This window comes from Abramis brama (genome assembly GCF_963993115.1).
Source record: "Abramis brama genome assembly, chromosome: 2".
Taxonomy (NCBI): domain Eukaryota; kingdom Metazoa; phylum Chordata; class Actinopteri; order Cypriniformes; family Leuciscidae; genus Abramis; species Abramis brama.
In genome coordinates, this window is record NC_139964.1 from 32,883,222 (window position 1) to 33,027,400 (window position 144,179).

At 38.3% G+C, this 144,179-nt stretch overlaps 5 protein-coding genes and 1 long non-coding RNA gene across 7 annotated transcripts in view; 3 read left to right on the top strand and 3 right to left on the bottom strand.

Moving 5' to 3' along the window:
* The window catches only part of btr01 (bloodthirsty-related gene family, member 1), a 9,475-nt gene extending 7,717 nt beyond the window's left edge, over window positions 1–1,758 (bottom strand). Inside the window, exons 1-3 of the mRNA XM_084101282.1 lie at window positions 1,643–1,758; window positions 277–904; window positions 85–180 (exon numbers count right to left, since the gene is read on the bottom strand). Of these exons, the coding sequence (XP_083957408.1) occupies window positions 85–180; window positions 277–897 (717 nt within the window). The 5' untranslated portion in view covers window positions 898–904; window positions 1,643–1,758. The remainder of the gene's footprint in view (window positions 1–84; window positions 181–276; window positions 905–1,642) is intronic.
* An 8,015-nt stretch (window positions 1,759–9,773) lies between these two features.
* rps6 (ribosomal protein S6) lies at window positions 9,774–14,270 on the top strand. The gene is made up of 6 exons (XM_084103784.1): window positions 9,774–9,856; window positions 10,345–10,476; window positions 12,202–12,412; window positions 12,908–13,054; window positions 13,773–13,930; window positions 14,133–14,270. The coding sequence occupies exons 1-6, from the start codon at window positions 9,851–9,853 to the stop codon at window positions 14,226–14,228; spliced, it is 750 nt and encodes a 249-aa protein (XP_083959910.1). The 5' UTR covers window positions 9,774–9,850; the 3' UTR covers window positions 14,229–14,270.
* Window positions 14,271–15,915: 1,645 nt separating this feature from the next.
* Window positions 15,916–28,445, top strand: smu1b (SMU1 DNA replication regulator and spliceosomal factor b). Of its 2 annotated transcripts, XM_084106908.1 has the most exons (13): window positions 15,916–16,082; window positions 16,561–16,771; window positions 17,365–17,517; window positions 18,356–18,466; window positions 18,566–18,643; window positions 19,646–19,774; window positions 20,362–20,481; window positions 22,664–22,780; window positions 23,458–23,585; window positions 25,103–25,229; window positions 25,334–25,501; window positions 25,914–26,066; window positions 27,311–28,445. In XM_084106908.1, the coding sequence occupies exons 1-13, from the start codon at window positions 16,057–16,059 to the stop codon at window positions 27,407–27,409; spliced, it is 1,620 nt and encodes a 539-aa protein (XP_083963034.1). In that variant the 5' UTR covers window positions 15,916–16,056; the 3' UTR covers window positions 27,410–28,445. The 2 variants fall into 2 exon arrangements, with proteins under 2 accessions (XP_083963034.1, XP_083963035.1); XM_084106909.1 differs by lacking the exon at window positions 15,916–16,082 and having other exon boundaries at window positions 16,636–16,771; window positions 17,344–17,517.
* A 99-nt stretch (window positions 28,446–28,544) lies between these two features.
* On the bottom strand, window positions 28,545–36,140 carry dnaja1 (DnaJ heat shock protein family (Hsp40) member A1). The gene is made up of 9 exons (XM_084106766.1): window positions 36,001–36,140; window positions 35,476–35,630; window positions 34,828–35,008; window positions 33,647–33,751; window positions 33,007–33,234; window positions 32,054–32,168; window positions 31,636–31,751; window positions 31,012–31,112; window positions 28,545–29,768 (listed from the first exon to the last, which is right to left on the bottom strand). The coding sequence occupies exons 2-9, from the start codon at window positions 35,605–35,607 to the stop codon at window positions 29,544–29,546; spliced, it is 1,203 nt and encodes a 400-aa protein (XP_083962892.1). The 5' UTR covers window positions 35,608–35,630; window positions 36,001–36,140; the 3' UTR covers window positions 28,545–29,543.
* Window positions 36,141–38,702: 2,562 nt separating this feature from the next.
* On the top strand, window positions 38,703–61,356 carry dtx4b (deltex 4, E3 ubiquitin ligase b). Its single transcript, XM_084107208.1, has 9 exons — window positions 38,703–39,096; window positions 39,276–39,490; window positions 45,798–46,842; window positions 52,235–52,296; window positions 52,399–52,560; window positions 52,861–52,922; window positions 57,061–57,381; window positions 57,570–57,659; window positions 59,649–61,356. Coding segments are annotated over exons 1-9 (2,187 nt in total). The 5' UTR covers window positions 38,703–39,094; the 3' UTR covers window positions 59,877–61,356.
* A 71,158-nt stretch (window positions 61,357–132,514) lies between these two features.
* Window positions 132,515–133,809, bottom strand: LOC311078050. The gene is made up of 4 exons (XR_014605035.1): window positions 133,673–133,809; window positions 133,392–133,498; window positions 133,146–133,249; window positions 132,515–132,850 (listed from the first exon to the last, which is right to left on the bottom strand). It is a non-coding gene; the product is annotated as an uncharacterized lncRNA (long non-coding RNA).
* Between the last annotated feature and the right edge of the window lie 10,370 nt (window positions 133,810–144,179).

Consider the following 144,179-nt stretch of genomic DNA (forward strand, 5'->3'; position numbering starts at 1 on the left):
CATGAAGGTGAGTGAATAATGACACAATTTTCATTTTTGGGTGAGCTATTCCTTTAAAACACTATATGACAAAGATGCACACACTTGAATTTCTGCAAGTGATGTTTGGATCTCCTCCATCTTCTTCTCTCTGACTGAGATCAATCCTTGTAGCTCCACCTCCAAGATACGCAGCTGAGACTGAGGAGAGATACAAAATGATCAAATGGACACATACACTTATAAACACTGATACTGAGGCTGAGCCCTACCTCAATATTAAATTCTCACACTAACCTTCTTAATATTCATCTCTCTCTTGGCCTCCATCACAGAATGCCCGTTATGTTCCCTCTCTGCGCATATAATGCATACACATGTCTGATCAGTCTTGCAGAACAGCTCCAAACCATAGCCATGTCTGGGACACTGTGGCCCATTGGAACCTGCTCCACTAAAGTTTCTTTTAGGTGTTGTGGCCGGAGGGAGAGAATGAGCATCAGGGGATGCCAAAGGCTCTCTGGATGATGTTCTTTGGAAGCGGCTCTTCATCTCTGGCAGTAGCCCACTGGGTAGCTCTACCAGTCTGAGCTGCCCTCCAGGCTTCGCTGCAGAGAAAGGGTTGGTGGGTAAATCTGCAGGTGCACTTCTGGGCGCGCTCATCGTGGTCTCCGCCATCCGCTTAAACTGCTCTGTGATCTCCCTGAGCGTGTGATTGATGTGGAGCTCAGGGCGCTTGCGGAAGCTTTCCTTGCACAAGGGACAGAAGCAGCTTTTTCCCTGGCCCTCCCAGTAGGAAGTGATACATGATGAGCAGAAGCTGTGGCCGCAGGGTGTGGAGACAGGATTGGTGAAGACGTCTAGGCAAATGGAACAGGTAAACTGCTCCTCTGACAGGAATTCACCAGGAAATGACATTGTATATCTGAAAGCATACAGACTGATTGAAAAACACAAAAACATGCAGATACACTCAAACACGTACACCATTGTTACATAAATAACTACTATACAGATGTTTGTTTTACAAGTTTATAATTTATGCATAGAAAAATCAGTGTATATGAATTCTCAAAACTTCCTTTCATTTTGGATTCCTTTAAAGTGAATGTTTACCTGTCAAAAACAGTTATTATAAACTATTGCTAACTGAAATGTTGGAATGAAGTCAGACCAGCTACACACATACAACAAAGCTGATGGGAGCAGCCAACTTACCATTACATAATGTTCAAACGATCGAATAAAACATACTGTCACAAAACCCAAGACCAAGAAAATACTCTGACGTGCTCTTAGAACACCATTACATATGAGTTTATCTTAAATGAAAATTAGCAGCCAATTACATGCTTCGTGAAACTTCCTATGCTCTATAACACTGTAGGGCTGCTTCTGACAAATGTACCTCATTAAGAGCATGTAAACAAAAATAATAATAAAAAAATAAAAAATGAATAATATAAATAATGCTGTGTTTACAAAGTAATTGAAATCACATGATGTCAGTGAATTGCATGTCATCATTTAGACATTCAGACAGGAAGGATATGTAAGGTAGAACCCAAACTTACAAAAACTTTACATACAGACACAGATGAGTATATGGAAATATAATCTAAAAGACAAATTCACAGACGTAGATACTCCTTCAAAAACTAACCTCTTGTCTGTCCGTGTCTTTTCCCGAATGTTTTTGGTTTTTTGCCTCAGTTCTCTTCCGCTCCGTAAGTGGTGTATAATACACCTTCAGTTATGGAGTGGAGACCTCCTGGAAACAGGTGTGTCCGCATACCAACAGGCAAACACACAGTTAAGTTATTCAATACACGCACCTGGCTGCCAATCCGACCAGTCAGACAAGTGCAGCTTTTTAGTTTTAGAGATTTTAAGACTCTGATTTTCATCTACGTTTTAAACATTTCTAACATTAGGACTGACAAATGCTGTCTCATGAGAACGGGGTGACAGCACTCAGAATAGGCAAACTGTGTGAGTTCATTGTGTGATTTTACTAAAGATAAAAAAAAAACAATAAGTTAATGTTAGTGTGATGATGAACCTGCTGTGTTATTGTGTAAATTGATTCATTATTATGATTTTGTATGTGTATAGAGACCAGGGGCCTGTTTCAGTAAGGAGGATCAACCAACTCTGAGTTGACTTACCCTGAGATGGGAAACTCTGAGTTTTTGGTTTCAGAACAGCTGAAATTAGTTAGTTCAATCAACTCTGAGTTGACTGACTCTGAGTTAAGCGCGTGCACCACAACTATAAAAAGCCATTATCAATGGAGCGCAGATATTATGAGTCACCATGGAAACAGCGCCAGACAAAAAGAGGTCTTCATATTTCTTCACATTTTAATTACTGTTATACAGTGATGGGTGTAATTAATTACCAAGTAATCTAAATACTGTAGTTTAATTAAAGGGATTACTCTTAATTCTTCTGTCATTTAAAGTTAAATCTGATGTAATTGTATTAGACTATAGAGCAATTCTGTATAGGCTATTTAATATACATTTTTAAAAGTTATATTTTTAATGTAACCTTCTCCCTCTACACACTTTGGTCAATTCAAGAATAATTCATGCAACTGTATATTGTTTATTTGAAAGCATTAAAAGTGCAGTTTCTTGTCTCTCCTTGTATTGTTCAAGTGTTTAAGGTTGACATGGGATTTAGTAATTAGTAATAAGTAGACCAATAATTTCTAAAGATAGTCATCATTACATTAATCTAATTACACTGTTGAAGATGTCATTTGTAGTTAGTAATACAAGTAACTTGCCCAACTGTTATAATATCAGAGGTGAAACTGGAAGAACAGTATGTTATTCAACCCAATTTTAATTTTCATAGGTGCAATCCTGCAGGCATTAAAAGAACATGGCAGCAGCTGAAATTTAAATATAAAAACATAATTCAGTCAAGTAAGGCTTGAGCATAGTATGGGTGTAGGCTACCTGACTTTACAAACGTGACATATTAAATAACTAAAGCATCCAGTGTCTAGCAGTACAGCAGCATTTTTGGCTGAGGGAATTCCTGGAGGGACTTCAGAGCCAGTCCCAAAGATCCAAGGGCCTTCATAAAATTTAAGAGGTTTACATATGTGTTATTTTTTATATAGGCTATTTTTGATATTTCCATTTATTTTACTTTGGGTTAGGATTTTTGATGGTCCCAATAGATTCTGATGGTAATATCTGTCTTTTGGAGCCTCCTGTCCCAACAGAACCCCAGACAGTTGTAAGTCGCCTACTCAATACACCAGAAATTATGACAAATAGTGTTATAAAGTGTACTCAACCAAATGCTCATCACATGGGGAAAAAGAGTTTCTGCTGCCACAGAGAGGCTTACAGAGGTAATGTTAATATTATGTGTCTACACATCAAACAATCTACACATTCACATTTTTTCACATTTTTATGTGGAGTAGCCTATAGAATCTAAGTTTAATCTAAGTATAAACAGGTATTCTTATCTCTCCCCCCGCCCCCAGAGTGTGGAAGAACAGCAGGAGGACGGTCCATCAACTGCACAGATGAACAGTTCAGTGATTTCCAGTAAATGCCACAGTTTAATTCTGTAGAATTTGTTTAGAACTACATTATATAACTCTAATCTACTACTGTGTTTTCAGTTGCCAGTTAAGGAGTTATATAGACTTCATCTTATTAAAAAAAAATAGAAAAAAACTGCAGTAAAAATAGCAATATTTTATTTATTAATAAAATATTAATTTTATTAATAAAAAATTACTGAAAGAATGAATGAGGTGTTTAAACACCACTTCCCCTTTAAAAAAGAGGAGGAGACCAATAGAAACTCTGGGTTTACCGAAGAAAACCTGCTCCCGACCAGGTTAGGTTCACAGAGTAAGTTACCATGGTAACTGACTCTGAGTTTAAGTTACCTCTCTTTCAGAAACGGGCTTGACTTACTCTGCTTTCTCAGGTTTAACATACCTCCCATTCTGAAACAGAAAACTCAGAGTTTCCCTCATTTCAGGGTTGACATACTCAGAGTTTTCACTTAACCTCCTTTCTGAAACAGGCCCCTGATGATGTGAATATCCCTAATGATTCTGTTATGGGTTATACTATTTAGTAAGACAGAGAGTAATATGAATATGTTGATCCGATAAACTGTCTTATTTGAATAAGTAGTGTACATGTGATCAGTGATTATATTTATGATTTATCTGTTCAAATGTGTATTTGATAATGCTAATGTTGAACTAGAAGTGTTTTCTGGGTCATGTGGGTGAATTGACCCCTATTGGTATGATCCGTGTTTGGCGGGAAGATGGCTTATACAAACCAGTGTGTTTGTGTGTTAGAGAGAGTCAGGCCAGGCTAGAGCCTGTGCAGCAAAGTCTCATACGACATGTTGAAAGGCTAGATCTGATGCCGGGTTTGCTGCTCTCAGCAGGTTTTATTTATGTTTTGTACAGTTTAATTTGAGTGTTTTCTTTTTTTGGTGATTTTATTTATTTTGTTCATTTTGACGGTAAAGGAGCACATGCTACGATACAGCTGTACGTAATAAACCACTTGGACTTCAATGTTTGCCTACGTTGTACTCATTACATCTTTTCCCGGGCCTATCGGAAAGACTAATTCTCGTTACAACACAGGGATACAACTGGCCATGCCAAACCTGATAGTTGTATCAGCCTCCCGATAGTTAGTTATGAGTCAAAATCTGCTAAGGGGTAATTAAATGAACAAATGTACAGATTTATCATCTTTTGTTGGAAAATTAAACAACATTTTATCCAATGTTTGATAATTGCCTTAATCTTATAAACAACTAAGAAGTGATCGAACTACATTTAATAAAAATCACCTGTCAAGTTTATAAGATATATTCAAATTGGAGAGAAGCTGCTCACTGCAGAGCAAATGGGTGGAGCTTACATGTAATTTGGGCCTAATGGGTGGAGCTAGAATATCCAACCACACCCTTGCCCTACCCACAACGCTACCCTCCACACCATTTGAGCTCCAGAGAGGAGGAGCTGGACTAATCCCACCCCATTGGAGCTCCAGAGAGGAGGAGCTGGACTAATCCCACTCCATTGGAGCTCTAGAGAGGAGGAGCTGGTCGTCATTTGACTCTGCAGTGAGTACCACTTAAAAATGGATGACTACAGGGATTCATCTCAAGATCCCTCTTTTAACAGTTCATCTATTGCCAAAATTATGAAAAAAAGTAATAGTAATATGTAAAAATCAGTAATATCAGAATCAGAATGAGTAGTGTGCATAAAAAATGTCTGTCAAAACCAACACATTGAACGATGTTCCCTAACATGGAATAGTTTTTCAATTGGATTGACGCACATTCTCATGCAGTGATTTCACTCATCATTCTATTCAATTTCAGCGAGTGAAGAACAAATTTATACTCGCGTGCGTTATGTATTATGCATGTTATCGTCTCTGACGGACAGCATGTTGAAGCTGCTCCGACCACCATTTTCTCCCTGTTCTTGGAAAGCGATGACACATTCAAAACATCCGATGGTGTGGGTTTTCCTGGGAATGCGTTTACTCACTGGACCTATGCTTCTTGTAAATACTACCATGTATTTTGCATGTTATTTTTGATATACATCGATGTTGTATACATCAAATTATGTGGATTTGAAAATAGATGGATTGTAAGGTAATAATTATTTATTTCTTAGCCGCCAAGTATTCAGTGAAGTGATTGATGCACATGAGTGTGTTATGTCGATGTTTTTAGTTCTAATATTCCAACCGACCGCCAGCCTAAGTTTTTGACGGACGTGATAACATGCATAAAGGGTGAACTCTGTTTGATTTTTGGGTAATTATAAAATGTGCTAGAGACATTCAAAATGCTTTTTGTGTAGATCATTATACTTATTTTACAGAATGAGGTTTTCGTGGCATAAATTTCATGTTACTCCGAGACTGACATGCTTGGCTTGACAAAAAGTTGTCTCGTAGGCCTATAACAAAAATCCTTTATTTAAACCGCATTGAAATTGCAGATCCTGTTGTAAATACTGAAAAATCACTTTTTAAAACTGTTGTTCCATTACCCCTTAGGAATTGTAATCAAATCATTAAAGTCACCATAAAATAAAAATGGACAATTCTTCTTTTTATATTGCAGTATTTATTACAAATGATTTATTCATGCACATCATTTTTTTTATTTTTTTTATTTATTCATGTGCCCTTGTAACTCCCTTTATCACTTGAGGTGACATCTCACTTTGAACACACCATGTCAATTCAATTAGAAATGTTTTTCAATCACCTGTCTACTTCTGACACATAATAATGTGGATAGGTGAGCATGTCATTGTTCTGTCATTTAAAATTAGCTTTTGATCTCTTTGGTGATGCTGTGAAGGAATAATTGAGAGCTTCCATGGCTTTGTCACCGCCTTTTACACTTTCAACCTGGACACAGATCAGCACTTCTGAAGTAAAGCTGACAAGAACATTAGGAACATAATGCAAGATAGGCTATATCATAGTAAAATTGCATACTGAAAAAAGAAGGAAGCAGAATTAAAACAGAGAGGGGGATTCTTGATGCTAAAATAATAAATACTATTTTTAAATGTAATTAAAACCACATAAGCTACATTTTTTTTAATAACCTGTGATACTTTTCTTCAAGATTCTTTGATGAATAAAAAGTAAAAAAAGAAAAAAGAAAAAGAAAAAAAAAAGAACAGCATTTATTTAAAATAGAAATCTTTTGTAACAAATTTTGGGGGGTCAATTTTTTATTTTTTTATTTTTTTAAAGACAGGCCTACTTTTATTCAGCAAGGATGTGTTACATTGATAAAACGTGATAGTAAAGATTTATATTTTTAGAAAAGATTTATATTTTGAATGAATGCTGTTCTTTTTAACTTTTTATTCATCAATGAATCCTGAGAAACGTACCACAGGTTTTTTCCAGTTTTTTGTTTGTTTCTTTTGTCTATGAAATCAGCATATTTGATTTCTGAAGGATCATGTGAGACTGAAGACTGCATGGCGTAATGATGCTGAAAATCAAGTTTTGCTTACAGAAATAATTTATATTTAAATATAGGCTAATTTAATTTATATTTTGTCACTGTTTGTGCTTATTAATGCTTTGTTAAAATTGTTTGCAAACATGCATGTAGTCTGCTTTGAAAGAAAGAAAGAAAGAAAGAAAGAAAGAAAGAAAGAAAGAAAGAAAGAAAGAAAAAGAAAAAAAGAATCACCATGTCTACCTCAGATGTTGTGTCTTTGATGTCTGTGAAGGTGTCATATACCATTTGGTTTCACACCTGATAAAGCAAACGCCGCTCGCACTGACCTTAAATGTTCTGCGACCCTCCGTATTGAGAACATGCGTTCCGCTCACTTAATTCTTATTTTTACCTTACAGATGCAGGTATTCGGAATTTTCTTTCAGACACGTTTGGCCAAAAAGTTTGTCTCACATCGCACAAGTGCATCTCGTGAAACTTCATTTGGCGATCCAAAGGGGGGCAGCAGGATTGAGCATTTGAGAAGGATGGTGAGGTTGGGAAATGTAACGCAAGAAAACACAAACCAACCTTCGAGTATAAGCTTGCAGGACAGTACTATGATCTCCAAACCAGCTGTGAATTTAGCTCACAGCTCATCCTCTACAAACGCGAAAGGATTCTGGAACCAGTTCATGTTTCGTGGAAAATCAGACTTCAGATACGTCCTGCCAATTAAGAACATCGAGGTCCGTCAAGAAAAGTGTCGTGCGCTCAGTTTCTCTCAGGTACGGGTTAGTTTACGGATTTTTATGATGCATACATAATGTGTGATTTTGTAGATTTACATGTTTTAAGCAATTTGCAAAACGATGTTTTCTATTTCACAGAGGATCTTCCATGAAAAATGTGAAACGTTGGAGCTCCAAAACAACATCTGTTTCGGAAAATGCGACACGTCGCCCTCTAGTGGTGAGGACGGAGTTTCCTTTCACTGCGCTGTCTGCTCACCGGTCATCGTCGCTCACAAGACTGTGAAACTGCAATGCGTTGACAACACAGAGATTATAAAAGTTGTAAAAATAATTGAGGACTGTCAATGCAAAACAAACCAAGGACAACATTCACATCACAACGGTCCTGTTCTGGTTGATCCAAGCGTTCATCAATAGACCTGTCATCAAAAAAGATGAACTACAATTAACGATAACTTGCTATGTGGGTCTATCTCTTGGTTTTAATGGTCATAGAAGTAGTCATATAAGGTATACGATGTGTTTCTAGAAATACACACCAAGTTTTTCCACCCAGTACTGATGCTTCAAAACAGGCCTATTATCCTTAAAAAAAAAAAAAAAAAAAAAAAAAATATATATATATATATATATATATATATATATTTCTTTTTTTTTTTAATTAAGTAACATGAATTTTTCAATATACATTTTACTACTACATAGTTTACTCTTAATCCCTTTATAGCCTATTCTTTTGCACTGGACACACAGGTGAATACAGGTAGAAAACAAGAACGGTTAGGCTACTTTCATTACTAGAAGAAACACATTTAAAAGCTAATAAAAAGAAAACAAATCTTATCTCTTGTCTTATCTCGTTCCATTTGTGTTTCTGCCTGCTGTTGAATAGTAGGCTAAATTTTGATGTACATAAACATTGATCGGCTCTGTCATATAGGCCTACCGTACGATATTTAAACACTGGAAATTCAGAAAATATAATAATTTTATTCATTTATGGCAAACGAATGAAACTTGACTGAATTTTAAGAACATGCGTTTATAAGAGGACTATAAGATATAATGCATGACTTTTATGTAAATCATGAAAATTAGCATCAATAATACCAATTTACCCATAACTTACAGGTTTTAACATCTTCTACCTTTTATGAAATATGTTTGGGTCAATGAAATGACATGCAAATTTTTGTGTCCTTGTGCATTTCCTATGAAAATAATTTGATACATTCATGACATATATCACTTTTTTCTATAAAACATATTTAGTTTGAATTAATTTTTAGTACATTTAAATAATAGCCTACATATATTTTTTTTTTATCTCAAACCCCTAAAATGTCAGGTGGTGCAACTGTACGAACATTTGGACAGACTACGAAAACTATTTAAAATGGTGTCTTAATAATAATAATAATAATAATAAACTATGACATCATTTTAGGTTTGAAACCTTTCATATAAACACATTTTATAGATATCAATAATTTTAAAGTTGTTGAGATAATTGAAAAAACTTTTGTCCAGCAATTTGTATATTCTCAAATGTCAGGGTGGCACAACTGCGTATGCTCTTTTATTAAGAATTGACAAGGTAATTACAGTAAACATGATAATGCATCATCCAGACCATGAGGACCCCCAACTTGTGGCAGAATGAAAAGGTTTAGATCTCTCAAATATACTGGTAAAAACTGCTAAATTCAAGTAGGTTGGTACAATAGCCTATCGCCTGACACGAAAACAGTCAAAAAATGAATTTAAACATTTCGAAATGTTATTTAAAAACTGAACCTTGTTTAAACACATTGTTAATGACTTAAAAATATACATTACATCAGTTTTGAAAATACTATAAACAACACTGTTTTTTTTTTTTTTTTAGCTTTCTTTGTCAAAGACCCGTTTATAGTTTTATCGTGTAGTGTAGGCCTATATCTTTCACTAGAGGTGTACATGTAGCCTACTATTTTGCTCTCAAACTAGTTTGCGCCTTCTGTTTCAAAACACAATATACTCTCGCGATAACCTGGAAGTCTATGTGAGACTACGAGTCGGATATCCGGTCTCTTTTCCGTGGTGGACTCCAAGCGAGAAAGTCCTCCGTAATGAAGGTAGGAGGACTGAAATTGCTATTTTATAAGTTTTGTTATTCACAGTGTGGTCAAAATATCGAATGGGTTGCATTATACCATCTCAAAACTATCCGATGTACTTTTCTGAATCGAGTTGGGCTCAAACAATATGAAGGATGGACGTTGATTTCGTTAGATTTGGAGGACGGCCGTGGAAGTGCGGCAACATGGCAGCGACCAGGATAGACATGCAATGAATAAATGAGGAAGCTTTAAAGTTGCGGGTAATTAGCCAGTGTTGTCGCCAATGTTGTAATTAAATGCAACGTTAGGACCCTTGTATTGAGTGTCAAACTAACACTCGCTGTTCGGTAGCATAGCATTAGCGGCTAGCTAGCAGAGACGTGTCAGATGAAGAGCTCGTAATTTTGGCCAGGTTGTTCAAGACAATGTAATTATTCCTGGTTGGTATTAAACAATTATAGCCTCAGAACACAGTGTAATTCTCTCTTTACTTTTCCAACTAGCTCAATATCTCGTTCCCCGCCACTGGCTGTCAGAAGCTGATAGAAGTTGATGATGAGCGCAAACTGAGGATCTTCTATGAGAAGCGCATGGCCACAGAGGTGGTCGCAGACTCTCTGGGCGATGAGTGGAAGGTAAGTTATCAGAACTTGTTTCATCACATCGTTTATGTTGTGTATTTCCAGCATTTGAATGCTTCACGTGTTGATGGTTGACACTACAGGCCGGTAAAGTCTCAATTAAAGGGTTAACGTTAGTTCAACCTCATGTCTTTCCAAACCCATACGAATTTCATTGCACACCGATATTTCAATTAAGATATTTTAAATGAATCCTGAGAGATTTCTGAACCTCTATTGAAAACCTATACACCCCAAGTTGACAGTTTATTCATGCTTGAGCTTCCTTTTACCATAATCAAGTGCTCTGTATGTTCACTGATCAATGTTTTTATATACATTTATGAATAAAAGCCTAATTTAAATCTGTTGATCATATGAAGTGAAAATGTCTGTTCAACACTTGGACTTGTTTTGCAATCTCTTTATGAATGTTTTAAATAGTTTATTGTGGTAATTATTTTTTAAATGAGGGACAGAAAGCTCTCAGATTTCAATACAAAAATCTTCAATTGTGTTCTGAAGATGAATGTCTTATGGGTTTGGAATGAAATGAGGGTGAGTAATTAATGACAGAATTTGTGGGTGAACTAACACTTTAAGAGTACATTTGACTCGCTGGAATACACGCTGTGTAATGAACAGATTTTAAAACCCTATGGTCTGGTTTTACAGACAGGGCTTAGATTAAGCCAGGAGTAGGCCTTATTTAAATCAGGACTTTTAAGTAGCCTTTTTAATAGGGATGCACAATATATCGGATGATTTATATTTTTGTGGCACCTGCAGACCCTTTTGGTTGATCAGTAGCTGAAAAGGGGGGACAGTTTGGTGCCAACAGCAACAGTGGAGCTGCTAAACGGATAACAACCTGATCATATTAATTGTCTTGTTGTACTGCAAAGCTCTGTCAAACTTCATGCAGTGCACTGTTTAGTGAATCTGGAAAGGTTCTCTGCATATGTGCGGACATGTTTGCCTGTTTAAATGCATTAAAGTCTCTAATTTCATTCAAATTAGATGAAGTTTCTGTGCACAAATTACACGATTTTTCTGTGAAATGTTAACTTGGACTGCCCAAAATCTGCAGACTGGCTCTGATTTTTGGCAGCTACCATAGACTCATCCAGGCTGCAAATCTGGGAAAAAGTTGTGTATTCCAGCCTTAAAATCTGCTCAAAATATCAAATATGTTAAATGTCCTCAGATTAAATGGAATCATAGTCTGAAGCTAAAAAAATGTATGTGCCCATCATACACATCACAATTTTCTGTGAAATTAGTCAACTCCGATTTCCCAAAATCTGCAGACTAGCTATGACTTCCGGAATGCAAACCGGGAAAAAGTTGTGTAGTGTGTAAATTAAATGAAAATGTTCATTTACTCACCTCCAAGTTGTTCCAAACCTGTATGAATTTTTTTCTTCTGCTGCACACAAAAGATATTTGAAGAATATGGTTAACCAAGCAGTTGATGGACCCCATTGCCCATCAACTGTTTGGTTTCCGATCATCTTTTGTGTTCAGCAGAAGAAATTCATACAGGTTTGTAATAACTTGAGTGAAAGTAAATAATTTATTTTTGGATGAACTATTCCTTTTAGTCGACTTTATGGTTGGTTTATCCTGAATGTGTAGGCTGTATAAAACTAACTGATGTTAAACTGCTGCACACATGACTTCAAAATCTTCTTCAAACTGGTGTTAACATTGGAACAACCATGTTCATTTGTGTTGTAGGGCTATGTTGTGCGCATCAGCGGAGGCAATGACAAACAGGGCTTCCCCATGAAGCAGGGTGTGCTGACCCATGGTCGTGTGCGTCTCCTCCTCAGCAAGGGTCACTCCTGCTACCGCCCTCGCCGTACTGGTGAGCGTAAACGCAAGTCTGTCCGGGGCTGCATCGTCGATGCCAACCTTAGTGTTCTGAACTTGGTCATTGTCAGGAAGGGTGAGTACAGCTAAAATTAAGCTATAGTTTAAATATGGGATGCTATTCAGATTGTACACAGCTGTGGATCTGCTTTGTCTTAAGATTCATTCTATCAATAGTGTAATTTTACTCATTATTCAAAGAATAATTAAATCTTAATGAGAAAATGTTATGCATGATTTAATTTTTTGTGGCACTAGCAGACCCTTTTTGCCTGTTCAGTAGCTTATAAGGGGGGACAGTGTGGTGCCAACAGTAACAGTGGAGCTGCTAAACGGATAACAACCCGATCATGTTTTTAGTGGCTGGTTGTACTGCAAAGCTCTGTCAAAATTATTGCAATGAATACAATAGGAAACTATATATATATATATATATATATATATATATATATAACATTTTTTTGATGGCCATATTTAACAAGCTTTGTCCTCAATGCATAGCTCATTTGTAAATGGGAGCAGGAATTTGGTATGCGTGTCCATAGCATCTAATCAATAGTTTTTCCTTCAGGTGAGAAGGACATTCCTGGGCTGACTGATAGCACTGTCCCTCGCCGTCTGGGACCCAAGAGAGCTAGCAGAATCCGCAAGCTCTTTAACCTGTCCAAAGAGGATGATGTCAGGCAGTATGTGGTCAGGAGACCCCTCACTAAAGAAGGTACAACTAATGCTTTGTATTTTTTGTCATGTATTGAGTGAACATTTCAGCATATCTTGATCATTAGGTCACAATAGTTATGTTATTGGTTGCCTAAAGACCCATTTTATTATTTTTAAAAAACAAAATATGGATGGTTTAAATTTGTGGCACTAGCAGACCCTTTTTGCCTTTTCAGTAGCTTATAAGGGGGGACAGTGTGGTGCCAACAGTAACAGTGGAGCTGCTAAACGGATAACAACCTGATCATATTAGTGGCTGGTTGTACTGCAAAGCTCTGTCAAACTTCATGCAGTGCACTGTTTAGTGAATCTGGAAAGGTTCTCTGTGCGGACTGATTTTCCTGTTTAAATGCATCAAAAGGTCTCCAAGTTCGTTTAAGTTGTTTTCACTGGGACCTTAGTCGGTTTACTCATGAAGTTGTGCCCTTTTTATTCATAAATGACATAAGCTGGAGGAAAAAGTTCTTGAGTGACGGATGTTTGGAAGTACATGTTTCTTTTTAATGTTGTTGTACTTGAATACATGCTTTCCACCCAGATCTTTAATGTGGTGGTTATGTTCTGCTGTTTGTACTGTCAAAAATGATGACTTGCCTTAATTTTAATGTCACTTCCATTAGCTTAGCCTGACTGCATCTAGTTTATTACTGGAACCAATGCCCCAGAAGGATTTAAAATGTCCAGAGACTCATGGATGATCATGCTCTTTCTGATAGGCAAGAAACCCAGGACTAAGGCCCCTAAGATTCAGCGCCTGGTTACGCCCCGTGTGCTGCAGCACAAGCGCAGACGCATTGCTCTCAAGAAGCAGCGCACACTGAAGAACAAGGAGGAGGCCGCAGATTACACCAAACTGCTGGCCAAGAGGAATAAGGTACATGCATTAATTTTTAGCTAAAAGTTTAATTGATGGTACTTTCCTACAATTTAACCTATGTGAATGAATGAATTAATGTATTTGTACAAAAAAGAAATGCATGGATTGAATCTTGAATGCTGAAGTGCTGTAAAAGTGTTAAGCACAGTGTAAATGAAAAGTATGTTGTGTAAAGCTGAATTTTTTTTTTTTTTTGTAGGAGGCTAAAGAGAAACGTCAAGAACAGATTGCTAAGAGACGTCGTCTCTCCTCACTGAGAGCCTCCACATCCAAGTCAGAGTCAAGCCAGAAGTGAGACATGTGCCTCACAAATAAAGCATCATTTTGTTGAACTTTCTATTTGTTGTCTTGTTTCTTCATTGCCCCTTTAAGTGTTATGTTTCCGAGTTGAATTTTATGATTGGGCTATTTTATTTTGACTGTACACTTATCAAGACTATACATTTATTTTGCAACACTAACTTGTAAGAAATGCAATTAAGGTTTGGCAATCAAGGTGACATTTGTGTAGTATCAACACATTTTTAACTACGGTAATTTTACATTAAGCATAATTCTCAAAGTTCAGATCTAACCTAGAGGACCAAAATAAATGGGGGAAAAAGAAAGCTGCTGTTTTCAAACTCAAACATTAAGTAGGATCTTATATGGTCGTTCCAATATTGGTGGTTTCATGAATGTAATGTTTTATGCTAATCTCAATTCATGTTTTTGTTTTAATGCTCTACCTCTGAAATGCTCTTGAAGAATTGATCTTTAAGTCGTTATGCTTATGCCATTCATGGTATCCCATCTTAAGTATGTTCGTTATAAATAATAATTTGTTACTTTTATGTAGCGCTTTTCTCGGCACTCAGAGCACTTTACATATGGAAGGGGGAATCTCCTCAACCACCACCACTGTGCAGCATCCATCTGGATGATGCGACGGCAGTCATATTGTGCCAGAACGCCCACCACACACCAGCTTACTGGTGGAGAGTGATGAAGCCAGTCAGTATATGGGGATGATTAGGAGGCCATAATGATGGATGCAGGCCAGTGGGTAAATTTGGCCTTGATGCAGCACTTCAGTGTTGAAGGTTCAAGGTTGCATGTAGAATCTTTTATCGGGGCAATAACAGTGGAAATATGATAGTTAGACCTAGTCTAGCCTAAATGTCCACGAGCTAAACTAAATGTTAAATATCTTATACCTTTTCGTTACTGTGTCTGACAGAGCTAATGTATGCTCAGTGGGGGGCAGCAAAATCATACTAACGTGGGCTCTAGAGACATGTCAAGCCATTTAAAATGTAATATTGTACATTAACAGTAGTCAAAATCTCAGTAGTGACCAATAGCTATTTTTATTTTACCACTGAATGCTGTGGTTGACTAGTTCGGAGACCGACTTTTCATTTCTCACTAGTATGTAGACTATTGAAGTACCACTAATTGAATAGATGATAGCCACACAATTAGTTAGTATCAAGTATCAAATGAATAGTTAGTGAAATTGAAAAAGGTTGTCACTATTTAATTAGTAGGCTAGTGATTGAAAAACATGTTGGCTTCTCTAGGCTACTTAGTAATAAATATTAATTACGCTTGCCATAACAGACCCAATACTGGTTTGCGACACCTGTGATGTGTTCTGTATTCTAAATAGATTTATGTGTATTCCATTGCCAGATTGGACAATTGCAATTACTCGAGTGCTAAACCGATGCTTTATATGTCATGTAAGATGATTAGCGTTAATACACTTGCGTATTAGTTCCTTATAAATTATGATTGATTCACGCTACTTATTGTGCTGCTTATAATACATTAGCTGTATGGCGTTGGTGCACCATCTGCCCGCACGATCTCTCGTCACCTGATAGCAGCTTTGCGGGTTTCCCCCCCCCATTAATTCCTCCACACGCGTCATTAATCCGCCCTCCCAAAAATCCGCAACAATTTGTGAGAGGTTTCTGTGACTTCAGACGCGTGAGCAATAAATACAACAGCACGTGTAATGGGCGGTCACGGCCACACGGTGTTCACGTGGCTGAGGACCAACACAACATAGCGCAGCGCTGGAGAAGAATACTGGCACATTCTATCCAGACAGCGGCTTCATCGACAACCTCGCGACCATGGACCTCGAAGTGGAATCCGCAGAGTAAGTTAACCTTTATTCACTTCTAATCGAATGAATGGGATTCCAACACTTACTGTCTTTAATGATCTCGATTCCAGATTTAACAAAAACAGTAGAAATTAAAAACTTAACGAAGCGTCTGATTTTTATTGTTATAACACAAAATAGATGATATCGGCAATAAAATGCATTTTCGATATTATTATTATTATTATTATTTTACTATGTAGACCTATATGGGTGTTAATTTCGTAGCGATACAGTCATGTTTCTGCAGTCATCAGCCGCTGTGCTAGACAAAAGTTTCGAGGAGAACTTAATTATAATCGCTACCAGTCAACATCAGCGTGCTATAACTGTTTTTCTTACTTCACAACAGCTATAAAAGTAATGGCGATTAAACGCTGCATTTTCACATTTAAATTAGACATAGACCGTTTATTTGGGAAAGTTTGGTTATAAATGTGACACCTCGTATATTAACGTCACCTTTTTGCAGCGTGATTCGCTTGATCATGCAATATCTGAAGGAAAATAATTTGCACCGCACTCTGGAGACGCTTCAAGAGGAGACGACCGTCTCGCTCCACACGGTCGACAGCATTGACAGCTTCATATCCGATATCAACAACGGCCACTGGGATATAGTGTTGCTCGCAATCCAGTATCTGAAACTTCCTGACAAGCTGCTCATTGACCTGTACGAGCAGGTAAGACACTTTTCACTCAGAAATGGCAAACCTAACAAACAATTATTGTTCATTTATAAAAATGGCAAATGCAGCATGTAAATAGAAATATGCAATTTACATGGCACTAAATAATGTTCAGAAAAGTGCAGAAATTCTTTAGGCAGATGCCTACTCTACATTTAGTTTGAAACGTTTGCTTGCTTGAAGGGATTGTCCAAAAAATTCTGTTATCATTTTCTCACCCTTAAGTTGTTCCAAACCTGTATGAGTTTCTTTCTTCTGCTGAATACAAAAGAAGATATTTTAAAGAATGTTGGTAATCAATCAGTTGACGGTAGCCATTGACTTCCATAGTATACTATGGAAGGCAATGGCTACCATCAATTTTCTGGTTGCCAACATTCTTCAAAATATCTTGTTTTGTGTTCAACAGTAGAGAGAAACTCATACAGGTTTGGAACAACTTGAGGGTGAGTAAGTGATGACAAAATGTTAATTTTTAAAGTTAGAAGTTTGTCTATAGTTGATACATTGGTGTCAGGTGTCTGGTTGCCATTCATATCTGTTTTAACTGGGCAAGGACTGGATAGGTTCTGTTGTTGTATGTGTAGATTGTGCTGGAGCTGATCGAGCTGGGCGAGCTGGGAGCAGCCCAGTGCTTACTGAAGCAAACTGATCCCATGATCATGCTTAAGCACACTCAACCTGAGCGCTACTCGCACATGGAGAACCTTCTCACCGAGCCATACTTCGACTCACAAAAGGTAAGTGTTTAAGGCTGATTTTGCTATTTGTTTCATTTAGTAATTGGATTAATGGTTCTGATGAGATTTTAGATATTATAAAGGACTCAAATTTATATCGGTGATTTACACTTTAGTCCAGGTTATCCTAAACTTTTTTTTTTTTTTTTTTTTTTTGTCATTTGAACCCATTAGATGTAAAATATACCACCTGAGATTTCTTAGTTAATTCAACATTACATTTGCATATTAAAATATTTCATATTTTTGTAGTAAGTATTGTAAAATTATTTATATAATAGGGTTGCTAGTATATAAGGCTTGTTGTTGTTGTTTTGATATAAAAATGAAAATAAATTTAATACATTACTGTGTTAAATTACAGTAAATATATTTTTTATCTGATAATAATTATATACAATACCGATCAAAAGTTTGGAAGCATTTCTATTTTTAATGTTTTTGAAAGAAGTCTCTTATGCTCATCAAGCCTGAATTTATTTGATCAAAAATACAGAAAAAACAGCATTATTGTGAAATATTATTACAATTGAAAGTAATAGTTTTCTATTTGAATATATATTTTTTGAATATATATTCTGTGATGCAAAGCTGAATTTTCAGCATCAATACTCCAGTCTTCAGTGTCACATGATCCTTCAGAAATCATTCTAACATTTGCAAAGCTAAAGTTTGCAACATCAAGCAGTATAACAGGCTGTTTTGATAGCTAAATTAGCTGAAAATGGATGCCACCGGAAGCCTCACACATTCAAGTTAGAAATGGATGCACCCACTCTTACATTAAAAATAAGGTGGGTTAAATGATGATTCACTCTTTTTTTTGTCTCGCCTACAGGCATATCCAGTGGGCAGCAGTAAAGAGAAGCGCAGACTGGCTATTGCTCAAGCTTTTGCAGGAGAGGTCTGTTTGGTGCCACCTTCTCGTCTCATGGGTCTTCTGGGCCAGGTTTGCTTCCTTTTATGTATGTTTTACCTAACCTGTTGCATTCTATTTATCCGTTGCACCTGTTGTATTGCGTGTATCACATACATTTTGTTTTTATAGGGCCGTATATGTGAGGGGGCTCTATACAGGTTACAGGAGACCAAAGCACTAAGGCAGTTTGGCTCATTAGCAATGCTGGTAAGAAAAACTCTAGTTTTCATGTGATAAACATATTTACAAGTCAAGTCACCTTTATTTATATAGCACTTTATATATGTAGATAGTTTCAAAACAGCTTCCCAGCTAACAGGGAACATTACCAGAACTTGAACTAACGTTCCAGCAAGGTTCTCTGAGAAGTTATGAACAAACATTCTTCCACTAATGTTAATAAAACATTTGTTCAAAGTCATCTGGTCTTAAATCATGTTAACATAAAAACATTATTTATACATCGCTCATGGAACGTTTTTTTAATGAAAATTCAAGTCATGTTCCCATAATGTTTGCAAAATGATACAATTAAATTTTCCACTAACGTTCGCATAACCAAGAAAAAAATAAGTTAACTTTTAATTTAAAAATAAATAACATTCAGAGAACATTCAGGAATTACATTTTGATAACTTAATGGGAACCATAGCAAAATGTTCTTAGAATATATTTTTATTAACTTGGTTCTCAGTAATGAACAGGAAAATAACAGAATCAATGATGTGAACGTCTTCAGAAATGAGACAAATTCAAATTCTGCTGTAAAGCTGATCTAAAAAAGTCAATAGTGTCATTATTCAGATTAAGTCAGTTTTGTGTTGATTCACGTTAGCTCAAAAACTATGTAAAGTTCATCAGTTAATTCAGCTTTAAGCAGATATACTGAAGACAGTAGTGTCATTTATTCAGCACGAGTCAGTTCAATGTTGATTCAGTTCAGTTCAATAACAATTTCAGCTATAAAGCAGCTCTACAGAAGTTAAGTGTCATCGTCCAGCTCAGTTCAGTTCAAGTTTTGTTCTGATCCAGTAGTTTCAGTGCAGTCGAATCGCTAATATTACGGTGTATATGTATACTCGCACTGTTCAAGAATTGTGTATATTCTATACCATCTCTATTATTGGAGCTGTATTATCTGTTTTGTTTTTCTTTTTCAACTTCATGACTGGCCCTTTTCTCTGTTTCCTTCACTTTGTCTTTTCTAAGTCTCTTAAGTGGCAGCAGCACCAGGGTCTCTTACCTCCAGGTATGTCATTGGAACTGTTCCGGGGCAAAGGTGCATTGAAGGACATGGAGGAAGAGCGCTTCCCTACTCAGCTCAGTCGACTCATAAAGGTGTGATCAGTGTTATATCATTATGTAATTTCTTTCTAGCTTCATAGCCGAGAGAGGTTGTGGTGTACAAAATTTTAGCTGGATAGGCAGAAATATCAATTTCATTATGTAAAGCTAATAATAAGAATGTGGTAAAAGCCTATATTAAATAATGTGGAAAAAGACTATGACTGTTTGAAAGAGGTGCAAATGTTTTAATTTAAGATAAAAATAAGTAATGGATGTAATGCATATCTCCATTGTAAGGCATCTTATCAAAATATCTTACATGCTACAGGGCTCAGCATATGCACATTTAATTGCTTTTGTGACCTGAGGCTTTTATCTGTATCCTGCACTCTCGGTGTTCTACCTTGCTCACTTTGACTTTTGGAATAATATTAACACACAAGTTTTGGGGGGTTGATTAGTCTCTCGAGGCATCGTCTAGGTCAGGTCAAGTTAATGTTTACTTAATATGTTAATGTAAACTTAAATCTGGAACAATATTTATAGTAAAAAGTGCTTATTAATAATACAAAGATATATTCTTTTATTTTAATGTTTTCCATTTTCTGTTTGTGCATGTGTGTACATGTATGATACAGTTTGGGCGAAAATCCCATGTAGAGTGTGCTCGATTCTCTCCTGATGGACAGTATTTGATAACTGGATCTGTTGATGGTTTCATTGAAGTCTGGAACTTCACCACTGGTAAAATTCGGAAGGTGAGTATATACTGGCCATCAAATAAGTTATATTCCCCATGAATTGAGAAATATATTTAACTGCACTGACACTATTGAATGAGAACAACATTTAAACAGGTAATGACTATTGTCTTCTCAAGAGGTGCTTATAAATGAATTGAACATATTTGATGAACTTTGCAACATTTTACATAGTTATTGAACTCAATATTGAACTAAATTGAGCTGAATAATGAGACAATTGTCAGCTTTACAGCTGAAACTGATGAATTTTACAACATTAAAGGGATAGTTCACCCAAAAATGAAAATGAAAACTCAGCCTCAAGTTGTTCCAAACCTGTATGGTAACCAAACCGGTAACCTAACAGTTGATGGACCCCATTGCCTTCCATAGTATTTTTTCCCCATACTATGGAAGTCAATGGGGTCCATCAACTGTATGGTTAACTTCAAAATATCTTCTTTTGTGTTCAGCAGAATAAAGAAATTCATAAAGGTTCTAAACATGGGATGAAATCATTGAGTTGTATATTGAAATGACAAGGCATTGGCAAGGGTAGTTCTTGGCAGGGATGAACAGCTGCACAGCAGTTTTCAATTTATTCAGCTTCAGATGATGGGCATTCATCCATGGAGAAATGCTTGCCAGACAAATGATTTGTGAGGGCATTGTAACTGGTCGTCAGAGGATGGGGAGAGAGAAATGAATTGGTTATCATCATAAGAATAATAGAAGCTATGTTAACTTTGTTAACTTATGTTAGCTTTACTAAATGATTGTTGCAAATGGACAGTAAAATGCTTTAAGTTCTGTAACAAAACTTCAAGTTGACTTTCATTTGACTTTTAATGACTTCATTTAGTCACTGTACCATACTAGATTTTGTAGAGTGTAGCAGAGATGGTCGTCTTTCCAGCAGGTTCATTCAAGGTTCTCTGGCAAATATGCAGTATGTTCACTAGATAAACTAATAGTAATTATGCACTCTTAAAAGCAAAGATTCTTTATTGGCATCAATGCCTTCTTCAAATGCTCAAAAGGTTCTTTACCTAGATCATAGAAGATCCATTTTAGGTTCCCCAAAGAACCTTTCTGTAAACAGTTCTTAAAAAGAACCATTTTTTTCATAGAGTGAAGTATATTTTACAGTCGTGGCCTATGGTTAGAGAGTTACCTGAAGGTTGCAGGTTTGATTCTCAATACTGGAAGGAAATGGCTGAGCAAGGCACATAACTCCCAATCGCTTCCCGGGCGCCACAGCAAAATGGCTGCCCACTGCTCCAGGTGTGTGTTCACTACTCACTACTCCTAATGTGGACTCCTTGGATGGGTTAAATGCAGAGGATAAATTTGAGTATATTGGCCTTCATGTCATGTTACTTTAGAATTTTAATGATCTAAAGAACCTTTTTCCACTATAAAGAACTTTTTGTGCAATAAAAAGCTTCCATAGATGTTAAAGTTTCTGCATGGAACCATCACTGCCAATGAAGAACCTTTGTTTTTAAGATGGGAAAAAATGGTTATTTTAAGAACTTTTCACTGAAAGGTTCTATGGGGAACCAAAAATGGTTCTTATATGACATCGCTGTGAAAACCCTGTTTTGGAACTTTTATTTTTAAGAATGTATATTAACAAAAAATAAACTTTCAGTCTATATTCATCTCTATATTCTCAGAGCCTGATCTTCTCAACCACACAGCTCAAGAACATCATCTCCTTGATGCATAGTAGAGGCATCTCACGTGTGCTGTCCTAGACCTGTTTTGTGGGAGCAAAAAACAAGTTCTCACATTAAGTGTGGCTTTATTTTAATATTGGGACAGCCTTGGTTTTGACTAAAACCTCAGAGGTATAGAATATGGGTCACCCCAACACTCTATGACGTCTATTAGGTTGAGTTGAAGCAGTTGGGGCCGAAAATAAATCCTGCCCCGTTCTTAGACATGGACTTCCACCACTACTGGGGAATCTGAGTATACAGTATGAGACTCCGAATAATGTGGTTTTCCGGCTGTTTGAAACAGTGTGTTGTGATGGTGGTTCTTCTTTCTAGTAGACATAAAGTATCCATACTACCTCAAGAAACCAATCATGTGGGTGTATTTTCCATTAGACTGTGGTTAAAACCTCAATGTATTTTATACGTTTATGTGTGATGGTTTGCCTGTCTGTATTTGTTTCTTGTGTGAGTAGGATCTGAAGTACCAAGCTCAGGATAATTTCATGATGATGGATGAGGCTGTGCTGTGCTTGGCAGTAAGTCATGACTCCGACATGATCGCCTCTGGAGCTCAGGATGGAATGATACAGGTATGGACCTTGCTCATCACCGATCAACATTTTCACTTGTATTCTATTGTGTTTCAGAATCTCTAGTATTTGTATTATATCTCTAGTATCTAGTATTAGGCAATGAGTAGAGAAGTGAAAGATAGTCAACCTACATGCTTGGTTTACTTTCACAAAATGTCGTTATCATTTTGAGTCATACATTTAAAGTAACTCTAGAAAAGAGTTCTATTAATAAATTGTAATAATATATCACAATATTACTGTTTTTACTGTATTTTAGATCAACCAAATGCAGTCTTGGTGAGCATAAGAAACTTACCGATTTTACCAATCCCAAAATTTGAATGGAAGTGAATCTTGAGTTTTTTAAAGATTATTGTAAGAGATCTCAATCCCAGGGTGCAGTAGGTCTGAAGGTCTTTTAATCACACTGCATCTGATTATAATTGTGACTGCAGTCCTTTAGTAACATGCTGAAAAAGTAGAGTAGCTGATCTCTCATTATTATTTCATCACTGTTTGGATGTGATTTTAAATCAGTATTTCATGGAGCACAGAGCTAAAAAGTATGATATAACGCCTTCATGAATGACGATGTTCCCAATTTGACCTCACTGCACACCATTAGTTCAATGGAATTTACTTATCTCCATTCAGTCCGTTATGTGATAAGATGTATCATTTTGTTATTCCAGGTTTGGAGAATTCTGAATGGAACATGTCTGAATAGATTAGAACAAGCCCACAGCAAAGCAGTCACCTGTGTCTGCTTCAACAAGGACAGCAGTCAACTATTAAGCGGCTCCTTTGACCAGATCATCAGGTTTAACATGCTATTATATGTCTGAATTTCAAAAAGCCTTGCTTTGCAAAATCTGACTTTTTGCATTGTTTCACTCATCTTATTTCATAATTGGTGTAATTATGGTAGCCTACTCTTCCTTGTTATTGCAACAATTGTCAAATGTTTTGCTGTGGATACTTTGTAGACAGAGAAGGTGGGGGAGGAGGAGAAAATTTGAATTCGTGGTCTGGGTGTTAAACATCATTAGGAATATTCCGTCACATGCTCAGACTCTCGCAGAACAGACTGCAGTACCTTCTACGGCTGGGTGTCAGCTCTACGCTCTCATGGTGCATGTGGGTGGAAAGAACCATGATTGGCCACGTGCGTGAGAGAGGGAGCATGCACAGATAATGTGTTTCTGTTCCTTGCTCAGCCCAAACAGCGGCTGACAGAGGCAGACTTTTTGTCATTCCAGCTCCTTAGCTGGAAAGGGAACGGGAGGGGGGTGAAATGGCAAGCTGCTCTGCTATTGGCCCCTTATTGATAAATACTAGCCCCTCCCCTTTTGCAATGGATTGGATTTATGCTGTCGGTAGTGTGTGAGGGAAACACGTGAATGCCTGGCGTTAAAGATGATTTAAATCATTGGTAAAGATGTTTGTCATTTTTGGTTCAGTTATTGTACGTGTTTGGAAATCTTTATAAGAAAGTATAGGGACATTTTAAGGGGTTGGTAAGTGCACATGACAAACGGCTGTTTAGTAAAGAGGCATTTCAATAAACATGCTGAATTTTGTTTTGTTCTCTATCGTTGACAGTAAGAGATGGGGTGGAAGAAATTTACATGAATCATGGTCTAGGTGTTTCGAGTCATCAGGAAAATTCCATCATATGCCTGGAGCGAATGTCTCTCCCTCTCTTTCTCTATCTCTCTCAGTCCTGACTGCAGTATTCTGCGGCTGGGCGTCAGTGCTAGATTCATGGCGCATGTGGGTGGAATTTCATGTGCACGAGAGGAGAGAATTTTTCAGTAAAGATAATAAAATCACGTTGTAAGCTGCAGGCAAATGTTGTGTCGTTTTGCTGTCTTCTAGTATGACCTTGAAGTAGCTTTTAAAAATGAAATTATCTTTGATCTTGAAAAGCCTCTGATCAAAATGATTAATTGCCGACATCACAACTTTTTTGTTTTGTTAGTCCTTTGCTTAAGCTTCACTTTGTAAAAGAAATTGGCAGACAAAAGTTGTGGTGTTTTTCTGTCTTCTATGATGACCTTGATGTATGATTTTAAAAATCTCTATGATGATATCGACTGATTCATGACATCATAAAGGATTTTTTGTTTAGTTGTATTTTGCTTTTGTGTTTTGTTTTGTGTGAAATAAATCTCTTTGAGAATCACTGATTCATAACTTTGTAACATGTTTTGTTATATTTTGCTTTTTTGTGTGTTTGTTTTGGGTGTCACTCCTTTGCTCAAGTTTTTTTTTAAAGAGATAAGTTGAATTTGTGTATTGTGGTTTCGTTTCTAACTCCTGGATTTGTTTAATCAGGCTTCATGGTTTGAAATCAGGAAAGACACTGAAGGAGTTTAGAGGCCATACGTCTCATGTAAATGATGTCATCTTCTCGCACGATGGCCAGCATGTCATTAGCGCATCGGCAGATGGCATGGTCAAGGTAGGCGTTCATACTGTGTCGAACCACAACTATATACGTTTTCGATTTATACATTTATATTAATTTGTGTGGATTTCAATTCTTAGCTATCTTTTTTTGTTCAGGTCTGGAACATGAAGACAATGGATTGCAGCCACACAATAAAAACCCCTGAAATTCCTGAGGGTACAGACATCACTGTTAACAATGTTGTGCTTATCCCAAAGACTCCTGAGCACTTTGTGGTGTGTAATAGGACCAACACAGTGGTTGTTACAAACATTCATGGCCAGGTAAGAGCAAAATTTGACCTGCATATGATACATATGCATATGACCACAGATTGAAAGAAAGGTGCTCTGCATGCTAAATATATACCAAGGTTATTTTGATAATCACACTGGAGTAAAAAAAATTACCAGCAGTATTAAGGCAGCACAAATGTATACCATGTTGAGCAGAAGTTAAGTAGCAAACTTCTGTTGCTGAATGTGAGGTTTGCTAAAAACAGCTAAGCACTTAATATTTAAACTGTCTGATGGCGTATAAGGCGTACCCTTATTCAGCCGCCTCACCCACCCTTTTCTTGATGTGCTTGATGACTCACTCTTGCACGCTTTTGGTACTCTCTGAAGCGTGCCTTTACCGTTTTCGTCTGGGTTGCACTCACTGACTCGGTTGCCCCCCCTCCCCTTTCTTTCCCAGGTGATGAGGAGTTTCTGTTCAGGCGTGAGAAGGGGGGGAGACTTTGTTTGCTGCACGTTGTCTCCACGTGGAGAGTGGATTTATTGCGTGGGAGAGGACTATGTGCTGTACTGCTTCAGCACCATCACTGGCAAGCTAGAGAGAACCCTCACGGTACTGTCCGCCCTCACAGCACATGCTGCGTATCCACGAGATCTGTTTCAGTTTGGTGAATTGTGATATATGAGAAGTTAAAATTTTCTTTGATGATAATGTTTTGTTTTGTTTTTGGGTGTTGCTCCTTTGCCCAAGCTTTACTTTTTAAACAAGAAAATTGCGGATTGTGTTTTTTCCCCCATTTGTAGTTTATCTCCTGGATTTCTTTGATAGTTTTTGATAAGTCTCTTTGATGATAATGTTTATTTTAGGAAAGTCTCTTTGAGGATTTTATTTGTTTTGTTTTTTTAAGACATCAATCATTATTTCTTTGATTGATTCATGACATCATAACATGTTTTGTTTTTATGTTTTTGTTGTATTTTGCCTTTGTGCTTTGTTTCCCAGACAGCAACAAGAGCCCCTTTCACACAGAGATTCCGGAAAATACACGGATAAAGTGACCCGGAATTTGACCCGGGTTCGTTTGATTTTGGTTCATTCACACTGCCAGTGATTTTCCGGAAGAGTGCGTTCACACACAACCCGTAAAAATCCCGTAAAGACACGTGACATCGATGTGACTTGTAATGTCTCAGCAGCGTCTTAAGTTTGCTTATGAGCTGCGATTTCTCACTCGAGAATCCACGCTTGTGCATTTTTTTTCTCTGATTCGATCATAAACTTGCGCATTACGTACCGTTTCACAGCTGGCGATCGATCCCGGCTTCAGCGTCATCACTACGACACGGCATTATCACGGCTTTTGTTCACACAGCGCACATTCCGGGACTAAACACGGCAATGTTACTAGGTCCCCAACCCGGCATCGATCCCGGCATCGATCCCGGGTCGTGTTTGTGTTCACACAGAAGGCGTTCTGGCAATTTGCCGGCAATTTCCCGGGTTCAAAGCGCTGTGTGAAAGGGGCTATAGTGTCCAGATCCGGCCCACATCTGGTACGCGTGGAATCCACATGTACCAGATGTGGCCCGGATCTAGGCCAACACTATGGTGCTGTCTGGTTTTGTTTTTGGGTGCCACTCCTTTTTCTCAAACTTTTTAAAGAAAAAAGGTTGTTTTGCTAATGCCTGGCTTCATGGTTAGAAATCAATAAAGATGCTGAACTTATAATTAAAACATTTGATTAATGCTGTAACTCTAATTAGGACCAGTTGGAGTTATCAGTAAATCTGAATCGGATATAAAAATGAAATCTGCTTTAAATTAAACAAGTTCTTCCTTGTACATCCTCTACACAGGTACATGAAAAAGATGTGATTGGCATAACTCACCACCCCCATCAGAATCTCATCGCCACATACAGCGAGGATGGCCTACTCAAACTCTGGAAGCCCTGAGTCTCGTCCTTCATAATATGGACTCTGTATACACGTCTTGTGTTTCTATATATTCTGGATTTGTGGTATCCCCGCACACACATCTCTGCCTTTTAACCTGCTATGAAATTGTGTTCCATTCAAGGAATTCAAAGATTCATCTTTCCACATCATGCATTGAGAGAGGCTTTCCACAGTATCATGAGATGCAGGACCTCTTCAACACCTGAAACGAACTACATCTAAATTAGTCTAAGTCTCTAGTGTTAAACATGGAAAAACTGCACGAATGTACTGGTCTTTTACTATTATTAAGGGCTTTGTAGTATTGTCTGTGATAATATCTGCATGCGAAATTTAGCCCGAACAAAATTAATGTGGTAAACGTACTGGATTTCTTGACAGACTATTCTTGAAGTTTGACATCTTTAATGTGAATTTATGTATTATCTTTGATCGTTTTGGTCAAAGACAGATAATCAGTATGTACTTGCTCATAATGTGACATTGCACTAGTCTTGGACTCATTGAGGACATTTTCACATATTTGTACTTGTGTACATTTAGAATTCTGATATGGTTAGAATTCATATGGTACAATATTTTGTTGATTATAATGGTTTAGTGTGTTTTAACACTCAACCAAGCACATCTACTTGTACTGCATGCAGGTGAACATATTATGCAGTTATACTGTAATACTAGATGAGAGTAATCAGCGTGGTTTATATTCTGATACTTTGGGCCCGAGCACCAGTGGTGTGAGGACTCCTGTGGAATCGCTCCTTTTATTACAGATTATTTTTTATCAAGGATATTCACTTTTGTTTGGATATTGGTATAACACTGCTTTACAGTGTAAGTCTCTGAGTATCTTACAGTGCTGGTAAATAATGTGCTGATATTGCTGCAGTTTGATTAAAATTCAAGCATGAATAATTCATGACAATCTTTTCAAAAAGATTTGTCATTAAGATGCATCATTAACTAGTTAGATGTGGATTGCTTGATATTTGCAACAGATCTCCAATAAAGATGTGGTGACATCTTGATATGCAAAATGTTCATCATGATTTTTTTGGAAGGTGGATCTTCAGGAGCGTAATCCCATCCCCCTCTCCTCCCCCACCCCCAAAAATACAAGTGACTAAATTAATAACATTGTGACATTTTTATAAATAGAACTACAAATGGCAAGGTTATTGGTCGTAATTAAAATTCCACATTTTACAATTATTCTTCAGTCAATACAGATAATAAAATGATCAAAGACGTATCCGCCGCCAAACATAAAAATAACATAAGGGATAAAAGTGCATTTGCAATATCCAAAACTGTCCTTGAAATGTAGGCAGAATTAACAGATAATTAAGCTTTCCAGGTGCTCTTAAGATTGAATCATGTTTTCTGCAGAGGTCGGCCGGCAGCAAAACCAAATTGGCATATTTTGTATTTTGTTGTGCCATTCAGTTAATGCATTTTTTGTTTGTTTGTTTAGATGAGCTTCTAAACAGGATTTGAATTAACAAATGCAACATGACTTACTTTCATAAAAATCCTGGGTGGTTATTAAATTATGATAAAAAGGTAAGTGTAGTAATGATTTCAAATGTATTTTTAACTTGTATATTAGACCCCTCTTATTAGTTCAAAATGTTCATTTAGCAATAAACTGGCACACAGCAAATGTCCAACAACACCAAGGTCAAATGGTCTACATGTAACCCGCAATTGGCAATAAACAAAACACAACAAAGCTTGAAATGTTTTCTCAAAATGATGACGAAAATTTGATTTTCATGATAAATACATTTTTAGAGAAGGAATTACTGGGATTATGGCACAACCAACTTCAAATCCGAATGCCCCTTCCATTTCCGTAACTGCTACACACATTTCCATAGACTCTCCTCTCAGTTAAACCTATATGGTACTCGTCTCACTACTCATTTTACACATCCCCTTAATTTATTTTACAAATTATTAGCACAAAATTTTGGATGAGGAGATGACAAAAGAGATCGGCACTAAGAGGTCTTATTTTAGGCACAGAACTAGATGAGAGGTAATGAACTTTTCCTCTTGGTCCTTTTTTTTTGTGTGTGTGTTCCAGCAGAGGTGGCATTTGTTGTGGAAGGGAAGGGAACGGGAATCTCTATGAGGTTTGGCATTGCACTCCTCCAGAAGAGTGAAAGTCTTCCTCTTCTATATAGTGGTAATGACTGCGTTCATGGGTCGGATCACAGTCTTCAAGGTCAGCATAAATATAGAGGTCATCATCCATTCCTTCAGGCTCAATATTTGCCTGTTTTTCAGGTAGGTACCTTTCTAACTCCTTCAGTTTGTTTAATGGGAGGAAGTTCTCTTCAGGGAAGACAACCTTAAGAAGAAAAGTAGTGCAATTAGCCAATGAACAAATCAAACAAAAGTAATTAAAATAGCTCAACACAAATACTCCAAATTCAACTGAAAATGCCACTTTTAATGACTTCTGCAGTCTCAAAATTATTCAACCCCTTCATGGCAAGCATCTTTAGTACTTAGTAGAACACCCTTTTGCTGTTATGACCAGCTGCAAACGAGATGTATAACCAGACACCAACTTCTGGCAGCGTTTCCGAGGAATCTTAGCCCATTCCTCATGAGCAATGGCCACCAGTTCAGTGATATTCTTGGGTTTGCGTGCTGCAACCGCCTTCTTCAAATCCCACCAGAGATTTTCTATGGGGTTTCTTTTCCCCCCACATTTCAAACATAATTTTAACCAAACAGGCATTATTACCGATAAGGCTCGAAATGAATGGATGAATGAGGCATTTATATAGCGCTTTCATATATACTACTGTTCACCCAAAGCGCTTTACATTCATATCAAGGGATTTTTTTTCAATCTAGTTATCAATGTTTATGTGTGTGTCTGCAAGTATGTCTGATATATACTGTTTATTTATTTATTACACGGCTCTGTGGAATACTTGATTCTGATTGGTCAATCCCGCCATCCAGTGGTATGTTATTCCCAGATAACAACCTCTCAAAGCAGACAACGCAGGCTCATCCGGGTTACTTAAGTCAGCAGCACTATACATTGCTAGGAACGTTTTTTCTTCGTGGATTTTTTTGCATTTGGTGAGCTAATAAATTATTCAAACTCAGTCGAATCAATATTTTGTGTACAGTTATTTAATTATGCCTCGCTCTCTCTTGTTTCAAACAAATGCAGCTGCTGCCATTTTGTGACTATTGTTTTGTACACTGTTGGATTATAAGATATGAACAGGTACGATTTTAAAACAGTTTAATCAGAAATCAATATCTCTTATCTCCATAATTATCATATCTCCATGGCGAAATGCTGTGTAATAAATGGTATGACTGTATACAGTATCTCTTAAATCTCCGTCTAGTTTGAACTTGCCGCGCTAGCCACTGCTCTCTCCGCGGAAGTGTCTAATTATTTACTTATGTGGCAAGTAGCCGTGTAATAAGCGGGATAATGTACATCCCGCCGGTTGTTTTCTCAAAAGAACTCCCTTTGATATATATCAGGTTTTTTACTGTGCAGGATTTTCTGTAGTTTAAGTTTTAGCAATTTGTGAACATATTCAATAATAGGTACTCACGTTGAAAAGAATGATGAGCTTCCCTTTCTCAAATGGCCGACGGTACAGAGGCATCCCCTCATTCAGAACACATTTCTTATCTCCAGGTCTAATCAGCTCTCCTATTAATGCAACAAAGAATGACAATACATTTGCTTTACACATCTACAGTTTATATAACAGTTATATCTGCTCTGCTATTAAGATTAATTAAACAACTAGCCAAGCTTCCAATTGGTAGTTTCTACTTTCCAAATGGCTCAGGAGTGAATTGGGAAAAATATCAGAACCAGTTAATCCAAAACAAGGTAGACCAGCTTGAGCACTGCACAAGTTGGATGTCTGGTAATATACAAGGTCAACAAGACACTAAGGATTAGAAACCCTGGAGAAGGCAATAGCAAAAGTGACCATATGGTACACCATCTGCCAAGGTGACATACTATCAGCGCCCTGGCATCCTCCCCGAGCCAGAGCATCACTAAGAGTGTATATGGTTACAGGTTTGAGACAGAAACTTCCATCAGCCACCATCATGCTACAGTATATGCCATCACTCACTGATCCACCAGCACTGACTCACAATAGTGCTGATGTTATGGAAACCTGAATGTAATGCTGGAATATGCATGCAGGATGGTTTACCTGGATGGGATGTGATGAGTAGAGTTCTGTTATCCATTGTCTTAATGGGTTTTTGAAAACCGCATAATGACTCTACTAACTGCACCTCCATGTTCATGATGAGGTCCTCTCCTTGTCTGAGAAATGTTAAGTATATACATTTTTATGCTTAACACATAATATCTACATGTTCACTCCCTCATTTACCTTCTCTAAATGACCAAGTACTGTAAAAGGCTGCATCATATATAAAACAGAGAAAGCATGACACCAATATTGAAAAAAATAAATGAGACAGTACTGCCCTCTACAGGACACTACAATCAATGGCATGCCTCTGAAAATAATCAGTACTAACATTAAACTGTAATATTACCAGCATTATTTGCCATAAAATAAAAAACAAAACCGATTACAATAAGAAACAGAGTGATTTTACCTGGTGAAAACCAAGTGGGCTTTCTGATCTAAGACAATGATGATGTCTCCAGGTTCAAGGCCAGGCTCCTGGTCCCCCTCTCCATGGAACACTATTTTCTGTCCATCTTTCATACCTGCAATAACACACAATCAAGCATAAACAAAAGCAACCAGCTGCAGAAAACAAGTGTTTTGGAGTGAACTGTGCTTTTCTTATTGCGTCCTATTATTTTATAGTGCAGTCAATCGATAACATTTTCTGAATTAATCGCGATTCGCGAATCCAACATTAAAGTTTTAAATATATTTTTATATTGTAATACTTTCACAATGAATCTCCAAAATAATGTAGAAACAATATAAAGACAGTATATCTTAAATATTTGTTTAATTACATCTTTTACTAAGCACTATGAATGAAGGACAGTATCACTGATGTCTCTATTACACAAATTCTTTTTTTCCAATTTTAGCCATTCAACATTACAGTAAAATTAAAAGCTATCAATTGTATTATTTAATAGGCTTTAAAAATACAACCTTATTTTAAGTGGACTTCACATAAACCCATTGTTATAAATGTCACATTTAGCCGTGCCCTTTACAATATCAGGGCTCAACACAAAGGTTTTTTTTTCTACTGGTCCAGGTGGGCTGGTTCAGATTCAAACACTGCACAGTCTTCACGGCATAAATTATAAATTGAATATAGATTAATCCTTATTAAAGCTACAAAGGTGATTCAGTCAAGAGCAGTCATTGATTTTCTCTTTGTGTTTGATTAACATTAATGACAGAAATCACAGCAGCAGGTTTATTAGGCTGCTGTCACTTTAAGACGCACATGATGCGAATCTGACACACATCCTATTTTCTCACAACTCTATACATTAATTTAAGACTTTTTAACTAATTTAAGATTGTGCTTACGAGGATACTTAACGTGTTAATTTTGACAGCCCTAATTATTACCTTTATCAATGTGCACCTCCAGAATCTTCTTCTGTCGTAGTATCTTGCGACCAGCACATGTTTTGCAGCGGTCGCGGTGTCCAAGTCGCTGACCTTGCCCCTGGCAGCCGGTGCAGACTGTTGATATCTGCTGTACCATGCCAGGTGCTAAGTGATGAAGTCTGACCTGGACACCCACCCCACGGCACAATGGACACACTTCTATCACTCCTTTACGGCCTCCACGACCTGTAGTAAAACATCCAGTAAAAAAACTATCCCAAAAAAAAAAAATCCAACTATTAAAATGCTACCAGAAAAAACAAGGCAGTATAATTGTAATACAATGCTTATAAACACACTACCATTCAAAAGTTTGAAGTCAGATAATTAAAAATAAAAGAAAAGAATACTTTTATTTAGAAATGATGCATTAAATTGATCAAGTGACAGTAAACACTTTTACATTGTTAAAAAAATTCTATATCTAATGATGCTGCTCTCTTGAACTTTCTATTCATAAAAGAATCATGAAAAAAGTATCACAGTTTCCACAAAAATATTAAAGCAGCACAACCATTTTCAACTGTAATTATGATATTGAGAACATCATGTTACACTAAAGACTGGAATAATAACATTATAATAAACTCATTATTACCTTCACACTTGTCACAGATTACGTTCTTCTGGACAGCAAGTTTCCTGGTGGCTCCATTATAAAGGTCCTCCAAAGATACTGTCAACTGATGCACTACATTCTTTCCTGTGTCAGGAACAACAAAAGATCTCTAAGAGACTTTGGCTGGCTAATTTATAGATTTCTCCAAGTGCAAAGTATTTATGTGAGCCAATTCGAACATTTGATCTCATCTGAAGTGTAGACAAAATTTTAACTTGTGAAAAAATTTAATTTAAACCTGTATATTTTATCATTTTTAAAATGTAAACAAAAACATAAAGAAGAGAACAAGATAAGAAATATTTATTCTGTACTATTTTAGGTTACTAATAACTTGGGTTGGAAATTAAAAATCGATTCCAATTCTGGAATACTTGTTATAAAATTAAACTTTTGATTCCACTTATCGATTCCTGTGTGTGCATGTTAATGTGATTTTAAACCATTCAAGCCAAAGACACGAAAGAGAACTCAATTCGGCATGCAAATACTGAATTGAGACTTCATTGCGTCTTCTTGTGCTTGAACAGAGAAACACACACAAAATGATGTAAAAATATCCTCGTAAACACAGTCAGTTATGTCTTTAGTCAACGTTAACAGTTGAGAAAGAAAAAGCATATGTAACAGACAGTATCAGCATATTGGATCCGTGCATTATGTCTTAAAGTGACAGCAGCCTAATGTTCCTGCTGCTGTCTGTGTTATGACTGCTGAAAAGATAAAAAAAACTATGCAGTGTTATTTTACATTTGATTTCAATTACTGAACTTTGTTCAGTTGTATTTATTTGTGCTATTGCTAATTTGCTTATTTGTTCTTATTGTATTACAGACTGTAAACTTGTCTCTAAGAATGTTTAAAATGTATATTAGTCTAGTTTAATAGTTAGTTGTTCTTTAGGCTGCTGATTTTTGTTCAAGGTATTCAGCTGCAACAGAATGTTTTGCAAAAAGATACAGAATAAATATGTTTGATATCTAAATGTTTGATTTTATTTACCATATTGGAATCAAAACTGGGAATTGATAAGAATTGGAATCGATAAGCATAATCGGATTTGGATTCGCTAAAATTTAAAAGATACCCAAGGAATAACATGGATGATCAGGTTTCGCAAAAATTGTGGAGTCTGTAGCCTAGAGAGAAACATGACTTACCTCTCCTCTCCCTGTGCATGTGTCCCCCTCCTCCAAAGAACAAGTCAAAAATGTCCATGGGGGAGCCAAAACTTGGGCCTCCACTTCCTCCCTCCTTAATGGCCTTCTCACCTCCTCTGTCATACACTTCTCTCTTCTTGGCGTCTGACAAAACCTCATATGCTTGAGAGATCTGTTTAAACTGAAGGCAGAGAATAGTGAAAATCCAAACTCACGGTTCAAGCATTGAGAGCACCCAAGATCTCTAAACTGTATATATATATATATATATATATATATATATATATATATATATATATATGTAGGCTATGTATGTATATATATATGTATGTATAATTCCAAATTATAAAATCACACATAGGCTATATAAGGGAACTGACAAAATATTTTCCAAGTAGATATATATTATAGATCATATATATATATATATAAAATTACAGACAGAGCATTATTTATTTGGGCACAAGAAGCGCTTAAATTTAAAATAAAATGATAAAATCTGGCCTTGTATGATACACATTTGTATAGTTTATTTGGGTCACTTTATATGACAGCAACACAGAAGAATCTGCAAAGCTATCTTCTCAAGAAACTGTAATATGGAATAATGTAGACAGTAATGATACAAAAAAAGAGTAACAAACTTACCCTTTCTCCCTCTGTTGGGTTTTTATCTGGGTGATATTTCAGTGCCAGTTTACGATAGGCCTTCTTCAGCTCTTCAGAGCTAGCATTAGGCTTTACACCCAGCATATCATAAAAACCAGTCTCTTTCACCATAGTTGCCCTCAAAACAGGTTAATCTGGTCAGAAGAAACATTAAAAAAAAAAAACACTGAAGAAAATTACACTTGTAACTGTTCAACAATTAATTCATGACTATTATTAGTGTTAATCTAAACCTTGCCCATATTTTCAGTCTCGTAATATCAACAGTACAATTAAACTCGATTAAAATAACCATAACATTCACAAAAAATTAACTTGACCAAGCGCTTTAAAACAATTGATTTCGATTTATTAAAATAATGTTATTGCATGAGTCACGTGATTTTCGTCTTTGCTTGTTTTTCTACAAAATCCTGGCTTTTAGTAACATAAACCTCGTGGCAATACATTTAATTTCGGATGATTTTGAAAATTCTATCGACACAGCAAAGGTCTATCTTGTACCGTGAAATATGGTGAAATCCCTTCTCGTCTTATGCCTCCGTGTACTAAACAAGAGACTTCCAGAATCTTCCAGCAGCGCTCTACATCTTCTTCTTGTGGAGCGTTATTGAACTTTGATTGCAGTGCGACCTATTTCTGCCACCTACTGTACACAGTGACGTATGACAGGCAGTGACGAGCAGCTGTTTCATCATCAGCATGGTGCAGTCGACAGCATGTACTTTCTGGATACAATCGTGACACAGCACGTCATCAGTATTTTAATTAGCTCTCCCTAGGCGATGATACTGTTTTAAAGTGGATTCCCTCTTATGTGTTTTATTTATAATTCATTAGCGTTTAGTTCACAAACTAAGTTCTCTATAATCTCGATCGAAGTTAACATGCTTTATCAGTATTCATATGCTATGATTCCATTTCAGTTACTCATTTGCTCAACTGTTTGTGGTTTAAAAATGAAAAATTATAACTCTCAGTGACACCATTGTTTTAGTTATTTTCCTTACACTACCGTCACCTTTTTCCTGGCGTCAGATCGTTGATTTGTGTAAATGTTTCCTAGCGTCAAATCATTGACTTGTGTGTCTCATGAATGCATGAGTTTTTTCTTCACATTAAACAATCAAAATCAGCTGCTAGATTCAAAACTTTGTAAAAAAAAAAAAAGTGTACCGCCCGAACAGGGACTTGAACCCTGGACCCTCAGATTAAAAGTCTGATGCTCTACCGACTGAGCTATCCGGGCTTCGACAACATCGTATGACATAGCGATTTCTATTTCCTCGACTACACGAATATGTAGTTGCTCTAAACACGTTAGGAATTTGAGGAAATTACCATGTAATTTATATTACGAACGCTTAGAAATTTCAAATGAATTTTTCGCATTCTTTAATATTTTTAAAACATGGAACTTTTTTAACGGTCGCAACAAGTCGAGCGGTAACGTTAGCTGCCCCTGCCACCGAAAGATTTCACTCCTACTGATGAAATGTTTGAACAACTGTTTTTTTTTCTTCTTTTTTTTTTCAAAAGATTGATTTTCAATGTGAAACTATATGTTGTATCTAATGTAAATATGAGCATTTATATTTTAAAATTCCAAACAAGTTTATCTATTTCTGTTTGACAGGCTCCATAGCTCAGGGGTTAGAGCACTGGTCTTGTAAACCAGGGGTCGCGAGTTCAAATCTCGCTGGGGCCTCACTTCCGTTTTGTGCTGCCAATCCCATTTCGAGAATTTAAAATATAAAACAAGCTAGCTTTCGTGAACATTACACACCGAATTCATAATTCATTTGCAATTGTTTTTGTATTAAGGATACCGCCGCCAGTGATTCTGGAATATTTACTTCAGACAAGGTCTGTATAGCCTATAAATCACTGCATTGTGTTATTTTTTTAAAATATTTTATAATTTTAGGAGCCCAACAGGACCCTTTCTTTGATGACTATTGCGCAAAATGACAAGTAGCCTAGTGCTCCGCTATGAACGATAGATGGCACTAAAATGTTAATCTACAAGGAACTTCGGGTCTTCAACCAAAGTGTAACAAAGCATCATTTCATTGCCTGATTTGTTTTGATATGCTTATTTATTTTTCCACAGCAAATGTTAGATGCAAAGTATTTCATGCAGAATTGAATATTTTCCTCAACAAATACAGATTTTAATATGTATATCATATTGTAATATTATCAAATTTGTCTGCTCCATGGCACATATTTTTTTGCATGGGAACTTGATTGTTGTATTTATTTTCAGGATTTAAAACATGAATTGGGCAATAAAATATTCTAGATAGAAATACAAATAAAAAGTTTTAGATAATTGCGACTTTTTATCTCACAATTTATCGCACAATTATCTAACAGGTTACATCTCGCAATTGCGGTTTATTGTATCAGAATTGCGAGATATAAAGTCCAATTCTGAGGAAAAACGTGGCGCTACTGTGAATTAGGTCTATTCTGACTTTATAACGAAATTCTGAGAAAAAAATAGTTTATATCGGTTTATATCTTGCAATTCGGAGAAAAAAAAGTCAGAACTAGCAATTGTTAGGGGGAAAAGTCCGAATTGTGAGATAAAAACACGCAATTATGTTTTTATTTTTTATTCAGTGATGGAAACAAGCTTCAAACAAGAAGTAAAGCACAGTTTCAGCAGATTGCAACGCTGACTGTTTATTTAGGCAAACAGGCTAAATTAAGTCATTTCTCTTTTATGCAGTTGTTTGATTGTTGCTTGTTGCTTGTTTCGTTCCGTTGCAACACAAAACCGCTGCTTATTACTCGCCAGCAAAGTACATGAAAATACATGACCAACCAAACAGGTTTCGTCCTCTGTGGTGCGCGTTACAGTTTGACGTCTAATTTGTGAATGAATCGTTCCTTTGAGTCATATAATTTTAATGAATCAATTGAACCACTTCACAAAACAAGACTTACACGAATCGAACTGAATCGGTCCGAGCGCTTTTACTGAACCGTGACTGTTTTCTGATTTTGGGCGGAATAATAAACATCACACTATCATACTATACAAAGATATGAAATTTGATTAAGAGCAATATGGCAGCCTACTATTATTCTATTCGAAATTCAGCCCTTCTCTAAGAGCGTGTATCACGTTGGGATGACGCTCATTTTTTAAGCGGTTCAATAAAACGAGCTGTTCGAAAGAACCGACTCGTGGATATGAGTCGGACTTTCCAGCACCAATTCAGGCAGCATTACTCACAGCATTACTAAACTGTGATGATGGGGAGGTGTTGTGTGTCACTTTATCAACTCAGTGCGCGGAACACAAAACCACGAGCTTTTCACCAGAAATCATTTACTTAAAGTCTACATGATCTTCGATAAATTGCACATCGTGCCGCGAGAAAGAAACCAACGTTAGTAAGAAGGAGAATAAGCGCAAACTGAGCGACGGTCAACGCCGTATGTGTGGAAGAAGAAAGAAGAATATCGGTCCGTTTACTATTTGTTGACACTCCGTGAGGAGTTGTTGAGATCGCTTGCGACCAACCATGGAAGAAGTGATACGGAGATTTATTTCCTGATACTGCGATAAGCGTTTTCTACATAAATGTGAGTGCACCTGAGAGTTTATGCTTATATATACCGAGAACCAGAATATTCAAGCTCAAAACAAATCCTCGTGTGTCTATCGACGTTATACAGACCAGGCATTACAACTTTGCCGTGCTTTACATTGCTTTACATTAGCATTAGCAAATCTGTCCTCTGTTTTTCTGTTCTACTTGAAGGGACACGATGTTACAAGCCTCCGCCGTGGTCGTCTGGGAATGGCTCAGCGAGCACGGGCGCTGGCGGCCGTACAGCCCGACCGTGTCTCACCACATAGAGGAGGTGATAAGAAGCGATCCCCGCGGCGGAAGCGTCGTTCTAGGCCGAGCCGACAGCCGCCTGTCGCCCTACATCATCGATCTACACTCCATGCATCAGTTCAGACAGGACACCGGTAAGATGAAAACCAGCGGCGCACCATTACACCTGTGGCAAGCCATTCTAACATTCATTCTTTACAACGAACTAGTTTCTATTTTATGAATTTATCTATTATATTACTTGTGACTAGTATCTTGTATTGAAATGCCTTCGTCAAGCATTCATTGTATACTAGTAGAACTTATTTTACTGCTAGTCACGATCCCAGCATTGACAACTAAAATCCTAGTCTTATTAGTAACATTACATTTAACATTATCAGCAAGATTGAACTGTATGTAACACTTTACAATAAGGTTCAATTTGTTAACATCAGTTAATGTATTAACTAACATGAACTAACCATGAGCAATACATTTGTTACTGTATTTGTTAGTCTTTGTTAACGTTTGTTAATAAAAATACAGCTGTTCATTGTTTGTTGATGTTACTTCCCAGTGCATTAACTAATGTTAACAAATACAACTTTTTCATATCAATAATTTATTATACTGAAATGAACATGAACAAAGATTAATAAATGCTGTAGAAGAGCAGTTCATTATTTGTAAACTAATGTAGTTAACTAATGAAACCTTATTGTAAAGTGTTATCAGAAATGTTACTAGTACCATTTGGGAATGGATACTAGCATCTCATAAACTGGTACTAGTAAAACTGGAATAGATACTAGTAACTTGAAATTACTAGTAACCAAACCACAAGTGCTAGTACCTAATGAACAAAACTGTAATAGAATCCAGTGACAATTAGAATACATACTAGTCAAAACTGAACCACAGATTCCCATGTACATTTAGAAATGTGTTATAACTAACAATGGGTTAGTTAGTTGACACTATTGTGATTATGAGTAGTAGCAAAAGAATGAGTGCTAGTATCTCTTGGTGAAACTAAAGAAGATTCTAGTCATGATTGGGTTACTTGCTAGCAATTAAAAAAAAGTACTAGTAACAGATAATTGTAAGTTGTTTTATGGAATAATTGTTAAAATGTCTTGACAGTTAAGTGCCTCTCAGGTATGGTTCAAGCAATGATATATTGATAAAAAGTGTTTGGCAAATATTTAATTTTTAACATGATGTAATATGACTTCAAAGCACATCTTTCAGTCTGCATTCAGTGATTTTGATGAAATGTTGTTCACACCTATTTTTTAACACGCATCTACTTACACGTATGCACTCATTTGAGTTTAAACCACATTGAACTACTATGTCTACTTTCCACTCAGGAAGCTGTTGTTTTGGACGGATATACATTGGTGGCAAAAAGTATTTAAATATATATGCCACACTTAAAATGTCTTCGCATTAAATAGCAAAATATGAGACCAAGTGACATTTTTAGCATAAACATGCAATATATGTTGTACAATTTAAAATAGAAAAGTCAATTTATTTTTCAAAATTAAGATAAAAGATTGCAATACATCTTTAGTGAAATTCATACATTTTCCAATGTGTCCAAACACTTTTTTGAGGCCACTGTATGACTGGACAAAGGGAGGGAGGGAGTGAGATAAAAGAGGTACAAAAAAACAGACATAACACTACCCTTGTTTTCTTGTACATTTTCCACAAGCACATTATCATGGTCTGTTAGTCTGGCCTTGCAAAATCACACAATTTTAGTCAGACTGAGGCCTTGGTATGTAAGAGGACACAGATTAAAGTTACTCAGAGTGATTGCAAATTCTTGAAGCAAAACTGCCTATTAATCCCCATAGACAAAGGGCATTTGTGTTGATCTAGTTCATAAGAGAGAAAAAAACACATAATTGCACCAGCCTACAGTGAATAATGGTTTAGAGATACACACCCAGGCAGCTCCCCAAAATGATCTTTTTACTAACACCCAAATCATGTTTGAAACTCAACTTGAAACTTTTTTTCTCAGGTAATGTTTTGTAACCAAACATCCATGACATGAGGTTAGTGACATTCACAACCCTCATCGCTCTGTCAAGACTTGCCCTAAAAAACCTGCAAACTAACTTGCTAAGTCACACTTACACATTGTGGAGTGAAGTTCCATAAAGCACTACCTAGGGAAATGAGCACACTTCCAAGTGAAAGAACGAAACTATAAAGATAGATTGCGGAGAGATGGGGAGCGGTTGCTATTGTGCAACAGGCTAGGATGTAGTTTCATAAACTCTGGGCCCAGGGGTGCTGTCAGTTACTCTGTTTTCCATTGCAGACTGGAGATTAGTTTAACACACACACACACACACACACACACACGTATCGGGCAGGATTGTGTTTTTCTTCCAATCTTTTCATCCAATGACTCTCACATGGTTAGGCTAAAGAGTTGAAGGGAATGTTATAATTTCTTTCAAGCTGACCATTTTGTGAATCATTTCTGTTGGTATCACTCCCTCCTTCCCATAAACACACATTACTTCACACTCATTTTTCAGTCTTCAGTGTCACATGATCCTTCAGAAATCATTCTAATATGATGATTTGCTGCTCAAGAAACATTTCTTACTATTATCTATATGTTGAAAACATGTTTGTTGCTGATGCTTTGATGAATAGAAAGTTCAAACGAATAGCATTTATTTAAAAATAATAAGAATAATTTTGTAACATTATACATGTTACTGTCACTTTTAAGGTGTCCTTTATAAATAAAAGTATATATTTTTTTAAATCTCACTTAACCCAAACCTTTGAATGGTAGTGTTAGTGTATCATGGTTTCCACAAAAACATAAAGCAACAACATTGATAATTAAAAGAAATGTTTCTTAAACACCAAACCAGCATATTAGAATGATTTCCGAAGGATCGTGTGATCATATAAACCAGGGATGGGCAACTTCGGTCCTGGAGGGCCACTGTCCTACAGAGTTTAGCTTCAACCCTAATCAAACACACCTGAACAAGCTAATCAAGGTCCTCAGGATTACTAGAAAATTACAGGCAGGTGATTTTTTCAGGGTTGGAGCTAAACTCTGTAGGACAGTGGCCCTCCAGGACTGAAGTTGCCCATCCCTGATATAAACTGAAGACTGGAGTAATGATGCTGAAAATTCAGCTTTGCCATCACAGAAATAAATGACATTTTAGAGTACTGTATATTAAAATAGAAAACGGTTCTTTAAAATGGTAATAATATCACAGATAAATCAGTTAAAAAAAAATCATCAAATACATGCAGCCTTGGTTAAGCTTGAGAGACTCCTTTAAAAAATCTTTGACTGACTGAATGACAGAAATCTAGAAATATGAACAGAAAATACTTCAGCTCAGAAAATCTAAAAGAGAGTGTTTAAGAAAGAGCTAAATTGTCCCCCAAAATTGCTATCCATCGGTGATCATATTTAATCAAATACTACAGAGGCGGTATAATCCTCTACATAAGACACGTCAGTGTTTCCCCTGGGATTTTTTTTCAGGGTGGGTGGTACTACTAGTGTACTCGCGGAGCAGGTGTGTTACGGAAACGTGGTGTCATTTTTTTTGTAATCAAAAAGCATGTCTAATTAATTGAAATCATGAAACAATTATTAAACTTATACAACATTTAAAAAACAAATTCTATGATTTTTTTTCCCCCACAGAAATTCAGTGTTGTATTTTTTCTGGTAATCAAAACAATGGTAGGAGAAACACTGCAGGTGTCAGATGGAATCATTTTTGCATTTATAATTCATTGCATTTATTGTATTTTATAAATTAGAAAAAAAAAATTAGAAAAGAAAGGGGAATAAAGTTTTTAGTTTGAAAGAGGGAAGGGGAATGAAAATTGTGGCAATGGTGGAAGCACAGAGCCAGCAACAATGGAACAGATGGACGGTCTCTGTACACCTGCTGTATAGGGCTTTGTGCCGCTGCAAAGGTCCTGGGATCCTTAACCCAATGTCACAGTTTATGATCTGCTGAAGCACAGCCTTTTACTCCCACTCACATACTAGCACAAGCTTGCAAACTTAAGTGCAGGCTGTATGATTGGCATGTGAAAGTGGACATGGCCATCTGTTGCTCTGGCCGTAATGTTGAGAGGAGGCACAGTATTATAGTTTTATCTGGACTATCAGCTATATTGAACTGAAACTGTAGTTTTAACTAACAATTTTGGTGCATCACAATCAATACTGACAGATCCTGATGGAATCATTGACTTAATGATGTATATAATGAGGTTTTCTTTTGTAATAGACTACTAGAGTACATGTTGAACTTTAAAAAAATATTTTATTTTATTTTTTTAAAAAATATTTTATTTTTTTCCAAGTGTGGCTAAAAAAATCTAGCATTTGTCTGTGCAGAAGAATATGACAATTGTCCAATGTAAGTTTATAATGAAGTGCGGATTGCCTTGTTGGGCAACTAATGGGAGTGGCACACCATGTTGCTTGCAGTGCAGGTGGGGTTGAAAAACTTAAATTAGATTAATAGGTAGAATAATCAGATTTAGTCAAAAAAAATGTATCCCAATTAATCCCAAGTAATTATTGTTATTTTTTTTAATTTTTTTTCTTCAAAAGTGTAATGCAAAAAATCGGCACATGCAAATAAACTACCATTCAAATGTTTGGGGTCAAAGATGTTTTTTGTTTTTTTTAAAGAAATTAATTTTTTTTTTATCCAGCAATGATGTATTAAATTGATCAAAGGGGCAGCAAATCAGCATAATACAATGATTTCTGGATCATGTGACACTGAAGACTGGAGTAAAAAAACTCAAGATCCTGATCTGATCCCAGCCGATTCAAACGTTCCCTAAAAGTTTGCTCCAAAATCTAAACACTTTTGAACTACCATTTGTCTGTGGCGATTACGCAATAAGTAGGCATGCTCTGGGGCTCTGCCTTTGACAAGAAAATTTCAGGCCATCAAGGTCAGACGTCTACACGTAAAAACATGAACACTAGAGAGCTGAAGAATCATGTGACACTGAAGACTAGAGAAATGGCTGCTAAAAAATCAGCTTTGCCATTACAGGAATACATTAAATTTTCCCCTGAACACATCACACTGTCTAAAAGCAAGATTCATAATATTCAAAAAGAGATACATAATATCAGTGGACCTGCCTTCAGACATATATGGTACTCGCATGCAGTTAAATACCACACAATCCCACAATACATGTGTTTATCATTAGCTTGACTGTATAATTCAGTGAAATGACGTCTCACAAGCAGCAAAAGAAAAAAAGCATTGGCAAATAGTTATCTATTCATCTGTTAACAAAAGACATTGTTTCATTCATGTACAATAGAGCCGAGAGGGCATGACTGTGATTGAGGCACAGAGCTGGTAAAGTGAGTTCAAACGCAATAAAGGATGATCAAAGCATACTGATGTCTTGCTTTACTCCACCTCATTTCTGGAACATGCTTTATAAAGTTCCATAATGTCTACTACAGAATCATGCAACACATTAAGTGTTTTGTACCATTTGAAGGTCTAGTAGGTGTATATGGATGTTAAAAAGAGAATATGTCCTTTCACAAGTTTTATGGCTTCTATTCCCAGTTCTCCTCTTGTGCTAAAGTTTATGCCTCAGTGGGTCTTTTGTGCTCAGTGGCTTTTGCTTTATGCTCAAATCTATCTATTCACATGGGTTTTTGCTTTCTGTTTGTGTGTCCCAGCAGCCAGCACTACGTCATGAATTCCTAAATGCATTTTGTGCATTAGCTAAATGGATATTGCATGTGTTACTGCTTTAAATTTGAGAAAGAATTATTACTCTAAACACTCAAGATCCTGATCTGATCAGTCTTACTGGAGAGAATGCAAACTTATTTCTGCTCCGATGAATGGGTTTAAATTCAAAGGATGCGCAAAGCACAACAATAGGCATTCAGTCGGTATAATGGAGGATTGAATGCTTATATTGGAGACATTGGACATTAACCGAAAGTGACGCTGCTTCTTTTTTTCATGTTTTATGCTGTAAAGCTGCTTGCTTTAAAGCAACCTGTTGTATAAAGTTCTATATAAATAAACATAATGTGACTTGACTGGAGTGCCAAATTACAGAGCTGGTGCAAAAACATCCAATTCTCTATGATCCAATTCTCTTTAGTTATTGAGAGAAAAAGCGTGCAGTACATGTTTACATATTATATATATCTAAATACCGCTCACAGCAGGCGGCGTCAGGATTCTCGTTTACTGTTTACTGCTGCTCAGGTATTTCAAACTTCTTTTTTCCCCAAAGCGATGAACAAAAAACAAAAAAAGATGAGTATATTGGTGCCTTTAGATGCGTAACGTTGACTGGCTGCCTCTCTTGTAAGAAAAGAATAAAATCTCTTTTATTATATTTGATCTATAACCCTTTTGTTTACCTCCTCAGGTACGTTAAGACCAGTGCGACGGAGTTTCTATGACCCCACCTCAGCGCCAGGCCAAGGTTGGATATGGGAGTGGGAAAATGATGCAGGTTCCTGGACAGCCTTTGACATGGAGGTGAGCATTGCCTTGCAAGCGGCACGGGACCGACAGCAACCCTGGCTGGACCTGACATCGTTGGGCTTTTGCTACTTTGTGGACTTCCAGACCATGACCCAGATTAACAGGCAAACGCAGCGGCAGAGACGCATCCAGAGACGCTCAGACATGGTTTACCCACTAGTTACTGGGCCACTGCCTAAAAATTCACTGGCTTGGGGTACTGGCTCAGGGACTGGAGGCATAGCTAGAAGGGTTACATCAGGTGGAGGATCAACCGGGGCTCTTCTTGGGGTAGGCGTTTCTGGTTCTACCTTGAGTAGAAAAGGAAGTGCAGTTTACCCAAGCGGGACACTTTCGGTATCATCTCTTGCTCCTCTCGGACAGCCCTGTACCTGCCAGCAGTGCATGCTGGTGTTGAGTGTAAAGGCAAATGGCACTGCCTCACAGACACTAGGACGTGCAACAAAGCCAAACAGTCCAAAAGCCAGCTTTGGGACACTTCCATCCTCCTCTGTTTTAAACTCGTATTCTCATACACTACCACATGGAACATCTTTAAAATCCATGCCCTCGGAAGAAGCCAAGAATTCTGCTGTTTTTGATCAGTCGTTGTCCCTTCTCACAACGGCCACTGCCAATCTCTCAATCTCCTCTAGCCGCCCAACGCCTTCATCTTTGCCCCCAACTCTGCCATCACAGAATCAGCAGCCTCCATCCACCCCAAGCTTATCATCTTCAGCAACATTTGTGCCAACTGCCATACTTGTTAACACGTCAACAAGTTCCACACCATCCACAGTTTTCACATCATCTTCAACAACGTTGGCCTCTCAGTGCTCCGCTGCCTGTGCTGCCCCTATACCACCTCGTGCCAGTCTGGCAGGGCTTAGTCGACCTGCTTTGCAGAGAATTGCCATGGCACAGTCACGGGCACTTATTGCCTCTGGGTAAGAAAAGGCATTTTACCTGTTTTAGCAGTTTCATATACAATACCATTACAGTACCATCAGTAAGATTTTTTGGAAGAAATTAATACTTAAGCAAGGATAAATTAAATTAAATTAAATTGATGGTTTCCACAAAAATGTTAAGCAGCCACAACTGTTTCAAACATTGATCAGAAGAAGAAATGTTACATATTATTAAGCATATCAGAATGATTTCTGAAGGATCATGTAACACTAAAGACTGGAGTAATGATGCTGAAAATTCAGCTTTGCGTCACAGGAATAAAATACATTTTAAATGTATGCAAACAGTTATTTTAAATTAATAATAAAAAAAACGACTAATATTATATTTAGATTTATTACATGGACACTTAAGCCACACTTTAATTGCTGTAGATGACAAAATATAAAAGCAACAATATTCTATTCTATTCTATTCTATTCTATTCTATTCTATTCTATTATTATTAAAACAATAAATAAACTGTTCATAATTGAACACTTTATTGATGTTATTGTGTTCCACTGACAACCAGAACTGACAGCTTGAAAGCGGCCAAAGAAAAACCTGTGGTTACTCTTTCGATACTGGTCCCAAATCGATACTTTTAAAACGGTACCGGTGCCTGAACCGATACTTAAAAAAAAAAAAAGAGCTTCAAAACGATGGTGAATGACATTAAAAAAACTGTTTTTTTATTGAAAAAAATTAAATAAAAAATTCTTAAAATTGAATAAATATTTTTTTTTAAGTATATAAATATTAGTCCAAATACAAACCACAAATTTACATAATAAATTCTCAATAAAACCTTAAGCCACCTAACAATAATTTAACACTAAAAAACACTACGGTCGCCTACTAATAACAGCAAAGTCTGTGTTCTTGGTATGCTACAAACCAGATTTAAATTTCAGCAATCCTTTTCAAATTGTTTGCCTTCTCTGGCAAAATACGATACCTACCTGACTTATTGCATGTCCTGCACAAGGTGAGCGTTATTTTTGAACGCATCACCTTAAATTCCGTGATGCAAAACCCATCGTGGAAGAACGCCGTCATATTTACAACTGGATTTCAAAAGTATGTGAAGTTCGCCGCTCTATTGTTGCACTAAACTTGCACAACTTTCTTGAATGAATAATTTTTAGATGTATACGCCGGTCTGTTATTGTAGAGACGTCGACACATTTTCACACTAAACATGACACGGAACAAAACCAACGATGATTGGTTGCGTTACATGTCAGTCAGTCTTTGGCTGATATTTTTTATTCTTAAATACATAAGTGAATGTGTTTTGTCCTTTATAATGATCATTCATGTTAGTTGATCTATAACGCACAATGGGCGCCATGTTAGTTGGCTAAGCACCGCAGTTCAGTGAATTTTATCTAATCTGTCAACACGTCAGTTCACCCACTTCTCCCGAAATACTTTAAAGTGGCTGGTGAAGTGTGAGAAGAATAGAATAAATTATATAGTTACCTACTCAACGTGTATCTTAACATGTCATCAATTTATAATTGAAAGGATTGTTATTGCCGCTTCCATAGCGATCAGTGTGTATTTTACAAACTATAAATGTTGTTTTGCTAATAATTTATGTGTTTTTGAATGTCTGAAACCTAAAATACCTGACGTGGTTGAAAACCCAGAATAATTGTGATAGGCTAAATAACAGCGCTGAGCGCGTCTGTCTCTGGAGCGCCAGCCAACGCGCGAACGCAGATTTGAATTTAGAAGTTGATGATCACACGATCTGAACGTTCTAATCACACTAATCGTACGCTTGTACGACTAATCGTACAACGATCGTACGCGTCAAAGGGTTAACTAGCGATCACATGCCGTGATGATGCTTGCGTCCGTTTCGGAGAACCACTGCAAATATTTCAGTCGACAGCTGAGGCATTTAAGTGGCACCGAAATCTGCGTTTTGATTCGGTCCGGTTACATACCGGTTACTTGGGTACCGTTTCCATATCGGTGCCCAACCCTAGTTAGGAAAACTTTGTGAACTTTAAGAAACGGACTTAATCGACTAAAATCACCAGTGTATTAGGCCTATATAATTTAGGTGTCAGCCTCACTCATGTATGAGTGTGTTCATGTTTTTCCCCCTCCTCTGTGTAGGAGCGTGTTTCTCACGTTTCTCACACTGCTAAATCATCCATGTCTGCTCTGTTTGATGACCATCTGGGGACAGAATGGTCTTATTCGTTCCATCCCCACCCCCTTTATATCTATAGCTGTTTCTGTGGCTTTTTCCTCAGCTCTCAGTGGTGATTTCGTGTTCACGCTGGGTTTCTGCAGCAACCTTTGTTGACATGACATGGGCTGGTCTGCATTAGCAACACAATGCTGTCTCACTAAAGCATTTGACATAGTAGAGTGTGTGTGCATGTCTATGTTAGGAAGGAGTTGGGGTAACGAGCAAAAGGTTTTGACATTGAATGTAGTAACAATGGTGTCCCAGTATTTCCTGAAACATTAGATGTGACTTTTGGTGATGAAGGTTTGGAGCGTAGCTAGGGTGGATTGAAGTGCTGGACGCCTTTGAGAATAAACTATGTGTAGATGCAGCCAGAGGTAGAATTGGAGTATTTTTACTCTTTTTCATCTTATTTTGAATACAAATTGTACCTAGGCTAGATTGTAAAGCAATTACAAAAGAAACTATCATCCCACACAGGTGTAGTGACATACATGTGTGCAAATGCAGGAGAACATTGTGAGTCTGGTGCTCTTTCTAATGGAATGTTCTGCCTCAGACATGAAGCCATCTGGAGTCATAGAGCAGCAGTTGTTGAGCATGTGTGTGAGAGAAAACAAAGAGACAAGTCTGTTGTAGAGGCAAGATCAAGGGTCAGTGGAGGTCAAAAGCTTCCCCATTGGCCCTATCCAAACAGCAACCTTCCCATGTCTGACACTTCTGTTTTTCAATGGAAAACAAAACAGGAATATAAATAAAATGTACTGCTGCAGTGTTGATGATTGGCTAAAATGCATTAGTAACCTGTCATCTCATCATTTTAAGCAAACACTCCACAAGTCCTTCTTTTACCGCTTAACCACTTCAGCATATTTGGTTCAGTTTTCACTTTCGTGTGAAAAACATCATATGTTGCAAATAGTGTGCCTTAAACAGAACTTCCATTCAAGAGAAAAAATGTGGCAGTAGTGGTGTTTTATTTTTTTAGTATTATTGTGGTGTTGTTGATTACAGATTCACCTGTCCCTAAATGTCAAACCGCAGCTCTTTTTTTGTTTCTATGTCAACTGACGTATCTTTTGCTGGTATCAGAACGTATTGTTATTTGAGTTTCGGAAGGAAGGGAAGGGAGCATGACAATGAGGATATGTAACCGTAAACGAGGGCATTGCTATTTAGGTCAGCTATGTACCTGTTACACTTGAAATTAAGCTATTCAAATATAATTCTAAATCACACATTTTGCATTTTTATGCACAGACAAACAGGAAGAATGTAGAAGAGTGGTTTTCAACCAGGGGGCCTCAACAAATTTCCATGGGGGACTCCAGATGACTTAAAATTATTTAAAATAAGACAAAACAAGCATTAAAATTGGCTAAAACAAACAAGATATTTCTTAATATTTGGTTGTTTTTATAATGGATATACATCTATTTAGTTATGCAGATTTTCTACCGCTTTTCTTTTACATGGATGCCTGTTCATCTTGAAGTAAAAGTGAAATCCTGTTCCTTCATATTGAACCATTGACTGTTAATCTCAAAATGTTTTATGTTTTCTGACTACAAACATTAGAGACGTGCCTGTGTGCATTTGTAAATGTATTGTGAGTCTGTCGCCATCTGGAAAATAAAGTGTTATGCTGCGTTCACATTACCGGTGACTTTGTCACTGCATGTTACCAGTGGCTGGCGGTGAGGTCGCTAGTGGGTATTCCCACTACTGGTTGCCTGCCTAGAAAAAATTGTGAATGACACTCACAGATGTTACTCCATGTTGTAACCATTCAGTATTCTTGCCGCTACAAACAAACATTTTGGCAGGAAAAAACACCACAGATATATCATAAATTATAGAAAAGTTGCTGACTTCTCCATCTTGCTTCTGACTTCACTCCTATTGGTTGTCACTCCCGAAAGTCGCTCTTCATTTGCATAAAGTTAAACATATCTCAACTTTGTCGTGTTGCTGGACATGCCTACATCCTGTCGCTGGAAATCGCCAGCCCTCTATTAAAATGAATGGGATCGTGTCGCTGGTAGCGAGAACACGGCTTTAGACTTATTATCAGTTAGGAAGATCAATACAGACAGACAGACCCAGTAACAGCTGTGACAGGAACAAACACACTTTGCTACATTCATTCACATTTTTAATCAATTTACGTACAGACACAGCACCCCCATCTACCTTCCAGTAAAAGGAGATAAGAAAATGAGCGTGGGAAAACACTACAGACAAGACCATTGAGGCTGTGAAGAGGGAAGTAAAATGGCTGTATATTAGAGTTGCTTTCTTTTTTCCCCATTTTTCACACTGATTTGACCAAAAATATGCTTATATATAAGAGTAAAATAGTAATTTGATACTTACGTACATTCAGCTAGATATCATATAACTGTTGATGTTGGAAGAAGAACAATGGTTTATGTGCATGCTAGTCGTTAAACAAGAACTTCACGTTGAACTTTTGAAATTTAATAGGTTGCAAGAAAATAGGTAATGAAGAAACTGGTAGAATGTCTGTTATATTTTTACACAACATTTCAGAATCATCTTACAGAAGAAAGTTCAGAGGAAGTTAACACTGAATTAGAGCTGTCAATTGTCACTACACGATTATCGTGTCTAAAAGAATTCATGATAACAATATTATCGCAATATCTACTGATATTTTGATGATTTATCTTAAACTGTTTATTTATTTATTTTTTACTGGTGCTGTATATTATCAATTGTGTAATATTAACATGATATAATAGAAAATTTTCTGAAACATCACTATATTGCGACACCTCTACTATGAATGAAATCTTCAAGTTCAAGAGGGGAAAATACTGCAGTTTTGAAGTTTGTAGGTTTAACATGTCCATTGCTTTTATGAAACAAATTGTTGTCTCTTAAAGTCAGCATGAAATGGAATCTGTGATGTGTATCTGAGTGAAATGGCTTCTCATATGAATTTTTTTATTGATTTTTGGATTGATTTTGGATTGTCTAATGCTCTGATCTCATGTGAGTGATGTTAAATAATTAGTCTGGTAAATTACTTAATCTGTTGGTTTGACCCTTTGGTAAGAGTTGCATTTTGGAGATACAGGAGAACATTCTGTAAGGCAGCAGTCAGCAGTGTGTCCACTGGCCTTATAGAGCTTTTTTTTTTCTCCTAGGGTACCGACAGTACCAGTGAAGAATCTTAATGGCTCCAGCCCTGTCCATCCGGCATTAGCTGGTAGGAAAACAAGACACATTCTTAATACACTATCAGTAATTGTTTAAAATAAAAATGATAAACTGGCAATACATTTCACATGTGCATTATGATGCATTGCAGGTATTACTGGTATTCTGATGAGTGCAGCAGGACTACCTGTATGTTTGACCCGTCCACCAAAACTGGTTCTGCATCCTCCACCTGTCAGCAAGAGTGACATCAGACCAATTCCTGGCATCGGGAACTGTTGCCGCAAGACCACCAAGAAACAAGCCCGCAAAGGTGAGAATACATGTACTTACTGACATATTCACAGAGAAATACATTGTACTGCAGTGCTGCATAAGTTTGTTTCTGAAATTTGATATTGAGGAAGCAAGGACCAAAATCCCTAAGGAAGTTTTCCTGCACCTTGTCTTGCTTGGAATGACAGATTTAGACTTGAGGCAACTACTGAAATGCAGTGGCCACCAATCACTACCAGCTGTTCCCATCGATTGTCACTCTGCAGATTTATACACACAACAAATGAAATTTGAAATCTCATACTGCATACTTAAACATAATTGATTTGTTTTCCAGGTAAAACACCCGAGGAAGTGGTAAAGAGGTACTTACAGAAGGTCAGGAATTCACCAGAAGAAGTAAGACATCCTTATTATTTTATTTCCTTAATCTCTACGTGTGATCTAAACCTCTTCTGTTAACCCAGACCTAGGAGATATCTGAGCTGCTAGCAAAGGGTGCATACAGGGCAAATAGTGCTGTATATGTGTGGTTTTGCAGATCCTCTGGGAAACATAAAGAGACTGGAAAAGTGTATTTTTCAAAACCGAATCAGTTTATTTCAGAATGAATTTATTTTACCTTAAAAAATTCTCTCAAATCGTAACTCTGCACACACACACACATTGGCCCTCATTTATCAAAAGTGCATACACCAAATTTCCAGCGTACACCTGGCGTACACCCAAAACCACGGTGACTTTGAGATTTATCAATATGGACGTTGGCGTACGGCACGCTCAAATCCTACGCCAGCTCAGGAGGTGGTGTACGCACGTTTTGAGTTAGTGCGGAAATGCGCAGAAAAACAATTCCTAACACCACAAAACGCACTGACAAACTAAAAGATATGATATATTATGACCCACTGTAAAAAAAACAACAGCATAGTAATTATAAACTTCAGTGTTTATTTTTGTGCAACATGGACTTCAGTGTTTAATTTGTGTGACTTTACCAAAGCATTTGATTTGTAGGCATATGTATTCCTTCAGTTGCGAGCCTGTGCGCTTTACCTGACGTTTCAAGCCTTGTTTATACTTTCGCCTGGCTCCGCAGCGCGAGTCTCCGCAGACTGCGCGCGCACCTCCCCAAACGGACGAGGCGTTTATACTCGACGCGCTCGCCGTTGTACTATTCTTTGAAACGATGGTGAGGCCATCGTTTGCGCACGGACTGGGTTCAGTAATGAAAGGCTTTCAATGACCAAAAAATAATTCAGACTGACAAAATAATAAAAATGACATTCTTCTTCTTTTAAATAATAATAATGATAATAATACAAATAATAATAATAACGACATTCTTCTTCTAAATAACAATAAGCGTCATTAATAATAAAAATCATAATAATAATAATAATAATAATAATATTATTACAAATTGTCATGCAATTATTAATGTGAATGAATGGTACTCCACATCACATCATCATCACTATTGTACACCCCAATACATGTGATGTGATACGAAATGAAATGCTAATTGTTTCAAAACACGTGCTGTAAAATAATGCATTGTGATAGGTCATTTGCTCATCCACGTTTCTCTTCTTTGCCGTCTTCCGTGTGTCCATGGCGTAAAATGAGGGCGTGGGGGAAGTGGAGACTTGAATATATAGGGGCGTGTTATTCTAATGACGATCGTTTTCAGCCGCGGCATTTATCAAGGGCAGGTATTGCGTACACCTGGATTTCAAAGGTACGCACAGCTTCATAAATCAGACGGTGAGAGGAGTGTAAGCATAATCTTACGTCAACATATACGCCCGTTTCTACGCAAGAATGATAAATGAGGGCCATTGTGTTTTCGTGTTTTATGGGGACTTTCCATTGACAGAATGATTTTTTATACTGTATAAACTATATATTCTATCCTCTTACACTAACCCTACCCCTAAACATACCCATCACAGATTTAGGCGTTTTTACATTTTCAAAAAACATCACTGAGTATGATTTTAAAGCTGTTTTTCTCAAAGGGACCAAAAATGTCCATCATTGCCATCTTTGTGGGGACTTTTTCTCCCCATAATGTAGGGTTTACCAGGCCACACACTCACACACACAAATAATATTCAACTAACCATGTAATTGTGGCTAGTTAGAACTGTTGCAATAAGTGTTTTTTCTTTAAATTAAAGATTTTGGGCAAAATAATTCTACAGTATTTTGGTGTAAATTCATTAGTCATACTTTAATAAAAATGTATAAAACAGAATTGTTCTAAATTTAACAAAACCTCACAGGTGTAATCATTCTAAATATCACCAGTTAACAATTGAATAATTCTAATAAAAATATATTAAAAAATATATTCTGCTTTACCCAGATACTTGCATTACACTCAAGTTAAGCATTATGTACTATATAGCAAAACTCAACTTCTCGATTGTTATATTGTTGAAATATGTAAACTATATTATCACCCTGCCATATATTGAAAAGTTGCATGTATAGTACATCCTACTTTATCTGCATACTCGCGTAAACAAATATATACTATATTGTTATGTTCCATCCAGTCTAGGACAGGGGTAGCAACATTAAAGTTAAAGATAACTAAAGCATTAACATAAAAACAAAAGTTTGGATCCAAAAGTGTCACACCAAAAACAAAAGAAATATGGTACAACAAGGTTTATTGGAGTAAATAATACTCCAAGTGTATACAAGAAATATGGTACACAAGGTTTATTCCTACAAGTGTAGGAAGTGTAAAATAACTTCAGATTTTCCCAGATTTGAACAGAATACCTCTAACTATAGGGACCCAATCTACACTTACCTTAAGGAAAGAAAAGGAAATAAATAGTTCCCTGACTCCCTCTCTACTTTAAACAGGAGAAAACCATAGTACCGGTATTACAAAAATATAAATGGAACCCACTCCCTAGAACTTCCAAGTTTGTTCTATATACAATATTTACAAAAGAAACATCAGATCAACAGTTTAACAACAACTGGGTTCAGCAAATAAAAGGTGTCTAAATCAACGTAAAACTGTTTATACAAGCTTTTAACAACCAAAAGAAATAAAATGAGAAAGTTTTGTAAAAAATCACAACAGGTTAGCAACTGATAGGATAAGTAAAATAAGCTTTGCAATAATTCACAACAGAACAGCAGCAGTAATGTACATCAACAACAAACAAAGCAAACCAGCAGAAAACAAGCCTTGGTTCAGTGGAGATCAGTGAGGCTTAAAGGGTTAGTTCACCCAAAAATGAAAATTCTGTCAGCTATTACACTACGTGAAAAAACTCGAGGCCCAGAGGGAAGGAAATGAATAGTGGAATAAAGTCGTTATTTTTGTTTGTTTTTTGCGCACAAAAAGTATTCTCATCGCTTTATAAACTTAAGATTGAGCCACTGTAGTCACTTGGACTATATTAACGATGTCTTTAATGCATTTTCTGGGCCAGCAAGTTATAACGTCTTTAGAAGCCTATGGAGGAGTGAGCCAGCTCTCAGATTTAATCAAAAATATCTTAATTTGTGTTCTGAAGATGAACGAAGGTCTTACGGGGTTGGAACAACATGAGGGTGAGTAATTACTGACAGAATTTTCATTTTTGGGTAAACTAACCCTTCAATACACTCTCCATCCTCACCTGGCTTTACCTGCACAGAAGGAGGAGGCAGAAAAACGACCACTACTGCCACCTAGTGGCCTGACACACATGATGTTCAAAAATATAAAATAAAACAAATTACACCGTAGGACATAACAATATTGCAAATCTCAGCATGGTTGTTTCACAGCTCTATAAATAAAGTTGCTTGTATATTTCATCTAACTTTTCCTTCATGCATGCAGTATACTCACATGAAGTGATATTATATAGCAAATCTCAACTGCTTGATTGCTTGTCATTGCAAAATTTTTATTATTGCCCAGCTCTTATATAAAGTTGAATATACAAGTATGTTCAGCTTTATCCACTTAATGGCAAGCATATTTAGTCGCATAATGTAAACTTGACCACGACGCACAGCTCTAATCTGCTAAATGTGACTATAATGTATGAAGATATTAAGATATTACAAACATTAACATTATATGCACTGTGAAAAGCATAAATAAATTTTACTTGACTTAATAGCTAGCTAAATTCGGTTGATTGTCATGTCAACCTTTAACAAAACTATGCGAGTTAAAAACCTGACCCAGACTACATTAGATATAGGTTTATATGCTACCAGGATAAAAAAAAAAAAATGTTACGATGTCGTTTGTGTGGTAATTTATTGGTTGCCAAAATCTTGAAACCATTGAAATTCAAGAGACCTTTAGAAACCAAACACTCCCAACTAATAAAAAGACCACACTTTGGACATAATATGACTGGCTGGATATAAAATTTAGCATCTTATTGGCTAAAGGAGGATGTAAAAAAAAAAACATTTATGTAAACTAATAAAATCCATTTCTTAACCTTTTATATCTACATGTTGGCTAATGACGTTCTATATCAGCATTGTGTATTTCTTTCAGGATTGCACTATCTGTATGGAGACTCTGTTGGGACCCTCTGGGTATAAAGGTCCTGGTGTAGCGAGTGTTTCACGTGCTGAGTCCGTCGGACGACTGGCGCAATGTGGGCATCTTTATCACCTACAATGCCTAGTGGCCATGTACAACAATGGCAACAAAGATGGCAGCCTGCAGTGTCCCACATGCAAGACAATATATGGAGTTAAGACAGGAAACCAGCCACCCGGTAAGATGGAGTACCATGTCATCCCGCACTCACTTCCAGGATACCCAGACTGCAAAACCATTCGCATCATCTACAACATACCTCCCGGGATACAGGTATAACTACATCACATAATTATATATATCAAATTATGTGTGTATATATATATATATATATATATATATATATATATATATATATATATATATATATATATATAATGCATCTTTGTTGCATTTACACTTGGCCTGCATGCCATCATTATCATATTTGATAAAATATCTTCTCTCTTGTCTCTCTCAAGGGTCCTGAGCATCCAAATCCAAGGAAGCCTTTCACTGCAAGAGGATTTCCCCGTCATTGTTATCTCCCAGACAATGAAAAAGGACGCAAGGTAAGTCCTCCTACCATACAGAGCATAAGAAAAAAACTTCACCTTCTACACTACCGTTCAAAAGTTTGTGGTTTGTACAATTTCTTTACATATTTTATTTTTTATTTGTTCAAAACACAGTAAAAACAGTAATATTGTGACACATTATTACAATTTCAAATAACTGTTTTCTATTTTGATATATTTTTAAATGTAATTTATTCCTGTGATGGCAAAGCTAAATTTTCAGCATCATTACTCCAGTCTTCAGTGTCTCATGATCCTTCAGAAATCATTCTAATATGATGATTTTCTGCTCAAGAAAAATTTCTTGCTATTATCAATGTTGAAAACAGTTGTGCTGCTTAATATTTTTGTGGAAATCATGATACATTTTTTCAGGATTCTTTGATCAATAAGAAGTTCAAAAGTTCAAAAAGAAGATGGCACAGTGTTTTTATGACAGTGTTGTCAAATATCTATTCCGAAGCTGTAGGGGGAGCTCTATAGAGAAACCCGCGAGCAAAAAGCGAAATTGCCAAAACTGCATAGCACCGCTTTAACCTTCCTAATGCATTTGGGTTCGTTTTGACCAGGCGGTCAGGGTTTCATATTATTTTGAAGGTACCCCCGGGAGCCGCCATTGGCTAACAAGCCTTCACCTGCTGTTAGCATCCCATTGACTCCCATTCATTTTGGCGTCACTTTGACAGCGAATAACTTTACATCTGAGGCGTTTAAAGACTCCATTTGTCCATTGTTTATTTCTAAAGAAACACGACAATGTATAAAAGGCTCCATTACCTTGTATCTTACGTTATGGCCCCGTAGAAGCAGTTTTTGTAAAAGTAGGCTAACGATTGCGTCATAACTACGCGACTCTCTGGAAATTACCGTAGAGACAGGAAGAGAAGCTCGCAATCAATCGGGGGGACGTGGAGGCATAAAGTCCGATAAAGTAAAGGGAGAAGCCCATAGAGAGTCAAGACGTTGCTCCTGCTCCTAGCTCATGGACAGCTCCTACTCACACTCTCCGTCTCTGCGAGATTCGGAAGGGAATGGTTCAGATTTCGCTTGGCACGGCTACTAGAAAACTTACAACTGTCAGGCAGGCTGCTCACGTCACATCCACGTCGTCAAGCTCAGTTTGAGTCTGCGCAGTACGCTCGGCAATCAGGAAGTGACTGCTTCTAATGTGCTTCAACTTCTCTCCGTTGAAACCTATGGGGTCGCTGTGTCCAGTTTATATACTGTCTATGGTTTTGACCCAGACAGGATACATAAACATTTCTGTTTTTATTACAAAAATGAAACTGGATATGCATTAAGACTTTCAAAATACACATCATTTATTTATTTGTTTGTTTATTTATTTCAGATTTTTATTATTATTTTTAATGTAAGATAGAAACATTTAAACTAAATTGTTACACTTTTTGCTGGTCCGTTTTCACCTTAAAGTGAACTGTGGCTGTACACAAGAAATATTGACAAATTAAATTAATGTCTGTTTGTAGATCAAAAGTTAATAGACTAAATGGTCTAAATTTGATAAAGGAAATACAGTAGGTTTGGAAAAAGGAGAGGTCCACATTTTACTCTGCTGCCACCTATTGATGAACCACTGCAGCATGATAAAGAGATAAAGACTGTTTATCATCTTTTTTTTGTTTATGCAAGTAAAATGAATATATTTTGTTTGAAAACATTTCAGGGTAATATTGATGTTGTTTTGTTAGAAAAAGAATTAGTAGTTTTGAGCTGTCATGAGTTGTAAGTTAAAAGGAATTTAATTAAATCCATTGAAGTCAATGGAGTTAATACTGGTAATTCTCACATGTTGTTATACATTTCATATAATGATATACTCAAATAAAATTTCTCATAAATATTGTAAAATGCTGTTAAAACAAATGCACCAAAAAGGGCCTTAGAACACATTAAGATTCAGTGTAGGTCTATTTGTTATTTAAGGTTTCCAATGATATCAATATGTTGTCCGGTTCTTAGGTGTTGAGGCTTTTGTTGGTGGCGTGGGACCGACGGCTGATCTTCTCCGTGGGAACCTCCAGCACCACTGGAGAATCAGACACTGTCATCTGGAATGAGGTCCATCACAAGACAGAATTTGGCTCCAATCTTACTGGACATGGCTTTCCAGATTCTGGCTATCTTGCCAATGTACTAGAGGAGCTTAAAGCCCAGGGCATCACTGAAGATGAGGAACAGCAGCTGTGAGAGGATGTGCTCGCTCGATGGTAGTGAAAGAAAAAGGATGGTAATAGATGGTGTGCATTTGAAATAGGGAGCACAGAAATATGTGATTTAATATGAAAATAACTAATGTGACCAATTGGTACAGATAACTGTGTGAATTAGCACAGAGGTACAAGTCGGTGTGTATTCTCTAATCTCAATACGAAGTACTTGGGCATGAAGTAACACAACTAAGATGATATTTGGTTAAAGGTGAAAGACAGGTTTGAAGGAAAAAAAGGATACAAAGGAAAGTGTGACGAGCAGAAATGGGAAGTGGAGGGGAATTGTGATGTAGAAAAATGAGGGAATAGAAAGACTATGAAAATGCTGGTTAATGAAGCAGCAGAGATGTTTTATTTGCTTAAGTTATGTTGCAGTGTGAGTTTGTGTAAGTTGTGTAAAACAGTCAACTCTTGTACCTCTACTAACTGGAAGTTGTTTACTAGAACTGAGAAGTACAGTTTGCATATGAATGTTTGTATTATCATGCATCATTCCTTGTGTTCAAAATGTATTGAGAACTTATACTATTTTTGTACAGATGATGGTGTGTGCATAAGATTCAGATTTCTGTTTTTGTCAGATTTAAGTCAAAATAGAGCAGAAATTTAAATGTCAAATTGATTTCAAAATGAGTTTAATGGAAACATTGAATTGATTTATGCTAGTTTAAATGAAGCACGAGAACCCTAACTAATTGTTCTTCAGATAATGTAAAAGTACTTGATATGCTCATTAAGAAAAAAGATGTCTGCAATGTATATTATAGTTATATATTATCAAATATCACCTTTTCATGGTACAAAAAAACAATTTGGGGGTTTAAGCTAAGAGGTGCTGCTTAACTACGAATACAATGAAAAAATAAATATGTTCAGCTTTAATACAGAAGAATAAGCAAATGAATAAAGATTGAGCTGGATACAGTGAAATGACAAGCACTTCATAGATCCCTAGGGGTCAGTTTAGTAATCGTTTGCCAAAATGAATTTCGCAAACTCAACATATTTTGAATAAATATGATTTAGCTCTTTTTAACTGTTCTTTCCTGACATGTACCCTGTTTTTAGGCCAGTCTCTATGTTAGGTCAATTATTGACCTGTTTTATAATGATCCACTTCTAATAACCTAAAGAACATGCCATTGTTTGGCATGTGTGTATCTGTGCACGTGGATTCTTGCGTGTGTGAGCCCATGCATCATTTGTATGCTTGCATTTGTGCGTGATTAAATAGAAGAGTGTATGCTATGCATCCACCACCCAGAGGTACGGTGTGTTACTCATCTGTTTAATTTTCTTCATGTATTTCTCTTTTACATTGATGTTTTCTTCTATTTTCATAGTTTACAATATTTTAGGAATGTTTCATATTGAGAATTTTTATACTTAAAGGTGAGCCTCAACTGTTTTTGGTTTCTATTTTCCTTCCTACACAATAAATGCCATTTTTGATCATATGAATTGTAGAGATTTCTCAAGTTGTGAAAAAAAGACCCAGCAACTTCCCCCTTCATTAAGATAAGATGATCTAAAAAAATAATAATAATAATTTTTAAATATGCAAATTCTTAAGAGTCTAAGATCATTATCGCAGTGATTATTGTTTCTATATTGTTATATGCTTGTCAACTGTTCTAACCATAATTGATGGAGTGTGTAGCTTTTCATTTCTGAAACAACCATGTTGGAAACACATCATGGCCATATTTCAGGCTGACAATGTCAAGATTCATCAGGCTCAAATTGTGAAAGAATGATTGAGACGGAGCATGAAGAATCATTTTCTCACATGAACTGCCACCTCTGAGTCCAGACTTTCAATGATTCATTGAAAGTTTTTGGGTTGTGCTGGAGGACACTTTACAGAGTGCTTGACCCTTGCATTGTCAATACAAGATCTTGACCAAAAATGTATGCACCTCTTGATGGAAATAAATGTTGTAATGTTATTTCTATAAAGAGGTGCTTACATTTTTGGTCAAGATCTTGTGTACACACACACACACATATATACCATTTATATATATTAGGGTGGCCCTTATTGGGGGTAAAAAAGATGTATTGGGAATGTTAACCTCTCACCCCCTCATTTGTTTCTCCACTAGAAGTAGGCTACGTAATGTATGCAAAATACCATCCAGATCATTTGTCATTTAAGGTATGTTCAATGCATCTTTTTATCAACAGTTCTAAACAGTATCAAAATAGGGTTCTTTGGCTTGTAACAATAGCATAACCCCTTTTGGTGCTAAATAGAACCCTTTTTATAAGGTTCCATAAAGAACACATTAATACATAACAATTGACATTGAACATGATATAGATGTAATGAAGACCAAATTCCAGTGAAATATCTTCAAGGGTAACTAAACCCTAAAGCAACTTTTTTTAGTTAATGATCTGTAAGACTGGGGCTTTATTAATGCTGTTCATTGATTCAAGTATTTTTTTTTTTACATTTGGGTTTAAAGTGTTTTAATTCTATGGTGTAAAAAAACCTCTAAGTGCTGCCCTCTTCAGGTTGAACGGTGGCTACTGCAGTTGAATTTTCCTATTGGAAGTTGTGGTACCCTGTGACGTCAGAGGCTACCAACTAACCACGCCCTTGCCTACAGAGAGACGCGTCTCAGATGCACGTTAAACTGTGATTAAATTAAATAAAAAAAGCGATCAAAGAATGCTCCCTTTCCAATTGCCCAATCTGTCAATCAAACAGCAGGAGTTTATCTGGACACTTGCCAAAACTCGTAATCAATCATCACAAAATCATGACGCTGTTACAATATACAGTACAACGAAGCTTTTACTCTATTTACATCGTGTTTGCATTATTATTTGGTGAAAGCCATGTGTAATTTCATTCTCGATCAACAGACTGTCTGTCATCTGCTCAATGCTCATCACTGCAACCTTTCATGTGATGGGAATAGATAATTATGATCAATACTTTTTTCACGATTCTTTAATCTCGATAGCTGTTATAGTAAAAACGTAGTAAATGTTTTAGAGAGAGTTCCACATGTAATACTAGCTATTTCATATGCAAACATGTCAGCCAATCACAGCAGTGGGCGTTTACACTGAAGTCTCACAGCAGACATGCCCCTTAAAACAGAGCGTTCAAATCAGAGGCTAAAATCAGGCTTGGAAAAATGGCTTAAATAAATTATGACAATTTTTGATGTTAAAATCATAGTAGCATTATACAGTGTGTGCAGAATTGTTAGGCACGTTGATTTTCTGATCATATTTTATTTCCAGGAACATTTAGCCAATTCCAAACCATATTAATCTTAATAACTACTATTAATTTTGTATTTAATCATATATAAGTGATATATAATTGTTCATGAAGGCTGGAAATGAAAAATGCCTTATTTTAAGGTGTGCAGAATTATTAGGCAAGTTTTCTTTTTCAGATAAAATAAGCCAAAAAAGAGATTTAACTAAGGCTGAAAAGTAAAAAATTATTAAATCCCCATGAGAAGCAGGGTCAGACAAAAACAGGTGGAGAAGAAAAAACACATGTTAACTGCAAAAGAATGAAGAATTAAGGTGAAGAATTAAGTGTGAAACCATCAGGAACCCTTTAGTCTTCAGCGCCACCATTTTCCAGAGCTGCAACCTACCTGGAGTCTCCAGAAGAGCAAGGTGTCAGGGTCTCAGAGACTTAGGTTAGGTAAAGAATCCTAAAAAATGACCCCCCTCTTAATAAGAATCACAAGCTGAAGTGTTGTGAAATACATGAAGACTGTTTTTTTTATAGGCTTTATAGACAGACAGATTGAGAGTGACTCTTGAAGGACCAGCACCACATCCTCTTCTACCACTGTTTGAAGAATTCATCTTCCAGAATACGTTTTAATAAGTTTTGTGAGTTAATTTTTAGTCCATCTCTGCAAAACGGACTTCAGGGTAGGAGATGGACTAAAAATAAACTCACAAAACTTATTAAAACGTATTCTGGAAGATGAATTCTTCAAATAGTGGTAGAAGAGGATGTGGTGCTGGCCCTTCAAGAGTCACTCTCAATCTGTCTGTCTATAAAGCCTATAAAAAAACACTCTTCATGTATTTTATTACACTTCAGCTTGTGACTCTTATTAAGTGGGGGTCATTTTTTAGGATTCTTTGCCTAACCTAAGTCTCTGAGACCCTGACACCTTGCACTTCTGGAGACTCCAGGTTGGTTGCAGTTCTGGAAAATGGTGGCGCTGGAGACTAAAGGGTTCCTGATGGTTTCACACTTAATTCTTCACCTTAATTCTTAATTTTTTTGCAGTTAACATGTGTCTTTTCTTCTCCACCTGTTTTTGTCTGACCCTGCTGACCCAATGAGTATTTCACTGTCCAATGGTCATGCCTTAACTGCAATCTCTAGTATTGCATTAGTTTTGCATTCTTCTCATGGGGATTTAATAATTTTTTACTTTTCAGCCTTAGTTAAATCTCTTTTTTGGCTTATTTTATCTGAAAAAGAAAACTTGCCTAATAATTCTGCACACCTAAAAATAAGGCATTTTTCATTTCCAGCCTTCATGAACAATTATATATCACTTATAAATGATTAAATACAAAATTAATAGTAGTTATTAAGATTAATATGGTTTGGAATTGGCAAAATGTTCCTGGGAATAAAATATGATCAGAAAATCAACGTGCCTAATAATTCTGCACGGCCTGTAAGGGCACCCCAGGAAACATTATAAAATAATAAAATAATCCAGTCTATGACTCCTTTAAAGCCACACCGCGGACTTTGTGACCTAAAGAGTTGACGCATACGAGTTATTTTAAATGATTCCTCAGGCCAATATACAGCGTTTGACACTATTAATGCTCCGAGCGGGGCTGCCCTCTTGAAATACCGCCTATGTAAGTTTGGAGAAGACGGACCGTTGTTGGCCAGGTCATGTGACCTGGAGAACGTATCGCTTTACGGCCATCACGTGACCATAGGCTCTGATATACTCATGGAGCAGACTTTTGCGACAGTGCTGCGGCGCTTGTGGCCTCTAGGGGCGCTAGACGTGAAAGTTACAGGTCTAGCGCCCCTAGCGCCCGCAAAAGTTCCGCGGTGTGGCTTTAAAGGGTAACTAAACCCTAAACCAACTTTTTTTAGTTAATGATCTGTAAGAATGGGGCTTTATTAGTGCTGTTCATTGATTCGAGTAACTTTTTTGACATTTGGGTATAAAGTGTTTTAATTCTACAATATATGGTGTAAAAACGTCTGAGTGCTGCCCTCTTCAGGTTGAACGGTGGCTACTGCAGTTGAATTGTCCTATTGGATGTTGCGGTACTGCGTGACGTAAGCGGTACTGCGTGACGTAGGCAGGTTCCAGCTCACCACGCCCTCCCTTGGTACGAGCTCACCACGCCCTTGGATGAGCTAGCGTAGATTTATCTGTATTTAGTACAGTGGTAGGTGTAGTGTTGCTGGGTGCAACAGCACTGCTGGACCGCATAGCTTTCCAGCAGACTTGGAAATTAGGCGCCAGTGTTTGCATGCACTTGGCCTGGAAGACCGTGAGTGTAAAACCTGCATTTTACGCGGAATTGCTTTTCCAACGCAATAGAGGTGGAAATTGGCTTCTCGACACAGCTCGCGCTGAAAAGCGACGCAGTGCCAAACGCTGCTCCTCCTGCATGGACTCCACCACTGCAGCGGCATCTTGATGTGACGTGAGTGATCATATTATTTTAATCACAATTTATGGTTAGGCTAAAGTTAATCCTCTGGGGTCGACAAACGCGTCGGCGCATTTTGCTGGATTTTTTCACATAGCGGCAAAATATGAATATGCCTATAGAGAGCGCGCGCTATTGACATCAACTCGATAAAACTCATCAGATGCATATTTACGTCGTCTTGCGACCCTGTGAGCAAACTATCCATTTTAGACAGTCTGACAGCAGGACTCTCAGGTGCACGCCCGCCCCCCCCGCTCACGGTTCGTCCCCTCTATCTCCGCTCTGACCAGGGGTTTAGTTACCCTTTAAAGAACGCGTTAGTAATATGCGCGCAAGGTCCTTTCACACTGGACGCGATTTTGACGCACAAATAATTTGCTCAATGGTTTTATTTTTTGCTCAGCTGTTTGTGTAATGAGTGCTTCCACACCGAACGCGAATGTGCTCCGGCGAAAAAACGACTTTTATTTTTTTCACTTTGATGTCGATTTTTTTTTACTTTTGCGGCGACAGAAACAAAGGTAACTTCACAGCAACAGTGACGGATCTTCTGATTGCTTGTATGTCAAGGAATCCCGTTTTGTTAACTAACAAAAACTACAAGGACAACGATTTGAAAGTTCGGTTCCCTGAAGTTTGTGGTTTGTCTCGTCAGATGTGGTGCCACTGTTTGAAGGAGCAAATTGTCCCACAGACATCCTAAAGTAAGTGCGGAACCGGCCATTATAAAGTTTTAGCTCCTGTACAAGATTAGCATACTCCCCTTCAAACTCTGTTCTTTAAAGGGGGGGGGGGGGGGTACAATGGTGTTTCATGTATTCAGAGTTGTTTACAGTGTTAAAGAGATGGATTCTCATGCTTAACATGGCCAAAGTTTTTTAAAAATATTTTTGGACGAATAACGGAGAATTTCTGTGCCGAAAATCTTACTTCCGGGTTGGTACACGTTTCGGCTGTTTTTTTTTTGACCGTGGATCTAATGACGTAGACCAGAGTGGAACTCCTTATATGAGCATTTCTCCCGGAAAAGCTCGCCCGCGCACACGTCGACCAGAGGAGAGCGAGACCGCGCACCTCAACGCGCTTCAACAGGAAATCATCGGCAGCGCTGCATAGTGTCTCCAAAGTGTTTTTGGTGAGGGAAAGCTTACCAAAGAACCCAGCGTTAGGAACAGTGGATGCAGAAACGAGTTGTGTAGACTGTTTGTTCCCTGCATTTCGACGATGAATGTTTTATAAACAAAGCCCAGATCGACGGATTCTCTCTATGGCTCTGGCTTCGCCCACACGGCCCGCCTCCAGCCGCTCGGTTTTTTCCGGAAAGACTCGGTACAGCCTATTTTTTCTTATAAATATAATAAAACTAAAGACTTTTTGGAGATATGAAGGATGCAATACTACTCTATAGGTACTCAAGATTAACAGGAGATTGAGTGAAAATGAGCATTTCACCACCCCTTTAAGATCTGAGCTCCAGAAAATCAGTAGGCCTAAAAATTAGGTGGTTTTGTCAGTTACAAATTTGAAAAACAAAAAGGCGGGAATAAAAAACCCTAAACTTTAACACGAAAGAACCATTACAGCATGTAAAGGGTTCTTTAGGAAGATACTGTTTTAAATAGAACTGTTTCTATGCGATATTAAGGCGAAATTTCAATTTCGTTGAGCACACCCTACACGTAGTGCAATCTCAGCTAAATTTAGTCTGTTTACATTTCCCATGAAGGAGAGTTGATTGGGAGGGTGAGAGCAGAATATTTAAAAAGTCCAAAAATAAGGGCCATCCTAATATATATACTGTACATACATTTAGCATTTGATTCCATTTTTCTTTATATAAAGAAAAATGGAATCAAATGCTTCTGTCTTAATTGTATCTCCATTCAGAGATACTGAATGGAGATACTGAATGTATCTCCATTCAGCTGCATTTTTCTTCATTAAATACCGTGGGTCATCTTGATCGTTAATCTATAATTTTATGCATAAAGAAGATGTGCAAAATATCAGAAAGACCAAACATTCTGTGCTTTCAGAAAGTATTGAAGTATTGAACAGAAAGTTAATTTCTTTTCACATTTTGTTAAATTTCAGCTTTCTGTTAAAATTGTTTACTTTTTCATATTACTTTTTAAAAATACATTTAAATTGTTGCAACCTTAAATGAATGAAAGAGGCATTTATATAGCGCTTTCATATGTACTATTGTACACCTAAAAGCGCTTTACAATCATATCGAGAAGGGTCTGGCTGCAGACCTGCACTTGCACTCCCAGACTTGCACTCTCAGACTTGCACACTCAGACACCAGCGCTTCCTCTGCAAGTGACGTCACTTGCAATCGACGCATAGTGTGGTTTGTGTCGGATTGAGAACAATCGTTTCTGTAAGTATATACATATAAATAAATATATATCGTCGCTGTCGGGTGGAAACCTCGTATGTCCAAAGTTTGTCAATTTCATATTTTTTCACAAATCGATGCTATTGGTCAGTCCCCACGTGGTTCTGTTATTTTCACAAATTATTAACCAATCTAAAGTGTTGAAAATAGCTAGAGAGCAAATCTCTTAACTCCATTGGACACTTCAACTGTCTGAGAATCCTCCTAACTCCACCTCTTCTTCACTCCGCGGCATTTTGTTTCCTCAGGATTAAAGGGTCATGAAACCCTAAACCAAAATTTCTGAGATTTTAACAGAGGTATGTGTGTTGAACACCATTGAAGACAATGTTAGCATCTGTTAGATTTAATAGTAGGGGGAAAATGGTTAAATTTTAGTTTTTATATGCTATTTTCGTCTTCCAGGTTTAAAATCTTCATTGTGTCCACGTCACACACTATAGTACTTTGATGACTCATCGGTGTCTCATAATTATTAATGAGACTGAGTTTTTTATCCAATGAGAAGACACTTTCTCTTAATTATTCATGACACCACGTGGAACGTTCCAATGACAGACATGTCAAACTGTGATATCGCGTAGTAGATGAGAGAGGGATGGGACGCACGTTTGTTTTCGTGCTGCAAAAGTTCCAGTGCATCTTTCCCCGCCAAGCTGCCCGGGATGGACTCTGACTGGTTGGCCATCAACCACGGACACATCTAAACTATGTGTGTGTGTAGCAACCATTCAACGGGAGAATGGTGGACTTCGGCCTTGTACACCAATGCAGGTTTCGTCTTGCGAGTGATGCGGTCCCGAGGACTTTTCTATCGCTTCAGAGGTGTGTGTGTGTGTGTGTGTCTAAAACGTAACCCTGACCGTTTTACTTGCCTTCTGTTAAATCACTCGTTATTAAAATTTAGATATTTCGATAATACCTCAATTGTATGGAACGTATGCTTAATTTGTGCAAATTTCTATGTCACTGTACATCTTTATTATGTGGGTTTAGGGGGCGCATAGATCTAGGATATGTAGGCTACTGAACGTTTTTTTTTTAAGCGATTTTTTTAATTTATTTTCAAATATATGCATTTATAGTGTGTATATAAAGAAATATATATTTTATAATGACATAATTATACATATACATGTGCATTTATATGTTTTAAATACAATTATAAGGTGTCAGTGTATTTCATTAGACTATAACTTTGCCAGCTATAAAAAAATCTAGCATTTCCTCGCGTTTTACCACTGATTTTTAGTGACAGTCGATGACAGTTTGCCCCCTCCCCTCTCCCCTGCCATACCACACCCTCTCCCCTCCCATACCACACCCTCTCCCCTCCCTTCTTCTCACAGCCACCACGCCCAATTAAGTTGCATTTTTCAAAAAGATTGTGAGCTAGACTTGAGCTGAAAGAGGGGGGTGTCGTGACCAGGGTGGGAATTATGTAATTTTAGGGGCAAGGCCATTTGGCCTCCACCTTTTTTTTTTTTTTTAGGGGCACCAAGGCCATATGACAGGGCACAAAGGCCATCATACAATTCGATGGTTTTCCCATTCAGATTGATAGCATAACATCCTAATTTGGAATAAGACATGACTTTTTTAATAAAAAAAACATTTTTTAATGAGAGAGAGAGAGAGCGCCATTACATCCAGAAGGTATACACCCTCACACAACAATAGAAACAACATAAATGCCAATAAAAGCATTCAGAAACACCACAAATGCCAATAAAAGCATTCAGAAACAACACAAATGCCAATAAATTAATAATTTCCTGCATTGTCGAACGCTCTTCTTCATGTGTTTCAAATATGGACTATAATGTTCAGTAGAGCGCCCTCAGGCTGCTGGTATGAATTGAAAACACAGCACATCAGTATACAGCGCTCATAATGATTACATCGACGCATTTGGCTATAAATTCAATAAAATATTCTTCCTGTCAATAGAAATCTGATGTAAACTGAGAATATATCAATATTTCTCCAAATCTGCACACTTTTTAGCTAAAAGCCGTGAGGGACGTTGTTTTGTGAATCGCTTTCATGACGACAGCACAGGAGTTTTTTATGAATGGGAGCGTCTGACGCTCATAATTCATATTAAAGGTATCGACTCATTTTTGCATTTCATAACTCCTGACACAAATTAAGACATAACTGTCAATATAAATTTCTCAGAATAGTGGTCAAATACTGAAACGTGAGTCTTATATCTTTTTAATGATGTAAGTTATAGTTTGTCAAGGTAATAACATTAAATCTTATAGTAACTTTGAACTATTAAAAAAAAAAAACGCTTCAGTGCGCCGACGCCGTTACCTCTGGAACCTTGCATAGGGCCCTTTTCTGAAAAGGGCACTTATCTACTAGCAAATAGATTTTGATATTTTTAGGTCAAACCGTTCTTGTCTGTCAGTCATATAATGCAGGTCTATGGTGACGGTCTCAAAGAGCATCCACAGAGTCCAAATTAAAACAATTCCCCATCGTAAGTACACATTGATGGCCTAAGACACGAAACGAGCGGTTTGTGTGAGAAAACGAACAGTATTTATATCGTTTTTACCTCTTGTAACACAGCGACGTCCAAGTGATCTGAGGGCGCCCGCGCTTCCTGCTGTGTGACGTGTGCGCAGACTGGTGCATAGATAGACATATAGATTTCGCCTTGGCTACGGCAGTTCATGAACGAATGCCGTAGCCAAGGCGAAATCTAGTGTATATATCTATGCACCAGTGTCGACAACAGAGTGTCGTTCTTCTGTTGGTGCTGACGTTACATGCTTCTTGCACTGCTGTTTTGATGCGTGAGATCATCGATGTGATTATGACACTGCACCTGCGCGAATCCACAAACTAATTGACCCTTCGCTAAGCCCCGCCCTCCTTAGTTACTGTTGCTACGCCTGTCAAGCTTTTGCGCCTGGCACGTCTATTACAGTATGTATGCACTGGTTTCAGACATTCCTAAGGAGATAATTAGTCATTTTTGGCAAACAGGTGAAAATATGAGAGTGCAATACTGCAGTATGCATTCGAGGGCTATATCCACGACATAATATGCAAACGATTAGAGAATAATTTCATCAAAATTGAAGTTAAAGCATAACGTTAGGTCCCAGCGCAAGCAGCAGCCGCCTCATACGCTGACCATTCAAATGGGAAACACACAAATTTGAGGAACAGCTTTGTGCATGCCCAGCAGGGTAAGTGAAATTTGAAAATATTCTAATATTTATAAAACAAACAGCTTATCCATATGTATTGTGGAATAAACGCAAGACATTAGCCTGACCACTTTGCAATGATAACATTCTCCCGCTTATATTTTTAGCGCGCCAGGCTAACGTTACTGCTCACACGTCAGACTAACTTACTGTTATGAACTGATTAAGTTTGCATACCAACCTTTTCCTTGGAGATCTCCGGCAAGCCCCGTGATGTTCCCTCCTTTTACTAACTACCTTTTACTTTTACTAGAACTAACGGGAGATTCGCGATCGGATTGGGGTAACGGTTTGGCCGTCGATTAACAAAATATATTTTTAAGTAACGTTAAGTTATGTCAGTGAGCCTCCGTCTTGCCTTTAATCACACTGCTTGATCCACGAGCTGGACAATAACTTTATTCTAGAGCTGCTATAAAGCCAAAACACTTTACTTTTAATTTCCTATTATCAATGTAAAGCTGCTTTGGAACAATCTACATTGTTAAAAACGCTATATAAATGAGATGACGCCTGACATTTCTCCCCTTGGGTTTTAGGTTTCGGGAAGGGAACAAAATCCACCACCCCGTCCAAACTTTTAGGATACCGGGTATCAGATTTGCACAATCCATACGCACAACGCTTCGGCATGTTTCCCTCGCTCGAAAGCTTGCCAGACCTCCCGCGCCTAGTTACGGTTGCTAAGCCACGATTGGCCTGTGGCGGTTTTTGGGCGTGGCTTAGCGAAGGGTCAATTGAAGTTCAGAGACTACTTGGGTGGAACTTGGACAGGGCCAGGGCACACAGGCCACTGTGGCCGTACGATGATTTTTTTTTCACGGGGCATGAAGGCCAAAGTGTAGGGCAACGGCGGCCATGGCCGCGTGGCCGCGGTATAATTCCCACCCTGGTCGTGACCCTTTAAAAGTCGCAGCGATTAAGAAATCCTCGTCGAGCAACACGTAAAGCAAGCCTTAACTCTGATTTGATCTGTGTTAAACTAATATCAGTTATTGATGTATTTTAAATGTCTACTTATTACACGTGTGCATTGAAGTTTTAAAAGGTATCTACTATCTAATATATACTTGAATTGAATGAAATGTTTTGGATACCAGCATTAAATTATTGTTTTTATTATTATTTTACTGACTCTTATTTTACTGAAAAGTTGGCACTATGCATGTAAAATACCCCAAGTAGCAAGGTTTTAATTTATGGGAGAAAAAAGGTCTGCCTAAGTTACTGGTGCCAAGTAAGCCTATCTTTGGATAATTCTGTATGTTTTTTAGACAATAACGAGTGGAAATAGTTAGGTTAGATACATTTGAGTAGGCATGTTTTGTTAAAAATCGATAGCTGTAATGCTTCGGTAAGTTTGCGTGCAGATTAGGCTAATTTCCGCCTATTAGACAGCCTAGTTTTGGTATTGCATCACTCATATATCTTAAACGTTTAAAATGGAGTTTAGGAAGATGTATGTGACCACAATCATTAAATTTGAATAGCTCTTAAAGCCTTATCTCTTGTCAAAAGGCTCAACGCGACCGCAGACTTTGATGAACACTGCTGGCAGCAGCGACGTCTGTGTCCGTACCATTCTAATCAATGACAGCGTAACCTCGTATCTCCCTGCTCCCAAGTCATAAATCTATTATCTAGTATCTCCGATTAAACATGATTTTGGGGAAATGTTGTGTTAATGTTGGTACACAACAGTATATGATCGCAATATAAGGTACCAACTTTAACGATACAATGTTTAATAACTCAAAAAAAAAAAAATATTTTTTTTTTTATTTCCTGAAAAAATAAATAATATAATATTTACTGCTGGAAACATATTTCCGGTTAATTTGTGTCGATTGCAAGTGACGTCACAGGCAGAGGAAGCGCTGGTGTCTGAGCGTGCAGGTCTGACTGTGCGTTCACACCGGACGCGAATAGCGCGTCAAATTCGCGCCTGCCGCGTCTAGTTATACGCTTGACCACTTTGTGTGCATTCGCGCGTCAAGAGTGAAATTGACGCACGTAAAATCAAAAGTTTGAAGCGAAATTTAGCGCATCAGAGGCGAAATCCGGAGGCGAAAGTTTCGAAACCTGTTGGCGGCCATCTTTTATTGAGCATTAGCATTAGCATTAATCGAGAGAGTCACCGCTCGTATATGCTCTGGAGAGCAGAAACAGCTGCGTAGGGGACATCGTCGCTGTACTCGGGTCCACCAAACCCCCCGGAGGGTTTCAGGAGTTTCACAATTTGCTCCAGGAGGTAGGTTTGCTGGACCTAACGGTGAGGACGCTGACGAGGACAGCGTAGTGGCCTCGAGTGGTCGCTGCATGACGAGCCCGTGCTCTACAGCCCGGCGCGAGGTTCACCCTCGCCCGCACCTAATCTGTCATTTATTTTTGTTTTGATAATAAATGGAGCCAGCCTCCAAAAGTGAAACCTGTCCTGTGATTTTAAAAAAAAGTTTTTATACACTAAACTGTGTTTGTTGTCTTTACATTAGATTAATAAAGTTTCATATAATCTAGAATAGAAATGGAATAAATAGCATTAAATACAAAATGAGTATCTCTCATATTGAAATCGAGTTTTTATGTGAAAGATTTGCTTTGTTGTGCATTTTAGTCATATTACAAAATAATGTATTGAGGCCAAACATAAAATAACATTATAAACTGTCAGTTCACCACGTGACAGCAGCAAGCAGGCTCCTGATTGGTTAACGCGGCGCGAATTGATGCAGAAGTTCAGATTTTTCAACTCGGGCAACAGACGCGAATTCGCGTCAAACGTGTGAATGCACAAAAAGCACTAATAAAATCATTCACGCTTAACGCGCCAGATGCTCAATTCGCGTGAACTTGACGCGCGAATGAGGCGAATTCGCGTCTACCGCGCCGCCGCTGGGTTCAGCGTTGCCCTTCAGATACAATGCGAAAAAACTTTACACACATTGTCTACCTACAAGTTACCTGACTGTTAAAACACAACTATTTTTAATGTAAATCTGTCTGTCTATGAGACGATCGTTCATACCATACGATGTCTTAATATAATTTACTTTCATCCATTTTGATGTCCGTGCTTGTTTGGATCCCCCGATTCTATTGGCCGCGCTGGTAATCGTCACAGAGCGCAGCGGCAAAAGTTGAACTATTTTGAACTTTGACCGCGGCGTGCGCGTGAGCACGTCAATGATGCGCACCGCTGCGCTTGCGCTTTGGTCGACGCAGCAACAAAACTTCCTTGCGCGGCGCAAGCCATTGAGATGAATGGGTTTTATAGCGCAGCGCCGCGCATACCGCGTCCTGTGTGAAAGGCCCATAACGCGTCTTTGCATTGACTTAACATTGAAATCACTCGCGCCTGACGCGCTATTCGCGTCCGGTGTGAACGCACCATGAGAGTGCAAGTCTGAGAGTGCAAGTGCAGGTCTGCAGCCAGACTCTATTGGTCATATCAGGGGATCTCTCTTCAACCACTAACCTTGTGCTTTAGTGGTGGTTAACCTTGTGCTTAGGCTAAATGCTTTAAATAATTTTGTTCACATCAATCTACACGCTATACCCCATAATTACAAAGCAAAAACAAGATCTGTAATGACTGCAAATATAATAAAAAAAATGTGATGTTAAAAAAAATATGATGCCTCATAATAAAATGTGAAAAAACGAAGGGGTCCAAATACTTTATGGATGCACAAACCCAGTCAAAACTGAAAATTGGGCCCAAAAATTCCTTGTACTCTTAGTCACGAGTTCAGTGGAAATAAGTGGAAAGAAATGTATCATAAATGGCTAACAAACTTTTTATTTAATAAAATGTAAAGGTTGGTACTATATTATTAAAGTCCACCTATTTAATGAACCTGAGCAAGGAGGCCTTTCTGTGTGGAGTTTGGATGTTCTTCTTTAGTCTGTGTGGGTTTCCTCCGGGTGAGAGTCCTAAGCCATGTAATGTGGGGAAAGACCTGGCAACCTACCCATAGAATTACCAATATGACTGAAATGGTTAATGAATGAATGATTACACATTATTATTTATGGGATTGCTAATAACCAGTGCTTTATGTTGCTTATGTTCATTGTTTTTGTGATGGGTCACTCTCAAAATCTTATATCATGTGTAATGTCATTTTATTTAAAAGGCTTAGTACAAGAGGAATACTTTAAGAAAGTTTGTCATGTCAGTAACCATGTTTTGTCAATTTTTTTGTCCACCAGAAGGAGCTGTTCATTCGGTTCTGAAACTGTGTTCAGACTTTGATAACCATTGACATAGGCTACTTAGATAATGAATCAAAGGCCCTTCTCATAATAAAGGACTATATGATATTTTAACTCTAATAACCTTTTTAAAGGGTTAGGTCACCCAAAAATAAAAATTCTGTCATTTACTCACCCTCATGTTGTTCCAAACCTGTACAAGTTTCTTTCTGTTGTTGAACACAAAATAAGATATTTTGAAGAATGTTGGTAACCTGACAGTTGATAGTAGCCACTGACTTCCATTCTACTATGATTCTACTTCATTTTTGGGTGAACTATTCCTTTAAAGAATAGCAGAGTTCACACCATAGCGAGAACAATAAGGGCACAGAGAAACGATAGGTTTATCATTGAAATCACTTTCAAAACGATTTTATCCAGCTGATGAACGATAAATACCTTGACAGCCAATTAGAATCCATTCTGCTGTAACAAGCTCAAGCATTTAAAGCGGCAGATGGCAAAACTGTAGCACGTGATCGAATAAACAGAACAATGTCGTCCGCTGGAGTGGATGCTATCGATACGATACGATACGGTTCACTCGTACTCTGTCGCTAGACGCATTGGGAAAACTCAGTTTTCTCCGATTTACTGAAGCTTATAGAATTGTCGAAGTTGGACGAACCAATGGATGAGCAACATAGTTGCACGAACCTATGACGTGTTAAAGCCTGCCAGAGCCCGCCAGAATGGGTGGGGGTACCCCTCTTTACAATGCGGGCATTCTGCCATAGGAACTAATATTATTTCTCCTGTAGCGACAAACATCTTCTCCACGCTGGACTCTGAGACAAGACAGAAGAAGCCTTCTTGCAGCATCTATCAGGTGAGTATAACAGAGCTTATTTCTTTAAAAGACCATCTTTTCGCTGGCGTTTGTTTCAAAATGCCGCACCTCTGAGAGCTTCGCTTGCTAGGCCCACCCCCACAAGCTGCGTTCAAAAAAGCGACTCCTCCCCTTGTTCTCCACTATTCTCTTTTTCTCAAAAAATGAGATGAAGAAACAATGTAGTCACAGGGCTGAATGAATGGGACTAAGTGAGCTTTATTAAGGGGATTCCCCAGTGCTGCTCGCACTGCGAGAGCGAGCACAGCTCTGACAGCTCAGCAACTGAGTATGACGTTCTCCCCTGTAATTATCAGTTGAGACTCACAGGGCATATTTCTCCCAAAAAGGGCATATTTTCTCTGGCGTTTGTTTTAAAGCACCACGCCTCTGAGCGCGTCGCTTGCCAGGGCCACGCCTCGCTACGTTCACGGACCTCCCCTTGTTCTCCACTGTTCTCACCCTGGAGAGAAGATGGAGAAACAATGGACTGAGGAAACGGGACGAAGTGAGCTCATGCCGGCCTATATCCCGGGTGTCTCACTCTCCCTGCAGCGCGAGGATACCCCAGTGCTTTTTGCACTGCAAGAGCGAGCACAGCGCTGACAGCTTTGCAACTTCGAATAATGTTTCACCCCTGTGACTATCGGGTGTGACTCATAGAGCATATCTCTCTCTGAAGAGCATCTTTTCACCAGCGGTTGTTTTACAACCCTGCACCAATATGTGCATTGGTTGCTAGGGTCGCGCCCACGAAAGCCTCGTTCATCAAAGATGGATGCTCGCGCTGCTCCCGCGTTCCATGGCTCAGCAGCAACCCAGGTGTTCAAGGGGGTGGCTTACCACCCTACAGTCCTCCATTCGGACTAGCTCAGATCACTAGACACAGATCTCTCCTCCCTGAGACAGAAAGGAGTATGCATCCTGAATTTTCTCGACGACTGGCTCATACTGGCCCAGTTGGAGACCGAGCTGGACGCTCACAGATCCTTGCTCCTACGCCATTTGAAATGCCTGGGACTCAGGATCAACATTACCAAGAGCTCACTGCCACTGGATTTCTTTCCTGGGAGCAGTCCTCGATTTAGCCCAAATACTGGCCACGCTCGCACCAGAGCGAGCCTTGATGATTCAACAGCTCTATGCTGGCAGTCTTTCTGGCCCTCAGAACCTTCCTACCAGACCTGAGAGGGCACCACGTCTTAGTCTGCTCAGACAACATGGCATTGGTGGGCTCAGGCCGAGGCCTCTGTACAAGCTAGCCAGATGCCTCCTCTTACAGGCACAACCTGTGCTCACTGAGAGCAGCAGACGTGCCAGGCAAATAGAATCAGGGGGCAGACATGCTGTTCAGGGGCAACGTCTCCTCAGAAGAGTGGACGCTCCATCCCCAGATAGTTTATATGATCTGGAGGGTTTTCAGGAAGGCAGAGGTTGACCTCTTCGCCTCAAAAGACAGCTCTCACTGCCTAATATAGTTCTTGAAGGACAAGGATGCACTGGCCCACAAATGGCCCAGTCTTCCCCTATACATCTTCCCTCCTGTCGCGCTGCTTCCAAAGGTCATCAGATGGATTTGGGAGGACAGACACGCATTCCTTCTGGTGGCCCCCTTCTGGCAAAACCAGTTATGGTTCCCAGAGTTGACACAACTGCTCTCAGCAGCCCCGTGGCCAATTCCCATGAGGAAGGACCTCCTTTTCCAAGCGAAATGAATGATCTGGCACCCCCAACCAGACTTGTGGGCCCTTCACTTCTGGCCCCTAGAAGGGAGTTTATGGACCTCTCAAAAGTGTGCTATACACTATTTCTGAGGCTAGAGCCCAATCCACTACATTTACATTTACATTTATTCATTTAGCAGACGCTTTTGTCCAAAGCGACTTACAAATTGGGACTAAATTAAGCGAGTCATCGTGAAGAGGCAAAAACAACGCAAAAAGTGCTCAAAATGGAGCACTTGGAGTATGTAATTAATGGAACACAGTCTCTGTCTCGCATGCGCACTCTTGCTCGCTCGCTTGCTCTAGATTCCGGGAGATTTTAACTAATTTGTGGGCATCATGGAGCCTCTATTAATATGCGGGAGACTCCCGGAACTTCTGGGAGACTTGGGATGTCTGTAGGTACTCTAGCATATAGGCCTAATAGTCAAAACTAATGGAATGTTATTATGTGTCATGGAACATTGCGCTCCCCAACTCGCGAAAGGTCGGATGTGCTCCATCTTTTGATGGATTCAAGGTTTTCTAAACAAAACTTATGTAAGACACAATGTCATTAGACACAATCCATGTCATTAGAATCAATGTAATTAGACACAACGTGCACACATGTGCAGGCCAATGCTTTTTTTTTTTTTTTTTTTTCGGTGATGACGGTGACGAACTCAGACCCGCGGTAGGCATCATGTGACCGCAGTAATGCGGTAACCCGCCCCAGCCCTACTACTGTGGGATCATCTGGTTGAAATGAGAGGAAGAGCTGTGTGTCATCAGCATAGCAATGGTAAGAGAAACCATGTGCCTGTATGATGTGTCCCAGTGATGTGGTGTAGATGGAGAAGAGCAAGGGTCCAAGGACTGAACCCTGAGGAACCCCTTTGGTCAGTTGATGTGCTCTGGATGCCTCGCCTCTCCATGCGACCCTGAAGGACCTACCTGTGAGATAGGACTCAAACCAGTGGAGGGAAGTTCCTGTGATGCCCAGTGCTGAGAGGCTGGTCATAAGGATCTGATGCATCTATGCCCTTAAGTGGTCTGTTTTCTCTGGCTGGTGGACAGCCGGAGTGAAAACCCGACGTCCTGTGACATTTCACTGGTACTGTCTTTCTTTCAAGAGCTGCTGGACAAGGGTCGCACCCCTTCCACGCTCAAGGTCTATGTGGCGGCCATAGCAGCATTCCACACTCCTGTGGCCGGCCAGTCCGTAGGCAGGAACAACCTGGTATTCTGAGATAGTCCAGAAGGCTAAACCCACCTCACTCCTCACGGTTCCTACATGGGACCTGTCTACGGTCCTCTTTTCGAATCACTCCGGTCGGCTGAACTGCTGCCCCTTTCACTAAAGATCGCCCTCCTGCTAGCCTTAGCATCGGTCAAGTGAGTGGGAGACTTGCAATCGCTTTCTGAGAGCTTCTTGAGTTTGGGCCTAACGGCTGCAAAGTCGTCCTCAAACCAAGACATGGCTATGTTCCTTGGTGCTCTCTACTCAGTTCAGAACACAGGTCCTCACTCTCTCTGCTCTTCCCCCCTCTGAGAGCAAGCAGGAGTTGCAATTACTCTTCCCTGTTCAAGCCTATTGAGTATATATTGACCGCTCTGCCAAATTCAGGCAGTCGGAGCAACTCTACGTGTGCTTCGGAGGCTGCACCAAAGGGGATTCAGTCACGAAGAAAAGACTTTCCCACTGGATAGTGGATGCAATCCATGCAATTCGACTAGATGCAGTCGGATTGACCTGAGCTCCTATGACAGAATGCCCACATTATATAGAGGGGTAGCCCCGCCCATTCTGGCAGGCTCTGATGGGCTTTCACACCATAGGTTCGTGCAGCCATTGGTTCGTCCAACTCCGCGGCATGACCATTGGCTCATGCAGTTACACTGCGTGATTCTATGAGTTTCAGTAAATTGGAGAAAAGGGAATTTCCCAAATGCGTCTAGCGACACAGTACTCGTTCCCGAAATCTCACTGAATTGAGGTTATGTTAGTAACAGAGTACGTTATTGTTATAGTTATCGTTATCATTCTTGGTGTGAATGGGCCTTTAAGCTTATATTTAATACACAATATGACTTCATACCACTTTATCTTTTGTTAGGTACTGCTGATAATTTAAGGAGTGCTTCAAACAGGAACTTTTTTAATCTCCTTACTTATGCTACTCGTAAGAGCATTTTTCTGGTGGATCTCTGATTAACCGCCAACAGTGTCATAAAGAGATGTTTGATTTTCTTTAACTGGAAAATATTAGCCTACATAAGATCAAAAGTGAAAATGTTTTATACTAGTTTTCATTTATGTTCGTTTAGTTAATATAATGTATGTTAATATATGCAAGTTAATCTATGAAAATGAAAAAAGTTGACAACTAGCTTAAATAAAATAAGTTCTTTATGCATAAGAAACGTAATCACCGCATTATGATTATAAGTGTAACATATACATGAACTCCACATTTCATAATACTGTTCTCAAGCACTGAATTGTAGTAGTAATAAATAAGTATTTTATTACATGACATTTGGAAAGATTGTATGAGCATAATGAAGATGATTCATGGTTATTGTCAGTAAATGTCACTTTGCAAATGCATTGTCGATAAAAGAATAATACAAATATGCTTCTATAATATGAACCATAGCAATGGAGGTGCCATATCCAACCCCTGGAGTTCAGGTAAAGCTTGTTTATCTAGTCCTTTCAAGTGAGTACGTACTTCAGTGCCAGTGAAATTTCTTAGTCCCACCTTCCACCCTGCAATTTTAAAGCTTTTAATAGTAGATTAAGTATAGTCCAGGGCTCGAGATGAGTCTCTTGCTTGAGCCCCTCCTTGACAGAACAAGTCAAGTAGCCTTTATTTATATAGCTCTATACAATATAGATTGTTTAAAAGCAGCTTTAAGGTAATAAATGGGGAAAATTATGATCAATGATGTTGAATGTTTAACTCTGCTGTAAAGCATCTCTAAAAAAGACAATAGTATCATTATTCAGCTGAAGTCAGTTCAGTGTTGATTCAGTTCAGTTCAGTCCAAACTATTAATCCAGATTCTCAAAACTATAAACACATTTCACCTGTTTTCACACACATTCCAATTTTCTCAATGTTTTCTGCAAAAAATTCCCTAATTTCGCAAGTTTAACCATGTTCTCGTTCAGAAGACAAGTACAGAATGTACATGTAATTAACTCGAGCCATCACAATATGAACTCAAATAACACAAATGTATCCATGTGTAATGATATGTAGCAAAACTGATAATACACTAATCACAATTGCAAGATAATATACATAGGGCCACAGGTGATTATGTGCTTTGGGAAATACATCCTAACACTGGTGGGACAGCTGAAAAAGGTGAGAGAGGAAGAGGAGGGGAAAATAAAAATAAAAAGGTAGGGGACTCAAAGAACATTTGTTCCTGATTAACAGATTTTTTTTTTACATTGTTTTAACTGACAGTATATTGTATTTTGTTACATTCAGAGTTCAGTTCTTTGGAATTTGAATGGTTATTTTCTGGGCTTTTAGTCTACTGATCATGTGAATCTGAGGTCAAGAATGTCAAACAATATGATGAGTATGACTCATGATAGAGATGATTATCTGAAAACAGGCTGAATGAAAAGGATTATCAAATAAAGAAGTTTTGTTTCAGGGCAAGGCAAGTTTATTTATATAGCACATTTCATACACAATGGCAATTCAAAGTGCTTTACATAGAATAAATAAAAATAATAAAAAGAAATAAGAATAATTAAAACAGTTTAGAAAAATAAAATAAAATACAGTACAGTACAAACAGTCGGACGAACAGTGGCACAGTGCTCATTCATTAAATGCACAGCTAAACAGAAGTGTTTTGAGTCTGGATATGAAAGTGACTACTGTAGGAGCACATCTGATCTCTTCTGGAAGCTGGTTCCAGCTGCGGCTGGCATAATAGCTAAAAGCGGACTCACCACGCTTAGAGTGAACCCTTGGTATTTCTAGCTGATATGATCCTAATGATCTGAGTGATCTGTTGGGTTTATATTCAGTGAGCATATCTGCAATGTATTGAGGTCCTAGGCAATTGAATGATTTATATACCAGTAATAATACTTTAAAATCAATCCTAAATCTAACTGGGAGCCAGTGTAAAGACCTGAGGACTGGTGTGATATGTTCATATTTTCTGGTTCTGCTCAGAATACTGGCGGCAGCGTTCTGTAACTGTCTTATGGTCTTTTTGGGAAGGCCAGTGAGGAGTCCATTACAATAATCCACCCTGCTGGTGATGAAAGCATGAACAAGTTTCTCTAAGTCTTGTCTGGAAACAAAGCATCTAATTCTTGCAATATTTTTCAGATGATAGTATGCTGATTTAGTTATTGCTTTGACATGACTACTGAAACTAAGGTCTGACTCTAGTGACACACCAAGATTCCTGACTTGATTTTTAGTTGTTTGACCCCTAGAGTGAAGCTATGCATTCACCTTGAGAACTTCATCTTTGTTTCCAAACGCAATGACTTCAGTTTTGTCTTTGTTTAACTGAAGAAAGTTTTGGCACATCCAACTGTTGACTTCATCAGTGCATTGGCACAGGGAGTCAATGGGGCTGTAATCGTTAGGCGATAGGGCTAAGTAGAGCTGTGTGTCATCTGCATAGCTGTGGTAAGCAATTTGGTTTCTTTTTCATTATCTGGCTCATTGGGAGCAAATACAGGTTGAACAGGAGTGGCGCAAGAATTGAGCCTTGAGGGACTCCAGATGTCATGGATGTCCACTCAGACTTATGGTCTCCTATACTCACATAATAACCTCTCCCATCTAAGTATGACCTGAACCATCTTAGGACTATCCCAGAAAGCCCCACCCAGTTTTCCAGCCTGTCAATAAGTATGTTGTGATCGACAGTGTCAAATGCAGCACTGAGGTCGAGTAGTACCAGCACTGATAATTTGCCCGTATCAGTACTAAGCGAATATCGTTTATTATCTTTATGAGCGCTGTCTCTGTGCTGTGGTGCGGTCGGAAACCAGATTGAAAATTGTCAAAGTATCCATTCGAGCATAAGAATTTGTTTAGCTGATTGAAGACAACTTTTTCAATAATCTTGCCTATGAAAGGAAGATTTGAGATCGGTCTATAGTTGCTTAATATGGTCTTATCCAGATTGCTCTTTTTCAGGAGGGGCTTGACAACTGCAGTTTTCAGGGAGTTTGGAAAACTCCCAGAGAGAAGTGAGGCATTTACCACTTCTAGAAGATCTGCTTCTAAACTGTTTAACACACTTTTGAAAAAAGATGTGGGAAGTGTGTCAAGAGCGCAGGTTGATGTTTTAAGGTGCTGTACGGTTTCTTCCAAAATTTTGCCATCAATTTCTTTGAAATCAGACAAAGTTATTACTTTCTCAGGTGGTCTGATCTATCTGACCCCAGCGCAACTCAAGGATGTGCTGATTACCTTTCTGATATTATTGATTTTCTCAGAGAAGAAAGAAGCAAACTCACTGCACTTGCTGTCCAAGAGCATTTCACTGGGAATCTGGCTTGGGGGGTTTGTCAGTCTCTCTACAGTAGCAAAAAGTGTGTTGTTTAAATGGCTGTTTATAATATTTGAGAAGAAAGTCTGTCTAGCTTTGCCTAGTTCCATATTGAAAGCATGGATGCTGTCTTTGTAGATGTTATAATGGACTACAAGTTTTGTCTTCCGCCACATGCGCTCTGCTTTTCTGCATTGTCTTCTCATATTTTGCACTGCTGTTGAGTTTCTCCAAGGTGCTTTTTGTCTGCCACTCTTCTTCCTGACCTTCACAGGAGCAATATCATCAATTACACTTTTAACTTTTGAGTTAAAAGAATCAAGGAGAAAATCAACAGAGTCAGCAGATATGCTTGGTGTTAAGGATATAGCTGTCACGGTGTGGGTTTTGTGTTTTGTTATTGTCTGTCATATGTTCCCCTGTCTTTTCATGTTTAGCTGTCTCCCGTTATGTTGATTAGTCTTCCCAGGTGTTTCTGTTTAGCCACGCCCCCTTGTTATCTTGTTTAGCTTGTCTGTCTGTGTATTTAAGCCCTGTGTTTAGTTCAGTCTTTGTCAGTTCTTGTATATTGTTGCACCATGGTGGTTGTTCTGTTCCTGAGTCTTAGTCCTGAGTTTGTGCATGTGAAGTTTTGAGTTTATTTAATAAAAGACTACTGCATGTGGATCCTGCTTCCTCCTCTGCTTCAACCAAGACGTAACAGAAGAACTGACCACACAATGGATCCAGCCCCACACGGAAAAAACCTATATAAACATATATGTTTTAATATAGGTTTTGCTATAGGTTTTTAATATATGTGACATAAAATTGGCTGTTTTCCTATATTATATGTACATATATGCACATATATGCACCTATATGTTCACCTATATATGCACCTATATGTTCACCTATATATGCACCTACATATGCACCTATATGTTCACCTATATGCACCTATATGTTCACCTATATATGCACCTATATGTTCACCTATATATGCACCTATATGTTCACCTGTATATTACTAAAATTATTAAAATCCATAGCTACTACACTGTAAAAAAAAAAAAAAAAATCCCGTATACAAACGGTAAATCTCTGGCAGGAAAGTTTCCAGACGGATTCCGTTAAATTACGGCAAATAACCATTTCACAAAATTACTGGCAAAAACAGTAAAAATACAGAATTGACTTTAAAAGTTCAAAATTAAATTACAGTACATTACTTTTGATAATGGCTTATTAAACCGCGGAAAAACGGATAAATGATGTCATAAATATATTAAAAAAAACATTTAACTTTTAGGTTAAACTGTAAATTTAGGGTTTTATAAAGTTATTTTATAATAATGCTGTCTATCTACAGTAATTATCTTTTTATATAGTTTTTCTGTGTATAATAACTGTGAAGTTATGTATAAAAATGCAATAAGTACATGAATTCAAATAAATTCAAAAGTTTGTTTATTTACATTGTATATTTAATTTTTGCATTTCCAATTTTAAAACTTTGACCAATCTCTAATTAAGTACTTAATAATAGCAAATGTACAGTCAATTTCTGTTAAAATAACTAAATGTATAAGTTCAGAATACCTGCACATTTACAGTTTTACTCATTAAACATAAACACATAACATCAAGATACGTGAATGATAGGAAATACAAGCTTAGTATATAATTTAGAACATTTGAGACACATAGATCTGAAGCAGTGAGTTTAGGTCTTGCTGCAGCATCTGGATCAGTTGCAGAGGTTTGACTGATGCTGGAAGGCCTGCCAGGAGAGCATTACAATAGTCCAGTCTGGATAGAACAAGAGCTTAGACAAGGAGTTGTGTGGCTCCGATAGGAAGGGCCGGATCTTTCTGATGTTGTATAAGGCAAATCAGCAGGATCGCATGGTTTGGGTGAAAGTGAAACCATAAGCAGTTTTGTCTTGGCAAGGTTGAGTTGAAGGTCATTCATCCAGCAAGAATTTTCCATCAGGTAGGCTGAGATGCGAGCAGCAACCGTCAGATCCTCTGGCTGGAATGAAAGGTAGAGATATATGTTACTAAGTGATAGGAAAACCCATGTTTCTAAATGACAGAGCCTAGTTACAATACAAAAAATTAAGTATAAAAATTATATATATATATATATATATATAGATAGATAGATAGATAGATAGATAGATAGATATAGATGGGTGGAATCTAACACAATTGTGGTCTTACTGTAGCAAAACCAAACCTTGTGCAGTGGCCTCACAAGGATCAAATGAATATTCACATGGGAAAATATAGTATAAAACAAATTAAATTTTCTGCCACTTTTAGTGCAATCATATGGAATCAGAAGACTCTGCCATTACAATATTTTAAATTACTTCTTCCCATACCTTGTTTGCTATGATCATTCTGCTTTCCACTTGACCTGAAATCACAAATATATATATATATATATATATATATATATATATATATATATATTTATTTACAACTTAGTATTACATTTACACATGCCAGAATATGTTCAACTAGGACAATGTAAAACCGCAACTTACTTTAAGCCTAATATATGCACATATATGCATTATATAGCTACATGTTGGCAAGCAGATGCAGCCAGAATATGCAATTTATCATGTGGTGTTCATATTCTAGTCTCATGTGCTTTCCTGTATCATCAACAAGTACAGTATTTACTGAATTAGTTTTCTTAAAGGGTAACTAAACCCCTGGTCAGAGCCTGACTCCACCCACTGGCAATATTTGAAAAATGCTAGAAAAGTGGGCAGACCCCAGCGGAGATAGAGGGGACGAACCGTGAGCGGGGGGGCGGGCGTGCACCTGAGAGTCCTGCTGTCAGACTGTCTAAAATGGATAGTTTGCTCACAGGGTCGCAAGACGACGTAAATATGCATCTGATGAGTTTTATCGAGTTGATGTCAATAGCGCGCGCTCTCTATAGGCATATTCATATTTTGCCGCTATGTGAAAAAATCCAGCAAAATGCGCCGACGCGTTTGTCGACCCCAGAGGATTAACTTTAGCCTAACCATAAATTGTGATTAAAATATATATGATCACTCACATCAAGACGCCGCTGCGGTGGTGGAGTCCATGCAGGAGGAGCAGCGTTTGGCACTGCGTCGCTTTTCAGCGCGAGCTGTGTCGAGAAGCCAATTTCCACCTCTATTGCATTGGAAAAGCAATTCCGCGTAAAATGCAGGTTTTACACTCACGGTCTTCCAGGCCAAGTGCATGCAAACACTGGCGCCTAATTTCCAAGTCTGCTGGAAAGCTATGCGGTCCAGCAGTGCTGTTGCACCCAGCAACACTACACCTACCACTGTACTAAATACAGATAAATCTACGCTAGCTCATCCAAGGGCGTGGTGAGCTCGTACCAAGGGAGGGCGTGGTGAGCTGGAACCTGCCTACGTCACGCAGTACCGCTTACGTCACGCAGTACCGCAACATCCAATAGGAAAATTCAACTGCAGTAGCCACCGTTCAACCTGAAGAGGGCAGCACTCAGACGTTTTTACACCATATATTGTAGAATTAAAACACTTTATACCCAAATGTCAAAAAAGTTACTCGAATCAATGAACAGCACTAATAAAGCCCCATTCTTACAGATCATTAACTAAAAAAAGTTGGTTTAGGGTTTAGTTACCCTTTAACGGTCTTGACAGCCACGTTAACCCTTACGAAAATGAACTATGGTTTAACCAAAAAAAAAAAAACCTTGGTAACGTTAGGCCTATTTGTAGTATAACTGTGGTTATTAAAAATTGTAATAAAAATCCGCCAAAAACGTGGTTACTATTTTTTAAGAGAAGAGTTTTCAGCTTCCACACAGTTTCAAAATGTCCCGCCATTTAAGAGATTGATTTACTGACAGATACTATTGCGTATTAACAAAGATCTTATACACAATTAAACGGACTTTGATATGTATAACAAGTCTACGAAAGCTTGTTTTAGGTCTTTTGAGGTGTATGTTCAACTGATCTTTCTTAAAACAGATGAAAAATGTAAAGACACATGCTACATTTTCAGTGTTTTGCCTCCAGCTCTTGCCAGTTAACTGAACATTTAAAATGCTAACGTTAGCTTGAAAACTGTAACGTAAACTTAACACAAATGTAATATAAAATATCGTTCACATGTAGACTCTTACCTCAGCCGGTGATAGGTTGGCATGATGTCCGCTTTGACGAACCAGGCTCACTGAAAAGGGCGTTATTTCCGAAGAATCCAAACCACTGATCTATATAGATCAGTGATCCAAACGGACTGACTGACAACAGGGCTCCTGCTCACGGCTGCTCTCAACGAATACGATTGCTTTGAACCACTGTTAATATCATAATCCACTTCACGAGAGTAGACTGAATTCTTCTTATGGAGTTTTATGGCGGTTGGCAAACCAACTTTCGGTGCATTACCGCCACCAACTGGACTGGAGTGTGAAGCACTAATAATCGTTTAAAAATTAACAACGTAAACAATAAGGTTGAGAAATAAAAAATTAAAAAAATTAAATAAAAAAAATAAATTAGTAAAGATTATATATATTTAAATGTTATATTATTTATACCCATTACTTTATATTCTCCAGTATACTCCTATTGCTTTAAAATATTTCATTATAACACTATATATTTTATCTTGTTCTGCATGTATTTTCAATAGGCTTTCCATATTAAATGATACAACCTCCAATTTTCTTACTTCCTTCATAAGTTCTACTCTTTCTTCTACATATTTTATACATTTTATTAACACATTCAATTGTTTTTGCCTGATCATAATAATGACATTTACCCGTTTTATGTTTTCCTATTTTGAACAATGAATGATTTAGTCTTGTGTGTCCTATTCGAATGCGAGAAATAATTGTATCTTCTTTTCTATTCCTAAAAACACTTCTTCCATTTCCTACTTGTTTCTGTATACTGTACATATGTCTACCCTTGTTATCACTATTCCATTCTTCTTGCCATTTGTTGTTTATGAATTCTTTAATTTTACTTTTAACCTCTTTTTTTGTCCAAAGTTGACTGATCAGACAGCTAACCGTTGTGGGCGGGACTAAACAACAGCGGAAACGTAATGGCGGCGAATTTGAATCTGCGTCATCGCGTGCACACACACACACAACACACAAAGCCCTGAATGTGCAGCAATGGAGATTTGGAAAAATATTAATAAAATTAAATTATGGGAGAATAAGACAATGAAATAATGATCAAAATGAGCATCTATTTTCAAGACAAGATTAAAAGACTATAGCCTATGCAATAAAAAAGAATTCAATACAGGCCTAGCCTATGTAGGCTACTGTACATATTATTTAACCTTAAAAAAAAATCACTTTAACCCCCACATGCTTAATAATCTGTAAAGACAACATATTGAATAGATGCAGATTTCTGCAGTTATACCTTCTTTTCTTTTTCTAATTTCACAGAAAAAATCTGTAAAATATTACTTTGTAAAAATACAGACAAGTTCCTTTTAAAAACGTAAAATTGATGTAAAACCAAAATACAAGCAATTACCTGTAAATTTAATAGTGGACCTTTAAATTACAGCAAATATCTGTAAAATAACAGGCATTCACTGTAATGACAAAATGGTAAAATACTGTAAAAAAAAATACAGACCATTACCTGTAAAATTACACTTTTTTTTTTACAGTGTAGGCAACGTAAATAAAAGCCCAAAATGTAGAAATTTACATTATTTATTTACTTAAGAACAATCAAATAGTACAAGAACAAAAAAAGACAAAAAACTGAACAGAAAAAAAACAATTTATCTTTTTGATCTTCTCAGCTCCGTGAGCTTCGAATTTATAGATGTGCCTATCTGAGCTAAGCATCATGTATGACAGTTGCCAAAGTGAGATATGAGCTACAAAATGACCAGATCCTGCCATGAGCTATATGACATATCTTGTATGTACATATAGGGCTTATATGTGGATATAAAGAAGCAATACAGGAGACCTATATGGCCTGTATATGCATATATATGCACCTCAATTATGCATATATGTGGCATATATACGCATATATGCAGCATATATATTATCATATATGTGCATATATGCTGTATATATGCAGCATATATGTGCATATAAACTGCATATAGGTTTCATATATGCGCATATATCCTCATGTAGGTTCTTTCCATGTGGGGCAGTACGCCTCATTCGACTCCGTCAAGGTAACCGACCACTCGAGGACCACACCCGAGATTTTCTAGACCTTTCACAACTCACTGACTTTCCAGATTACGCCCTCATTGATTTTTATTGTTATGGGCTAAATAAATAATACCAGTCAAAACTGGTTAGTGATGGTCCTCGAGCCTCGCTAGCAGGATTTATTAATTTTCCCCTCCTTTGGAGTGGTTCGTCAGTTACTGTGGGCTTTACGAATGAGGAGCCACGCAAGCTCACAGTATTACCTGAAACCGAGCCTGAAACTGAGAGCGTCATGCCCACGTTAATATTGGCAACTCCAGTGCTCACACCGCTCGCCAGTGCATTCACGCCAGAGCCTGAGCTTCACGTCAGTCCTGCCGAGCCTCAGCCTCTTCACGTCAGCCCTGCAGTGCCTGAGCTACTTCACGTCACGTCTGCCGATCCAGAGAGTGTTCACGTCACGTCTGCCAATCCAGAGAGTGTTCACGTCACGTCTGCCGTTCCAGAGACTGTTCACGTCACGTCTGCCAATCCAGAGACTGGTCACATCTGCCAATCCAGAGAGTGTTCACGTCACGTCTGCCGATCCAGAGACTGTTCACGTCACGTCTGCCGATCCAGAGACTGTTCACGTCACGTCTGCCGATCCAGAGACTGTTCACGTCACGTCTGCCGATCCAGAGACTGTTCACGTCACGCCCGCCGAGCCAGTGTCTCCGGACAAGATGGCCGCCGCCACCGAGACAATGTCTCCGGACAAGATGGCCGTCGCCGAGCCTGTGTCTCTGGACAAGATGGCCGCCGCCGAGCCAGAGTCTGTGATGGTCCTGCCCAGCTCAAAGCCCTCTTAGGCGCTGGTCCTGCCCAGCTCAAAGCCCTCTTCGCCGCTGGTCCTGCCCAGCTCAAAACCCTCTTCGCCGCTGGTCCTGTCCAGCCCAGAGCCTCCTTCGCCGCTGGTCCCGTCCAGCCCAGAGCCTCCTTCGCCGCTGGTCCCGTCCAGCCCAGAGCCTCCATCGCCGCTGGTCCCCTCCAGCCCAGAGTCTCCTTCGCCGCTGGTTCCGTCCAGTCCAGAGCTTCCTTCGCCGCTGGTTCCGTCCTGTCCAGAGCTTCCTTCGCCGCTGGTCTCGTCCAGCCCAGAGCTTCCTTCGCCGCTGGTCCTGTCCAGCCCAGAGCTTCCTTCGCCGCTGGTCCTGTCCAGCCCAGAGCTTCCTTCGCCACTGGTCCTGTCCAGCCCAGAGCTTCCTTCGCCGCTGGTCCCGTCCAGCACAGAGACTTTTCCGCCGCTGGTTCTGCCCAGTCCTGAGCCTGTCTCCATCCCAGAACCTCAGCCCTCACCAGAAATGGCCGCCGGCATGCCAGAACCTCAGCCCTCACCAGAGATGGCCGCCGACGTGCTTGTTCTTGAGCCGGTGTCTGTTCCTGAGCCGGTGCCTGCTCCAGCCTATGTCTCCGCAGCTGTCCCCAAGAAAATTTTTGGGGGGGGCAGTAGGTCACGCGATTGGACCATGGAGGCCGCGCCGCCATGGTCGCCTCTTCAGCCAGCTCCACCCTGGCCGCCTGAAGGGTCGTCTCCTCCCTGGCCTCCTGAAGGGTCGTCTCCACCCTGGCCTCCTGAAGGGTCGTCTCCTCCCTGGCCTCCTGAAGGGTCGTTTCCTCCCTGGCCTCCTGAAGGGTCGTCTCCTCCCTGGCCTCCTGAAAGGTCGTCTCCTTCCTGGCCGCCTGAAGGGTCGTCTCCTCCCTGGTCGCCTGCACAGCCTGATCTGCCCTGGTCTTCCATCCTGCCGCAGTCTACAGGTCCTCTGCCGCCCCACGGTCCTGGCCCTCCATCCCGCCCCCAGGTCCGCCTCCGCTCCACCACCCTCCTTAACTATTGTTTTTTGTTTTGATGGGCGTTGGGAGCCGCCCATAGAGGGGGGGCTATGTCACGGTGTGGGTTTTGTGTTTTGTTATTGTCTGTCATGTGTTCCCCTGTCTTTTCATGTTTAGCTGTCTCCCGTTATGTTGATTAGTCTTCCCAGGTGTTTCTGTTTAGCCACGCCCCCTTGTTATCTTGTTTAGCTTGTCTGTCTGTGTATTTAAGCCCTGTGTTTAGTTCAGTCTTTGTCAGTTCTTGTATATTGTTGCACCATGGTGGTTGTTCTGTTCCTGAGTCTTAGTCCTGAGTTTGTGCATGTGAAGTTTTGAGTTTATTTAATAAAAGACTACTGCATGTGGATCCTGCTTCCTCCTCTGCTTCAACCAAGACGTAACAATAGCCTTCATAAATAGTACACTAGTGTTCTCATTTAAGCATCTCTTCTTGACAGACACAGATCTAGCTTCAATGGCAGGAGAGATCAATATGTCAAAGAAAATACAGAAATGATCGGACAGTGCTACATCCTTAATAACAATTAATGAAATGTTTAGACCCTTACTGATAAGTAAATCTAGAGTGTGTCCGCGATTGTGTGTGGGTCCATGTACATGTTGAGTCAGATCAAAAGTTTTTAAAAGAGTTTTGATTTCTTTTGCCATATTGGTTTCTGCATTATCTATGTGAATGTTAAAATCTCCAGCAATGGCAAAACAGTCAAACTCTGAGGTAATTGTTGATAACAGTTCTGTAAAGTCCTCAGCAAAGGTTGGAGAGTATTTTGGAGGCCTGTAAATAATAATAAGTAAAATGCGTGGAGCACCTTTTAACACAATACCCAGATATTCGAAAGATGGGTAATTCCCAAATTGATCAATGCTTACATTGATAGACATCTTTAAAAAGAGCAGCTAGACCCCCACCTCTCCTAACAGCTCTGCAGACACTCATAAAGGTAAAGTAAGGAGGGGCTGTTTCATTGAGGACTGTTGCACTGCAGCTGTCTTCTAGCCAGGTTTCATTTAGAAGCATAAAATCCAGGTTGTTTGTGGTTAAGTTGTTGACTAGAAGTGATTTATTTTTAAGTGAGCAGATGTTTAAAAGTGCTAACTTAACAGTCTTACTTTTTGTCCCCACAGCAATCTTAGTTTGACGTGTAATAGGCACCAGATTAGTTTGGGTTTGCTGTACGGCTATTGAAGGCCTTAGACTTTATATCTTGTAAAAGAACAGCAATAGAGAAAGATACAGGCACACTGGGTTCCCGCTTGTTCTGTAAACATTTGAGAAAGTTACTGTTATCATAGCGGGGACCCAACACATATCACTGAGAGCTGGTATCAGTTGTTCTTGGTTCACCTCGAGCAGATGGAGGAGGGTGTGGGCCCTGGCATTGTGGCAGAGGCCGAATAGCTCTCACAGAAGGAGGGTGAGGGCGAGCTGGGCCCGCAGGCTTTGGTGGTTGCAATGCCTGCCATTTTTTGGTTGATATCTGGGGGCTTGCAGCAAAAGAGTGGGATAGTTTGTTTCCAGCATACACCAGTTCTTTCATTTTCTGTGAGAAGCACAGAAGTGGAGATGCTGGAGAGAGGGATAAAGTCTCTGGTGAGAGGGGCTGTTGTTCTGGTGTTATCGGAGGCTGTAATATGCTGTCCTGGCTTCCCTGGCTGTTTTCCAGGAAGTCGTCCTTAAGTGCTGAATCTTGGAGCAGTTCTAATATGTCTGTCTGTGGTGAGCTCTGTGGGCAGGGCTCAGCTGAGATTGTGTCCGTGAGCAGAGGTTGTTGTGGCTCAGTGGTGTTATCATTGTCCTTGTGTGATATGTCAACCGCATGTCCATTCTGCTGCTGAAGTGAAGTCCTGTGGTCATTCATACTGTGTCCAGGTGTGTGTGTGCTGTTCAGATTGAGTGGATTGGCACACACTGCAGAAGGATGACTGAGGGAGAAGTAGATATTGTCCTTTAGCACTCTTGAACCAAGTTTGTTTTGGGTGGTGGCCATCCTGATGAAACAGTTGTCTCTGACTCCAGAAAAGATTGAAGTTGTCAATGAAGTTTACACCTTTTATATTGCAGGTTTTTTGCAGCCATGTATTAAGCCCAAGCAACAGTGAAAACCTGTTTGTTCCTCTTGCCGGGAGTGGTCCACTGATGAATGTTTGAACTTTCAGTCTTTTAAGTGTTTCAAAAAGTTCATTGAAATCCTTCTTAAGGAGTTCTGACTGCTCTTTATGAATATCATTCTTCCCCACATGAATGATGAGTCGATTTTCAGCCTTATGTTTCATTAGAATGTTCTGAAGTTCCCTGTTTACATCAGAAGTTGTTGCTTGTGGAAGGCAGCACATAGTTGTATCCCTGCTGCTAATGTTTCTGATTATGGAGTCCCCCACTATCACAGTCCTGTGCTCGGCTGCGCTCTGAGCTGAGTGCCACTGTCTGCTCGACCTCGAGTGCCCGTTAGCATCAGTCTTAGCTACTGGCTGATTCAGTCTGTGTTCGATCACATTCATCACGTTTGGGGATTCCTCATTTACATTCATTAGTACTTCAAATCTGTTCTCAAGATGTATAGGCGGTGATACAAAACCAGTGTTTGCAATCCTTGTCAGAGCTGTGTCTGGGGTAGAGGATGCTACTGCGGCAATACGTGAGGCTCGTGACAATCTGATGTCTCGAGTGCCTTTGGGTCTCGCTCCCTGTTTGTGCCATCGATTTGTAAGTTGATCAGCTTGTTTCTCTACCTGTCGAGGAGCACTAGTTTCATGGGACTCACCGGCTATATGCTGAGGGTGTCCATGACGAAGCTCTGTTGTGTGTTCCGTCTGGTTTGGTGGGTCCCGTAAGTAACTTTGTTTCAAGAACTGCAATCCTTTGTAAAAGTCTGTGGCAGTTAGAGCAGCAAGTAGATTCTTGAACCAGAAGAGGCATTTTCTCTCTTATCCTTATGAATGTAGGCAGTTGTGTTTTCCTTTCCCCGGAATGTAAGCTGGTCGGGTAAAAAAATTCTGTGTTTTTGTAGTAATCCAAACTTTGTCGTTTGAGCATTGTGCTGTTTGCTGAAGTTAAAATTAGGTGATAAAAGGAGATAAAATATAAAAATATAGAAGATAAAATATAAAAGGGATAGAGCAAAGCGCGGAGCAGTAAGCAAGGGCGTCCGAACAGTAGCTGAGCAGGAAGTATCAGCTACTGTTGGTCAGTAGTGTAATGAAAATAAACTCTTCTTACAGTTTTTCTGAATTGCTAAAACACATTTCTCGTATGCATCGCCCTTCCTCAAAACCTTACACAGAACCTAATCTTCAAACTACATTCAGAGAACATCTTATCTTATCTGGCAAAATCAACAATTGCCTCAAAACCATTTTATATGTGCTCAAAATCAAATAATGCTTTCGTATAATGTTTATACACACAGACAGTCAAAATATAAACACTACAGAACATCTCAGATTACGTATGTAACCATGGTTCCTTGAGAGGGGAACGAGACTCTGTGTCCAATAATGACCCTTTGGGGAATGCCTCCAGCATGACTGCATCTGAATCAACTAGTCCATTCTTGATTGGTGCCGTGTCGTGACATGACGGTGGAAGGTGGAAGCTACCAAAGAAAGCCATCAACACAACAGCATCAGCTTCTGATAGGCTGAAGCAATCCGCTCCCAGGCAAGCAGAAAGTATGGCAAGGGGAGGCAGCGTCTCCTTCCCTTCTGAGGGAACCATGGTTACATGCGTAACCTGAGACGTTCTCTTCCGAGGGAACTCGTGCTGCGTCCAATGATGACGCTTTGGGGAACGAACTATACTGACAAATCCCTGTCCTGGTGTGAAGCTGTCCCAGCACAACTTAGGACAAAAGAACTTGAGACCCCAGAGTGACTGGAAGGTCCAGGCTATAAAACCTTATAAATGTGTGTGGGAAGGACCACCCCACTGCATCACAAACTTCCTGGAGGGAGGCCCCCGACAGTAACACTATGAAAGATGTAATGCTCCATGTGGAATGTGCTTTGACTAGAAGAGGTGAAGGTAAACAGCACGCCTCATAAGCCATAGAAATCGCATCCACAATCCACCTGCTGATTGTCCGTTGGTGGCAGGGAAGCCCTCCTTAGGGGGCCCGAAGCACACCAGCAGCTGATCAGATTTCCTCCATTAACCCCCTGGGGTCGGCTATCGCGCCGGCGCGATAGGCTCGTTTTTTTCCGTATGAGTGCAAAAAATAAATAAATAAAAAATATTAATTTTTATCTTATATGCTTGTGTTATACATCAATCGATCCTGTTTAGTGTGTATTTTTTTTGTGTATGCTCATAATAAAAACAAAGTGTTGTGCTTTTCGCCAAATAAAGAAAAATAAACATGATGCGAGTTCTGCCTACTCTCCGTCAGTGAAGTCAATTCTGAAACGCGTCCGAAAATGAACTGTAACTCAGCGAATACTCAGTCAAACAGGCATACAGACACACAGGCATGAAGCTTGAATTCTCTTCTTTTAAATGAAGTCATTTTTATAAATGTAACCTGGGTGAATTTGAGCAATTGAATGTAGTGTAGGTAGACTAGACATGTTATGTTAAATGTAATTCACAAATCTTAATGCTGACTGTTTCTTTAAAATTCAGTTTTTTTATTTTGTTTGGTTGAAATGTACTTGCTGGAAAATGTGGAAAATGACAAGCTAAGTGAGAAGGTGAAAACGGAGAAATCCAGATCGGATTGATTTTCCTATATTGTGGTTTATTTTACTATCTAACCGTTAGTAAGTGATTCGTGATTAATGTTTAAGATGAGGGTGTGAAAGATAAATGTTTTGTTGAGTTTAAAGTGACTTCAAAACGAAGACAGCATCTTTTTGTTTTGCCGCGATGGTCGCAAAAATGGGAGAGAGAACGATCTTCGGGGACTAGATGGCAGTTTAACGCTGCGTTTCTGAGGTAACTCGTTGTAAAGCCATAATCATCGTAAAGAATGACGACTAACCAGATAGCGCTCTGAATTACCGTGAGGTTCAGAGTTCCTCTGGCCACGTGGGACACGCGGAGCCACTGAATACATCACGAGAGCCGCCAGAGAGCGAAACACTTGTTTGCCAAGCCCAACGGACAGCTTGCAGGTATTATTCAATTTTATTTTGTGCTCTTTGGAGTGAAGGGGCCAATTCTGAGTTTGCTTTAAAGGCCACAACGCACACAAGCAACGCTACAGGCCTGCAACGAGGGGGGAAAGCGCGCACGTGAGACTGTGTGAGAGTGTGTGTGTGTGGGGGGGGGCCCACTATTATTTTGTTATAACTTTGGTTCATATGAGTAAGAGGATCCTTTTGTCATTTGTTGTTTTGAAGGGTTAATGTATGTAGTTAAAAACCAAACTACATGCCATTTGTCATTTGAGATATTCAAGTGATTTTTCCGTGTTGCATTGAGTGACATTTCCTCAGTCACAAGTGAAGCTAGGTGTTTTGAGACCCTAGGGAAATTGTATTTCTTCTATTGGCAGATCTTTATTTTCATTCTATATTCAAATAACTTTGTTTTCAAAATAAATGTGTAATTGTTTATTGTAAAATCACAGATTCATTTCCTTACTTTGGTTTTGTATTTTAAATAGTGGTAACGTTAGTGGTGTTGTTAAATACTCATTTTGAGTGTTTTATTTTCTGCGCTTCATATCAATAAGAGAGAAAAATAGTGTGAGTTGAGTTTTAAAGAGAGTTCCCAAAATTAGTCGAGAGACAAAATAAAAGAACCCGTGTGATCACTCTAAATATCTCTGAAAAGAAGAACCTTCTGTCTGAGTAGGGTGTTACATAAAAAACAAATATTCACAGTTTATATAATATGCATGTAAAGAGAGAGATGTCAGTCGTTCTCATCTCAGCTAATTAAGTTTTAATGTGACTCCGCCTATGGAGACCGCGCTATTCAAACGCAAATGTGAGGCGATCCATACAAACCTGTGAAACGCCCACATCCGCTGGATAAGGCCGGTGAAACACTGGATGCGTGGCGTAAGCGTCTCAGCTGCGTGGCGTGTCCGTTTTTATTTCGGCTCCCATGTTAACAGTTTAGAGTTTGTACACTGCCTGTGTGAGACGCGCGTCTCAGGCGCGGCACGAGCCGCGTGGAAAACGCGTGCATTCTAGAAATAGAACCGACGCCTATTTTTCACGCGACATGCAAGCGTCTTGGAAGCGTTTCCATGCAAAATTGAATAGGAAAATCTGTTTATTTGTCATTTTGACACAAATACATATTAATAAATGTCCTTTTGATGTTTAAAAGTGTCTAGGTTTTGACATAAATGCAAATATAAATGTAATTTACAAAATATGATCGATTTTCAAATACTGCTGTATTGAATGAACACCTTTTAGCAAACTCTATTGCTATACTGAGATGAGGAATATATACTGCCTATGTGTTTTGTCAAAAATAAAGTCATCAACTAACTAATGAATGCTTTACTTTGAAATACGTATGATAAAATGTATACTTTAGTTTTGAAAGACGTTGACTAGTTTTGAAAAGATTATAAAGTATGTATGTGCATGCATATATATATATATATGTGTGTGTATATATGAAGAGTTCAGATGCAAAAGCCTCTAAATGCCATCTGAAATTTTCTTCTAGAATGATCATTTTTATGAAGCTTGTATATTTAAGTTAGCTATAGGTGACACACCTGAATGAATGGCTCATTAAGTATGCAGGGACATTGTCTCACCAGGTGTGAACTACTAAATATGCATGATGCTGTTGGAGCGTTTACGCCCCATCCGCATATTGGCTTTCCAAACTAAAAGTGTTTCACAAAACTAAAATCAATGTATCGTTTTATGTGAATGATTAGGCAGGATGATTTTCACATTATTTTGAAGAAAAGACTCTAGGCGATGACATCCATTAGTCAAAAGTCTTATTGCCACATATTTAGTATGTGTTTTGTGGCCTTATTTCAGAAACTTTAATTTTTAGTTTTTTCGATAACCTTGCATAAACATTATTCTCTCAAAAATGAAAACATGTACATACATGTGGCTCACATATTATGGAAGTCCTGTTTGTGCTATATAGAGTGAATTTACACCTTTGCCATTAATATGTTTATAAGCAACTGAAAAAAGCACAAATGTCAGGGCATGTCAGAACATCTCAAGGACCCCAAAAACACCCCAGACCCCAGAGGGTTAAGAAGTCTTATGCATAAAGACCTCAAGAGCAAAGTAAATGTAGCTTCTCTTGCTCTGCCGCCACGTGAGGAGAAGGAGGAAAGGCCTGAAGGACTGTTGACCGGGCCACATTAGTGTGTACCTTAAGTACATAACGGTACAATAACTTTCACCCAACCCGGAGCAAACTCTAAGCAGGAGGAGACAATCGACAGGGCCTGCAGATCTTCTACTCTTTTAAGTGATGTAATCGTCAAAAGAAACACCATCTTTAAAGCGATGCATTTATCAGATGCAGAGTCCAAGGGCTCAAAGGGCAACCCTCAAAGGGCCCAAGGACAACCCAAGGACAACCCCTTCCAATGTTACAGCTAGATCCCAAGCTGGGAGTCTAACCTGAGTATCTCATTCTAAGGGCCTCATTCTCAAAGTATCACAAAGGAAACGGGCTACCAAATGGTGCTTCCCCAGAGATCCACCACTTATCGCTGTGTGGAAGGCCGCTTTGGCCGCCACATAGATTTTAAGTGTAGACGGGGAAAGACCGGCAGAAAAACGGTCTTAAAGGACCTCCAGCACTGAAGCCACTGGAAAGTTAACTGGGTCCAACCTGCGTTCTCTGCACCATAAAGTGAATATTATGGTGTACAGTTTACTTGTAGAGGGAATTGACTTGATATGTGCATGAGATAAGTGTTGAGGCTGAGCTCCAAACGACTCATAGAAAAGTAGATCTCTGAAGCAGAGAAAGCATACTCTTTGAGTCTCATTGAGACGCATTGAGTCTCAACCCCAAGCTCTTTATGAGGTCATTATGAGGACATTTCGATGCCGAGCCACCATCTCTTGAGGATGGGCTAATATTAACCAGTCGTCTATGTAGTTGAGTATACTGATGCCCTGAAGTCTCAGAGGAGCCAGAGCTGCATCCATACAGTTTGTGAAAGTGTGAGGGGACAACGCTAGGCTTAAAGGAAGAACCCGATATTGGTACGTTTCATCCCCAAAAGCGAACCTCAGGAACTTCCTGTGTTGTGGAAGGATGGAAATATGGAAATAAGCATCCTAGAGATCGATCATGACGGAGAGCAGCAATAACCCCCCAAAAGAAAACCATATGCCAATATCCCCCAAACCCAAACAGACAGCGCAAATCTGGATGTTTTTTTTTTTTATACCTGAAAATCTTGAGCAACAGCATGTTACCAACAATACCGGAAAGTCTTAAGCAACAAGTATGTTGTCAATACCCAAAATGCTTAGCAGTAAACATGCATATTGCAATGACAATTGCATGCCTGAAATGAAGAAGTAAAAATTTAGATATCAATATGAATCAGCTGCTTGCTTGGTGTGTACCCGCAGTCCAGATCCAGTTTCTTTGAGTGACGACTGTGAGCTAGAGATGAGAGATGGAGATTTCCTTTTCAATTATCTTTTTCACAGAATTAGCAACACATGTCATTAATACAGCTGGATGGTTTAATGCAATAAGCGTGATGCTGATACTTGGATATATTTAGGCACAAATATGTAGGTAATAAATTCCAATCACTAGACAAGTTGTTTGTTGTCAATCACCTCTCAATGACGCCATAACCTTGTTATACTTGGTTGTAGTTTACTTCTGTAGAAACCAAGAAAATATGATTTTAACACACTACCCCCACCACGACTGAGGCTGATAGAATGGTTACATTCTGATGTTAGCGGCATGTGTTGAGCACTATAGATCCAATCATATGGGGGAAGCATCACCCCAAGCTGGAGCAAGCACTGACACATTGCAACAAGCGTGTATGGGATCTATTGGGGGAAGCTTACACCCCTAGCGGCAGCAAAATCTGATACAACAAGCATGTTGTATAAGTCACGCAACTATTGCTAAAACTAGTGTAGTTTGGCAGGGGAAGCATACACCCTACAGCAATAGCTCCGATTAGCGGCAACAAAACTGATACAACAAGCATGTTGTATAAATCACAGAACTGTTGCTAAAACTAGTGTAGTTTGGCAGGGGAAGCATACACCCTACAGCAATAGCTCAGACTAGCAGCAACAAACTGATACAACTAGCATGTTTGTATAACCATAGGACTACCTCAACACCTTGGTAAGAATGGTAAACCCGGACATGGAGGCTGTAGCTGTGACTGCAGGAAGTGCTCATCCAGTTTACTTTTCCTCTGCGCTTCCTGCTTCTCGGCCACCCTAATGAGCTGACTGTGCATGCTCCTCTCCCAAGCAGCTAATATGTTCCATGACGTTACATGGGCAGAGATGCACACTCACAATCTGAACTGCTTAGGTAGGTAGGTAGATAGACTTTATTAAAGTTTTTCTCGATTGCTTAAACACATTTCTTGAAACTATGCCTTGTATTATCAAAACAGTAAACACAAATCCATAACGTCTCACCCAATTCCCCAAACATACTATTTTCAGGTCAAAATGAAGCTCTACACTCAAAACCATTCACTCTTGCTGAAAAACAGAACTTTGCCCTCATCACACACAAGCCCTCACAAACACACATTTACAACATTGTCTTACACACTGGTGCAATCAATTTGGTAAGTTTTGTTGCTTGTGGTCCCCCCCCCCCCCCCTCAAAAACCTTTTCACATGATGAACACAAAAGACACAATCAATAAATACATTGGCACCTTTTTAGGTAACCCTTCCTTTTACAGTCCCCTAATTACTAGGTATTTACCTGGTAAATATATGGTAAGTCATAGTTGGTTATTGGTAATTACCACAGGTAACAAGTATGTAAATGCAGAGAAACTACAAACTAATTACTAGGTATTTACCGGGTAAATATATGGTAAGTTATAGTTGGTTATTGGTAATTAAGTTATTAAAGAGATCGTTAATATAGTCCAAGTGACTACAGTGGCTCAATCTTAAAGGTGCCATAGAATGTGAAATTGAATTTATCTTGGCATAGTTAAATAACAAGAGTTCAGTACATGGACATGACATACAGTGAGTCTCAAACACCATAGTTTTCTCTTTCTTATTTAAATCTCGTTTTTGAAAAACACCCCTGAAAAACGGGCGAATCTCCACATAACACCAACTGTGACGAAACCGATGGGATCATTAATATGTACGCCTCTAAAAATTTGCATATGCCAGCCCATGCTCAGTGCCAGGCGAAACTGCACAGCCGAATCATCAGAAGTTCTGCAGGTGAAGAAACAAGCAGGAGGAGGATCATAGGGAAAATGGCAGATCTATCTATAATCTATCTATCTATAATCGGATACCGCTACAGTTTAATTCGAAGTTGTTTAGTTGCTCTGCCCATTTCACCACGGACTGTTACAACAATATCAAGCAGCCAGGCTTCTCTCGGCGACTAACGTTATATTCCCGCAAGCGGCAAGTAGGGATTTTATTAACGATAATTTACATTGTGTTATCTAGATCCAGCGCGATATTGTTTTTTCCTCGAGAGACATCATGGCTTGCAAACGAGCGAACGAAGCATGGCAGTTGCTCAGTGTTTGGTTGTACAAATGAACACAAAAATATTTTTTTGCTCCTTCATCCGAGCCTCTGGAGAACCAGTGGGTTATGTGAATTTCTGATGTGTAATTGTTCAAATTCAGACAGATAATCTTTCTTTCAAAGTCGTTCAACACTGTTTATGCATCAGTATATCGCGTTGCAGTGATAAGATCTTCATTCACGCGATCAACAGGCTGTCATCTGCTCAGTGCTCATCACTGAAACCTTTTATGTGATGGGAATAGATCTAAATACTTAAAAAAAAACTTCTCATGATTCGTTAATCCCGATAGCTGTAATAGTAAAAACATATAAAAGCTGTAGTAGTAAAAGTTTTCCAGATAGCTCTACATGTAATGCCAGATATTTCATATGCAAGCATGTCAGCCAATCACAGCAGTGGGCAACAACACTGAAGTCTCACAGCAGACACGCCCCTTCAAACAGAGTGTTCAAATCAATGGATGAAATCAGGCTAGGAAATATGCCTTTTATTTCTAAATTATAACAAATTTTGATCTAAAAAACATACTAACATTATAAGGGCACCCCAGGAAACATTATAAAATAATAAAATAATCCATTCTATGGCACCTTTAAGTATATCAAGCGACGAGAATACTTTTTGTGCGCAAAAACAAACAAAAATAACGACTTTATTCCACTATTCATTTCCTTCTCTCTGGACCTCTAGTTGGTTCGCGTAGTGTTTTTGCGCTGCGCGTCTGTGTTATACGTCATCACGCATCACACACATGACCATCGTCGGCCAATAGTGAGCCTACGTGGTGACGTGTAACACAGACGCGCTGCGCAAAAACACTACGCGAACCAACTAGAGGTCCAGAGAGAAGGAAATGAATAGTGGAATAAAGTCGTTATTTTTGTTTGTTTTTGCGCACAAAAAGTATTCTCGTTGCTTGATATACTTAAGATTGAGCCACTGTAGTCACTTGGACTATATTAACGATCTCTTTAATAACTTTTCTGGGCCAGCAAGTTTGGGCCACCTAGCAGCCTACGGAGGAGTGATCAGCTCTCAGATTTCATCAAAAATATCTTAATTTGTGTTCCGAAGATGAACGAAGGTCTTACGCGGTTGGAACAACATGAGGGTGAGTAATTACTGACAGAATTTTCATTTTTGGGTGAGCTATCCCTTTAAGTAATTACACACTAAAATACTATAATTTACCATATGCTTACCAGGTAAAAACTTAGTAATTAGTTTGTAGTTTCTCTGCATTTACATACTTGTTACCTGTGGTAATTACCAATAACCAACTATAACTTACCATATATTTACCAGGTAAATACATAGTAATTAGGGGACTGTAAAAGGAAGGGTTACCCATTTTGGTTCATTCATGTTATTCCGCCTCAGCATCCCGTCTTTGGTCTGGGTCAGGCCAGAGAATCTTGTCAGCATCACAGTCTATATTGGCCCTAGCCAGGCAGCGGAGGGTGAAATCCTCTTGCATGCCTGTTCCTCGCTAGCACGCATCAACTGAAATATTTGTCAGGCTTCTTCCATTTCATCGTCTCTGTGTCCTAGAAAAATAGAAGTACTGATTACTGTAACTGTAGCACATCTTACAACACATCACTGTAACTGTAACACAATTAAAACTTGTTTAAGTTTTTACAGAAAGTAGGGATGTCCCGATCAGGTTTTTTTTGCCCTCGAGTCCGAGTCCGAGTCATTTGATTTTGAGTATCTACCGATACCGAGTCCCGATCCGATACTTCTAATAGCCTAATACATAAAAAAAGAATAAAGAAGACCGAAAAACAGATCCAGGAGTTCCTTATTTTTTTATTAACACACAATTGCGACTTTATTTCACGCAATTCTGACTTTATATAAGAATAAAATCTCACAAAAGAATAAAATCTCTCGCCACAGAATAAAACATTTAAAAAGATAACTGCGACTTTTTATCTCACAATTGCGAGTTTACATCTCGCAATTCTGACTTTATTTCTCAGAATTGCGAGATGTAAACTCGCAATTGTGAGATAAATAGTCGCAATTATCTTTTAAAATGTTTTATTCTGTGGCGGAAACAAGCTTCATACTAAATTATGTCATTTTAATCAAGAAACTGAAACATTAAAAAACATTTTGCTCTTTATGGTGTGCGAGTGATAGAGCGCGGCAGCAACGAACCAACTGATCAGCTTACAGTGTAACAACATTGAATGCTCGGCCGAACAGTTGATCATAGCTGTACAGGGCGCCTTATTATTTTTCATCTCCATAAATATATCTAGTAGTAAAGCTAATGCAATAAGCGGCTGCATATATGGAAAAAAACACCTAACCCTAAAAAAATTCTAACAAAATGTTTCACAGCTGTTTTTTGTAGTATTAGGTGTCCTTAATAACATACTAAAAGTTTACCAAAGTTTGACCAGTAGAAAGGTGTAATTTTCAAGATGGTGTCTAAGATGGGCAGGAAGCCTTTAAAATATCCTAACTCCTTCATTATTTGACCTAGCCAAGTAATCTTGGTGTCTAACCCCATGTTTTCTGGGTCTATGAATCCATTGGACTTGTTTAAATTGCACTGACATGATTACATACTTATGGAATACATGATTGTGTGAGATAACTGGTAAGTTTTTATCTTTGTTTGGGGTGAACCAGAGATGTAAACGATTTAGCCTATGTCATGAAACTCCTACTCAGTACGTGTTTTTTTTGCTAAAACACAGACTTGACATTCAATGTAAAAGTTATTGCACCAAAAAGTAACTTAAATTGGAGTTGTATAACTTTGATCATAAACAACTCTTAATTATTCAGAACAGAGGCCTGTGTGTTTTCACCTGGCTAGACTAGGGTGACCATACGTCCTGTTTAACCAGGACATGTCTGGCCAGGATTTCGAGATCGCCCAGAATGCCCGGGATTCGGCTTTTGCTTTCTACAGTCACCATTCATTATGTTTACATTATTACATTATTTGACACTGACACGTACGTGCCAGCTTTGCAGGTCATGCATTCTGCTTCACACGGATCCCGATTGAGACGAAAACACAGGAATTTTCTTAGCAATGCTAAAACGCACATCAACCGATCACTTGTTTAGCGTTCATGTAAACACTACATTCAGATTCACCAATCGGAATTAATTCAGTCCTACTGAATCAAAAGGTGTGCATGTAAAGAAAATGAATGGCGACGAGAAAGCAAAAGCCGTATCCCGGATATTTTGGGCGATCTCGAAATCCCGGCCGGACATGTCTTGGAATATGGTCACCCTAGACTAGACCCAATGTTTAGATCTGTTGTGGTATTTATGCAAATTAGCACATACATAATTAGATTATGCACCGTTTGTCCATGTTAACAAACAATTAAAAAAAAACTTGTAATACATTTTTGTTTGTCTTGATGCAAGTAATCAACTCAGTAATTTTCATGGTGATATCTAAAGGTTAAAATTTTTACCTATTCACGTAAGAAAAAGAATGAATAGGCGTATGAATAGGCTATATTTGGGTCTTTTTCGAAACTTTCCCCTAATGGGATTCTTCGGGACTTTTTTTCCCCTTACTCAGGACATATTGAGGATACAAAATCAGTTGAGTTTGCTTCTGTTGCAATTTGTTCAAGGTTGACCCCCATTTTGGCTTAAAATGACTGGACTATATAGATTTTTTTGAGTATAAAGGTGGCATTATACTAAACCTTAGGTTAGATACGCCTTTGGGGGAAAGGCGTATCAGTATCGGGTCCTTCCATTTGGTCCAGCTTTGGCTCCACGGACATTCTCCAAGTGCATGGATGCAGCTCTGGCCCCCTTGAGGCTCCAGGGCATCCGTGTACTAAATTATCTAGACGACTAGCTCATTCTGGCTCATTCCAGAGAGTTGGTGTTTCGTCACAGGGACGTCATTCTCCAACACCTCCGGTCTCTTGGTCTCAGGTTGAATGCTCAGAAGAATGTCTTAACTCCTTCTCAGCAGACCACTTTCCTGGGTGCCCAACTCGATTCTCTCTCGATGCAGGCCTGTCTGGCCTCTGCTTGAGTTTCCAGTCTCCGTGCGTGCTTGGCCCGTTTCAGGCTCAGCCATCATGTAGCGGTGGGCATATGTCGCAGGCTTCTGGGGCTCATGGCAGCAGCCTCTTCTGTGCTGCCCTTGGGTCTCCTTCATATGAGACCATTCCTGTGCTGGATGAAACTCAGGGGAATCCGCCCTTCTTGGTCTGCCTTCCGCCTGCTGAGAGTGTCGCGCAGTTGCCTTCATGCTCTTTGGAGGTGGAAATACTCCCCCTTTTTACTTCAGGGTTTCAAGATGGGTGTAGTTTGCCGTTGGCAGGTTGTCATGATGGACGCCTCTTTGACTTGTTGGGGTGCAGTCTTCAAGGGCAGACCGGCGTACGATGTTTAGACTCTATGTATTCCCTCCGTTCAAGCGAATCCCTGCAGTCCTTTGCAGAGTGAGGGAGTGTGGGATCCGCCTCCTTCTGGTAGCCCTTTTCTGGCCATCCCAGACGTGGTTCTCGGAACTGAGCTCCCTGGTGGAGGAGTCCCCTTGGCAGATTACAATCAGGAGAGGTCTGCTGTCTCAGCTCCAGGGCAGGAATTGGCATACTTGACCCGAGATATGGAGGCTGTGGGCGATAAGAGGCAATCGCTAGCGACAGTGGCGTCTGGTCTTCCCGCTGATGTTTGGGAGACCATTGATAATGCTCGTGTGCCTTCTACTAGACTGCTGTATTTCTCTAAGTGCAAGGTTTTTGAGTCTTGGTGTTCGGCTCATGCAGTGGACCCTGTCAGCTGCCCGGTCGGTTCAGTGCTGGAATTCCTGCAGGATAAATTTGTGGCTGGAGTGGCTGCAACTACCTTTAGAGTTTATGTCAGCTATCGCTGCCTATCAGGAGTCAGACGAGGTCCCCTTAGGTAAACACTGTCTGGTCTCCTCGTTTAAGCATGGAGTTAGACACTTGAGGCCTGCACATCCTATTAGTGTCCCCATCTGGGATTTATCAGTTGTTCTGGAGGGGCTATTAGAGACTTCCTTTTGGAGCTCCGGACCGGATTCTTACTCTCAAGGTGGCACTTTTGTTAGTGCTGGCCTCTCTCAAACGCGTGGGGGATCTGCAGGCTCTTTCTGCGAGTGAGCCTTGTATGGAGTTTGCCCCAGGTCTTGTGAAGGTGTTTCTATGGCCTAGACCTGGTTATGTCACCAGAGTTTTGTCCAAGTCATTCCGCTAGAAAGGAGAAATATGCAATTACTTAAGGCGAGACACGGCAGGCAAAAGCATCGTTTTTTTTTCACTGGTCAATTTTGAGATTTTGGGATATTTATCTTCAATAACATGTCTTCTTTCAGACTTGTGGCAAAAAAGAGTCTGAAATACACATTTAGGTCTTTATTTTACTACACTTTGTCTGTTTGCGTCTGTAGATTTCTCATAAATTCAACAAAAGTTGGCGTTCTAAATCATCCCGCTGCTCCGCGATTGCTGGAGCACCCTGCACCCTGTCATCACATACACCGTAATTTTTTCCCATCTAATACGTGAACACAATGAACAAATTATTTTGAACCTGGCTTTATCCAATACTCAGATTTCGTTTTTTTATATGCAAATAAGTGCATATTTAATTAGATAATGCCTAATTTGCATATTTAAACATTAAATTACAGAAAACTTGTAATACATTTTTTTTTCATCTTAATGTAGACAATCAACTGGGAAAGTTTCATGGTGATATCTGCTAGTTAAAATTTTTACCCTATTCACCTGTACTGCCCTACAAAGGCAAAAGACCTTAAGTCGCTAGAGTGTGGAACTGAGAAAAATGACTTTAAAGATTTTTAGTTGTCCCGTCAAATTAATTATAGGTAGGACACTGTAAATCTGGCAAATAGATGTTTTAGTAATGGAAATTATATACATAAAAAAAATCTTGAGCTCAAACTTGACTTTTGACCACTATTTTAAAGTTACTGTACTCTGCCTTTGTATTGTCAGCAAAAAGTGAGAAATCATGCCAATGCAAAAGGCAGTAACTTCCACATTATCAATATTTGGTTGCTGATCACCATTAACAAAATCATTATAGTAACACCTGTATAAAATCTACACTGTTAAAAAAATCTGTAGAAATTACAGTATTATTGGCAGCTACTTGCCAAAACTACAGCACATTTTTTACAGTGTAGTGATCATGGCATTTATTTTGTATGATTTACAATTATTTATAGCTATCTACTTATTGCTATCCTGTGCTTTGGTTGCATTCTGATGGCATTATTAATACATGTGACATGACAAAATACCTACATAGATATATTATTTAGGGCGGGGCTGAAGGCGCCAGCGAAGTTTTGGCAATATGCCAGCTAGATGCATGAGTGTTTCAACCAGGTCCAGTACCCAAACTGAGTGAGGCGGGGCTTTAATTCTTGGTTGTATTCATCTGATACGGCAATGTGTAACGTTTTTCTGTCAACTCTGCATAATCCTTCGCGATCGATATCGCACGTTTGTGACGGCGGGTTCAGACCATACTAAATGTTCTGACCGCAGGACAAAGCTCTGAGGACATCAGAACGGCAGCTGTACAAAGTACACAGGCTACACCGTAATTTTAATATTAATGGACATTAAAACAAAGGCAGATAACCGTACAATCTGGTAGGTAGCATTATTTGATAGAACACCGGCACAGTAACTTCATATTGACACGCAGCCAAACAAAGGCAGAGTACCATAACTCAATTTCGAGCGTTCCAAAACAAAGCCAAAGAGCGGTAACTGATGTTACGGTGTTCTGCCTTTGTTTCTCATGGGCTTTTGGAAGTTACTGTTAAGACAACTCATTATTTTCTCGAAAAAACAACGTAATTGATTCAAGATACTTATCCACATGATAAAGGAGGTCTTGAATGTGCCAAAAATATAAATAACTCATTTTCGACCAAAAACGAAGTTACGGTCTTTTGCCTTTGCACGGCAGTGTAGTGTCCCGCCTTAAGGGAAATTTTACTTATTTTTTGCATAAATATGCTTGTAACCAATTGCTTTAATATATAATTGTACTGTAATCACTTATCTATCATGCAAATATGTTAATTAGAATATTACATGGCCCAAACATGTATCTGGCACCAGTATTCCTGGTCTAGGAGGAATACAAAGGAGTAATGGTCATTTTAAGGGTCCTGACGGCGGCCATTTTGAAAATGGGGCCTTTCTTGGAGTCAAACTTTGGTAAACTTTTAGTATGTTTTTAAGTACATCTGATACTACTGTAAACCACTGAGAAACCTTTTGTTAGAATTTTTTTGGGGTCAAGCCATATTTGCAGCTGACTACAAGGGCTAGAAACAAGGGCTATTAATCTTTTGCTGATACTTCCTTGTCATCATGGAGAACGCAGTTCATGGTTGCATAGCAACGACAGACGCCACGGGAGAGAAAGCGCTTGTGGAAAGAAGGAGACAGCGGCGCGCCCGCGCTTTCCACTTGTTTTTCACTTGGTTTTACACATCATACGTCTCTGCAACAAAGTGATATCATGCCGCTATCATTTCTGTGTGGAGTCAAAAGGGTCTAATTCTGTGCTACCGCATAACTATAGAGATGTGTTAAAAAAAATATGAGAATATACATATCCGAGTCCTGATCGGGAGGTAACGTCCGATTCCGATCGAGTCTGAAACCACGTGATCGGGCCCGATTTCCGATCACGTGATCGGATCTGGACATCCCTAACAGAAAGAGTGATTTTTTCGACAAATTGGTTTAGGCTATGATAATATGGTACAGAGAATGAGGTTTACTGTTTTAGCAATTCAGAAAAACTGTAAAGTTCATTGTTGTATTTGACTGTATTTGCACCCTTCCATCTGTACAAATTGGTGTAGTTACGAGATTGTGTTTTTAGTTGTGAGAAAATTGTGATTTCTTTCATGTGTTAGCAATTAAGAAAAATAATTGTGTGAAGATCATCCATTGTGAAATGAGTTCAGTTCAGCTGTAAGCAGCTCTATAGAAGACAACAGTGTCCTTATTCACTATGATTTAGATCTATAGATGTTAGATGATTTAGAATAGATGTTAATTCTATTCAGATCAGCAACAATGTCAATGTTGCAAAATACATCAATTATGGAACAAAGTCGAATTAGCAAAAGCAGCTCTGCAGATGCCATCCAGCTCAATTCAATTATAGTTTCCTTCTCAACAAGCTACAAATGTTTACTTTACTAATCCATTTATTCTGACTACTGTCAAGGATTAGATGAACATGAAATACAATCAATATTCAAATAATCTGTGTAGCTACTGCACCTCTTCACCACCATTAGACCACATTCTTACCACAATCTTCTAAAACCAATCAATGCATTTAATAGAGTCAATAGAATGGAAATGGCATAAAATATGGTAACAGAGAAAGATATGAGTGTTAAATAAATACAATGTGACCATTTAAATGAGAATAGCCATCATGTGAATCTGAGGTCAAGAATGTCAAACAATATAATGAGTATGACTCATGATAGAGATGATTATCTGAAAACAGGCTGAATGAAAAGGATTATCAAATAAAGAAGTTTTGTTTCAGGGCAAGGCAAGGCAAGGCAAGTTTATTTATATAACACATTTCATACACAATGGCAATTCAAAGTGCTTTACATAGAATAAATAAAAATAATAAAAATAAATAAGAATAATTAAAACAGTTTAGAAAAATAAAATACAGTATAGTACAAACAGTCGGACGAACAGTGGCACAGTGCTCATTCATTAAATGCACAGCTAAACAAAAGTGTTTTGAGTCTGGATTTGAAAGTGACTACTGTAGGAGCACATCTGATCTCCTCTGGAAGCTGGTTCCAGCTGCAGCTGGCATAATAGCTAAAAGCAGACTCACCACGCTTAGAGTGAACCCTTGGTATTTCTAGCTGATATGATCCTAATGATCTGAGTGATCTGTTGGGTTTATATTCAGTGAGCATATCTGCAATGTATTGAGGTCCTAGGCCATTGAATGATTTATATACCAGTAATAATACTTTAAAATCAATCTTAAATCTAACTGGGAGCCAGGGTAAAGACCTGAGGACTGGTGTGATATGTTCATATTTTATGGTTCTGCTCAAAATCCTGGCAGCAGCATTCTGTATGAGCTGCAACTGTCTTATGGTCTTTTTGGGAAGGCCAGTGAAGAGTCCATTACAATAATCCACCCTGCTGGTGATGAAAGCATGAACAAGTTTCTCTAAGTCTTGTCTGGAAACAAAGCATCTAATTCTTGCAATATTTTTCAGATGATAGTATGCTGATTTAGTTATTGCTTTGACATGACTACTGAAACTAAGGTCTGACTCTAGTGACACACCAAGATTCCTGAATTGATTTTTAGTTGTTTGACCCCTAGAGTGAAGCTATGCGTTCACCTTGAGAACTTCATCTTTGTTTCCAAACGCAATGACTTCAGTTTTGTCTTTGTTTAACTGAAGAAAGTTTTGGCACATCCAACTGTTGACTTCATCAATGCATTGGCACAGGGAGTCAATGGGGCTGTAATCGTTAGGCGATAGGGCTAAGTAGAGCTGTGTGTCGTCTGCATAGCTGTGGTAAGCAATTTGGTTTCTTTTTCATTATTTGGCTCATTGGGAGCATACAGGTTGAACAGGAGTGGCGCAAGAATTGAGCCTTGAGGGACTCCGCATGTCATGGATGTCCACTCAGACTTATTGTCTCCTATACTCACATAATAACCTCTCCCATCTAAGTATGACCTGAACCATTTTAGGACTATCCCAGAAAGCCCCACCCAGTTTTCCAGCCTGTCAAGAAGTATGTTGTGATCGACAATGTCAAATGCAGCACTAAGGTCGAGTAGTACCAGCACTGATAATTTGCCTGTATCAGTATTTAAGCGAATATCGTTTATTATCTTTATAAGCGTTGTCTCTGTGCTGCGGTGCGGTCAGAAACCAGATTGAAAATTGTCAAAGTATCCATTCGAGCATAAGAATTTGTTCAGCTGATTGAAAACAACTTTTTCAATGATCTTGTCTATGAAAGGAAGATTTGAGATCGGTCTATAGTTGCTTAATATGGTCTTATCCAGATTGCTCTTTTTCAGTAGGAGCTTGACAACTGCAGTTTTCAGGGAGTTTGGAAAACTCCCAGAGAGAAGTGAGGCATTTACCACTTCTAGAAGATCTGCTTCTAAACTGTTTAACACACTTTTGAAAAAAGACGTGGGAAGTGTGTCAAGAGCGCAGGTTGATGTTTTAAGGTGCTGTACGGTTTCTTTCAAAATTTTGCCATACATTTCTTTGAAATCAGACAAAGTTACTACTGTCTCAGGTGGTCTGATTTGTCTGACCCCAGCGCAACTCAAGAATGTGCTGATCACCTTTCTGATATTATTGATTTTCTCAGAGAAGAAAGAAGCAAACTCACTGCACTTGCTGTCTGAAAGCATTTCACTGGGAATCTGGCTTGGGGGGTTTGTCAGTCTCTCTACAGTAGCAAAAAGAGTGCGTGTGTTGTTTAAATTGCTGTTTATAATATTTAAGAAGAAAGTCTGTCTTTGTAGCTTTGCCTAGTTCCATATTGAAAGCATGGATGCTGTCTTTGTAGATGTTATAATGGACTACAAGTTTTGTCTTCCGCCACTCGCGCTCTGCTTTTCTGCATTGTCTTCTCATATTTTGCACTGCTGTTGAGTTTCTCCAAGGTGCTTTTTGTCTGCCACTCTTCTTCCTGACTTTCACAGGAGCAATATCATCAATTACACTTTTAACTTTTGAGTTAAAAGAATCAAGGAGAAAATCAACAGAGTCAGCAGATAAGCTTGGTGTTAAGGTTATAGCCCTCATAAATAGTACACTAGTGTTCTCATTTAAGCATCTCTTCTTGACAGACACAGATCTAGCTTCAATGGCAGGAGAGATCAATATATCAAAGAAAATACAGAAATGATCAGACAGTGCTACATACTTAATAACAATTAATGAAATGTTTAGACCCTTACTGATAAGTAAATCTAGAGTGTGTCCGCGATTGTGTGTGGGTCCATGTACATGCTGAGTCAGATCTGTGTCAGTCAAAAGTTTTTAAAACAGTTTTGATTTCTTTTGCCATATTGGTTTCTGCATTATCTATGTGAATGTTAAAATCTCCAGCAATGGCAAAACAGTCAAACTCTGAGGTAATTGTTGATAACAGTTCTGTAAAGTCCTCAGCAAAGGCTGGAGAGTATTTTAGAGGCCTGTAAATAATAATAAGTAAAATGCGTGGAGCACCTTTTAACACAATACCCAGATATTTGAAAGACAGGTAATTCCCAAATGATATTTGCTTACATTGATAGACATCTTTAAAAAGAGCAGCTAGACCCCCACCTCTCCTAACAGCTCTGCAGACACTCAAAAAGGTAAAGTTAGGAGGGGCTGTTTCATTGAGGACTGTTGCACTGCAGCTGTCTTCTAGTCAGGTTTCATTTAGAAGCATAAAATCCAGGTTGTTTGTGGTTATTAAGTCGTTGACTAGAAGTGATTTATTTTTAAGTGAGCGGATGTTTAAAAGTGCTAACTTAACAGTCTTACTTTTTGCCCCCACAGCAATCTTAGTTTTACGTGTAATAGGCACCAGATTAGTTGGGTTTGCTGTACGGCTATTGAAGGCCTTAGACTTTCTATCTTGTAATAGAACAGCAATAGAGAAAGATACAGGCACACTGGGTTCCCGCTTGTTCTGTAAACATTTGAGAAAGTTACTGTTATCATAGCGGGGACCCAACACATATCACTGAGAACTGGTATCAGTTGTTTTTGGTTTACCTCGAGCAGATGGAGGAGGGTGTGGGCCCTGGCATTGTGGCAGAGGCCGAATAGCTCTCACAGAAGGAGGGCGAGGGCGAGCTGGGCCCGCAGGCTTTGGTGGTTGCGGTGCCTGCTGTTTTTTGGTTGATATCTGGGGGCTTGTCGCAAAAGAGTGGGTTAGATTGGTTCCAGCATACACCAGTTCTTCCATTTTCTGTGAGAAGCACAGAAGTGGAGATGCTCGAGAGAGGAATAAAGTGTCTGGTGAGATGGGCTGTTGCTCTGGTGTTATCGGAGGCTGTAATATGCTGTCCTGGCTTTCCTGGCTGTTTTCCAGGAAGTCGTCCTTGGGTGCTGAATCTTGGAGCAGTTCTAATATATCTGTCTGTGGTGAGCTCTGTGGGCAGGGCTCAGCTGAGATTGTGTCCGTGAGCAGAGGTTGTTGTGGCTCAGTGGTGTTATCATTGTCCTTGTGTGTTATATGTCAACCACATGTCCATTCTGGTGCTGAAGTGAAGTCCTGTGGTCATTCATACTGTGTCCAGGTGTGTGTGTGCCGTTCAGATTGAGTGGATTGGCACACACTGCAGAAGGATGATTAAGGGAGAAGTATATATTGTCCTTTAGCACTCTTGAACCAAGTTTGTTTGGGTGGTGGCCATCCTGATGAAACAATTGTCTCTGACTCCAGAAAAGATTGAAGTTGTCAATGAAGGTCACTCCTTTTATATTGCAGGCTTTTTGCAGCCATTCAGGGCAGCAGATTCATTGTTCAGGATTGACAGACACTGACATTACAAAAGATAAATAACACATTTCTAGTTTGGCATGCTTTTGTACATCAGCAACTCAATGCAGGCTATTTTGCCACTATGTCAGCCAGAGTGTTGTTTTGTTGTGTTTGTTGTGGGAATGACTATATGTAGAGAACACTATTAATGTTGAGAATAAACCCTAAAATGGCTTATTTGTGTGCTCTTTTAATGCTATAGTCCTGTACACTATTCTAATATAGCTGTTTATCGACTATTGTGATTGCAGCATCGAAATAGTGGTGAACAAAACTAATTATCTGATTGAAATGATTCATAAATTGACCAAGCAAATTGGGATATTGGGAGCAGAGGAGCATGTCAAGCAGCTTAAGTAATTTCATTAACATGAAATCATCTATGAAACAAGCTAGATCTTCATAATAAGTAAATTGATCTAAATTTGAGCCAATTTATTCATTGCACGGTGTACAAATTACAGAACTTTACTTTTACAACTGGAACGTTTATACATAATTCATCATCAGATAATTAACTATGTAAATGATCACACTTTACAATAAGGTTTCATTTGTTAACATTAGTTAATGCACTGTGAACTAACATGAACAAACAATTAACTGCTGGATTTTTATTAATTAACATTAATAAAGATTAATAAATACTAAAACAAATGTATGCATTGTTAGTTCATGTAGTGAATACATGACTACTTTAGTATTAACTACTTTAGTACTTAAGTATTAAGTATACTACTTTAAAGTATTAAAGTATTAACTACTTTAGTTAACAAATAACATTTTTGATTTTAATAATATATTAGTAAATGTTAAAATTAAGATGAATAAATGCTGTAGAAGTATTGTTAATTTTTAGTTCATGTTAACTAAAGTAGTTAATAATGTTAACTAATTAAACCATATTGTAAAGTGTTACCATGTAAATCAATAATTTGTCATATTTTCTGGACAACTTGCTGCACTCTCGCTTACTCGCATTCAAGCTTTGTTCCAATGCTCATGCTGTAATTATTGATGAGTCATTTACAGTAAGTTGTCATGAAATATGCCAAGCATAAGCTACACCTCTTTAACGGCAATCTGCTTTTGTTATGTTATTCATTTTCACTGAATATGCTATACCACAATGGGTGTGCCAAGTCAACTAGATGAGGTGTGTCTAATGATTTATGCACTTACACAATTATGTTCTTGACATTTAATGAACAATATGAGCAATTTCAAAGCAAGAGGACACTTGATAAATTTCAGAGCAGCTACAGTTATGAAAGAATACTTATTTATGGGCCAAGACAAAAGATCGTTTACAAAAAATGTGTCCATGGCAACCATTGTTTAAGCCCAAATATTGTCACTACACCTCCATCAAACTGCATGCAAAGTTTTCAGAATCAGTCATTTCATGATTTGATTTATATTTATATTAATGTATCTACAGAACATAAACATGTAGTGACAATGGTGTTTTGGTGGAAGTTTCTGTTATGGTAAAAGCCCATGGCAATTATAAGATAGGAATTCTTATGAAACTAGAAAAAATGTAGTGCTCCAAACAGGAAAAAAGTCCTTGTACTGCAGGTCCTTGTACTACAGGTGCGTAGAGCCAATGGTATATTGAAGAATGAACAAGAAGGGTGGCTGACCACACACTGATCCACTCAAGACTGGAAAAGTCTACAAAAACATTTTTTATTTTAAGACTTTTCCAGTCTTGAGTGGATCAGTGTGCGGTCAGCCACCCTTCTTGTTCATTCTTCAAGATAGGAATTCTTCACATTGAATATTTTTTGAAGCGTACATCACCTACACCCCATTCCCCCTGAAAGCAAATGCAACGTTAAGCCCAATTTATACTTCTGCGTCGAACTTATGCCGTAGCTACGTCATAGGCTGTGTGTAGCGCGCATACCCTTCGGCGCACTTAATGCACATTAAGTGTAATTAATCAAATATATCATATATTAAGTTGAAATAAAATGTTATAAGTTGCCATTAAGAGTGATTTTTTGGAACAACTTAATTGGTACTTTATTACAACTTTATATATACTTTCATAATTGTTTCTAGTGTTTTTAAAATATACTTAAAGTGCACTACACAATATAATGACACGCAATTAATGTGATTTAAAATATACTTTAATGTCAGTTAACAATACACTTAAGTGTGAATTAAATGCAATATTACAATCAACAAAAACTAAATGTAAAACCCTCTAAATTTACTGACAAAATAATCTCTAAAAGAAATACATAAAAACCTTTCTGTTGATGCACAAGAAAACCCCAAGAAACACTATGCATAAACACAAACAGTTTTGGAAAGAGACCTTTGGGTAATGCTTTACAAAAATATATTAGTTACCTACTTCAGTTAACATGAACTAAGAATGAATAATACTTTAAGCATTTATTAGTTTAAGTAAGATAATATTAGTCTTGGTTAGATCATGTTGGCTAAAAAATAAACTAATATTAACAAATGAGACCTAAAAGTGTTACCGAACCTTGTTATTTAGCTCTTAAAGGGATACTCCACTTTAAAATGAAAATTCTGTCATCATACAGATGTGGCCTTTAAAAATGCGCGTCTCAGAGAGAAGAATGCCACGAGAACTTCCGAAATTCTGCGGGATCGTGCAAAAGGGGGATTAGGTGTTGGACGCAGGAAATACTAAAACCTGTAGATCGTGTTTCATGTGGCCATACTGAGTTGACGAAGTATGACGAAGACAATGTTTTCTTTTGCCAGTTACATAAACAGTCACATATTCTTCATAAAAATCCGACTCAAACGCGCATCATTTGTCTTATTTTTTTTTTCTGTGTACTTGCAGTAGAAGAGATGTGATGTATGATAACTGAGTCTTATAACACAATAATTTGCGAAGACCTTTGAAGAGACCGAGAGCATTTGCACAATATCATTATCTTTAGTTACTTTTTGCATCTTAACGTTTTAAATAGCTTTAACATGGTTGTAATGTGCTTTTCTGCATTACTGTACAGTACTTTTTATATTATCATGTTTCCCTATAGGCGTCGATTTTGGTGGGGACGGTGCGACGGCTATAGGGAAACATGATAATATAAAAAGTTTTTTCTGGTGGCACCCACCAGATTTCGTCACGAGTCATTTTGTACCCACCACTTTTAACTTCCGTCCATATTAATTTGACTTTTGGTTCGATTTTTTTGACCGTTTTCAGTGGTTATGAGGAGCAATATGAGAGAGAAATTTGGTAATCATTGTCTGACCCAACAAAAAAAAAACATTATAATATTCATTTTATTTTATTTTTCGTGTTCGCATTTATGAGGGAAAAATCAATGTGTCAGTGTCATAATGACTGGATACGAGACAGGAAGCAATTGCAAGTGGTTTATTTGAATCTCAGGACAACAGTACAAGCCGGTGGTGAAGAGTGACGCAGGGACTTCGATGGTCAGGATCCGTGAATGTTGTGTCAATTCATGGACAAGTTGTACTGAGCACTCCCAAACTGCAGAGGGCAACCATGCAACCAGAGTTGGTGGAACCAACTTCTAGGAAGTGCTCTTGGGACCATATTTACCTGCGCACCCACAGGGAGTGCATGGCATTAAAATGTTTGGTAACAGCTCTGTTGGCTCTCTCACCTGTTCCTGAAGAAAGATACTGTGACCACAGCTCCTGATCATCCAAAGACGCAACTGGTAGGATTGAATGTGTTGAGTTCATGCTTCTACAGTATATGACTTTTTGTATATAGTATATGACATTTTGTGAATTGTGAGTATATGACTTGGTTGTAACGTGCAATTTAAATTAAATAGTGCAGACTTTATTATGTGAATGTAGAACTTAACAGAAGTAACATTACTCTAAGCATGTGTATTGTTTAATTATTATACATTTAATTATGGGATCATGTGTATTGTTTAATTATTAACTATTAGAGATCCTAGGTTTAGAGATCTAAATTACTTTGTTTGGTTTGAGGATTCAGTACCATTTTTGTATTATTACTTTGAGAAAGTGTTATTGAGATTTATTTTTAACTAATTCATGTTTTGTTTGTGTATCTTAAAGGTTATCAACCTATTCTGTTTCATCCCAAATCTATCAAACCATCTTTAAGAAAATAAAAAATCATGAAGTGAACAGATTTGAGTTGTCCTTTGCGTTCATCAGAGAAAAAGCAGTTTTCAAGTTTGGGCAGAGCTGTGGTTAATCAGAAAACACACAAAACTTGACAGTTGATAACCAGCGTGGCAGTGAGAACAAGGATCAAAGGCCTGAAGTCAAGCTGTCGACGCAAAGGAAGAATTGACTGGAAACTCTTCACCATGGCAAAGGAAACTCTTGGGAAAACAGTCAAGCAACTGAAGCAAGAGCGGACCTTAGCTAAATCTGCTTTCACCAAGCAAGCAAACTACCTGAGCAAAGCTGCAGATGGTATGATTAAGCATGAACTACAAGAGGAGTTCAGCAAGCTCAGTTCCCTGGCAAGGTATGTCAGCGATGCAAATGATGACTACAGGGCTGGACTACTGGCTGAAGCGGAAACTGAGGAGGATGAAGAAGTCAAGCTCGACAAGCACCAGCAAGCTGAGCTTGAAAGGACAATGGAAGAGTGCGACATGAGACTGGGGGATATCCGTGAGGCAGTCCAATCCAACCTCTGGCCAAGATATGGTAAAGAGGAGGTAGACTTTGCAATCCAAGAAGCGGAAAGAGCCTGTGACAGAGCCCAAGCAAGCCCTATCACTGCTATCAATAGAGACGGCTATGAAATGCAGCTGGAGAGAGCGAGGAGGCTAATCCATGATGCAACTGTAAGCCTGAAAGACTGGGAAAAATGGATCCCACATGATCAGACAGCACATCTGAAAGGCAGATTAAAAGACCTGAGAACATTCGGCAGCAACCTCGAGGCCAGAAGAGCAGAATTCCTCACCGCACAAAAAAATTGCAGAAGAGGAAAGAAGAGGTCCAGAGCCTCAACCAACAGCAGTTCCACAACCAGTGGTAAGAATAAAGCCAACCAGTCTACCTAAATTCACTGGGTTTAGGAGGAATTTCCATAGATGGAGGCGAGACTGGGAAAGTCTGCAAAAGCAGGGAGAGCCGACTGGCTCAGTGGAAGTGAAGAAGTTCCAACTCCTTGACAGTGTGGACGAGAGAATATGTAGAGACCTGAGCCTGTCAACATACAACAGTGCTGAAGACATATTTAGAGTACTTCAAAACAGGTATGGAAACAAGCCAACAATCGCCTTGGAGATAATTGAGGACCTAGAGAGGATCCCTCCTTTAAAGTCACACCAGCCAAGGAAGGTAATTGACCTAATTCAAGCTGTGGAAAAGGCCCTGAATGACCTCACGGAGCTTGAAAGCACTGGAGCCATAAAGAATCCCCTTGTGATCAGATCCATTGAGAGCAAGTTGCCAGATAATATAAAGAGGGACTGGCTGACATTCATGGTCAATCCAAGAAATGGAGTCACACCTGACAATCACTTCGACATTCTTCTAACATTCTTAAAGACACAAGAGGACATTCTAGAGAAACTAGACCAACTGGGTGTAGGTGAAAAACCTGAAAAGAAAGCTACGTACCTGGAGAAGAGGTATGCCTCCACAAAGTCCACGAGGAAAGGAGGATGTGTTGTCTGTGGAGATGAAAAGCACCGTGAGAAGATCTTCTTTTGTAAGCAGTTTAAAGAACTAAAGCCTGGTGAGAAGCTGAATGCTGTCGAAAGGCTGGGAGCATGCAGAAGATGCCTCAGATGTCATGCAGAGGATGATGAATGTACGGACACTTACCTGTGCAGGAACAGAGACTGCAGAAGAGGAAGCTCTTCAGATCACCATTTCTTTATCTGCCTGAAAGGAGGATTCAAGGGGAAAGAATCTGTGAAAGTGGGAAAACCCAGCACCAGGAGGCAAACATTCACAGAGGAGCAAGAGAAATTAATATCTGAGCTTACCCCGAACATGGCAGAAAAATTCAGGAGAGCCTTCACCAACATGGCTGCAAAATCACACTGCACTGGAAGAAGCCTACCTGGAGTGATGGACTCAAGCACGTGTGAGTTACCAGTTATTCTTATGCTTCTTGAAGTAACCACCAACGCAGGACAGAAAATTGGAACTCTCATTGACTTAGCATCAGATACCAACTACATCACTCATATAGCTGCCAGGAGACTGAAGCTTCAAAGTGAAAAGATCACGCTTGTCGTCCATGGAGTTGGAGGCATGGCCATGAAGGTAAAGACCAAAAGATACTTACTCAAGGTAAGAGTCAAGACACCTAGAGGCACGGAGAGAGCTCATGGGCTGATCTGTTATGGGTTGGATGAAATTGCAAAAGTTCACAGAGTAATCAAAGCACAGCAACTCAAGAAGTTCTTCCCCGACACCAACTTGGAAGATCTTCACAGACCAGAACATGTTGAGCTTCTCATAAGCCACCGTGAAGGAAGACTTGCTCCACAGAGAGTAAAGGTGGTAGGAGATCTTGTCCTGTGGGAAAGCCCTTTAGGAAAGACCGTTGGCGGAGCACATCCAGACCTCTGTGAAGTGGTGGACATGGCCTTGCACAATTCTGAGACTCATTTTGCACGATCGATGAGAACCACAGCAGTGAAGTATCAAGAAATTGCTGAGATGCAAGAATCTAGAGCTGAAACCAAAACCACTGTTATGGGCAGAGAGTTCTTGGACTGGTGGAAGTGGGACAGCATTGGTGCGGCCTGCGAACCCATGTGTGGAGGATGCCGGTGTGGTAACTGTCAACCAGGAGGCAAAGACATGACTCTGAGTGAAGAAAGAGAGCTTGAGATGATCAGGCAAGGCCTCAGATATGTGAAGTCAGATGCGCATAGTCAGGAGCCTCACTGGGACACAAAATACCCTTGGATTGAAGATCCAAGTTCCCTGCCCAACAACAGAAGCGCAGTGGAAGCCACCTTTCTGAGGACGGAGAAACAGCTTAAGAAAGAACCAGAGTGGCGTGCAGCATACACGACTCAAGTCCATGAGATGGTGGAAAGGAAGGCAGCAAAGAAACTCACTAGAGAGACCATTGCTGACTGGAAAGGACCAGTATGGTACGTCAGTCACTTGGTGGCGCCAAACCCACACTCTGTAACAACACCTGTCCGACTGGTATGGAACAGCAGCCAGAAGTTTAGAGGAATCAGCATGAATGACCTTCTCCTGAAAGGGCCTGATGTACTTAATCCCATCCGAGCAGTGCTACTAAGGTTCAGGAAAGGAGTCCATGCTGCCCTCGGCGACATCAAGAAGATGTACAATTCTGTGTGGCTTGAAGATCTGGAGATGCACCTCCATAGATTTCTCTGGAGAGACAGTGAAGATGGAGAAATTGAGGAATATGCCATCACCAGGGTCAATATTGGCGATCGACCAGCAGGGTGCATCGCACAACTGGCCATGAGAGAGACAGCAAAGCTGCCCATGTTCACTCATCTGGAGGAGGAACGGAGAGTCCTTGAAGAGGATTCCTATGTAGATGACATCCTGACATCCCATAATGACCTGGAAAAGCTAGATGAAACCACCAAAAAAGTCGAAGAAATTCTGAAGGCAGGTGGATTCTTTCTCAAGCCGTGGGTCCGATCAGGCCAAAGTGGGAGGCAGACGTCTACATCAGAACATCCAGCATCATCAGATGAAGTCTTCATTCTCCCCAACCAAATGAGAGAAGGAGACAACAAAGCCCTGGGAGTTGGTTACCTGGTCGAACAAGACAAACTGTACCTCATGACCTCGATAAACTTCTCAAAGAGAAAAAAGAAGATGAGAATCAGCCAAAATCTCGTCGGAGAAGAGGTGAGAGGAAAAACTCCAAATCCACTGACTAGAAGACAACTGCTTAGCCAAGTAGCTAGTTTGTATGACCCAATAGGGCTTGCAACACCTGCCAAACAGAAAGGAGCCATTCTAGTCAGAAAAGCATTTCAAGAAGCTGGAGGCAAAACTCTAACACGAGACACATGGGACACACCTCTGTCTGAAAGACTTAGAGAAGAAGCCATCCATCTGTTTGAGGAGTACACACGCCTCAACCAAATTACCTTCCATAGAAGCCTCACACCAGGCGAAAGTATTGGAGAACCCTGGGGAATAACATTTTCAGATGGGAGCGACCAGAGCTATGGAGCTGTTGCATACTTCAGGTGGGAGACCGAGCAAGGCATCCTGGTCCGGCTGGTTGAGTCCAAAGCCAAGCTCACACCACTTGACCAAAAGGGAGAACCAGTGAAGGCTGAGGTCTGTGGTGCTGTGTTCGCTGCAAGACTCAGGAAATACATTGAAAAGCACAGTCGGATGCAAGTCGAACGGTGGTTTCATCTGCTGGACAGTCAAACTGTGCTGGGTGCAATCCAAAGGGACAGTTATGGGTACCAGAGCTTTTTTGCAAACAGAGTGGGAGAGATCCAGAAGTCCACATCAGTTGAAGACTGGAGATGGATTCCAGGTGAGCAAAACATTGCTGACCTCACAACAAGAGGAGTAACCCCAGAAAACCTCAAAGAGAACTCTGTGTGGCAAAATGGCCCAGAGTTTCTGAAACGACCTGTGGAGGAGTGGCCGACAAAGTCAGCCAAAGATGTCGCTGCAGATGCCAAAGAAGGTATAAACAAGCTCCAAAGGAAATGTTTTACAGCAGCACTGACCCGAGCACAGGTGGTAAAAAACCAACATGCTCCACCTGCAACTGCAATGCCAATGTCTCCAACCTCTGACCAAAACAAGGACCTGCAAAGCAGCCCTAGCGGAAAAGGGCATCAAATCCAAGTCCGGAGGCCACCTTCTGGTTCTTCAGTGAGGAAAATCCTTAACATCAATAAGTTCAGCAGTTTAACCAGATTGATAAGAGTCATTGCCTGGGTGTGGAGAGCTGCCACAAAGTGGAAAGAAATGCTGACCAAGACCTCAACCACAAGCAAGCTAAAGAGGAAGGAGATTCCTTCAGCTCTTGAGATCAAGTCCAGAGTCAAGGAAGCTACACTTACCATCATGGAGTGTGAAGATGCACTCAGGGATCTCTTCCTTGCGGCTCAAAAGGAGGTAACCTTGCCAGACACCACACTCAGCAGGCTTGCTGTGGTCAGAGAGGAAAGCACTGGACTTTTGCTCTGTGGAGGAAGATTCCAAATCTTTAATAAAGACAAAACTGCAGTACCAATCTTGCCCTGCACATCATGGATATCCACTCTTCTAGCTCAAGAAGCCCACAAGGCAAATCATGAAGAAATCGCAGGTACACTCCTCCGGATGAGAAGGAAAGCATGGGTGGTAAGAGGCCGGAAACTAGCTCAGAAGATCGTTGATAACTGTGTGACATGCAGGAGACTTAAGGCCCGAAGATGCCAACAGATCATGAGTGACCTTCCATTGGAGCGAATAACACCAGCTAATCCATTTGAGTACACGACAGTGGACTTATTTGGACCTTACGAAGTGAAGGATGAGGTGAGAAAGAAGGTGAAACTCAAAGTGTGGGGAATTGTCTTCTGTTGCATGGCGTCCAGAGCTATGCACACAGACCTTGTCAGTGACCAGTCAGCTGAAGGCTTCCTGTTAGCCTACCAAAGATTTACGGCACTGAGAGGACATCCAAAGAAATTGTGGTCGGATCCTGGAAAGAACTTTGTCGGAGCCAGACCTGCCCTCGAAGAGCTCTACATGTTTCTGGACCGACTGGAGAAATCAAAGCTTGAAGATGAAGTCTCCAAGCATGGCACAGAATGGAGCTGGAAGATTCATCCAGCAGACTCACCTCACAGAAACGGAGCTGCTGAAGCTGCTGTCCGGACTGTGAAGCGGGCTTTGCAAAATCTGGGGGGTAATGGAGTCTTTACATGGGGTGAGTTTCAAACTTTCCTTTATATGGCTTCCAACCTCGCAAATGAACGACCTATTGATGCCAGGACTCAGAGCCGGGAGGACTGTGTAGAATACATTAGCCCAAATTCACTTCTGCTCGGAAGAACTGGACCCAGAGGAGATCCAGGGACCTTTGACTTTGAAGGATACTCTTACAAGAGATTAAGAACCATCCAAACAGAAGTTGACCGGTTCTGGAGGAAATGGAGCCAGTTAGCCGGACCAAACCTGTTTGTCCGGACCAAGTGGCACACAGCTCACAGGAATGTGGCAATTGGAGATGTCATCTGGCTGGCTGACCAGAACGCCTTGAGAGGTCAATTCAGGCTTGCCAGAGTCATTGACGTCAACACTGACAGGAAGGGAATTGTAAGGGATGTCTATCTCCGATCCTTCCCCAGCTACCCAGTCGCAACTGTGAAGCCCACCAAAAAGATGAAAAAACATTCAACCAAGATACCTGCAACAGTTCTTCACAGGGATGTCAGACGGATAGTTGTCCTGCTTCCAGTTGAAGAGCAGCAGCAACAACAGGATCAAAAATGGAGTAACTAAATCCAACATATCACAGTACTGGTGTGACCTCCTTGGGTTGAAGAACCAGGAGGTCAAGTGGGAGGTGTTGTGTCAATTCATGGACAAGTTGTACTGAGCACTCCCAAACTGCAGAGGGCAACCATGCAACCAGAGTTGGTGGAACCAACTTCTAGGAAGTGCTCTTGGGACCATATTTACCTGCGCACCCACAGGGAGTGCATGGCATTAAAATGTTTGGTAACAGCTCTGTTGGCTCTCTCACCTGTTCCTGAAGAAAGATACTGTGACCACAGCTCCTGATCATCCAAAGACGCAACTGGTAGGATTGAATGTGTTGAGTTCATGCTTCTACAGTATATGACTTTTTGTATATAGTATATGACATTTTGTGAATTGTGAGTAAATGACTTGGTTGTAACGTGCAATTTAAATTAAATAGTGCAGACTTTATTATGTGAATGTAGAACTTAACAGAAGTAACATTACTCTAAGCATGTGTATTGTTTAATTATTATACATTTAATTATGGGATCATGTGTATTGTTTAATTATTAACTATTAGAGATCCTAGGTTTAGAGATCTAAATTACTTTGTTTGGTTTGAGGATTCAGTACCATTTTTGTATTATTACTTTGAGAAAGTGTTATTGAGATTTATTTTTAACTAATTCATGTTTTGTTTGTGTATCTTAAAGGTTATCAACCTATTCTGTTTCATCCCAAATCTATCAAACCATCTTTAAGAAAATAAAAAATCATGAAGTGAACAGATTTGAGTTGTCCTTTGCGTTCATCAGAGATAAAGCAGTTTTCAAGTTTGGGCAGAGCTGTGGTTAATCAGAAAACACACAAAACTTGACAGTGAAGAAGTGCAGTGAAGGTGACGGTGAGACGACGGATGAATCCACAACGAAGACTTGGAACAGGAACACAAGGCAGGAACTGGACACCGGGAACACCAACACGAACGACATCAAACAACGATCTGACAAGGATGATAGAACAACGGTAAGTATTTATGGAGTCGTGATATTGCTTGCAGCTGGTGATGTGATGATGATCAGATGGAGCGGATCAAGTGATGTCATACACTCACGCCCACAACACACGCGCTCACACAACAACATAAACACAAGACTAGAAGGAACAGAGAATACATCTACCGTGACAGTCAGTTTACGGTTATGGATGTGAGCGCTCTGAAAGCGGCACTAAAATACTGCTTTAAAACTTTCACAGAGACCTCAAACAGAACAGCTGCCTTTCTTTAAATTGAATTTTGTTTTGTATTAATTATATCTTAATTTTAATCAATGTTTCATAAACCAATTGCCTGGATTTAAGAAGTAAATATAGCAGACAATCACGACATTGGAGGCGCCGGCGAGTGAACTGGATATGAGAGAATAAATTGGTAATCATTGTCTGACACAACAAAAAAACATTATAATATTCATTTTATTTTAATTTTCGTGTTCGCATTTATGAGGGAAAAAACAACGTGTCAGTTTACGGTTATGGACGTGAGCGCACTGAAAGCGGCACTAAAAGACTGCTTTAAAACTTTCACAGAGACCTCAAACAGAACAGCTGCCTTTCTTTAAATTGACTTTCGTTTTGTATTGATTATATCTTAATTTTAATCAATGTTTCGTGAACCAATTGCCTGGATTTAAGAAGTAAATATAGCAGACAATCACGACATTGGAGGCGCCGGCGAGTGAACTGGAGTTCATCTCATAAATGAACCGAAACTCGGCGTATAATGCACATTCACATTCACAGCGTATTTAGACACATTTAGACGCATTCTTAATCATTACTTTTACCGGTTCTTTGTGGCAAGCTTTATGCGTGCGGTCGTGCGCTTGAGGCATATATTACGTAAACGCTCATTATCCTGTAGGCTATACAAGTAGGCTAATTAAATTAATATAAAGGGGCGATTTGTCCACGAATTACTTAAATGAACAACTAGCCTACTAGTCGACTAGAAAAAAAAATGTTAGTCGGAAGCAGCCCTTATTCCACATATTTTCGAACCAGGCAACAGGACATCTGTTGAGCGAGGGACCCTGCGGAATGAACGAGCGGAGCGGAATATTCAGAAATGCTCTCTCCACTCACGAGCTCTGATCGGAACAAACCCGAACCTCACTGTCTGCTGAACTTGCAGAATCATCAAAATATAATATTTTCTAAAGAAGAATTTAAAAACTTTATTGGTGGTAGTTGAGAAGAATTCCTCTTTCCATATCTAAATCATTTTGAGCGCAATATAAATGTATCATATTGTTATTCTTATTATATAAGAATAAAACGTTTTTTTTTTTTACAACATTTTTAACATATAAAGAATATAAGTTTAGCGTGTGTATTTCCTAATTATACGTTTTTGGTGAAATTGCAACAAAACTAAGTGCATAAAAACATAAAAAACGTCATTACTTTTTAAATTCTTATTCACTCTTTGTTTAGCGATGTTTATAAATATACTATTTTTTTGCATTTTGTTGACAAACTGTCCTACACTGAGGCCACATCCACACGAAGCCAGAGCTTTCCCTATCCGATATTTTTTTCCCCGTTAAAAATAAAATAAAAAAATCCGTAAACATGGCGTCGTCTCAAGAAATATCTGCGTACACACGAAACCACTGAAACCGACTCAAAACGATGTAGCCTAGTAGCCTATACCAGACCAGGCGCTGTAATTCTGCCACAGACATACACTAAAAACGGAGAAGAAGACTTAAAGCATGCGCATAAACCTTGCGCGCTGTATACAACAATAATATTAGGCACAGTAGCTTCTTTTTTTCTTTTCTTTTTTTATCAAGAACTTTGTTGAACAATATGAACAACCATAAATGGTCTGGTACAAAATATGAGTCACGATATTCGATAGTTAATGGACGCATAAAGCTTGCCACAAAGAACCGGCAAAAGTAATCATGTGTCAAATATAGCAAGGAGACATTTTAATTGTTTATTAATAAACTAGTGTTCTATGTGTCAGTCAAAGATGTTGACAATGCTGACTCGTCATCTTCGCAGATAGCCTATTGTGAACGTGCCTGTAGAGAGAAATGCACTCTGCATACGGACTACATAAGAGAGTTGTCTGTTTCTTTTCGTTTTGAATTGTTTTGTTTAAAAGTGGACATTTCAAGCTTTCTAGATACATTTCTAAGTTTCGATTCATTTATGAGACGAGCTCAGTTCACGAGCAATGCATGTTATGTCGCGCCGGTGCCTCCATTTCCTGATTAAATCGTCTTAAATGCGTCTCCGTGTGGACAGAAACTAACGTAATCTTCCTGATTTAATCACGTAAAACACAAGTCTAAACACAAGCACCACTCTTCTGAACCACAAACCTCCAAGAGTTTGTAAACCAATTGTTTGTAAAACATATTTAATAATTTACTTACAAATTAAAAAAAACAAACATTTTTTACAGTGTATAAATAAAACGACATTAAGGAAGTTATTTCCAAAATGTAATTAATTGCACAGTCTTTGTTTTAGCTGCTTGTTTTAGCTGCTACCATGACACAGAGTCAAGAAATTACAACCACCCACCCCCCAGGTCTGCCGATTCTTTATCAACCCCCAATGCTAATCGATCTCCTCTCAGGGAATCAAAAGAAAACCGGTTTTTCCTGTTTTCACTAGCGCGTGGGTGGGGTTTTAATCCCTTGCAGTTCCTTGTTTAAATGCTATTTAAGCAAATCTACTATAGCCTACGCTTTAAGTTATTTCAAATTAATGTTTATAACTTAATTTGTTGATATCGCGTAACTTACTTTGACATATGTTGATATAACCAACTGACATTGTAGCCTAGTAGATTAGATTGCATGCCAGGAAGAGGCTTATGCTTTGTATTAAGTAATGAGCGTATAGCCGCACTCAAGCGCACGGCCGCACGCATAAAGCTTGCCACAAAGATCCGGTAAAAGTAATGATTATGAATGCGTCTAAATGTGTCTAAATACGCTGTGAATGTGTATTATACGTCGAGTTTCGGCTCATTTATGAGACGAACTCCAGTTCACTCGCCGGCGCCTCCAATGTCGTGATTGTCTGCTATAGGCCTATATTTATTTACTTCTTAAATCCAGGCAATTGGTTCACGAAACATTGATTAAAATTAAGATATAATTAATACAAAACGAAATTCAATTTAAAGAAAGGCAGCTGTTCTGTTTGAGGTCTCTGTGAAAGTTTTAAAGCAGTCTTTTAGTGCCGCTTTCAGAGCGCTCACGTCCATAACCGTAAACTGACACGTTGTTTTTTCCCTCATAAATGCGAACACGAAAATTAAAATAAAATTAATATTATAATGTTTTTTTGTTGTGTCAGACAATGATTACCAATTTTTTCTCTCATATTGCTCCTCATAACCACTGAAAACGGTCAACGGAAGTTAAAAGTGGTGGGTACAAAATGACTCATGACGAAATCTGGTGGGTACACGTACGTACACTGTCTGTATGTATCTCTTTAGAATATTGCTACTTTTAGAAAAAAATGACATAATTATGAATCAAATTATTATGAACATATAATGAAACTGTGTCAAAATTCGACAACACAAAGAATGATCAAAAAGGGATATAACGCACATCTCAGGTTAAATTAATTATATAAAAAACAGGGAACATTTTGTAAAAGCAAAACTGATCAAAATGCGTAATTAAAATAATTGTATTATGTGTTACCAAATATTTAATACCACTTCCCCATAATGTTATAATTATTTTTTAAAACAACATCTGTCAAACTGTCAATCAGATACCTCTTATCTGGTCATTTTTATTTTATTTTAGAAGTCATAACTGTTGATCACCCTTTGTATGGAATTTGTGAATATGAATATTTAGAAGATTTACAAACTGTCGGCAAGACCGCAAACCAACCCCGGACATTCTGAGACTAACGTGGAAAAATCTTTATGCTTAATGCATTAAGACAGTTCAATTAAAATATTTATTAATAATGTAATGGCAAATCAGATGCGCCCAAAATATAAATGCTACGCGTTGTGCTGCAACATTACCTCACAAGAAATATCTGCACGAATTAAGAATCTGGGTAAGTCGCATTATTTAAGCCTTTCATTATGTTAGGATGATTTTGTGTAGCCTATATATATATATAGGGGTGTGACGAGATCTCGTGTTACGAGATCTCGCGAGATTAAAACGCGACGAGATTTCTCGTCGAGTGAAATTTTGTATCGTGAGTTAAAAAAAAAAAAAAAAAAAAAAAACTTTGTCTCGTGAGTTGTTGTGATGTCAGCGTGAGGGTGAAATTTGTATTGAAGATGCCCCTGCCACTTTTAAATCATTTGTGTGCCGGGCCAATCACACACACACTCCGCACACACACACACTCACTGTCCCTCGCTCACTCACTCACTCGCGCGCACACACACACACGCTCACTCGCGCGTGCACACACGCTCACTCACTCTCGCTCACACTCAACCCGTCGTGGAGGACCGTTAAAATTAAACATGCTAGTCTTTCTGTTGTGAAGCATCACAGACGCGTTGTCGCCCACTATGACACACTATACGAAATGAAACTATCGAATCTTGCGTCCCGACGCCCGTTGTACTTTACGAGTCTCCACGAAACGGATCGTGCCAAAATAGTGTAATCTGAACCAGGCAGGTAATAAACATTTGACCTATCACGCAAAGAACCTATTAAAGCACTAAGACATGGGAACAGTATAGCTAACATTCACATATCACAAGTCATATCGACATCGCAATATTAAACAATGTTATCGCACATCGCAGCTTTTCCTCATATCGTGCAGCCCTGCCCAAAGGTCTCAACTGCTGCCAGAAATCGTCGACATGCTTATATTCTTGAAAAAGAACATGACCATATCTTAGGCTTATCTTAGTTAATTTATCTCTTTTTCATGCTTGAAGAAAAAAATTGTTTCTGTTTGAACTTGTAGTTTTGAGAGAGCAGTACTTTGATTATGGATACACACTTACTGTTTGCATTTAAAGTGTTATTTCAGTTATTTATATTTATTTTATTTATACTGTTTTATTTTTTTATGTTCGATTTGTGGAAAGGAGTTAGATTTCTCATGTGAAATCGTACAGGGAGAAGTAGAGTTTATAGCAAAACATTTTGCAGTGTTTGCATGTCCTTTACTGCATAGAATTCATTAAATAGAAGTAAAATAACATTCATTACAAGTTGATTTCAAAATGCACATAAATTGTTTTGCATTTTGTGATTTTCAGTTGAATAAAAGACTATTTTCCATTCATATATTTCATCATTGAGGATTTCTTAAAATTGTGTAAAAATCTCGTCTTGTCTCGTTCTCGTGAACCCAATCTCGTGTCTCGTCTCGTCTCGTGGAGTAAGCGTCTCGTCACACCCCTATATATATATATAAAAAAATACTGCTGGGTTTTTACAGGCAGAGTCACGTGTATTATGCTCACACTAAATTCTCTGTTGCACTTATATAAATGCGCATTGCATGCACAATCATCTTAATAGTTGTACAAAAAAGTTATGCGCTGGCAAGAACGTCACTATGCTGTTTTAATAAAAGCAATGTTAAATATTCTGCATGCACTCATCTCCTGGAAACCACAGCAATGACAAAGCATCTAAAAATTCGTAAACGTTGTCCAATACCCCTTCTTGTCTTAAGACAATTTTGACGAACCTTTTGCATTTACAAAAATTTTCAAATGTCTGTATAATACAGTAGCCTACTGTAAATATTTGTGTCTATTACTATTTATAATTTATATTTTATTGTGGATGTTTTCTCACAATCATGACGTAATGTGAAGTAAACTAAAAAATCTAATGTAAAGTTGTTTTTTATGCGCCACCTGGTGGATATTCTGTGAAGCGAAACACATTGAGGGATTTTTTAAGTAGGCCCCCCCCCCCCCCCCCCCCCCCGAAAGCACTTGCAGAATTCTGCTAGACTATGCGAGACGAATTGCCGAATGCCGCGGGAGAAAACGCGCGTTTCTAAAGGCCACATCTGTATACTCACCCTCATGTTGTTTCAAACCTGTATGAATTTCTTTCTTCTGCTGAACAGAAAGAAAGATATTTAGAAAAATGTTAGTTACCAGACAGATTTTGTTGTACCAAAATCTGTCTGGTTACTGACATTCTTCTAAATATCTTTCTTTCTGTTCAACATGAGGGTGAGTATATGATGACAGAATTTTCATTTTAAAGTTGAGTATCCCTTTAAACCTTTACCAGCACCAACATTAAACATGACCAAATGCTTACTTCAGCATTACAGTGAATCTAAGTTTGTCTAATAAAAAAATAAAAAAAACTCCAAAAGCACAAAAACCAAAATTATTTTTCACCCAATTTTTTAAGTTGTTGGAAAGTGTTGTTTATGTCAGTGTCCCAGATGCTCTAAGATGCAGGATGCTCAAAGATGCAGGAAAGTCAGAAAAAATGCCTTGAGGAAAAAAACAAACACAAAAGAACAGAAAATTTGTTTATAATACAGATCCAGTCCATTATTATATTTGGCTCAATTGAATGAAAGAGATAGATATACAGTTGCGCTTCAAAGTTGATATACACCTTGCAGTATCTGCAAAATGTTAACAATTTTAGCAATAATAGGGATCACAAAAATGTATACGTTTTATTTTTATTTAGTACTACCCTGATGAAGCAGTTTATTTTGCAAGGTGTATGTAAACTTTTGACTGTTAACTGTTGATAAATTATGTGATGTGATTGATTACCTCAGTCACCAGGGCCACATCGTAGTAGAAAGCTGGGCAAGGTTCCTTCTATTTCCCACAAACACCAGGATTCCACTGACTACGCCATCTTTACTGACACTGGACTTAAAGTGATTAAAAATAGAGAACCTTTTTATTGCTACTTTAGCCTACAGGGAATTAAGCATAACTTTATCAATTACACAAATATAGATATATGACCCATGCAAACCCAGGACCAATGCAAATTAAGAAAGGTATTCTTACATTTTAAGCTTGCCCCACATAGCTATCTTCATGAAGGATGTTCCTGTTCCTGTATTTACCACGGTTGACACAGCAATGCTGCAAGCCTTCTTCCTTTGGTTTGTTACCTATAAAATATATGATGATTATAGGGGCATGTGTAAATGCACAGGTGGGAATTTATTACTTGCACATGCAAAAGATTCAAAGCATTTAAAAGCTATAGGGATAGTTAGTGTGACTTGAAAGTAGTGTTTTAGCTTGATCAGGATGTGCTGTCATGATAAATCTTGTAACATCACCTCATCAATACAGGTCTGTGATTCCACACCACTTGCACTGTATCTCCAATAACAAATATGAACTGATCCTGCAAAATGAATGTTTAAATCCAGATAAACACAAAAATATTACATATTCCAAAACAAATAGTAATTGAACAACTCTTTAAATACAAAATGAAATTGAACACATTACAAGCATTTTTTCTTGAGGTGGGTAATATATTAAATATTTATGGTGGTTATAAGATTGATTATTTGTATTAAATGTATGTAAACGTCTTCGAATTTTTAGTAGCTTGTTTAAAATAATTTAAAAAGTCGGTTTAGTTTTTTAAAAAAAATCAGCAACCAAATTCCTCGAACACGACCACACACGCCATCCTCACATTACAATGTAAGACATTATTAGAATCAATATAATCATATATAAATTATTGAAAACATGATTAATTCACCTCCCGAGTCTATTGAGTTTATAATATCTGCGATTAAAATGCACTCAGCAACTGACATGTTACAGTGACAAAAAAAAAAAAAAAAAAAACTACAGAAAGCATCAAGATATACTTACTTGACTGATTATTTGCAGCATAACGTCTCATCTGCAAACAAACATCCAAACGTGGTGCTCCTTTTGTTCTCTTGTTTGGCTAGCTTCAGTATCATCACGCATCGCAAACGGATCGCAAAACAGCGCATTTTTCAAACTCTAGTGAAGTAGTGCGTCATAATGACGTAGTATTTCTCGCGCATGCGCATTAAACAACATATTCATATATTATGCATGGTTAAATGTTATTTCAGCTTTTCTGTTTAAGTTGAAGTTGTTCTAACTCATTGTGTTGTTAAACTCTGTAAGTTCACAAAACTTTACTCATTAACCTAACTAAAAGTCAATCTTTTTTTTTCAATGTAGAGTACTGTGATTAAAATTAAATGTATTTTAACTGAATTTAAATGCAAATTCATTTTGTTTACATTTGTTTAACTTTTGCTCGCAATTAATACAATTAAATGTGTGTTTAATTGACTTAGAACAACATAATGATATTGAAAGTATTATGTTCACAGATGTAAAGTAGCTACAACACATACTATTAGGCTCCTCTCATATATTACATTTTATTTTCAAATATTATGTAGAAAGCTGACACTAGTTGAGTTCATAGAGCAAGGGCTGGTGATAAAAATGTCAACAATAAGTTACTGGATTATAGTGTATAAGCAGATGTATTTGAAAAATACATTTCAACTGCATAATGCACACAGTATATTATAGACAAAACACATTTAAAATACATTAACAAATTAATTTTGGACAACACACTTGAGTTGGAATTAAAATAAATTATTTTCCATGTTTTCCATTAAAACTGTTATTTTATTTAGTATATATTAGTCAATACATCAAAATAAATTTCCTTTAATAACTTATAACTTTAACTTTAATAAATTTAAAACACTATAAATCATAATTATTTAAAATGTATGTTTAAGTAAAACTTAGTAGACATTACAAAGTGCATTTTTTAAAACATGCACTTAAGTGCGTTTATAAATATTGTCATGAAAGTGTTCTTTCTTTAAGTAACATTTAATTAGACATTATTAAAAAGTGCATTTGTAAAAAGTGCATTTAAGTGTTTATAAAAATTATGATGAAAGTGTACTTTCTTTAAGTTAAGCTTAATTAGACATTATTACAAAGTGCATTTTTAAAAAGTGTACTTAAGTGTGTTAAGAAATATTGTGATGAAAGTGTACTTACTTTAAATTAAACTTAATTAGATATTATTACAAAGTGCATTTGTAAAAAGTTCACTTAAGTGTGTTTATAAATATTGTGATGAAAGTGTACTTTCTTTAAGTTAAGCTTAATTAGACATTATTACAAAGTGCATTTTTTAAAAATGCACTTAAGTGTGTTTATAAATATTATGATGAAAGAGTACTTACTTTAAGTTAAACTTAATTAGATATTATTACAAAGTGCATTCGTAAAAAGTGCACTTACGTGTGTTTATAAATATTATGATAAAGGTGTACTTTCTTTAAGTAAAACTTAATTAGACATTATTACAAAGTGCATTTTTAAAAAGTGTATTTAAGTGTGTTAAGAAATATTGTGATGAAAGTGTACTTACTTTAAATTAAACTTAATTAGATATTATTACAAAGTGCATTTGTAAAAATTGTACTTAAGTGTGTTTATAAATATTGTGATGAAAGTGTACTTTCTTTAAGTTAAGCTTAATTAGACATTATTACAAAGTACATTTTTAAAAATACACTTAAGTGTGTTTATAAATATTGTGATGAAATTGTACTTACTTTAAGTTAAACTTAATTAGATATTATTACAAAGTGCATTTGTAAAAAGTGCACTTATGTGTGTTAATAAATATTGTCATTGAAGTGTATTCCCTTTAAGTACACATAAGTGGTCTTTAATTTTAATTTTATTATATTATCTGCAAGTGCACTTTTCAAAAAGTATACTTTTATTATTTTAAGCACACAAAAAGTGCACTTTCAATACAATTAAGCACACTTCTTTTTCACAAGGGGTGTCATATTGTGGACTTAAACCATTGTTTAAACCAAAAAGCTTTTGCAATTTGAATATTTAATCTTTATAAAAATAGGGAATACTGATATCAGCTGACAAGAAAATAATGGATTTTTAAAGGGTTAGTTCACCCAGAAATGAAAGAGTTGACAGTAGCCTTTGACTTCAATAACATATTTCCATACTATGAAGTCAACTGTTTGGCTACCCATATTCTTCAAAATATCTTCTTCTGTATTCAGTAAAAGAAATAAATTCATACAGGTTCTGAACAACTTGAGGGTGAGCAAATGGTTTTTAGGTGAACTCTCCCTTTAACACTTGATAATTTAAACAATAAAACAGTTTAAAATGACCTTTCTTCCTACAGGCTAGAATCACAATGAGTGAGATGTCTATGATTACTTTTTTTAGTCTATGAGTCTATGTTGTGCAATAAATAACCTTGAATTACCCTCATTACTCATGACATGCTGCTTTTTCTCACTTATTCTCCATACCAACCTTGATCCCCTCCTTTGTTATTTTAGACCCATAGTATTCAAGTAACAAGAGAAACCTGCTTCACAACTTCACATTTAAGATTCAGAGCAACCAGTCTTACAAATATTGCTGTTATCCCTTATTATGATTTAAAGGGGAAAATTGATCAAGCTTATTTCTGGCAAACAAGTTCTTAACTTGGTATAGTTTTAAAGCAATTAACATTAAAAACACCTCACTAAATGTGTTGAAATGAATGTACCTGAAATTTGGGTTAGGAATCGTAACACCCTAGCAAAAGAGTCTGGATAAGAACCTCTATGCATCCATACATTCCTGTAAGACCTCTGAAGAATGTCAGATTCCTCCAGCATCCCAATCATAAAGGAAAAGCTTTGAGGCATTTGAAATGCAAACTGAATACAGGATAGGATGAATATACAATAGTTAAATACTTAGTTAATGCAGATTCATGTCAGCAGGCAACAGCATTAATTAAGTTTTTGTAAAAGTCATATACAAATTCATACGAAGTCTCAGCTTTGTAAAATAGTTATGTTTTCCCATAAAATTGGGTTGAAAATTTCAGCAAGTCATAGCACTATTTTAAAGGCCCACTGAAGTGCCTTGAAACGTGCAGTATTATTTAATGTCTTGACGTTATTTCCACTGAAACAGAAAGACAGAGCGGGACATATCTAGCCTCACATTTTTTAAAGTAGCCAATAGCGTTGTGTTTATATCCCAGTTTAATAGATTCCCCATTAGATTTAATGTGAATATGTTACTAAAGCAAAACAGTCAACAATTATGCTGAGGCTGTGTAGTTTGAAAAGCACCATGGCACTGGTGTTATCTCTTCTACTAAAAAAAAAGAAGTTTATTCAAGTGTGCTATTAGTATACTTCTTTTAAACTATAATAAGAATATACTTTTAGTCTACTTTTTATGTACTTCTCAGAAATATACTTATAATTGCACTTAAGTATACTTGACTTATACTAATATATTTGGCCTGTACTCAATCTTTTGACCGAGATATACAGTGGGGAAAATAATTATTTGATCCCCTGCTGATTTTGTAAGTTTGCCCACAAAGAAATGAAGGGTCAATCATTTTTATGGTAGGTTTATTTTAATGAATGGAGACAGAATATCAACCAAAAAATCCAGAAAAAACACATTATATATAGGTTATAAATTGATTTGCATTTCAGTGGTGAAAAAACCCTTGTTGGCAAACACAGAGGTAAGACGTTTCTTGTAGTTGGTCACCAGGTTTGCACACATGTCAGGAGGGATTTTGGTCCATTCCTCTTTACAGATCCTCTCTAAATCCTTAAGGTTTCTTGGCTGTCGCTTTGCAACTAGAAGTTTCAGCTCTCTCCACAGATTTTCCATAGGATTAAGGTCTGGAGACTGGCTAAGCCACTCCAAGACCTTAATGTGCTTCTTGAGCCACTCTTTTGTTGCCTTGGCGGGATGTTTTGGGTCATTGTCATGCTGGAAGACCCATCCACGACCCATCTTCAGTGTTCTGGCTGAGGGAAGGAGGTTCTGTTATATCCCGTTGCTGTTATAAATAAGACGCCACTCCTTAAGTGAAAGTGTTAAGCGTGCTGATGTGAATGTTAATAAATAATAATAATAATAATATTAATAATAAATGGTGTTGTATGATTTTGCTATTCATTATATGGTGCCTCTGGTAACTGCACATTTGATGACTAGCCTATATAATTGTCACATTCTCTGCTCTGTACAAACTCTGTAATTATGATATGGTATTTCAAAGTAGAAAGGTATTCAAGCTTAAAGTTGGTCATTACTCAATCCTTTGTGTCTGCATACGTCATTAAAGGTGGTGTGGCTTTCGAAGCATTTCTACCTGAATTTCTCAAAAGAAAACTTGAATGACACTATTCCAAAATGACACTATTGTCTTTTTAGGGCTGCTGAATTTACATGTGTTTGTGTCATTGATCATTATTTTCCTGCTTATCACTGTAAAGCTGCTTTAAACTGTATAAAGTGCTTATTCACACGTTTCCATGAATTCAACGTTTTTAAAAAAAAAAAAAAAAAAAAAAAAAATATATATATATATATATATATATATATATATATAGATCGTAAATCGTGAACAATCGGAATTCATAAGTAACTTAATTCTACTTTAAATACTAGATCAAATTATACTCTATGAAATTAGATACGATTAAAAAAAAAAAAATGAAATAGGCCTAAACATAGCTGCTACTCAAGAGTGAGGCGCTACTTTCTGCGGATAGAAAAAGAGAATATCAGTTAGGCTATAAGCTAATCAACTTTTAGACATTAACGTAGACAAATGTTGCCTTTTAAATCTGTCTCTTGGTCGCTGATTTAAACACTTGCGACATAACAGCCCCGTAAAACATCAGGCTATAAAGACTCTTTAATGAAGCTCTAATTTATTTAATTTTGCGCACAAGAGCAGATTTATTCTAAGCTCATGCAATTAAATGTAGTAATGGAAAATCTGTAATAACCGACTCACTTTCGTTTTTGACTAAAACATTGTGCTATACCCTCGCTTGTTGACAGGGAGTAGCAGGGAACACCACTGGTCGTGCACGCTTCAGTGATCAGTCACAAATCACCACACCTTACAAACTAATACCATTCTAATACCATCACCTACATTTTTCTTGTCAGTCTGTTAATTTTAAGATTGAAGGACAAATCGCAGAGAGAGCTGCAAGAAGAATTACAGCGTTTTGAGTCGCATGGTTATGAATTTGAACAGCGAGAAAGGGTAGGTTACTAAAAAGCTAAAAAAAATTGTAAATTGTAAGATGAAATCTAGACTACAATCTTTAACGAGATTTTTTGTTTGTTTGTTTGTTCGTTGTTCTTAATCTTGTGTTGGATTAAAACGAAGTCATTTCTCTGGACCAGGCATTTATTTGTCTGGTCCAGCGCATTTAACAATTTAATTTATAAATGTAATGTGTCATTGTAATGGGTGATGTTCGAGACATTAAAATAGTAGCCTACATTTGCAAGAAAAAATGTTAATAACACCAAACAAATAAAAACAAACAAACAAACAAACAAACAAACAGCTAATTTAAAGTTTTTGTCTTTATTCTCTGAATCTTGTTATTCTGCCATTAAGTGAAATGCAAAATGCAAAATAACAACTTCAGTCATTTTAAATTCATATTTATATAAATGTTGAGCGAATTGAGTCCTAATTTTTTAAGCAGGTTTTTTTTTCTTGCTCCATGTCTTTATATTTTCATATTAATCTGATAAAAATGAAAGTTATTTAAAATCTTCCAGATTCATAAATTGTGCAGTTTTGAAGCTCACTATAGCCAACTGGTAGATGGGGTGGATAGGCTACAGAAGACAAGGACATCAGTTTACATTTTGTGCATGAATTTATTGAATAATAAAATTTAATTTAACCCCTTAACTGTTGATGCTCCCTCTTTGGAGAAGGGACATGAAAATGTACTATCCAAACTTAAACGGTTGTAATTCAAGAATGCTTTGGAATATAGACCAAAATATATGATTGATCTTGTTTTAAAGAAGACACTCTTGCATTTCGAAAAATTAAAGTATGAAAAAGTTATGGAAGTTTAAATTTATTGTAAATCAAATGTAGGCTACTGTACTAAAAAAATATTTTATATAGGATATGTAGCCTATTTTACAAAATATTTTTTACTCTACAATTACTATAAAATCAAAGCCACATATATAATCAAGTTGTGTTCCAAATTTGTTCTTATGAGATTTTGTTTAAATGCTGTGCCAAAAATAATCAGCGGGTGTCACCCACACTCCATTGATTTTTGTTCGTTTGTTGTTGAAGCATTCTCCTAACAAATTAAAAATGTTTTTGTCCAAATATAACTTATATCACAAAATAGTTGCCAAATATGAAACCTTGAGACTCCGAGACCTTTCTGAGCATTTGTGTTTTGTTAAGATTAGAAAAGGTTTTGATTATAAAGTAGTTAAAAATAAATTTTGCAATAGGATACCTGACACCGCCCATTGTGAACTAAACTAAAAACTACCATTATCTCACAAGACCAGACAGACAAGATTTTTTAGTTTTTTAGAGGGGGCTATCTTTGAGGGTAACATGACTGAGTGAAAACCTGGGGACACGACTAAAATATGGAGTCACACACACACACACACACACAAAAAAAAATTTCTGAAAGATTTTAATGATTATATTTCATGATAAAGTGGGACGGTGTCATCAGGTTGTTCATGAAGTTCTCCCTCGCCTTCCGAATAATAAACACTGCCATGGTGAGCTGCTCAAGGTCACCCTCACAGTCATCTGTCTGGTTATCCTAAAGTAGTGTACATAAAACAAACAAGCAAGTTTCATTGCCTTTTTCTATCGATCGTAACTACAAAATACACAAATATAACTTTTTCTGAAAAATAAATAAAAATATGCAGACGTTCAACTCACAAGGCACTCCTTGATGAGGTCTTCAGGATTTTCTCTCAGGAAAATAAATAGGTCCTTCAGGACACACTCTTCTCAGGTGAATGTTTTCAGTCTGTGATAAAGAAGAAATGCAAGAAATGCATCTGAATAAATCAATGGTTTCATTTATAATTTAGTCTGAAAATAAAACATGCATCAACAAATCATAAATTATCTTTACACCCATAATTAATCATTTCTTGATTAAAGGGATAGATCACCTAAAAATTAAAATTTGCTGGTAATTTACACACCTTCAGGCCATCTGTAAGTGTCTTCCCCCCATGCAAGGATAACATGCAAGTCAATAGACAACATGGATTTTACTCAAACATATCCAACATTAAAGCTGCAATCCGTAGCTTTTTGGGGTAATTGCAGATTTCGAACAGAGATGGCGACAAAGAGGAAAAACTGCAGACTGCAGCTTTAAATAATATTATCTGTTAACAATTATAGCAGTTTTTATAGAAATTACTTACCATTAATTGCAAAGTGTCCTCAGTCGTCAAACAACATTAAAAAAGCTTTTGGTCCTAAGGAGAAGAAAAACAATTACAGTACTTATATGTGGCCGATTTTTTTTTGCTACAGGTCCATTAATTAGTTGTGTAAACTGTACTATTTATATCATAATTTTTTTTTAACATTAACATTTTTCCCTGGACGAAGAAAAACACCTATAGGCAAATGTAGCTAGCGTTAAGCACAATGTCTTTACTTACAGACTTTCATCATCATTTTGGGCGAACAAATAGATGAATAAATCAGAGCTAACATGTCAAAGCCAAATAAAAGAACAAACACATACTTTAAAAACTAAACTCAATATTATAATGCGTGAATTCACACAGCTGTTTTGTCCTGCTCCCCGCGCACTTTCCGCCCACAGCATTTCAAATATCTTGCGCTGCATACACGGTAAAGGATTTATTTTAAAATTGTTTTATACTCATAGGCCCAAGGTCTAAACTGAATACATTTCTAGAAAATAAACGACTAAATGCAACATCTTGTATAAAATATATTCAGTAATGTAGCTTGGCTAACCTGTAACGTTATAGCCTATCACAACATTAAATTTTTTTTTGATTAATTACAGCTCAAGTACATAGGCTACTCTTAGTATTCATGTTCACAAACAACATTAATTAACTCTAAAACACAAATTCAAACGTTGCATTATCGAGTATATTAATTAAAACTAATTTCCTCTCAACCTTAGCCTGGGAAAACCCAGACAACTTCCGCAAATTTAGATTTGCTCTGCAAGTAGTCTGGCAAAGAGCTCATTCAAGCCCATTTCTAATCCGTCGAAACCACGGCACCAGATTTAATAGAGGATTTTAACTGTGACAGGTTGTGACAAGTTGATTGACAGGGCAGTTTACGTGACGGGATGCACGCGACAGATCTGTCCGATAAAGATGACGAAGTAGTATGTCCCACAGCTTGCCTACTTTTTTTGCTACACATTCAAAAGTAAATACCTTTTCTTCACAAAAAGAGTACATACTGTTATGGTGTAGTGTAATTAACTCAGTTACTACTGAGAATGGTCTGGTTTTAATCAGGCTATTTCAACCTACCTTTCATCCAAGTCCGGCGGGGAGAATATGACGGTTGAGCGGTGAGCCAGAAAGTTCAAGACGCTCATGTTGTGACGTCAGAAAAACGTCTGACGCAGGGTCCTCAAGTTCCCCCAGTGGGGAAAAATGAAGCTGACCAAAAATCAACATTGATTCAATGTTTGTCTTTTTCAACACTGAAAAGCATTGAAATATCCACATTGATCCAATAATATTTAGCATTGAATTTTCAACCTCAACCAAAATGATGATTCTGATAGAATTTCAATATTGAATCAATGTCACCTTGCTATCTGGGTGACAGCCCATACACTGTAAAAAATTTCTAACCCTCCCAAATCAAAAATTTCAAGTGACCGATAACATCTAAATTTTTCAATTGGCCCAAGTGAAATTCTTGTTGCAATAGTCTGTTAACATTGGCTCAATGAGAAATAATACGTCAGACTAATTGAAAAATTTAGATGTTATCGGTCACTTGAAATTTTTGACTTGGGGATGTAATTTTTTTTTACAGTGTACAGCCATCGCACGACCACCTGCTGGCAGACCACAAGCTAAGATTTTTTCATATAGGCTACCATATAGGCTTCATATATCATACCTTCTACATTTAAAATACATTTACAATGAACAAGGACTGCTATACAAAGCATTAAAAACATATCTTACCTAATGCAGAAGAAGCCGCCTCTTTTTCCGAGTTGCGTAGATGTCCACTATCTTCTCCTCTGATAAATTTGCAGTCAAATCGTTCTCTGTGTGCAGTAGGGAAAGATCCGAGAATCTGTCCTGAGCCATTGCAGATCGGAGCCAGTTTTTTATTCTTCTCATAACTGAGAAACTTCTTTCTGACGTAGCAGAGCCAACAGGCAGTGTGAGTGCAAGCTGCAGCAGATGGTAAAAGTTTGGATATCTATCCTTCCGTACTTCATCTTGAAGTTTCTTAAGGGTGATCAGCGATGCAATTGCACATTTCACAAGATCCATTTCAGCTGTCACAAGCTGAGGGTGAATCTAAAGGCTTGCATACATGCTTAGTAAAGGACAGATGACGTTCTTGTCACAATTGAATACAGCATCACATGCCACACTCAGGGCCATTGCTTCAGTTGAAAATTGCCTGTTCAATTCAGCCAGCATAGTGCCTAAAACAGGGAGATACAAATGCCATTTAAATGTCTGTGATTCTGATTCCCATTGCGTCTCATTTTCATCACGCTGTCCAAGTGTGGTTGGTACTATGTAGCCTACTGCGAAAGCCCGGGAGGTTGTCGTGAAGTTCTTTTTTGTTTTCATGCAGTTTGGGGGCACTCTCTGCACAAAAACCAGCGACATCCTCACAAAACGTTTTCACCTGCTTCCACATTGCCTCCC

Coding starts and splice junctions, on each gene's coding strand:
- dnaja1 (XM_084106766.1), bottom strand. CDS start 35,607: ATGGTGAAAGAGACTGGTTTTTATGATATGCTGGGTGTAAAGCCTAAT. Junction 31,752..32,053: donor GCCCACTTGGTTTTCACCAG/GTAAAATCACTC, acceptor AACATTTCTCAG/ACAAGGAGAGGACCTCATCA. Junction 29,769..31,011: donor AGCTCATCATTCTTTTCAAC/GTGAGTACCTAT, acceptor TTTCTTCTTAAG/GTTGTCTTCCCTGAAGAGAA.
- dtx4b (XM_084107208.1), top strand. Junction 39,491..45,797: donor TCAGTTCAGACAGGACACCG/GTAAGATGAAAA, acceptor TTACCTCCTCAG/GTACGTTAAGACCAGTGCGA. Junction 52,297..52,398: donor TGTCCATCCGGCATTAGCTG/GTAGGAAAACAA, acceptor GATGCATTGCAG/GTATTACTGGTATTCTGATG.
- rps6 (XM_084103784.1), top strand. Junction 12,413..12,907: donor CTTGGTCATTGTCAGGAAGG/GTGAGTACAGCT, acceptor TTTTTCCTTCAG/GTGAGAAGGACATTCCTGGG. Junction 13,931..14,132: donor TGCTGGCCAAGAGGAATAAG/GTACATGCATTA, acceptor TTTTTTTTGTAG/GAGGCTAAAGAGAAACGTCA.
- smu1b (XM_084106908.1), top strand. CDS start 16,057: ATGGACCTCGAAGTGGAATCCGCAGA. Junction 17,518..18,355: donor CATACTTCGACTCACAAAAG/GTAAGTGTTTAA, acceptor TCTCGCCTACAG/GCATATCCAGTGGGCAGCAG. Junction 19,775..20,361: donor AGCTCAGTCGACTCATAAAG/GTGTGATCAGTG, acceptor TGTATGATACAG/TTTGGGCGAAAATCCCATGT.